The sequence below is a fragment of the Somniosus microcephalus genome, chromosome 13 (assembly GCF_052327205.1).
Source record: "Somniosus microcephalus isolate GS21.2 chromosome 13, FLI_Smic_1.0, whole genome shotgun sequence".
In the NCBI taxonomy this organism is placed as follows: Eukaryota; Metazoa; Chordata; class Chondrichthyes; order Squaliformes; family Somniosidae; genus Somniosus; species Somniosus microcephalus.
In genome coordinates this window covers 160,549,424-160,673,895 of record NC_140999.1, presented here as the reverse complement: position 1 = coordinate 160,673,895, position 124,472 = coordinate 160,549,424, and the positions used below count along the sequence as shown (strand labels likewise).

The window sequence follows — 124,472 nt, the reverse complement described above, 5'->3', positions numbered from 1 at the left end:
ACTTAGTGAGCCGTGTTACTCTTGATTCAGCAGCAGACAGTATTCATTGGAAGCACCGCATTTTTATAACCCCGGTCTCAAGATTCGAGTTTACTGGAGTTTCTTTGGTCCAACTGTATATTCGAGTTCATTAATGGTTTAAAACGGATACTAGCTCACCTTCCCGATAACCGGTATTCAGTTTTTCCTTTGTAGTTTTCCCATGTCATCTTCAGCCAATGCTGCTAACTTTTCATAGAATATTTTTCATGTAACTGAATGAAAGTCGACCTGACATTAGCAAATCTACCTTGGGTAAAATACAACAGCCATTTTATATACAACATCTGTTTCAATTATCATATCACCACTGGCATACGAGTATAATTATAGCATGATAAGTTTAATATGCAGCTTCCATTATAAATGTGGATATAGGAATTTTTAATGGAAAGTTGACAACAGGAAGTAAGGTTTTGTAGAAGTGCATTAAAACATAAAGATAAGGATCTATAATACATTAAGAATCTTGCATGTAGCATGAACTTCCTGTAAGTCACAATTACTTCTTGCAACACTTACTGTATCACATTTTGTTGATAACACCCCTATATTATATTGTTATAATAAAGCAGTGTGTCCTTTGACTTACTTTGAGCAATGCTACAGGATATATATATGTGTGTGTGTGTGTGTATCTTGCCTCTAATGTGCACTTATCACATTCTGGGCAAGGGAGTGGGTTAGAAAAATAAAATGTTGGGCAAACAGTTGATAATGGGATTTGAGTTTATGTCAAAAAGAAAATACTGCAGATGCTGGAAATCTGAAATAAAAACAGAAAATGCTGGAGAAACTCAGGTCAGGCAGCATCTGTGAAGAGAGAAACCGAGTTAACGTTTCAGGTCGATGACCTTTTGTCAGAACTGGATGAAAGGTCATCGACCTAAAACGTTAACTCTGTTTCTCTCTTCACAGATGCTGCCTGACCTGCTGAGTTTCTCCAGTGACGTAATAAAGACTCACTACGCACTTGGTTGTACATAAAGCAAGGCTAAATCAACTTGTAACAAAACATGGAGGTCTAGTTAGTAGTCACTAGCTTCCTGTTTCCAGACTGTCTCTGGCCAAGGTGGGCCCACGCCCGAGTATTTATACTCCTCGGGCGGCGCCCTCAGCTGGCCGTTCAGTAGTACTTCTTGTAGAAGTTGCGATTTATGACATCCAGCATTTTCTGTTTTTATTTGAGTTTATGTGATTGCTTCTACTTGTGCTTCTCTGAGTCTCTGTCTAAGTTTTTTTGGCTATGTTACTAACCCTATCAAGCAGCAACTGCAAAGACACAACCCGTAGATGAGCAGAAATTACATCCAACTAAATATTGGGAAGATCGAAGCCATTGTCTTCGGTCCCCGCCACAAACTCCGTACCCTAGCCACCGACTCCATCCCTCTCCCTGGCAACTGTCTGAGGCTGAACCAGAATGTTTGCAACCTTGGTGTCGTATTTGACCCCGAGATGAGCTTCCAACCACATATCCGCGCCATCACTAAGACCGCCTATTTCCACCTCCATAATATCACCTGCTGCTGCCTCAGCTCATCTGCTGCTGAAACCCTCACCCATGCCTTTGTTACCTCTAGACTTGACTATTCCAACGCACTCCTGGCCGGCCTCCCATCTTCCACCCTCCATAAACTTAAGCTCATCCAAAGCTCTGCTGCCCGTGTCCTAACTCGCACCAAGTCCCGTTCACCCATCACCCCTGTGCTCGCTGACCTACACTGGCTCCCCGTTAAGCAACGCCTCGATTTAAAAATTCTCATCTTTGTTTTCAAATCCCTCCATGGCTTCATCTCTCCCTATCTCTGTAACCTCCTCCAGCCCTACAACCCTCCGAGATATCTACGCTTCTTCAGTTCTGGCCTCTTGCGCATCCCGGATTTTAATCACTCCACCATTGGTGGCTGTGCCTTCAACTGCTGAGGCCCTAAGCTCTGGAATTCCCTCCCTGAACCTCTCCTACCGCTCTTTCTTCCTTTAAGATGCTCCTTAAAACCTACCTCTTTCACCTGCCCTAATATCCCCCTTATGTAGCTCAGTGTCAATTTTTGTTTGATAATGCTCCTGTGAAGCGCCTTGGGACGTTTTACTATGTTAAAGGTGCTATATAAATGCAAGTTGTTGTTGTTGTAGATGGGACATTATGGCTCTAGTTTTCTAGTGCAGCCGGGGTTTTATTTATGGGTGAAGTTGAGAGTTCAGTGCCTGGCAATCATAAGCCAAAAAGTTTGATCAGGGCAGTGTGAATAGCTGCGTAATCACCAACACAATTGCAATCTATTTAGTAGTGTCTCCCAAGCTTCAGTTAATAGAGCTCTCTCTCCCTGTAGAAATGCCAGAGGTAGAGAAAATATTTTCCCACAACAGTGCAGCAACTACTGAAATTCAATCGCCGTGTGACTGCTGGCCTCTGCTGAAACTAGCACTGCTGCTCTGCCTTTCATTACACACGCTTTGTGCACAGATTTGCTGTATAAATACAGCTGTGGGTTTGTCTTGTTGAGACGAGTAATGGCAGATTCCCATTTCTATCCCCAACAGAAAGTGCATTTGCCCGCAGAGGGTTTTGATTTCCTTGTGTGAGTCTCTGGTATCTGCCCTCACTCTCTTGTTAACACAATACAGACACCAACATGCTCTAACTTGTTAACTATGACATAAAAGGACCACAGTGTTATGTGTATTTATACTTTACTGAAGTTTTTAAAATGCTCCACACTCACAGAGAGAAAGTTGGTTTCTCAGCAGAGATGTTGTTTACATTTAACCGTGAGCCCAGAATAAAATTTTGTTAAAGATAGTCATTTTTTATTTGGATCCAATCAGCTATAGGGGAGGTAAAGGTGACCTGGGGGGGGTGTAACGGTGGCCGAGAGGGGGTTAACGGTGGCCCGGGAGATGGGGGGGTAAAGGTGACCTGGTTGGGGGGGGGGGGGGTTAACGGTGGCCCGAGGGTGGGGGTGGTTAACGGTGGCCCGAGGGTGGGGGGGGGTTAACGGCGGGCAAGGGTGGGGGGGGGTTGGTTAATGGTGGCCTGTGGAGGGGGGGGGGGGTAATGGTGTCCGGGAGTAGGGGAGAGGGGGTAATGGTGGCTGGGGGGGGGGGGGGTGGGGGGTTAACAATGGCCGGGGGGATAGGGGAGTTAACAGTGGTTGGGGGCGGGGAGGTAACGGTGGCCGGGGGTGGGGGAGAGGGGGTAACGGTGGCCGGGGGTGGGGGAGAGGGGGTAACGGTGGCCGGGGGTGGGGGCGAGGGGGTAACTGCGGCTGGGGGTGGGGTAGAGGGGGGTAACTGCGGCCGGGGGTGGGGGAGTAATGGTGGCCGGGGGTGGGGGAGTGGGGGTAATGGTGGCCAGGGGTGGGGGTGGGGAAGAGGGGGTAATGGTGGCCGGGGTGGGGGAGAGGGGGTAATGGTGGCCAGGGGTGGGTGTGGGGGAGAGGGGGTAATGGTGGCCAGAGGTGGGTGTGGGGGAGAGGGGGTGACGGTGGCCGGGGGTGGGTAACGGGGGGTGGGGGAGAGGGGGTAACGGTGGCTGGGGGTGGGTGAGAGGGGGTAACGGTGGCTGGGGGAGAGGGGGTAACTGTGGCCGGGGTGGGGGAGAGGGGGTAATGGAGGCCGGGGGTGGGGGAGAGGGGGTAATGGTGGCCGGGGGTGGGAGAGAGGGGGTAATGGTGGCCGGGGGTGGGGGAGAGGGGGTAACTGTGCTGGCGGTGGGAGAGAGGGGGTAATGGTGGCCAGGGGTGGGGGAGAGGGGGAACGGTGGCTGGGAGTGGGGGAGAGGGGGTAATGGTGGCCGGGGGAGATGGGGTAATGGTGGCCGGGGTGGGGGAGAGGGGGTAATGGTGGCCGGGGGTGGGGGAGAGGGGGAACGGTGGCTGGGAGTGGCGGAGAGGGGGTAATGGTGGCCGGGGGTGGGGGAGTGGGGGTAACAGTGGCTGGGGGTGGGGAGAGGGGGTAACGGTGGCCAGCGGTGGGGGAGAGGGGGTAACGGTGGCCAGCGGTGGGGGGGAGGGGGTAACGGTGGCTGGGGGTGGGGAGTTAATGGCGGTTGGGATGGGGGGAGGTAGTGGTGGCTAGCAGCAGCCCTCGTTCTTTGGGGGTCAGGAGAAGCACTCCTTGAGTTTCTGGGAAGGGGGTGGAGAGCCTGTTTGGAGTGGAACCTGTCTGCATCAAACATGGCCCCTGACATTGAAGGGAGTGTGGCTAGGGGAAGAAGTGACCAGGTCAGGAATTTTCTTGGCCCTGGCCTGGGTTACACAGGACAGCTGATACTCTGGGAGAGAGGAGGCGTACCAGCCCACTCTGCAGTGTAAGTTGGGCCAACCTGCAGGAGCTCAGCTGGTCCCTAGCCTGCACCCCTGAAGAAAGGTTGTGTCTGTTGTCAGAGATTGGCTCCCTTTGCAAGAGTCCTTCACACCCTGCCTCGACATGAGGCTGCCGCAAATAAACCAAGCTTCTGCCCAGCACCGCATCACCCGCTCCAGCAGGCACTGACCAGGTTCATGCTAAGTAGGGAACCTCCCCTGAACCCGGATATTCTGATGGAGTTTCCCAGCAGGAACTTATGCTGGGAGCAAGGGTGCACAGATTTTCAGGCCAAACATCTGCAGATGACCAACAGCACACTTTTGGATATGTGGAAGTTACCATAACAGTTTCTTAAAGTGACCATTGTCCAAATGTGATTGCAATAGAATTGATAAAAAGAGCACAAATGACAACTATAACTGACTGAGCACTCCAGAAGAAGGCCAGCATCCCATCCTTTGATGCCATGTAATCATTTAATTCACCAAATCTTTCATTAAAAAACATTTGCTTTACAATTTTTACTAAAAGCCTGTTAAATTTTTAAAAGGTTAAAAGTTTTTAAAGTTCCCGATCAGACCTAAATCCTTTGACTCAACTGTTCCTATCTCACCAACTATGCAAGTGATTATGCAAAGTGGGTGAGAATTTGCACCTTTATACAATTGCTTTGAAGACTGTGCTGTGGGCACGGTCAATAAACTAGCAATTTGTGGGCTGCACTAGAAAAAATGATCATAAAAGCTGCTAGATTATCATAAAAATCCAACTGGCACACTAGTGTCCACCACGGAAGCAAATCTGCCGCCTGTACCTGGCCTGGCCGACAGGTGACTCCAATCTCACACTACAAATTTCTGAGATACAAACATACAGTCCTTGTTGTTTTTCTTTAAGGCTTTCTTTTTATCCTATTTTGTATTTATTCTCTCTCTCTTTATGTTGCCTTACATCAAATGGCATACTGGCCGAGATACTCCTCTGTGATGGCTACACCGATGTAATTTCAGTGGAGCAGGGCATCTGCCTATCTGACCCCAGTGAATATTTCAGGGTCAGCCTAATTTCTATTTCTGGGGGGCATACAGCAGGGTTTCTACTTGCACATGGGAACAGGAGGTGGAGGGCAGAGAATCCCTGCTACTGTATGACTCTGGCACGTGCAGCATCTAAAAGGGGCTGTCCTCCTCTAGGCCAGGGAAAAGCATGTGGCTTTTGACAGCCCCTATGCAAAATGCCAGTAGGGGAATGCAACTCTATCACCCCACTATCGATTACTGTCCCTGTGGCAGCCGTTTAACTTTTAGAAGGCTTCTGCCAGCCCCAGCAACACTGAACATCTGTTGTAGGCATTCCATATGTCTAGTGCTGTTATGGCGGTAATGACAGAAAATGTGATGTATGACATCAGTCTATCATTATGCCTTATTTGGTAATGACTTCCCTTTTTCAGCAGGTACTTCCAGTGTCCAGTGAAAGTGACACTGGAAGATCAATATAGCCCATCTAATTCATGTCAGGAAACCAGCATGAGTTCAGAGGAAAATTCAAGTCACCATTCCCTGGCTAAAAAAGCAATAGATGTCTTTGCCAACAATGATTACACTTCAAAAGTAATCCAAAAGTGCTTTGAGATGGCCTGAGGACACGAGAGATGCTATATAAATGGAAGTCGTTCTTTCTTTGTTTCTTTGAGAAAGGAGTTCCAGAGACAAGGCTGAAGTGATGGAAATCTCTGCCATCAATAGTGGACAATTAGAGGGGGAGATGCAAAATAGTTCAGAGTCAGAAAACCGACAGGTGTGGGAGAGGAAGTCAGTCTGGAAGGGGTTCCAGAGGTAGGACGGTGTGAGGCCATGGATGGGATTGAAGATGAGGGCGAGAAGTTTAAATTAAATGTATTGGAGGATAGATAGCCAGTGCAGGTTCGCAGGATAGGGGTGATGGGTGAGTGGGCTTTAGTGTGGCCAACATATGGGCAGCTGCATTTTGGACAACTCGGCAAGCAGAACATTTGACTAATCAAGTCTGAAAGTTGCCCTCCTATAATAGATTCCTCAGAACTGCACAAAATGCTCCAACTTGTCTTGTACAAATTCAAAAACACTCTCTTGCTTTTATATTCAATACACATCTAAGTATAAAACCCCATATTCCATTTATCTTTGAATATCATGGTTCTCTTTATGTTACCGATTAGGACCAGTTTGATTCTGCCACGCAGCAAATGTATCATTACTGTAAATTCACGTAGGTTAATGGTTTTGAAATTTGTCTTATGAATATTTGCTTATGTCATTAATGTGAGAAAGATCATGCTAAACTACAGGATAGGAGCTAAAATGGTTTAAACTTCATGGGTACAGCATTCCTCGCCTGCTAGGTGTCCAAGTTGGAAAGAAATGTAGGTATCTCCTTCACTTCACAAAGTGGTGCCTTTAGAATACTGGGTGTAGGGTTCTCAAAATTCCCACATTCCCCAAAAGTTATGGATAAAGGGACCCTGTATGGACAAGTTGGTAAAAAGGGTACCCAAAATGGCTTCTGCAACCTCGTGACCAAAAGTACAGGATTTTAAAAAGCAAGGCCCTGCAAACAGGCAGGCACTTTTCAAAACCTGAACCGAAACCTAAAATGCATGAATCTGTGAAGAGCCTTTGTGGAGCCAGGCAGCGAAGCAAACACAGAATATGCATTCATTCACCTTGGAACAGATCAGGTTACAATGGGCCTAACTCGAGGCCATTAGGTTTCTGTATATTTAATCGGTAATAGCTCACAGCAGCCAGGATGAGGACAATTAAGTTTCATAAATGACAAACAGCCAGGACATCAAGGCCATTAAGCACGGAGACAACCACTCCAGAAGTCGTTAAAGTAAATGGCTGTAATCATTTTAAACGAGCCCGCCAAAAGTTAGACAAAGGACTGACCTGATTTGGCGCGCAGATAAGGAATAATTGTAGGCCCATCGGTAGTGATCGCTCTCGCTCTTGCCTTTTATTGCTTGGCCTTTGGCCTGCTGCCTCTCGTTCTCGTGCCCTGGCCTCGTGGTGGGCTCTCTTCTCGCTCCCCGCGCCGCTCAACACCAAGGACGCCCATTACTACACCGAAGGCCGAATGCGGGAGGAGAACGAGACCCAAGTTCAAAAACACACAGGACACACAGGCCACAAACGGGCAGACGAGACGAGACGAAGAATTCGGTAAACCGATAAAGGCAGAGAAGGGCAGCGAAAAGATGCGTTGGGGGCCAAACGCCTAGTTATAAGCTGGCGTTTGACGAATAAACTGGCGTTTCAAGCATGGATAGCAGCGTCCATGACGAATAAACTGGCGTTCAAAGAATGGATAGAAAAATCCGTTTAACAATATAAACCACCAACCGAGCCCCAACCGTTTTAAAACTCGTCAGCGACTAAACCGCCCGAGGAAGAAGAAGAAGACGTGACTCGACGACGACATTAGCTGAGGAAAAGGAGGGTAATTCGCATAAACAACTCCATCGCCGCGCCCTGTGACCACGTGGCGACAGCATACCCCAAAGGACAGCAAGAACGGACCCCAAAAATCACAACCGTTAAAGGTCAACAGGTTTCGAATTGGTGAGCATAAATCCCTGGCCACTTATAGCTTAATCTAGTTAGGTATAGGGGGTGGGATAAGGATAAGAGGATTTTAATGTATTTGTTTCCCTCGATGTGCCGCGTGTTCCCCATTCCCATATAAGTGTATTATTTTTATATGCCTGTAATCAGCTTAGTAATTCTCAGTATTGTGTTTTATTCTGTCTTTAATAAAAATTATGGTTTTCTTGCACCGAACCACTCGTCTACTCGTTTTTCTGTATCGCCGCCTGTACCTAAGTCCGGTGTCTAGAACCCAGGGGGTGTGGAGCGATTTGAACCGCTCAGGGACAGTCAGGGGCAGAGCTGACTGGGCACACGCCACACACAAAACCCCCTACATGGGTCAGCAGTGGTAAAGCTTCATGTGTTCTGAGCTTATTCTTTATTTATGTGCAGCTCACAAAGTCCATTTCAGGTATTAGTGCTTTTAGAACATAGATGACAGGCTTGTTTTACCTGTAAATGGCAAGAACAATAAAGTATTAATCTATCATATAGGTTGGAGTTAATGGATTGTTACAATGCTTACTACAAATGGTGATTGAACTTAATTCTCGTAATATTTCTCCTGATTTTTCATTCACATTTATACACAGTTCCGAGGAAAGGTCATTTGTTGTTGCCCTCTGTCTCACAAGTTAACAAAGACCAAACTGATACCTAGCTTAAGGTATCTGAGCTATGAGGAGAGGTACAAGAGCCTGTGCTTGTTTACTCTGTAGGAGAAGGTTCGAGGGAGAAATTATTCAAGTATTCAAGATTCTTAATAGGTAAATTGAACCCCAATAATATTATGTTCAAGTTTTACACAGATTCTAAAATCAGTGACAAGTTTCGAAGAGGAAAGGAGCAAAGACAGCTTAGGTTTAACTACTTTACAAAGAGGTTACTGTGCATGTGAAATGGACTGTCCATGGAGGGAGTAGAAGTAGATAGAATGGAAAATTTAAGGGAGAATTGGAAGTATATTTGAGAGAATGGGCAATTGAGGGGTATCAGTTTTTGGAACTGACCAGAAAATGACTGCATAGTCTTTTCCAATCCTGTACCTTTCTATGTCCTAGAATGCAGTGTCCACATTGGGGTAGAAATTGGACCTCGTTGCAACATGCCCTGATTATATAGAGGAGATCTGAGGCCCAATTACAGGTAGGCCTGGTTCATCTGCACGTTACGACCACATTGTTACCTTCACACCCTGATATACCTATCAATTCATCCAATGAAAAGCGACGAGTTAAGAAAGTAACTATAGGTTTTTATTGGCTAAATAACAGAGCCCACCCTCGTGGGTGATCGGATACAACAAGGAGGAATGCCAGCCAGTCGACTACCTTTATACCTGGGCAGGTAGGTGGAGTCATGGGCGGAGTCAGCAGTGGTCAGCCCAGGTATAGCAGCATGACAAGAGGCGACCTCGTATAGTGATACAACAGTGTGAACAGTGATAACCATAGAGTAACGATATAACAGTGATAACTATAGTGTAACGATAGTGAACGATAAAAGTGGTTTACCACATTCACCCCTTGTTTAGATTTGAGTCCGGCGGGGTGAAGTGTACTACCAGTTCTGGTATGTCAGTCTGTCCGGAGGCCTCGTAAGCCTTTCTGATCGTCGCAGCGGCGGTGTTGCATTATCCGGTGTTAATGCTGGTGTCTGCGTGGTCGGCGAAGGCTCGTGGGGTTCCGGCATGCCGTCTACCTGGGCTGGAATTGGGGGGGGTGGTGGGGGGTGAAGGTGGTGTCTCCGGAGTGCCCGAGGGTGCGAGGTCTCGTAAGGAGACTGTGTCCTCCCGCTCGTCTGGGTATGCCACATAGGCGTACTGGGGGTTGGCGTGCAGGAGGTCCACCCTCTCGACCAGGGGGTCCGTTTTATGGGCCCTCACGTGCTTTCGCAGCAAGGCGGGCCCCGGAGAGGTCAGCCAGGTTGGTAGCGTGGTTCCCGTAGTCGACTTCCTGGGGAAAGCAAACATTCGTTCATGGGGGGTGGCGTTGATGGCAGTGCAAAGTAGTGACCGGGTGGAATGCAGCGCTGCCGGGAGGACTTCCTGCCAGCGGGAGGTTGGGAGGCCCTTAGACTTTAAGGCTAAGAGGACGGCCTTCCATACCGTCGCGTTCTCTCTTTCCACCTGGCCGTTCCCTCGGGGGTTGTAGCTGGTGGTCCTGCTTGCAGCAATACCTCTCGCTAGTAGGAACTGACGGAGTTCCTCGCTCATGAAGGAGGAGCCCCGGTCACTATGTATATAGTTTGGGAACCCGAACAAGGTGAAGAGGTCGTTCAGGCATTTAATGACCGTGGTACTGGTCATGTCTGGGCAGGGGAAGGCAAAGGGGAAACGGGAGTACTCATCAACAATGTTGAGGAAGTACACATTACGGTCAGAGGACGGGAGGGGCCCCTTAAAGTCGATGCTCAGGCGCTCGAAGGGGCGGGTGGCCTTGATCAGGCTTGCTCTGTCCGGCCTAAAGAAGTGCGGTTTGCACTCGGCACAGGTCTGGCAGTTCCTGGTCATGGTCCTGACCTCCTCGATGGAGTAGGGCAGGTTGCGGGCCTTAATGAAGTGGTAAAGTCTGGTGACCCCGGGGTGGCAGAGGTCGTTGTGGAGGGTCTGAAGTCTATCACTTTGCGCGCTGGCGCATGTAATTCGTGACAGAGCATCGGGGGGTTCGTTCAGCTTACCTGGCCGGTACACGATATCATAATCATAGGTGGAGAGCTCGATTCTCCACCTCAAGATCTTGTCATTCTTGATTTTGCCCCTCAGCTTGTTATTAAACATAAAAGCGACCGAACGTTGGTCGGTAAGGAGGGTAAATCGTTTGCCTGCCAGGTAGTGCCTCCAGCGTCGTACCGCCTCCACAATCGCCTGGGCCTCCTTCTCGACCGACGAGTGTCGGATCTCAGGGCCCTGTAGGGTCCTTGAGAAGAAGGCCACCGGTCTCCCCTCCTGGTTAAAGGTGGCGGCTAGGGCGAAGTCGGATGCATCGCTCTCGACTTGGAAGGGGATGGACTCATCCACTGCGTGCATAGTGGCCTTGGCAATGTCTCCCTTAATGAGGGAGAAGGCTGCGCACGCTTCCTCCGTAAGGGGGAAGGATGTGGACTTCATGAGGGGTCTGGCTTTGTCCGCATAATTGGGCACCCATTGGGCATACTAGGCGAAGAGCCCCAGGGTTCTCTTCAGTGCCTTTGGACAGTGGGGGAGGGGTAGCTCCATGAGGGGGCGCATTCTTTCGGGGTCGGGGCCGATGACTCCGTTCTCTACTACACAGCCGAGGATGGCAAGGCGCGAGGTGTTAAAACACACATTTATCCTTATTGTAGGTGAGGTTCAGCCGTTGGGCCGTACGGAGGAATCTCTCCAGATTAACATCGTGGTCCTGCCGGTCGCGGCCGCAGATGGTGACGTTATCTAGATAGGGGAACGTGGCGTGCAGCCCGTTCTGGTCAACCATCCGGTCCATCTCCCTTTGGAAGACCGAAACCCCGTTGGTGACGCCGAAGGGAACCCTAAGGAAGTGGTAGAGGCGGCCGTTCGCCTCGAAGGCTGTATACTGGCGGTCCTCAGGGCGGATAGGGAGTTGGTGATAGGCCGACTTAAGGTCGATGGTGGAGAATACCCGGTACTGCGCAATCTGATTGACCATATCAGATATGCGGGGAAGGGGGTATGCGTCCAGCTGGGTGTACCTGTTTATGGTCTGGCTGTAGTCGATGACCAGGCGGTTTTTATTGCCGGTCTTAACGACCACGACCTGGGCACGCCAGGGGCTGGTGCTCCCCTCGATGATGCCCTCCTTCAGGAGACGCTGCACCTCAGAGCTAATGAAAGCTCTGTCCCCGGCGCTGTACCGCCTGCTCTTGGTAGCGACGGGTTTGCAGTCGGGGGTGAGGTTAGCGAACAGGGAAGGTGGCGGGACCTTGAGGGTGGATAGGCCGCAGGTGTTACGCGGTGGGCGGTTTAAAATCTGCTGGTTGTCGACTGAGTGGGGGGAGGGGTCCGCCGTATGCTAGCGTGACGCTTTGGAGGTGGGATTGGAAGTCTAGGCCTAGTAGGACGGCAGCGCATAGCTGGGGCAGGACGAGGAGTTTAAAATTTTTATACTCCGTACCCTTAACCGACAGGGTCACAACACAGTAGCCGCTGATGTCTGTGGCGTGTGACCTCGATGCCATCGAGATCCGGTTGCGCGTTGGCAGGACAGGGAGGGAGTAGTGGCTCACCGTGTCTGGGTGGATGAAGCTCTCCGTGCTTCCGCTGTCGAACAGGCAGGTCGTGGCGTGGCCGTTTACTTTGATGTCCATCATCGACTTGGACAGGTGATGCGGGCGGGCCTGGTCCAGTGTGACGGAGGCTAGTGTATAGCTGAGCGAGTTGTTGTAGTCTGCGGTTGAGGCGGTAGTCGGGTCTAGAGGCACGGTGGCGGTCGGGCGTGGTGGGTAAAATGGCGTCTCCCACGAGGTTGGACAAAATGGCGGAGAAGATGGCTGCCCCCATAACTCACATGAGGCACTGCTGGTGTCGGTTGCCTGTATCAAAGATGGACGCCCCCATGACTCACATGTGGGGATGCTGGCCTCTGTTGCCTTGAAGAAAGATGGCCGCCCCCACAGCTCGCATGAGGCACTGCTGGCCTCTGATGATCCACCTCTGCAGGCCTTAGCGAAGTGGCCTTTCTTCATGCAGTTTGAGCAGGTAGAGTTCCTGGCTGGGCAGCGCGACCTCGGGTGTTTCGCCTGGCCGCAGAAGAAGCAGCCGGCGGCCCGATCGCGGGGGTCCGATGTCGGAGCCGGTACCGGGGGTGGCGGTCTCGATCGGGTCCGGGACGCCGACGCTGAGGTAGGTCCCAGGGGGGTTATCGCGGTCGGGGTCGGTCCCAAGTCCCAGGGTCGCGAGTTACAGTACCTTGAGTGTGCCTCGGGGTCCCGATGGGCCACCTCTAGAGAGAGAGCGAGGGCTGCAGCTTTGTCCAGGTCGAGGTCCCTTGCTTCCAGTAGTCTTTGCCGTGAGTAGTCGGACCGCAGGCCTTTCACGAAGGCATCGCGGACATTCTCTTCAGTATTTTCTGCCGCCGTTACCGCTTTAAAGTTACAGTCTCTGCCGAGTGCTTGTAGCACCCGTAAAAATTCCTCCACGGGCTCTCCTGGCTGTTGCGGGCGGGATCTTAGGAGGTGTCTGGCATACATGGAATTTACCGGGGTTTGGTACTGTCTTTTCAGCCGGTTGATGGCGTCCTCGTATGTTTTAAGGTCCCGGATGAGTGCGAATACTTTAGGGCTCACTTGGGCGTTCAGAACTCTTAGCATGGATTTCTGAGGCACGCCGGATTCTCCCAGGTAGGCTTCGAAGCAGCTCAGCCAGTGTTCGAAGTCGAGGGCTGAGTTTGCTGCCTGTGGGTTTAGGTCCAGGTACGGTGGTCTGAGGGCTCGCAGCCAGGCCGGCTGCTGTGGCTGTTGTAGCTGGGCGTCTGGCTGGTCGCTTGGCTGGTCGTTTGACTGCTCAAGTGTCGACATTTTAAAATTTAGCCAATAAAATTGATATACCTATCAATTCATCCAATGAAAAGCGACGAGTTAAGAAAGTAACTATAGGTTTTTATTGGCTAAATAACAGAGCCCACCCTCGTGGGTGATCGGATACAACAAGGAGGAATGCCAGCCAGTCGACTACCTTTATACCTGGGCAGGTAGGTGGAGTCATGGGCGGAGTCAGCAGTGGTCAGCCCAGGTATAGCAGCGTGACAAGAGGCGACCTCGTATAGTGATACAACAGTGTGAACAGTGATAACCATAGAGTAACGATATAACAGTGATAACTATAGTGTAACGATAGTGAACGATAAAAGTGGTTTACCACACACCCAAAACTGGCGTCGACAAATTTCTACCCCATTTTGTTTGGCCAAAGATATAAGCATGGCATCAGCAAAGTACTTACAAGGTTATGTTTATAGATCTGTAGAAGTCTTGTGATTCACTTAATTGTCAGTTAAATTTGCTTTAATCTATTACGGCACTTATCAGAGAATGTAGACTTCTAATCTAATAGGCAAAGTAAATGGTCCATACACATTTTTAAGAATAGACAGAAGGAAGGAAGCAGCTGCATAGTAACATTTGGTCAATACTGTGGAAAAATTACATTGTTAATGAAAGTCAGTAATGTAGATGGCCTGTAGATAGCTACACAGTAAGTGGAAAAGCTAAGTGTATTATCTGATTGAAAAAGGCCTGCTCAAACTTCATTGCTTCTGCTTAAAGACTCTTCTTAGAATCATAGAATAGTACAGCACAGAAGGAGGCCATTCGGCCCATCGAGTCTGCACCGGCTTTTTCGAAGAGCAGCCCAGTTAGTCCCACTCCCCCTGCTCTTTCCCCATATCCCTCCAATTTTTTCTCCTTCAAGTATTTATCCAATTCCCTTTTGAAGGCTACTATTGAATCTGTATCCATCACCCTATCAGGCAGTGCATTCCAAATCCTAACCACTCATTGCGTAAAAAAGTTTTTCCTCATGTTGCCTCTGATTCTTTTGTCAATCACCTTAAATCTGTGCCCTCTCGTTATCAACCCTTCAGCCATTGGAGACAGTTTCTCTTTATTTACTCTGTCTAAATCCGTCATGATTTTAAACACCTCTATCAAATCTCCTCTTAGCCTTCTCTGCTCCAAAAGTATTTACATTAATAACTGTAAAATAACCACATCTCAAGGAACATAGAGCAAATCATGGAGTGCAATTTAATTAAGGCCTTGAAATTGCAGTGTATGGTATTAGCATGCAATGAGTTTATTTGAAATTTCTTTGTCCTTACACCAGGATCTGAGCTCGTAATCTAGGCCATCAATTCAATTCAGTACTGAGGAAGCACTGTATTGGTGGAGGTGCCGTCTTGCAAATGAGATGTTAAACCGATGTCCTATCCGCCTGTCAAGGTGGATGTAAAAGATTCCATGGCAATATTTGAAGAGGAATGACCTGGCCAACATTTATCCTTCAACCAATGCCACCAAATTAGATTAACTGGTCATTTATCTAATTAACTGTTTGTGGGATCTTGCTATGCAAAAATTGTAATTCATTGGCTTTAAAGAGAATATGGAAAGTGCCATATAAATGCAAGTTCTTTCTTTCACTTCAGACGTCTGCATTTACAATTTTATTTTCTCTTTCTCTAATTGAATTATTTACTCACCATTCCATTTGTGTGGTCCTCGCCCATGTCTTTTCATCATCTTAACTATGTACACATTCTTTGGTTCTTTTAATTTTTTCCATTGCCTCACTGAGATGATCTTTTACATCATATAACAGTTTTCTATTAAACAGTTTGCAGGTTATTTAGCCATCACCTTTCTCTCTGTGATGGAGTATCTGTTATTTCTACCATCCCTTTTTCTCTCTATTTTCCCAACTGCACTAAAATGCTTGCTTTTCTTTTCATTTTCAATTGCAATGAAAGGTATAAAGATAGAAGACAAGTTACCCAAAACACAAACCTGTCTTTAGATTTACAGCTACTATGTATTTTCTGTTTTTATTTCACTTAAGTCCAATAGTCGTGAAATGCCACTTTACAAGGAATACATAAAGGCTCTATCCAGAGAAAATTATCCAGTTCAGTCGTTGTAAGTTTAATTTCCTTATCTTAATGCTGACAGATATGACCCCTCAAGAAAAAACATGAATTGGGAACACAAGCTTCATTGTTTTATGATATGTTCATCCCCATAGGGCTGACCTAATTCTAACCAGTCCATCTTCAATACTATAACATGCTGTTTGATAAGTGTCTGTTTCATGTTTCACTGGGACCATTCTTTGCTGTCTTACCTCACAGGTCTGGTTCCCACACACAAGCAGTCAACAACTTTACCGTCAGTGAAAACTGGAAAGCAACAGTGAACCAAACGTGTTATACCATTTGTACAGTGGAGATAAACCATTGATCCCCCTTTTTAATTCTATGGATTTGAAATAATTTGCACAGAAATTCATTTTTACTGCAACTATTTCCCCCACCCCCTAGACACACATACCCTGCGTCCAACCATAGTATCGTAAATATCCTAAAATTCAAGTTATTATAGTTTTTGGTTAGTTGCTGTGAAAAAGCACTAATTAAATAGCCTCAAAATGACAAGACTATAGGATCTAAATCTATGGTGATAAACTTGCCAGTTTTTCAGTGCCTTTATAACAAGGAATGTATATGCTGAATGTCTGAGCCCCACTAAGACTGTGACTAACTAACCAAAAGGACATTAAATTTCTTTGTAAGTTGGAATAGGTCTGAAATCAGATTGTAAACTAACCCTGGGAAAGTCCCACATTCCAAATTAGTTGTGACAAATTTCAGCCCTCAGTCTGGGATTCACACCAGTTCAGAGCCCAAATAACAGCACGGGTGCACTGATGTCATGGCCAAATCCCACTAGCCTAAAATGAATGGCAATTCTCTGACCATTCCCACCCACAGTTATATTTTAACCACAGAAATCAAATTAAGTTGCTCTTTTTCCCCGTCCTTTTTACTCGGGTAAAATTACTTACAGTATATTAATATAATCGGACAATATTCAATTCTCTATGTGGCATTAATCCAACTGACAAAGGTATCAAACATCAACATTGCATAAACCCAACTGAAAATAGTTAGATTGCAGTAGAAGGCTTTCCAGAGTTTAAAATAAATAACCTTGAAAGGATTATTACTAGTCCTAGCCCCTTTAGGGCTACCCCGGATCAGGCGTATTCCTCAGATGTTCACTTTCAACTAAAGTTTGAGGTAGCCGAATCCTAAAGATGCTTAATTGGGTCTAAAGGTCCAGACTATCTCTCCCTAAAGGAAAGGAACAACCTGAAGATGTTACCGTCCTCCAGATAGCACTTTTAATAAGTTTAGCTAGACTGTAACCTTCCGGATATTATGAGGGTCCAGAAAACTCCCTCAGAATTCTGCAACTCATCACCAAGGAGCGTACAGAGATTGAGTTCACAAGTTTGATACAGAAGTATTATGTGAGACAATTCTAAAAATATATAGATTTATTAAAGAACCGACATGTAATTACAGTAGCTGTTTCAATCGCAACATTAACAGTTCCAAATACAAAAAGCTTACAATTCTATTATCAGAGATCCTTATTCTCAAATCTTAACTTCGCTACACTTTTACAGTTCTTAGTCTTTATTCCAGGATATCCACCAAAATCAAATACCTTTGATACCCGAGGTACAAAGAGGTGTAGACTTACAGAGCCTGCCTCTGAAGCCGAGTATCGCTTTGCCCCTTCAAGCGAGTCTATCATCTCATTTGAAAGTTCAATTTTTATACCCTTTTGCAGTGGTATTTCCTTTGAAGTTTTCTGCTGATGTAAGCTAATTATCTCTAGTCATTTTTCTGCTGACCCCTGCTATTTCTACAGTTAGATCAGCTGGTAGCATTAAGAATTATGGCCTAGAAATTCAGTTTGGGCCTGCCAGCTGGCTTGCGCCCAAAAGTTAGCGCTGCGCGCGGAGCCAGTTGCGCCCGTGAGATATTCAGTTTTTGCGCCCCAAGTCGGAACCGGGCGCTGTTCCAGGGTGTGCCCGCCCCCGCTTGGGGCGCTGAAACTGAATTTCAGCGCTCTAGGTGCTGCTGCGCCACCCGATGCAGTGCGGCAGGCTGCAGTACTGCAGGCCTCCTCCTTCTCTTAAGGAGGAGGTGCCTGCAACGGGGAGATCGCCGCTGGGTTGTGCCGGCAAATGAGCCCGGCACCACGGAGAAGTGCCGGGCTCGCGGAAAGCAGCCGGCAATATCGCGGGGGGGGGGTGGTGGAGGAGGCTGGGGAAGGAGGTGCGGGCAGGCGGCCGCCGAAAAAGCGGCCGGCCGCACCTCCACCTTTATGCGCCCCACTAAGGCTGCAGTAAGGCCCTGGTCTCCGGATGTTAGTAGCGGCCGCCATGGAGGCGGCGGCGGCAACTGAATATGGGGGTCGGGGCGGAAACGGGGCACTGCGCACACCGATGACGTCATCGGTGCCGGCGCAGCGCTACCGGCTACCGCCGCCATTACCGCCGAGCTCAATATCAGCGCAACCTCCTCTACTGGCGCAGAGGCCCTCTTTGGGCCTTAACTGGGCGCAAAGCCCACTGAATTTCTAGGCCTATGTCTCTACCCTAGGTGTTCGAAGCTTATCATAAAAAATGGTGTAACCAGCAGGTGCATCTATTTGATGTCATTCTTACCAAGGTCTTCTGTTTGTGCTTTTTACATGTAAATTAAAACTCCTCAACCAGTGTGAACTATGCAATTCTTATTTACCTCAGCTGGTTGCAACACAGAATCATGTCTTCTGTGTTTCATTTGATGTCATTTCCACAAAGGCATATGTTTCTTAATCTTATGTGATTCTTTCCAAAGTGTAATTTAGGACACCTTAACAGGGTGTACCATTGTGTTCTTTCCAAGGCTGCAGACTTCAGGAGCCTCCAACCTCCTGTTTCAATAAGGCTATTGATTCAGTGTCAACAACTTATCTTATCTCAATAGCCTGTATGCTGTTTACAGCTTTAGATTGTTGAGGCTTCCAGATTTCCAGACCTAGTATGTCATGTTTTAATAAGGCTAGAATGCTTTCATAGGATGGTATATTTTTCTGAATATGGCTTATTCCTTCACAACCTATGGTGCCAATTCTTCTAGGAGAATTTTTACGGGTAGGAAGTGGTGACCGCTCACAACTATTTATATTAGAACTAATTGATCTCCCTTTGTGTTGGTCATGGACAAAAATAAAGATTAAAAATGGGGTTGCCTTTCCTGTAACTGTGTTTCGCTTCCATTTTTAAATTGTTCTTTGCCCTTCCCTGTGTCTTTCTTCTTCCTGTTTATTGTCCAGTCTTTCTCTTTTCTCTCTATCCCTTTCTGTATGGTCCTCAGTCCCTTCTCTCATTGTTGTCTCTGTACATTTCTGCCTTTAACTCTTTTTTCAATCTTTCGATAGGTCAGTCCTTCCGCCCGTCTCTTCTCACTCACTCTGTGCGAAAGCATCTCGCGTTTCTTTATTGATTTAATGAATATGTATCTTAAACATTTTTTTAAAAGGCTATGGCAAGATAAAAGATGAAATGTCCTTGTTGGAGTTGGAGATCTGGGGTGGACAGGGAGAAACCTGGGCTTGATGAGGAGAAGTTATCTGGGAGAAGCTGTAATACATATTTGTAAGGGGGAGTGCGCCAAAGCCTGCCAAAGGATTGAGCTATTAACACAGACTTGCAGCTGCCCTGACCAGTACTGGCACATTTGAGAACCATTGTAACTTACAGGTATGTGAACATGCGCATGGGGCTGGGCAGAAGTAGAGGCCTGTAGCTTGAAATGGAAACACCAACGGATTTGAGGATGGGATGGAATGTACTCAGGGTCCCAAAATTGGAAGTGGCAGAGTGGTACCCAAAACCAGAGGTGCAGGGAGCACAGCAGGACCTGAAAGCTAAAACTGGACACTTAGGAAGTGCAGCAGAGTCAGGCGTTTGATGCTGGAGTGGGAAGGAGCAGCGAAAAGACCAAGGACAAAGGTGGAAAAAGTGGAGGGAGCTTTTGTGATATTGGGCTCTTATCTTTGGAACCAAGGGAGCATTGCTGGTTTCTGAGTTAGGGCCAGCAGCTCAGGCTTTAAGAGGTTGCGCAGCGCCAATGTTGGATCCAGTAGATTAGCTGGTTTCCTAAGTGCTGATCCTGCTGTTTCCCCTGGTACATTTTATCATCTATCTTGGCCCTGCCAGGCCTCAAACCCACCGATCTTGCCACTGATCGCACTTCCTGACCAGTTGATAAGTGAACAATACATGAAACAGTATCATTTTGCTGATAAGTTTGGACGTTATGGAGCAAATCTTCAAACCAACCAACTCGTTACTTTGAACACAAGAAGTATTTTAATAAAGAAGGTGGCAGAGGGAGATGAAGAATAGGTTGTTAAAAATAGCTTTGGGCGCAATCAGAGATCCGAGTGAAAATTGTGCTAGTTTTGAGAAGTATTTGTTTTTCTCGAATTTCCGCTCAAACTCATTTGCATATCGCTGAATGCAAACTCTGCCATGAACCAGCGCAATCGGGCAGCGCTTTAAAACATAATTTAAAAATAAATAAATTTGGTTTAAAAATATTCCTTGCTATATTTCAGAGTGGTAACTTGGTGCAGTTTGAATAATACAGCTGAAAATGGGTTTATCACAAAAAAATAAGCATTTTTAATCAGTGTCAATCCACCACCTGTGAGTAACCCGATTTAAAATGACCGACAATGAATTTAAAAAAATACACAGAACCATTTTGCTAGTTATATTAGGGTATATCAGTTTCTTAGTAAATTTTAAAAAAAATTACATTCAAAAGCCTATTAGTGTCCTCGCGCCCAAAAGAACCAGCTTAATTCTTACAGCTTCCTCAAAGGTCCGCAAACGTGCACAATTAGCAGAAACTCCCAATGGTGATTAATTCATCCTGGGGGTGTGGCCAGTTTTGTGGGCAGGGCTGGCTTCTCACGCGATGTTTTTTAGACCAGCACAAAAGATTGCAGAAACTTGATTTGCGCTGAATGTAATTTGCGTTTAATATTCCACAATCTTTTGCGCAGGTTATGCCGATTTCAGGCAAATTGCGCAAAAAAAATCCAGCATAACCGAGCGGAAACTCGACCCCTACAATGAGTTTGGTCAGTTCCCAGACAGAACACTGATGGATAATGATGCAGGGGTTAGGCATTCCACCTTTGGGTTGTGCTTAAAGGTTGTGGGAGCAGAGATGAAAAATAGTACACGTTACCCACGCCACCTCATATGAACAGTTCTTTGGCTGATCATGGAGAATGTGGCTCAGAGCACCATGCCCTGCCCCGGGGTCAGAACGCATGGCAGCCAGCAACCTTCATAGGAACAAAAAATAGATCTAATTAATAATACAATCAACCTGGTTATGATCATGGCTACTGTAGATAGTTTAACATTTTTCTGGATAAATTATTAGGGTTGATTCTGATCATTTCTTTCCTGGAATTAAACTGTACAGTGAGGAGGGCTAATCTAAAATCACAGTCTGTGCCAGGTACTGTGCTGTTCATCAATGTTTATACAAAAACAGTGAATTAATTTTACATAGGATATACAGCACAGAAACAGGCCATTCGGCCCAACCAGTCCACTCGAGCCTCCTCCAGTCTTTCCTCATCTAAATCAATCAGCATAATCCACTATTCCCTTCACCCTCATATGCTTGTCTGGCCTCCCCTTAAATGCATCTATACTATTCACATCAACCACTCCCTGTGGTAGCGAGTTCCATATTCTCACCACTCTCTGGGTAAAGAAGTTTCTTCTGAATTCCCTATTGGATTCCTTGGTGACTATCTTATATTGATGGCCTCTAGTTATGCTCTTCCCCACAAGTGGAAACATTCTCTCGGTATCCACTCTATCAAAACCTTTCATAATTTTAAAGACCTCTATTAGGTCACCCCTCAGCCTTCTTTTTTCAAGAGAAAAGAGACCCAGCCTGTTCATCCTTTCCTGATATGTATACCCTCGCATTTCTGGTATCAACCTTGTAAATCTTCTCTGCACTCTCTCCAGTGCCTCTATATCCTTTTTATAATATGGCGACCAGAACTGTACACAGTACTCTTAAGTGTGGTCTAACCAAGGTTCGATACAGGTTTAGCATAATTTCCCTACTTTTCAATTCTATACCTCTAGAAATAAACCTTGGTTGGTTTGCTTTTTTTATGGCCTTGCTAACCTGTGTCGCAACTTTTAGTGATTTGTGTATTTGCACTCCGAGATCCCTTTGTTCCTCTACCCCACCGAGACCCGCACCCTCCAAGTGATAAGTGACCTCCCTATTCTTCCTACCAAAATGTAATACCTCACATTTATCTGTGTTGAACTTCATTTGCCAATTATTTGCCCATTCTGCAAGTTTATTAATGTCCTGTAATTTGTTGCAGTCCTCCTCAGTATTGACTAACCCCCAATTTGGTGTCATCTGCAAATTTCTTATCAGTTCTGATACATAGTGAAAAAGGAACCAACGTGCTTCTACTCACAGCTATTGTCTGGAAGTGCAATTTTGCTTTGAAAAGAGTACCCTTGGAAATGAAATTGTCAGGAAGTTTCGACACTTCTCTATCACAATTATTCAGTCTCTTCCACAGATTTTTCAGCCGGTAAGCCTGTAAAGCATCACTTTCAAAAGCTTGTAATGGATTGCTGCAGCTAACTGAATGAATCTGGTTGTAAAGCTGCACATCTGAAGATTCTTCATGTGCTCATAACGTTTGGGCTATTTAAACATATTGGCCTAGAAATTCGTCTTGGGCGGTGGCGTAAAACGGGCGGTCTCGGATTGGCCGTCCATTATACACAGCGCCTGATATTCAGTCTATTACAGTCAATGGAACTGAATACCAGGCTCTGCGTAAAACGGGCGGCCAATCCGTTTTGCACCCCCACCCAAGACGAAGTTTTAGGCCATTAATTCTAAAGTTTGATAAATAAGCTGGGACATTTTATAGTCAAAAAATGAAATTTAAAAAAATGTCAAAATACAAATCTGTGCAATAGCTTGCAATATGTAACATTAGAAATTACTATTGGTAATAATACAGAATGAACACATTTTATCAGAGGCTTTAACCCATTAATTGTGAATGCGTTAATACCTGCATAAAACTGCCTCCCCCTGTGCTGTAAATTCTATGCCTCACAACTCCACAGCAAGAACATTAACATACTAAGATGGCAGGGAACGTAATTTAACTTCATGCAACAATGAAACCAGAGAGAGACATCAGTGTTCAGAAATGTTTGTGTGCTTAGAGCTGAGTAATGATCACACATTTCCAAAACTAACTACCTGTATCCAGTTTATTTTGGAGAGTCTTTTGATTTACCTCATCTGACTCTGTATTTAAGGTTTCTTTTTCTGCAGATTGATTGCTTTAATCACGTGCCTGTAATGGACTATATAAACTTTAAATAGCCTTGCTGCATGTGTGTCCCAGTTTTATAGGGTGAAAACCTGGTCACCTCATTGGAAAATGCCTGAGCAGACTGTGTTTGTGGTATTGCACTAAAATGAAATTTGAGCCCGGGATGTGTTACTAATCTGCCATATTTTTCACGGGTGTTATTTATTATTCACATTTGCACTGTAAAGATAGCTAAACTTATTTATAAACACTGGGACTATACTGAAGTTAGGCGTCTGCACCAGAAAACCCTCCAGAACAGGAAGTTCAGACACCTGTCTGTCAAACCACACATAATCTAAATCTGAATGTAGCAATAAAAAATATAGCAGTGCTCTAGAGTGTACAATTACAAGGTCATCATTATAAAAATGTTGTGCCTCAGTTTCTGAGGCCATGGAATAGGGTTCCCAACTCTCCCTGAATCGTGGGTATCTCTCCCGCCGCAGTGCACCCATTCCGTTCCGTGATGTCACCAGAATTTTCCACATAGCCAGGAGCACCATCAGCAGCGTGGTGAGTGGGAGCGGCACTGAGAGAGGAGCAGTTGGTAAAGGGGTGAGTGAAACCCAGAGACCTTACTGTGGGTAAATAGTGAAAGATTATTTTCATTGGTGAGCGAATGGGGAACTAGGGAATGGAAACCAACGATTTTCACTGGAAGATACAAGGGGGAATGGAGGAGGAAAGTTCTGAGGACTATTAGACTGTGGAATGCTTCACCACATGTGGCAATTGAGTTACAGACTAAAAGTTCATTTTAAAGGGAATGGGATTTATATTTGAAAAAGAGAAATATAAAATATATTGAGAGGGGGATGGAGTTACAGGAGAGAACGGGGAATGAATGGCTTCATCCTGTGCTGTAATTTCTATAATTATATGAAAACTTTCCTTTATTGAGTCCGAGCACAGGAAGTGGTTTAGAAATGTTGCTGCTGAGCTGAGCTGAGCTGAGTTTAGGACGATGTACTGTATAAGAAGTGCTCCATACACTGAGCTCACTGCCCATTGGGCGATCTCTCGGTTTGGTTCATGTTGGTCTGTGCCGCCCAGATTTGCCGTGTGATGTCCAAGTACAGATCAGCTCTGACTGAGGCTCCCAGTTCAGAGATGTCACCTTCACACGGAACCAGAGTCCAAGGAGGTAGGGAGAGAGATCAGACTTGTTAAAAGTGGCATCGACTGGGGAGCCTGATCGCACCTTGTGCGGTACAGTGCAGGGTAGCTCGAGCTATGGTTTCAGGGTGAATGTCAGCGGGCTATAGGATTACTACTAGTTATAGGTAGGATATCTGGGCATTACACCTATTACTACATGTTACATATAGACTATCAGTGAGTTATTGTATTACTGTTGGATATGAGGGGAAGCTGAGTGTTATTACTTCACTAATAGCTATCAGTGCAATTTCACTGAATTTCTGTTAGTTACTGGTGGAATCAATGTTCCTTCCACCTCTGGTTTCCCCTCTGCAGATTGCTCCCCCACCTTCAGATTCCAGACCCCCAGTTTCTCCCCTTACCCCGCCCTCGGTCCCCTGCCTCACCACCGCCCACCCACCCCCTCCCCCCGCCACGTTCACTGTTCCACGCCCTCGCTTCCACCCCTTCCCCCCTCGCTTCCCCCCATCACTTCCCCTCTTCCCCCCTCGCTTCCACCCCTTCCCCACCCTCGCTTCCCCCCTTCCTCCCTCGCTTCCACCCCTTCCCCACCCTCGCTTCCCCCTCCCCCTCACTTCCCACCCTCGCTTCCCCCTTCCCCCCTGCCCCACCCTTGCTTCCCCTTCCCCCCTCACTTCCCCCTTACCCCCTTCGCACCCACCCCTTCCCCTTTCCCCCTTGATTACCCCCGCTACCTCGATTCCCCCTAGCTTCCCCCCTCCCTTCCCCCTCGATTCCCCCTAGCTTCCACCCCTTCCCCCTCACTTCCCCCCTCCCTTCCCCCCCCTCCCCCCTTCTCGCTTCCCCCCTCACTTCCCCTTCCCCCATCGCTTCCCCCCTTACTTCCATCCCTTCCCCCTTTACCATTGCTTCCCCCTCCCCCTTGCCTCCCCTCTTCCCCCTCCCCCCTGCCTCCCCTCTTCCCCCCCTCCCCCATCACTTCCCCCTTCCCCCTCCCTCGCTTCCCCCCTCCCCCTTTCCCGCCCTCGCTTCCCCCTCCCCTGCTCGCTTCCCCCTCACTTCCCCTTCCCCCCTCACCCCTCCCTCCCCCCTCGCTCCCTTCCCCCCCTCGCTTCCCTTTCCCCGCCCCCTCGCTTCCCCTTCACTCCGCCCCTCCCTCGCTTCCCCCTTCGCTTCTCCCTCCCCCCTCACTTCCCCCCTCGCTTCCCCCCTTCCCCTCGCATCCATCCCTTCCCCGCCCTCGCTTCCCCCTTGCTTCCACCCCTTCCCCACCCTCGCTTCCTCCTCACTTCCCCCCTTCCCCTCACTTCCCTTTACCCCCCTCGCTTCCACCCCTTTGCTTCCCCCCTCCCCTGCTCGCTTCCCCTTCCCCTCACTTCCCCCCTCGCTTCCGCCTTCCCCCCTCGCTTCCCCTTCCCCCCTCGCTTCCGCCTTCCCCCCTCGCTTCCCCCACCCCCTTGCTCCCCTGCTCACTTCCCCTTCCCCCCTCGCCCCTCCCTCCCCCCTCGTTCCCCTTTCCCCCCCTCGCTTCCCCCCACCCTCGCTTCCCCCTACCCCCTCATTTCCCCCCCGCTTCCCTCTTCACTCCGCCCCTCCCTCGCTTCCCCATTCGCTTCCCCCTTCACTTCTCCCTCCCCCCTCACTTCCCCCCGCATCCATCCCTTCCCCGCCCTTGCTTCCTCCTCGCTTCCCCCCTTCCCCGCCCTCACTTCCCCCTTACCCCCCTCGCTTCCACCCCTTCGCTTGCCCCTTCCCCCCACTCCCCCCTCGCTTCCCCCCTTTCTCCCTCGCTTCCACCACTTCCCCCTCCCCCCTCACTTCCACCCCTTCCCTCTCACTTCCCCATTGCCTCCCCCTTCCCCCATCGCTTCCCCCTTCGCCCACTCCCCCCCTCGCTTCGCCTTTCCCCATCCCTCCGAAATCTCCCGCTTCCCCCCTCGCTTCCACCCTTCCCCCTCCCTCGCTTCCACCCTTCCCCCTTCGCTTCCCCCTCCCCCCTCGCTTCCCCCTTCCCCCCTCGCATCCCCCCTCCTCCTCACTTCCCCTTCCCCCTCGCATCCCCCTCCTCCTCACTTCCCCCTCGCTTCCCCTTCCCCCCCGCTCCCCCTTCCACTCCGCCCCCTCGCTTCCCCCATCACTTCCCCCTTCCCCCCCTCGCTTCCCCCTTCCCCCCATCCGCCTCGCTTCCCCATCACTTCCCCCGCCCCCTCGCTTCCCCCCTCCCCTGCTTCCTCCCTCCCCTACCCCGCCTCCCCCCTCCCTTCCCCCCTCCCCCCTGCTCCCCCTGGCTTACCCCTCGCTTCCCCCTTCCTTCCCTCGCTTCCTCCTCCCCCTTCCCCCTTCCCTCCCCCCACTCACTTCCCCCTCCCCCTCACTTCCTCCCTTCCCCTCCCCCACCTTCCTCCCCCTCCCCTTCCTTCGCTTTCCCCCTCCCCTGCCCTCGCTTTCTCCCCTCCCCCTTCCACATTCACCGCCCCCGCTTCCCCGCCATCACGTCCCCTCCTCCGCCTTCCATCCTCACATCCCCCCTCCCCATCGCCTCCCCCCTCCCTTCCCCCACCCTCGTTTTCCCCCTCCCCCGCCCTCACTTACCCCCTCCCCCGCTTCTCCCCTGCCCCGCCCTCACTTCCCCCCTTCCCCGCCCTTGCTTCCCCCCCTCCCCCGCATCCTCTACATTGGGGAGACCAAACGCAGATTGGGTGACCGCTTTGCGGAAAACCTCCGTTCAGTCCATAAGGGTGACCCCGAGCTTCCGGTCGCCTGTCACTTTAATTCACTGTTCCATTCCCACTCAGACCTCACCGTAGTCGGCCTCTTGCATTGTTTCACGGGAGCTCAGCGTAAACTCGAGGAACAGCACCTCATCTTCCGATTAGGCACTCTGCAGCCTTCCGGACTCAATATCGAGTTCAACAATTTCAGATCATAACCTCGGCCCCTATTATATTTTTTATCCACACTTTTGGTTTGTGCCTTTTCCTCTCTCTCTCTCCCACAAGGCAGCTGTCTCTCACTCTGCCAGCGCATTTCACACTTCATCTCGAGCCATTGTTTGTTTCTTTACCTGCCCTGTTACTATCTCGTCTCACCTTGAATATCTCTTAATGTCTCTTCTTTCATCCCCTCCCCCATTTCCCAGCCCCCAAACTGCCTTTTAATCTGTTTCATTTCCTGCCTTTTTTTCTCAGTTCTGAAGAAGGGTTTCGACCTGAAACATTGACTCGATTTCTCTCTCCACGGATGTTGCCTGGCCTGCTGAGTTTTTCCAGCGTCTTCTGTTGTTATTTCCCTCTCCGTAGTTGTTGTCAATGCCAAGGACGTTGCAACTTTACCTGCCTTTAGGTGTTCCCTCCCCTGCTCTTGCTCTCCTCATCTTTGTTTTAATTCAAACTAATCCATTGTGCATGAGCCACCTCCCAGCGGGATTGAGCATGTTGGCATATGACCCACACAGAAGGGCCAACCGTGAAGTTCTTGATGCTATTGTTAACATAACAGGCGGTCACATCTTCAAACAGAATGGGGGCTGTCAACACAGCACAGTCACAATTATATTGGCAAAGAGTCAGCATCAGCTGGTTTTATACTGGATTTAGTATGTGAGGACTGTTGGTTTCTGATTCATGGTCTCACAGTGGCAGCCCTGAGGTAAACGTGCTGGATTCACTAAGACCAATGGGAGGCAAGACCCAGTAAAAAAATCAGGGGGGCTAAATTCGGTTGATTTGCGCCTCTTAGGGCGCTAACAGGGCGCAAATCAACGAGCGCCTGGACGCGGCGCCGCTAACGCCTCCCGTGAAATTCAGTGGGAGGTTAGCGGTGGCGCAAACCATTAGCGCCACGTGGTGCTGATGTCATCGCCGTACGCAGCGCCCTGCTCACGCCCCGGTTGGAATATTGGGTGGCGCCCCCCCCAACTTACCGCCGGACGCTTTGTCCGCCGGGGTCAGGGGGGCCTAGCTGCAGCCGGGGCGGTGCTAGTTAAAGGGGATTTGGCGGGTGGCTATTTTTGTTGCTGGCCGCCTGCCAGCACCTGCCCCCCGTTGCTGTCCCCGGCCCCCGTGAAGCCCCCCCATAGAGTGCTGGCTGCACTCCGTGAGCCCGGCACTCCTCTTGAGTGCCGGGTGCATTTGCCGGCACTCCCGATCCCTAGTGGCCCAGCTGGGCCCCGAGTCATGCTGCGCCAGGCCCCTCCCCTTTAATAAGGGGAGGAAGGCCTGCAGTACCGCAGCGCAACGTGATATTGGCTCGCAGCGCCCCAAGAGGGACGCGGGCCGCTTCCAGTGGCACCCCTCCTCCCTCTCAGGGCGCTACCTGCGAAAATCGGTCACGGGGGAGCTAACTTTTTCGGGTCACTAAAATTAGCGCCCTGGCAAAGGGGGGGCATTACCCAATTTGTACCCCCAGATCTTCCAGCCACTGGCCTTGGTGAAGTTTACTTTGGTATTGCTGCCATCAAGAACCAGTGACCCTAATACTCTACTAAATCCAACATAAAAGCAAGCTCAGTCTGATAAAACTATTTGAAATATTCAGGGTTTTCTACTTGAAAAGCACTTCATTGTCTTCAAAGCGCTTTGGAACATCTTGAGGTTGTGAAAGGCACTATATAATCCTATCTATCTATCTCTCTATCTATATCTCCCTATCTATCTATCTATATCTCTCTATCTATCTATCTCCTTCAGTTTAACGGTGTGGTAAAGTCACAACTCTCAGTAATTCTGCACCAGATTGAGATTTACCAATTTAATTGTTTATACCAATGGTCAAACTGTTCTGTTTGGGGAAACCCCCTCCAAATATTAACACATTCCAGGGCACCCTTTGCAAATATTGACACATTCCAGGGCACCCTTTGCAAATATTGACACACTTCAGGTGACCCCCTGCAACGATTGATTTTGGGGGGGAATTTTTACCTAAAAAAAGTGAGTATGTTTGAGAGCGGGTGAGTGGTTAAAAGGGATGAAACAGACAGCGGGCCGGGAAGCCCACTCGAACCCGCCGACTTCCACTTTTAATTGCAGCGCTTTCAGCTACGTACGAGAAGCTCCCAAGGGAGAGGCAGGTTGGCAATTGAAAGATGTTAAGAGGCAATTAGGAACTGTTTTAACTGCAGATCTGAGCTTTAACTCTGAGAGCATAGGTTTGCCGGACTTCCTGGAATTCGCCAGTGAAAGGTGAGATGACAGCATGAATTGAGGGGGCTGACCAAATGAAAGGTGAGCAATCCTATAATTACTCAGATCTCATACCTGCTTCCTTGCCTAAGTGAAAGGCTTTTGGAGAGTGTGCTTTCATTACTTTGCAGGTGATTTCCACTACTTTGGAGGTCATTTCTGCTACCTTGGATTTTTGTGAGTCTGATCTACACTTTCCATTTGTCAAGCATCAGTTCAGCACGGGTGCCGCTTATGCGGCTTTACCTTGAACCTCAGATGAGGACCGATATGAGCATCAGCAGCAACAGCACCAGCAGCAGGAGCCTTCTCCTCACCAACCTGCAGCTCCACAGGAGGGGATGAGCACAGGGTGCAGCTCGCAGGAGGCGATGCCTCTAACACAGGGTATATAGGCAGAGGATCATCTTCTTGGGCATGTCGGAACACCAGTACCTCAGGAGGCTCAAGGTATCGCGCGTCAGGTGGTCGCAGACATTTGCAGCCTCCCGGAAGGCCTCCTGCCAAGTGGACTTGGTGGGCACGCTTTGCCAGTGGATGTCAAAGTCACCATCGCCCTCAATTTCTTCACCTCTGGCTCCTTTCAGGGATCTGCAGGTGATATCTGCAGAATCTCGCAATCTGTTGCCCACAAATACCATCACTCAGGTAATCAATGCCATGTTTGCCAGGTTGGCAATTATATGCACTTTGCAACCGATGAGGCCCATCAGAATGAGTGGGCGCTCGGCTTTGTGGCTCTGGCTGGCTTCCCACAGATCCATGGAGTCATCAATTGCACACATGTGGCAATCAAGGTAGCCCCAGATCACCCTGGAATCTTCATCAACCGCAAGGGCTTCCGCTCCATCAATGTTCAGCTCGTGAGCAACCACAAAAAGATCACGCAGGTGTGTGCAAGATTCCCAGGCAGCTGCCATGATGCTTTCATCTTGCGCCAGTCCACCCTCCCAGAGCTCTTTGGACCTCAAAGCAGATTTAACAGCTGGCTCCTTGGAGACAAGGGCTACCCCCTGAAGATGTGGCTGATAACACCCTTTAGGAGCCCAAACAATAAGGCCCAGCAGAGATACAATCAAAGCCACATGACCACGAGAACCGTCATCAAGCAAGCAATCAGAATGCTGAAGATGCACTTTAGGTGCCTGGATAGATAGGAATGGGTGCACCTACAAGGTAAGTACATATGAGGAGTGATGTGCTGGAGTCGGCTTGGGAAGAGAATTTCCCTGCGGGTCCTTACAGAACGCAACCTCGGCTGTAGGGAGACATTGGGCAGGATTTTCATTGGGCTGTGGAGGCGTGTGAGGGGGGTTAAAATCTCAAAATTGGGGGGCACGAATCCATTCTGCCCCCAACCCGCCTCCATGCCAGTTTCAAAGGAGGCGGATACCCGACTTGTGCTGGGAGCCGCCTCCCCGAGGCAGGAAGGGGATTAGTGCCAATTAACTGCCTGTTAACAGGTAGTTAACAGGCAGTTTTTAGCCTAATCCCTATTTTTATTGCTGAAGTGTGGGATTCCCAACGGCTCCAAACCACGCCAAGAGCTGTCAAACGCTTATATTTCATCTGTCAAAAGTTCTTGACAGATGAAATGTCAATCTGTGACCTCACCTGTTGCCGGGTGGCCCTTAATTGGCCTGCTGAGCCCGCTGGGCGGGCTCAACAAGGTCAATCAAGTGAAAATCGCGTGGGTTGGCCACAACTCGCTGGAGGCGGAACTACAACCCCAAAAGTTGTAGTCCCGCCTCTTACACGCCTCCAGTATCAAAATCCAGCCCATTATTTAAGCGAGGTGCAACCTTGCCATGTTGGGACTCCATTAATGCAGTTTCTTCCTCTGTTCCCCCACCTGGACAATCTTTCAACTTTCATCTTCGCAGGGTTCCTTTAAATATTTCAGCTGAAATAGACCCATTCCTGTTGTCATCATGCCCACTCGCATTAATTATTTGGGAAACCCGGAAGTCAGATGTTAATGCAGTGACTGCGTTAAAAAGCCACTGGCAGACGCGCTGCTGAAACTTCCGAGTTCCCCATCCGCTACAGGGCTCCCCCGCTGCCAGCGCGTTGGACAGTGAAAATTCCTGCCATGGTCCCAGACACCCCCTTTAGAAATACTGAATCCATTACTGCGGCTATGGAGTAGATTTACCATCGGGAGCATTTACCAATGTTTCCATTTACCTCAGAGTGGCAATGACAGAACATGTGTGGGCACATTCTCCACCATCTCAATTTTAATCAAATTAATTGAAGAACAAAGGTTGTGGTTTGACTGAAGCAGATGAAGCTTCACCACCCACCACCCACCCCCTCCCCCTCCCTGTCCCACACACACCCTTATCATCCTCCCCGATCACTTCCAGGCTCCAGCTGGCAAGTTCTCTACAAATTCCTCTGGGATAATTAGAAACTGCAGCAAGGGAGAGACTGAGTACATGTTTATCAGATTTGCCTTGCACAAAGAAGACAAACACCATTAATAAAGAGCATAAAACCTATGCCGCAACATTCAACTATTTAATCACTACTATTGTAGCAAAGTGTCATTGCAAAAGTTATATTTCTCCAAAATCTAAATGCAGATTGAATTATTTAACCTACTTATAAGTGCTATGTATGGAACAGGCTAATTAGTCTCATTTAACAACACCTCCTCTCCTTACATTGTGCCTTTAATGTAATAAAACACCCCAGGCACAGGGGTGAAAGTAACTGGGCAATGGTAAAAGAATGGTTAGAGATGCAAGATCAGAGAGATAGGTTTGAAGGAGGATAGCAAGAAAGCAAGTCAGAGGAAGTTAGGAAGAGCATTCCAGAGTGTAGGATTGAAAGGTCTGCAATTGATGGTGAAGTGCAGAGAAGGGGGATATAAAAGAGGCCAGAATCAGAAGAGCGTGCTGGAACAGAGCAGAACGTGGTTGCCATTTAACTTGGCAACACAGTATTCCATAGAAATGGTCACCATTGCTGCTGTATTTAGTCAACAACTAGTAAATGTCTTAAACTGAAAAATATATGCCATCATTTTAAACCAAGGGTGAGGAGAAAATTAAAATTGAATCTAGATATTTGCTGCATAAAACTTTTATTGAATAATATTTCACTCAACCTAATCAATATCACAAGTGAGCATTTAATAATTTTCCAAATACAACTTCATTTGAATTGGATCAAATGACACTGATTTTGTAAAATCCAAACTTTGGCTTCAATTTTGAGGTGTTGTTTTATTTTGTTGTTTTGTATTTTCTACACCTCATAACCATTCATCAACTATTAAAATCCAAATAAATATTAAGCAGCTTGAACTACTTTGGAAAAGTAAATTCAGCAACTTGCTTGGTTTCAATTGCAGTCTTTCAAATGGTTGCTTTGCCATGGTTTCAGGTGGTATATTTGCCGATTTATCTTTAGGTGAATCAGTTAGGCTAAACTCCTTATTTGAAACCGTGGCATTTGATTTTTTTTTCTGTGGTAGACAGATTTAAGTTGTGATACGTTAGAAGACTTTTAATTTTGTAATTTTATAGACCAGTTATTATTTTTGAAAGTTATTTTGTAAAGGCCATTTTACAACATGGAAAAGATGTACAACAAATCTATAATATAAAGCAATGCTGCACTGGAAATTTTACCACTGTGTTCTTTGGAGTTATGGGATCCATAGCTTGAATGATTTAACTATGCCATAGCCTGTTGTTCTGAATCCAAGTACGCTGTACTGTATTTGGTTTATGCCATTAGTTTTGTGGTTTTGTTTTTATTGTTGTGTTGTTCAGGTCGGAGTAAACACAATCAGGGTGAATTCCACACATATGTGTAGGAATGTGTAGGAATGACTTTATGAAAGAGTGCATATTAGGAACTTTCCACCTGGAAAATCATGGGGAGTACACACTTAAATTCCTGATATGCACTCCTAGTTGGCAAGGCAATTGCCAAAATTATCTTACATAATGGAGTCTCAATTCAGAATGGGAAATTTAAATCCCAGACCTGAGTACCCCTTAAAGTGGGGATGATTAGCAGAAAAATCCCAATGTTATACCTGTTGGAATTTACCATAGAGTTTAATATATGATGCTGTATTTAGCTCACATTAAGTTGGCCTATATTAATCCAATCTGAAAAACAAGGATATATTTTGGCAATAGACTGAGCAAAGTGTAGTGTTGATTGAAAATTAGTTAAATCTTGACATACAAGCCATCAAGAAATGAATATCGAATTGATCATCATTTTGGTTTATCAATCATAAGAGCATAGGAACAGGATCAGCCCCTCGAGCCTGTTCCTCCATAAAATTAGAATTTAATACCCTTGCCTAACAAAAATCTATCAATTTTAATTTTGCAATTTTCAATTGACCTAGTCTTAACAGCTTTTTGGGGGAAAGAGTTCCAGATTTCCACTACCCTTTGTGAAGACGTGCTTCCTGACCTCACCCCGCTCTAAGTTTAAGGTTATGCCCCTTGTTCTGGACTCCCCTCACCAGAGGAAATAGTTTCTCTCCATAAATCGTTTAATCATCTTAAAACCCCTCAATTATATCACTCCTTAATCTTCTATACTTGAGGAAGTACAAGCCTAGACTATGCAACCTGTCCTCATAATTTAACGCTATTAGCCCTGGTATCAAATTTATATTTACCTGTTACTTCATGTCTCTAAAATTTTGAGAATTTATATATTGAGTTAACTTGTTACAACTGCTAAGCTTCTCCCTCAAATGAGTTTCCAGTTCTCTTAGCTTCTACTCCTGCTCAGACTTATTTCTGTTTCTTAAGTGGTCTGTTTCTCTTACTCAGTCTTCTCATTAATCATTCTTGCCACTTTCTTGTTCTAGTCACTCCTTCCTAGTCTGCAAAACTGGGATAAATGTGTCTCCCTCATATCTCAACATCAGGAAAGTAAACTTCATTTATTTCCTCAAGACTGGAATACATTTACTTTTAACCCAACTTAGAACTATCTTTCAAAACACTACAGCCCTTGGTATGTTATTGTGATTAGTTTCACCTCTAACCTTTTTGCCTTACTAACTCTGAACTTTTTAGTTGTAATCCCAAACTCCATTAAAGCTGACAACCATTTTGGGGAGGAGATCCTTTATTTATTATCCTCACAAATTCCTGTAATGTTAAGAAGCCTCTTAATCAGGAATGACACAATGAGTATTAATACTACAGTTGCCCTCAGGTTTGAGTACTCAATGGCTCTTTTGTGCGCCTGACTACCTCTGCTATTAAGGTACTTCAGTCAGAAGTTTATCTGATACATTTTGTCCTTCAGGATCTTTATCCTCTGGAATTAATTTGCCTGTTGTACATCACTGTTGTCATAAGCAATAATAGAGAAAGCTTTTTAAAAAATCAGATTAGACTCCATTTGCTTACCAACATCAGTATTATTTAAACGAGAGAAAGTCGTACCTTAAGAATTCACAAATATCAAACAAAATGGAATTTAACCCTATCCTAACTCAAAATTTTCCCTGCTAAACTATGTCATCAGCTATGTCCCTGGCGTTTTTTGAAAATGGAAAGTGATGTCCATTGGCAATTTAAAAATAATGGTTTTCACAACCAGCATTTTAAAATCAGACAATGAGAGGAGACCTTGTTAGAGGTATTAAAGAATTATAGAATCATAAAAATTATAGAACAGGGGGAAGTGATTTGGTCCATTGTACCTGTGCCAGTGCTAGATCTTCAACGAGAGCTACTTACTTTAACATACTAAGGAGAATAGAAAAGGTAAAGCCACAGCATTGGTTCTCAGTATACCATGACTATAGGAAAAGGGTGAAAAGGTACAAACTAGGAAAAGACAAATTCAGGACTGGTGAACAAGAAGAATTTCTTCACGCAGAGTGATCAATACCTGATATAGTCCTTCTGCTTAGGATTGCAAAGACAACAAGTCTGGATTTATTCAAGAGGATGCTGCGATGAGGGGACTTAGGAAGGATGAGCTAGATCCTCATCAGTACTACCTTTGATCTTTAGTGATAGTAAAAGCTGGATAATTTGGAGGGTTTTTCTAGTCAGAGATTCTGAGTGGTTGGATTCACTGTTTTCTTGGTTATTCAACAAAGTCTTCTTACCGTGTATCTAAAATTTAGCAACTACTCTTAACATATGAAGGAGCGCAATGAAAAATATGCTAAATCTAATGGGTAGCACTGGTCCAATTTACATACTGATGTAAAGTGAACATGATCAACTGTTGCTGTAGAACAGGAGCCACCTGGCCAGAGTGCATTTGTTGAAAGTGGATATTGTAGGTTCTGCCAGCTGAATCAGATATGACCAGGCACACATTTAATTTGATGTGTATTCTGGGTTGATGGGGATATTCTGGACCAGAAACAATTTCATAGTCTGAGGAGTTATAAGTCACTTATCTCGGGGATTTAGGGGACACCCTGGAATTTTAAGTATCACTTAAGCACTTCCCAGGTATTCCACTTCTATTGACTACAGTAAATGTGAACCATAAGTCTTTTTACTCCCCTCCTTCCCATTTTGGCATAATTCACTCTTTGGAGTTTATTTGAAGAGGATGATGACCTGCCTGCTCATTAGGAAAGAGAATTCAACTCCCACTAGTCTGCATCTTTCTTTGTTGATAAAGGCTGAGACTACTGTTCCTTAGTAACTAGGGTAGTACATTTAGTTCCTCTTCCTTTTTAATACATTATAATGTTATTGCACTACCTGCGTTAATTTGTATTTTTTAACAACCAAAAGGTTCTAAGTTGGATTGCTAGGTAGGAGTATTTTGTAAAACCCAAGTTTCTGCTGTCAGAGGAAAGAGAATCTGTCTCAGTCATACGGAGACAACAGAGTTGACATGGCAACAATACAATTGAGGGAATGAGATAATATTACACACCAGAAAAACGGAATACTTGACATATGATCATTGTGCTTAATGTCCTTTTAGCTATTTTTAATAACATGTATAAATTTGGCTTTAAATTGTGTACCTTCAAAATTCACGGTGAGTTAATAGTTTCAGAGCTAATTGTGACAAAGATACAGAAGCCAGAAATTTAAAAAAAAAACTAGGATTGTGAGGGAAAATGTAGCTGCTATTTATAACATGAATACTCAGTAAGTACAGCTGTTCTCTTAAAAGCAAGTGTCCAGATCATTACTATTGTAGTAATTGCTCAGTGTCATACCAAGGACTAAAATGGAAAATGTCAAATTACTAGCATTTTCAACTTTGGCTGTGCAGTCGGTGACCCCGATCAACTAACACAGGTATCCCAGTATGTGTCAGTTGTGCTTACTGTGCCAGCTGTTTCTTTTATGGTAAATGTAGCAGTTCTATATCTAAGCGTAATGTTTCTAGTCGCCTCTAGACCCATCTTTTGTTTCTTTACTTGTCCCATTACCACCCACTTTTGCCTTGCATCATCATCCCTTTTGTCATCAATCACTCCACCTCCACCCTGTCCGTCACAGACCTTCTTCTCCGTTGTTCTTTCCTCCCCTCCCTCCCTTTCCCTGGTTCTGTACTTGCTTATAAACTGTTAAATCTCTAATTTCCCCCAGTTCTGACGAAAGGTCATTGACCTGAAACGTTAACATTGTTTCACTCTCTACAGGTGCTGCCTGACCTGCTGAGTATTTCCAGCATTTTCTGTTTTTATTTCAGATTTCCAGCATCTGCAGTATTTTGCTTTTGTTCCTATTCTCATTGAGCTGAGCATAGGCACTCAGGAGATGGAAGAGTTCAAACTAATATATTTGATAAGGCCTGGAAATTACTCTTGGCGATGTTATTGTACAGATATTTAATGTGTTTATATCAAATTCCTCTGTCTGCTATTTTAATGGAGGCATAAACCAATTGAAAATAAACATTAAAATAACAGAGAGAGGTATCTGATATGAGTGCATTAAGCATTTTAATGATGACACCATTCATAGTAATTTCCATGTTAATATATTTGACAATCATTGATTCAGTGTTAATTTTAGCTCAGATAAACACATAAGCTCAGTCACTGGCTAGACCAGGAGTGGTCAAATTTTGTGTCAGGGTCTACATATAGAATTTTAAATCTATATCGTAATTAATTTTCCTTAAGTTGCTGATACTATCAGATCTTAGTGCTTTGATTTAAGACTTATCCATCAGCAAGAACAGCCCTTTCCCAACCTCCAGGCCCACAAAATTCAAACAAAACACACCATCCAATAAGAAATACAAGTACAAACAGATTTGAGTTGCCTGAGCTGTGTAGGTCAAATTGCCAGGGCTTACACGCCAGATGTAGAATTATTGAATAAAACTGCATAAAAACAGGCCATTTGGCCCATCAAGTCTGCACTGGTGTTTTTCTCTACAAGAACCAGCTAGTTTAATCCCATTCTCCCACTCGTTCACAATAATATTGACTTTTCTCAAGCAATTATCTAATTCCTTTTAAAAGAACTTCTGGACACCGCTTTAACAACAGTTCGCGGAAGATAGTTTTCAATTTTAACCACGCCTTGTGTAAAGAATTTTTTCCAACCTTCCATTTAATTATGCTTGTGATTATCTTAAGTTTATAACCTAAAATGTGGTCCACAGTTTGGAACCTTGGCTAGATAAAACTGCTTTAATTTTTTTTTGCAATGTGCAACTGCATCAATTAGTTATTCTTTTATCATATGACTTTCTGAAATATGTTACTCCATTTTACATTAAACCTAAATCAAAATGAATGAAAAGTTAATTGAGAACCAATAACTGGAAAAGCATCAGAATAAGAAATTGTTGGAATAAGCGATTGAGCAAAGTGAAAGAAGCAAAAACATCAGGGTTATTTAAAATACAAATAAATTCCACAATAGGAATTAGTGTACTAGGAGAGGTGAGCTTCGATTGGCCAAATGGGTTTTCTCATCACTGCTTCTAATACCTTGGAAATGTTCCTTTCCTCTGTACAAATGTTTATTCTCACTTAAGAGAATGCTATCGGTGCAGTCCACTGAGTTTAAGAATTCAAACAGAAAATGCTGGAAATACTCAGCAGGTCAGGCAGCATCTGTGGAGAGAGAAACAGAGTTAACGTTTCAGGTCGATGAATCAGTGCATGGTTCCCAGTAAGAATACAGTGCAAAAAGTATTTGGAAGTATCATAAATGTCTGCAATGTAAATGGTTCCAATGTAAACAGTAATGTGCCCTATACAACAGAATAGACAAAGATCCATTTTTGTGGTCATACAATATGATTAGGAACATTCTGTTGCTAGAGCCACAATTGACACAAATGGCAAAGAAAGAACTTGCATTTATATAGCGTCTTTCACAACCTCAAGACATCTTTACAGCCAATTAAGAATTTTTTAAGTGTTATAATGTAGGAAAGCTAAAAGTAGTGAAACTGTCATCTTTATAAATATTATATAAAGAGATGGGTCCAGCATTTATGAATGAATGAATGAATAAAAAAAATCCACTCTACACAACAAAACAGCTTAGCACTTTGTACATATATGATTGCGCTATGCAATGATAAAATTGAGTACGGACAACTAATTTTTATATTCCTCTATGGCAGAAGTACAAGTGGCAAAATGAACCATGTGATAAATTGCAGGATATTTAAATGACGATGCAGACATTACTAATTATATGGAAAGTGTAATGTGTGTCATAATATTCAATATAATGATCTTATCATTCTGCTGATTGGAGGCGTGTAGTCACGGCAAAAAGACAGTTCCATAAGCAGACCCATGCCTCCTGTGAACTGAAACTTGCAGTCTTCTGCATGATGTGAATGAAATAGCATGCCATAGAACTAACAATCACCCTTACAGGAACAAGGATGTCTTGCTACAGTTGTACAGGGCCTTGGTGAGACCGCACCAGGCTGATACCTGGGATAGCAGGAATGACGTATGAGGAGAGATTGTGTCGATTGGGCTTATACTCACTGGAGTTTAGAAGATTGAGAGGGGATCTCATCGAAACCTATAAAATTCTGTCAGGCCTGGACAGACTAGATGCAGGAAGGATGTTTATGATGGCCGGGGAGTCCAGAACCAGGGGTCATAGTCTAAGGATAAGGGGTAAGCCATTTAGGACTGAAATGAGGAGGAATTTCTTCACCCAGAGAGTGGTGAACCTGTGGAATTCTCTGCCACAGAGGGCGGTGGAGGCCAGTTCATTAAATATATTCAAAAAAGAGTTGGATATATTTCTTAAGGGATCAAGGGATATGGGGAGAAGGCAGGGACAGGGTACTGAATTTGGATGATCAGCCATGATCTCGTTGAATGGCGGAGCAGGCTCGAAGGGCCGAATGGCCTACTCCTGCTCCTATCTTCTATGTGTCTATTAACTATGGTATTGCACATCAGAGACTATATGGATTGACACTACATGCTCCGTCCACTCTGAAAGCTAGAATGTTCAAAAAATCCTAAAATGTACGCAGACAGAAAGCCAGTGTCTGGTAAATTCCCATAATACTAAATTGCAGCTTCTTTCTAGATGTTAGTTCAGTTAAATTAATATCCAGATGCAGTGCAGGCACTGGCACTGATGATATGTACGTGGGAGCAAAAAAACAATTCTTCCTATGAATAATTCCAGTGGGAAGAGAAGCAACTGTCATGGGAAAGCCTTAGACTCAGGCCTGCTCTAAGAACACAGTGTAAAATGGTAGACTGATTGGAAAATTAATTCACAGTGTACGACCTGTTACTTACAAATGTCCATTAGCGTAGGGTGACCATATATTCAAAACCAAATCCGGGGACACGCAGGCAATGTCGCCCCCACCCCTCAATTTTTTCGGGTGTGTGGCCCATTCACAGTTATGCGCAAAATTTCACATTGGAAAAGCCAGTCCCGGGTTGCGTGGGACTGGCAGACAGCAGCGCAGCTTAGATACACCGAATCACAAATCATGCGTGTGTTCTGGCAATAGTGCTGTACCATCTACTCGTCCCCGAATACCCTAAATTTTAATCAATTTTAAATCTGTTCCCAACAGACTGAGATTTTCCATGAAACACCTTCTGCCTCAGGTTTCAGATTCAAAAACCTCCTCCCGGTGGGAGACGTTAGAGCTTGCCTTCCCTTATTCAATAAAAAACACAATGCAGCATACAGGTAAACTGGTGAAGTAAATCAAATCGACTCACCCACCAGCTCTCACCACGCCCTTGGCTTCTCCCGCGCATTTGAAGGTCCCGCCCTCCAGTCAGTCACCATTGGATGAAACACGGATCAGGTGACTCAATCCCCTACAGTGCAGTGCGGCCAAAACTATAGCTGGGGCCTTTTCTTCGCTGCACTGCACTGTGGGAAGGTGGGGCCGCCATCAACACCTCCATTCAACCAGCTCCAGGAATTAGTTCCTGAACTTAGACGGGCCAGGAATCTCCAAGAAATGTGTTTTTGTGCAATAGCATTGAAAAAAAAAATATCAAAGACTCAGTATCAGGGAAGAGACTTTTAAACTGGGTACTCTTTCGGGGACGTTGTTTGCCTGGGGGCACATTCCCAAATCCGGCGACTGTCCCCGGAAAATGATAACGACTGGCTAGCTTACATTAGCGAGGTCTTATTTCCATCATGGAGCATATGTTTTAAAAGTATTTTATGCCTAAGTGTGCTATATGTTGTAGATAAATGTGCCTTTGATTTCCTGGATGCCCATTTTTATCGGAGCTAAAAACCTAATCAGTTTCTAAACCCAGGCTGAACTGAATTTGGCTCAATTTGGACACTTTGGGCTTGAATTTGCCATTGGTGACGGGTTGGGTGCGGGTCAGGTGGTTGGCGGGTCCCGATCCTGCCTCTGCTGTCGGGTGGGAAAAAATTGCGATTTTGCCCTAATCGAGCAACTGATTCCCAGCGTGTGCGAACCCCTGGCCCAATTAGCCTTTTGGGCCTGAAACTCGCCTCTGATGACGTAATTTCTCCAGCTGCATCTAAGGGCTCCAAGCAGCTTTGGTTCATTTTGTGCCTAAACGCTTGTGTTTGCTTCTGTTCAAAATAGTTTTTGGAGCTAGTGGAATGTCGACTTCAAGGCCCAAGGCCTCACTAAGCTTTAATGATGACTCACTCCATGCTCTGGTGGAGGGAGCCAGAGCACAAAAGGAGGTGCTGTTTCCATCCTCTGGGAGGAAAAAACCTCCTCAGCAGACCAAAGCTGTGTGACTGCAAGTTGCCCAGGAGGTCAGTTCCAGATCGATGTGCAGCAGAACCTGGCTGCAGTGCCGAAAGAGGTTCAATGACCTTGTTCGAACAGGAAAAGTGAGTGTACCATCACCTTTACCCTCATTCTGCTCCCCATCTCCTCTCAGCACCAGCATTCTGCATTGTCAACCTACCCCTACACATCCCACTTTACCCTTACATCCCTTGCACCCTTAACCATCCCTCACTCTCTATGTGCACAATCACTTAACTATTTGACTATGCTGCCCTCACACTCCCTATCACTGTTATGCTATGACAACAACTAACAAACAGGGAGGGCCCTTAGTATTGGCACCTCACTCCATCTTTGTGTCCTTCTAAGCATCTATACTGTGGATTATCTACACTCGCTCCATCATTCTCACTCAAACTCCACTTGCGTCCCTCATTGCAGGAAAAGAGAGCCCACAATAAGAGGGAAAGTGCGAAGACAGGAGGTGGGCCACCCTCAGTAGCCCAGCTAACCAACGCTGAGAAGGCGGCCCTAGAGATCGTTGGTGCCGAGGAGGATGTGAAAGTGGGGGACGGACAGAGGGGCACATCAGAGCAAGCTGGTGACAGAATAGTTTTGCATCTCTCTCATTGACACTGCATGAGTGACTGATATGGCTTCAGATGCTCAAATAGATTGACTTATGATCATCTGCACTATTCTATGTGCATGCTACGTTTATATCACATGTCTAACTCATGCCTTTACTCCCCCACAGGACCATCGACAGCCCCCCTCCCCACTGTCCAGGAGGAAGAGGCTGAGCCGGACAACTCCTCAGAGGAACCTGCAACCTCTCAGGGCACAGCATCAGCAGAATTAAGTGCACTCAGCACCATCACAGAGACGTACACCTCGGTGGGACATTCGGGACATAGAGTAGTATTGTCACCTGGTGTATCACAGCTCACAAGTGAGCATCAGCAGATGATGGAGACAGGGACATCAGTGAAGAGTCCTCATCGGAGGCCACAGGGTGCTCCCAGCTCTGCTCAGCTGCATGTCGACCCTGTGCCTCCGGGTCCATCCAGAAGGAGAGCGGTGCTGGAATTCCAGGAACAGGTGCAGAAGTCTCTGGCAGTTTTTGTCTCCAGGGTCACTGCGAGTGTGGAGCGGATGGAGGAATCCAACACTAACATGAGCAGAGCCTTTGTGGAGGCATTGACAAATGAACACATCACCGCAGAAAGGATGGCTACCTCCGTGGAAAGGATGGCTACCTCCGTGGAAAGGATGGCTACGGTAGAGGAGAGAATGGCTATGGCCATGGAGGAGCTAAGTCGCCAGAGTGTGGAAAACATGGTGAATGTTCAGAATAGACTGACATCTCTGGAGGAGCGATGGACAGCTACTGAGCAGAGAAACCAAACCTTCATGGAAGTCCTCTGGAGTAGGACTGCCAGTGCAGAAACGGGCCCTCATGGCCCCCCTGCAGTGCAGCAAGGTGCTGTCAAGCCACTTGCTAGCTCTGACGTGGGGCTGACCCATGAGAGGGATGTTGGTGGCAGAGAACAAGGAAGTGGGGGCTCCTCTCCAAGCACTCACCATGCCGCTGCGGAGCCCTCGGTCAAAGCCCCACCAAAGTCCTCACCCAACTGAGATGGGTGTCTAAGACCCTGCACAGCCGCAGGAGAAGCAGACTGTTGGCGCGCCCTCATAGACTCGCAATGCCAGAGGACGCCCGCCAAAGCTGTCAAAGCAGGAGCAGCATGAGAGTGAGCAAGGGGCCTCCACATCTGCTGAAGCCACAGGGGAAGCACCACGTAGGAGTACGCGAAAGAGGAAGATAAAGCACAAGTAGTCACAAGGGTAGTCACTTGGGTGTTCTGTTGTGTTTAATTGTTAAATGCCATCCTTTTAGTTAATGTATTAAAATGAAGTGATGGCAAACCGTTGAAGTTCTGGACTCTGTCATTTCGGAAATGGAAGTTCCACATTGAGGGCTCAGGGCAAATTGTATTTGTCATGATGGTGGTCAGTGTGATAGGAAGCCACAGATTCTTGTCCATTGTCTATGGCGTGGTAAGAAAGTGCCAGGCACATGTGTTTGAATGGACAACTTAAGCAAATCTGGCCAAGATGAGTGCATCCCTTGCATCCTGGGCAGCAATGTGCTTGCATGCTGCTGCAGCTGGTTGATGCACATCCAAAAGGCCTTCGTTCTCGTTCTCCTTCTCCTCATCTGAGGAGGCTATGCGCTGAGCCACTTGTTCCTCGGGCAGCTGCAAGCCACAATGTTGTGCGATGTGCAGTGCACAGCAGACCACGATGATTCTGGAGACGCTGGGTACTGCAGGGCTCCACCTGATCTGTCAAGGCATCAGAATCGCATCTTCAGCAAGCCGATGGTTTGTGTGATGATGGATCTGGTCGAAATGTGGCTGGAGTTGTAGCGCTCCTCAGCTTCGTTGGATGGCCTCCTGAATGGTGTCATTAGCCACGTCTTCAGGGTATAGCCCTTGTCTCCAAGTAGTCATCCGCAAAATTGGTTTGGCGGACTGAAGAGCGGAGGCACACTAGACTGCCGCAGGATGAACGAGTCATGGCAACTGCCAGGGTACTTGGCGCAAACATGCAATATGTCCTTCTTGTGGTTACACACCAGCTGCACGTTGAGGGAGTGGAAGCCCTTGCGGTTGACAAAAAGAGCTGGGTTGTGATGGGGTGCCTTAAGGGCCACGTGTGCAGTCTATGAAGCCCTGCACCCTTGGCAAGCCTGCCATATTTGCAAAGCCAACCGCATGCGCGGTTACACTTGCTTGAACTGTGGAGAAGGGTATGTAATTGTGCACCTTTGTAAAGAGGGCATCGGTTACCTGCGTGATGCAAGTGTGTGCGGCCGACTGGGAGATGCCGCTAATGTCTGCTGATGAGCCCTGGAAGGACCCTGAAGCAAAAAAGTTGAGTGCAGTGGTGACTTTGACGGCCACTGGTAAGGGGTGTCCACCCGCTCCTCTGGGCTCCAGGTGTTGGTGCAGCATTGCGCAGATGTCACCGACTACCTCTCGAGAAAGTCTCAGCCTCCTTTGGCACTGCTGCTCAGTCATGTTGAGGAAACTCATCCTCATCCTGTAAACCTTGTTTTGGGAGTATCTCCTGCAGCGACGTGCTTCCCTGCGCTGGCGCCTTCTGCCCTGTGCACCATCAGGTGGGTGAGCAACAGGTTGGCTGCTGTTGTTGCTGCTGTTGTGCCTTGTTCTGCTGCTGTCATGGCTGCTCGTCCTCCGAATCTGAGGACCAGGATGAAAGGAAATAAATGGTTCCCATGCTGCTGGTAGATATCTCCGTTGAGGAAGCGCTCAGTCAATGTGGGGAGAGGGTATTCCCAGGAGGTCACAGTGGAGATGGAATCTCAGCTTCACCACTTCCAAGATCAGTGAACCTGCAAGAAGTTCTCCAAGACCTGAAAAAACAAAGTTCTGCCACCTGCAACTGATCCTTGTTGAGAGCTCCATTTTTATGGTGGAGCTGCAGCTGTTAGGAAGCCAGCCACTTATCAACCCGACAGGATTAGCTGGCGTGTTTCAGGAGAGACGTGCAGCATGCTGGAAACGTGGCAAAATTTGAAAGGCCTCTCAAAATGGGATTATAGAGGTAATTAAATGGTAGTTAAGTGCCTTTAAGGGCCTGTCCCGCCACCTGGAGGCGCGACCGAAACGGACTCTGCAAGCTCGCCTCTGGCAAAGTTGCGTGACGGCGGAATCGGAACCCGCCGTCATTTTCCCAAATTTTCCCACCAGTCCCGCCTCCAAACCCACCTCCTCAGGGCTGGTAAAATCCAGCCCATAAGTTCTGTGCATGTGTTTTTTTTTAATATTACCCAATGGCAAGAGACAAAAAGTTCCTCTAAACAATCCTGGGTATAATCTCCTGAACAAGTTTCCTTAGCGTCAGTGTTCAAGGTGTAGCTACCATTTGTGATTGAAAAGAAAGAACATTTATATAGTGCCTTTCGTGACCTCAGGATGTCCCAAAATGCTTTACAGCCAATTAAGTCCTTTTGAAGTGTAGTTAGTCACTGTTGTAATGTGGGAAACATGCAGCCAACGTGCACACAGCAAGCTTCCACATACAGCAATGAGATAGTGACCAGATAATCTATTTTAGTGATGCTGGTTGACGGATAAATATTGGCCAGGACACCAGGAGAAATCCCCTGCTCATCTTCGAAATAGTGCCATGGGATCTTTTACATCTACCTGAGAGGGCAGATGGGGCCTCAGTTTAATGGCTCATCCAAAAGATAGCAGCTCTGACAGAGCAGCACTCCTTCAGTACTGCACTGAAACTTCAGACTGGATACTTGTGCACAAGTTTCTGGAGTGGGACTTGAACCCAGAACCTTCTCCCATAGTAACATGTTTGACTTAAAACCAGTTGGTAGTCTAACAGTGCTTTGAAGGTAAGGGGAAAGGAGATATGTGGCATTAAAATGATGTATCTAATTTTTAGTATTTAATGAAAAGGGAATAAACCGGTATTTTCATTTATATAAAGGAATATGCAATCATTTTAAAATGGCAGGATTAAAAAAATATAACAATAAATTTCTCTCTTCCCTTCCTCTCCTGCAGGTGCTGACTGCTACCTGGGGTACAGTTTCAAGTATCCATTATTCACATGTAAGCCTTGCAAGTGTGGAGCCAACTTTAGATCTTAACCAAAAGCAAAATACTGCGGATGCTTGAAATCTGAAATAAAAACAGAAAATGTTGGAAATACTCAGCAGGTCAGGCAGCTTCTGTGGAGAAACAGAGTTAACGTCAGGTCATCCACCTGAAACATTAACTCTGTTTCTCTCGCCACAGATGCTGCCTGGCATGCTGCGTATTTCCAGCATTTTCTGTTTTTATTTTAGATCTTTACCACGGCTCCCATTTTCTCTTGGACATTCTGTAACCATTTAATCCTCCGTCTGTTGTTTTCATGTGTGTCCCATTATCACCTCCTTTTGCCTTGCACTCTTTTGTCATTTAATCGTCCCTGCCCTCCAACCTATCACAGATCATTCCCTTTTGTTCTTTGCCTGCCCCCCTTTCAGGTCATCAACCTGAAAAAGTTAAATCTTTCTCCCTCCACGGACGCTGCCTGACCTGCTGAGTGCGCCCAGCACTTTGTTTTTATTTCAGATTTCCAGTATCTGCAGTATTTTGCTTTTGCAGAAATTTGTCTGGTTTTGTATACTTCAAACAAAACAAAATCTGCTCTTTTTGCTAAACAGACTAATCTGCAGGTAGCAGGCAGGATTAATGAATTAACTGATTAAAAGCTTTCTGTTCATTGGGGAGAGCAACATTATTAAAACGTTAAATTGTTGGAAATACTCAGCAGATCAGGCAGCATCTGTGGAGAGAGAGAGTGAACGTTTCAGGTCGATGACCCTTTGTCAGAACTGGAAAAGGTAGAGATGCTACAGATGTTTAAGCAAGTGCAGGGGCAGGGGAGGTAAGAACAAAGGGAAGGTTTGTGATAGGATAGAAGGCAGGAGAGATTAAAAGACATAAAAACAGAAAATGCTAGAAATACTCAGCAGGTCAGGCAGCATCTGTGGAGAGAGAAACAGGTCGATGACCCTTCATCAGAACTGGAAAAAGTTGGAGATGGAACAGGTTTTTAAGCAAGTGTAGGGGCAAGGCGAGGGGGAAGGGGAGGAAAGAACAAAAGGGAAGGTCTGTGATAGGATGGAAGGCAGGAGAGATTAAGAGACAGAAGGGATGATGGTAAAAGGCAAAAGGAGATGGTAATGGGACAAGTTAAGAACAAAAGATGACTTTAGATGAAGTGTAAATGGCAATGGCAGAATGATCGATAGCTGCCATGTGAGAGAGAGAAAAAAAATGATAGGGACAGAGGTTATAGTCTGAAATTGTTGAACTCGATGTTGAGTCCAGAAGGCTGTAAAGTGCCTAATCGAAAGATGAGGTGCTGTTCCTCGAGCTTACATTGAGCTTCATTGGAACAGTGTAAGAGGCCGAGGATGGTGAGGTCAGAGTGAGAATGGAGCGGAGAATTAAAGTGACAGGTGACCGGAAGCTCGGGGTCACCCTTACGGACTGAACGGAGGTGTTCCGCAAAGTGGTCGCCCAATCTGTGTTTGGTCTCCCCAAAGTTGAGAAGACCACATTGTGAGCAGCGAATACAGTATACTACGTACTACAGTACACTGAATTTAGTATACTACAGTACACTGAATTTACTATACTACAGTATACTAAAGACCCTGCTTGCGCCCCACAACCAACCTGGCGACTCCCAGTGATTCAGGGACACAGAGTGTCCACAGCGCCTGGTCTGCACTCAAGGCCTCCATAATCAGCACCTGTGAAGAGATGCTCAGTCACTCGACCAGGAAACACCAAGATTGGTTTGACAAGAACGACCAGGAGATCCAGGAGCTAATAAGCCGCAAGCGCAAGGCATTCCTGATCTGGAAACAGCAACAGAACTCTACAGACGCCTGAAGGCCGAGGTCCAACAAAAAACTCGCGACCTAAAGAACAGATGGTGGATGGAGAAAGTGCAGCAGCTAGCCGACAACCGCGACGTGCGTGGATTCTTTAGCACAGTCAAGACCACCTACGGCCCAAGCACCCAAGGTCCTACCCCACTGCGGGCCAAGGACAGAGATGCACTCATCAAGGACAGAGAGGCAGTCAATGCCCGCTGGAAGGAGCACTTCGAAGATCTCCTTAACCGAGACTCTGTCTTCAACGCGAGTGTCCTCAACTCCATCCCGCAGCATGCTACCCGCCACCACCTCGGCACAACCTCAGCCCGGCATAAGGTTGAAAAGGCAACTAAAGAACAACAAGGCCTCAGGAGCAGATGGAATCCCCGCCGAGGCGCTAAAACATGGCGGAGAAGCAATATTGGCGTGAATACATGAACTCATTTCTCTTATCTGGAAGGAGGAGAGCATGCCAGGGGATATCAGAGACACCGTAATCGTGACCAGCTTCAAGAAAGGTGACCAGTCCAATTGCGGTAATTACAGAGGAGTCTCCCTACTGTCTGCCACAGGGAAAGTCATCGCAAGAATCCTCCTCAATCGCCTTCTCCCAGTGGCTGAAGAGCTCCTCCCAGAGTCGCAATGCAGATTCCGCCCACTAAGGGGCACAATGGACATGATCTTCACCGCGTGTCAACTATAAGAGAAATGCAGGGAACAGCACCAACTGCAGTACATGGCCTTCTTTGACCTCACAAAGGCCTTCGACACTGTCAACCATGAGGGATTATGGAGTGTCCTCCTCAAATTCGGCTGCCCTCAAAAGTTTGTCACCATCCTCCACCTGCTTCACGACAACATGCAAGCCGTGATCCTAACCAACGGATCCATCACAGACCCAATTCACGTACGGACCGGGGTCAAGCAAGGCTGTGTCATTGCACCAATGCTCTTCTCGATCTTCCTGGCTGCAATGCTCCATCTCACCCTCAATAAGCTCCCTGCTGAAGTGGAGCTAAGCTACAGAACAAACAGGAAACTGTTCAACCTCCGTCAGCTCCAGTCCAGATCCAAGGTCGTCCCATCCTCTGTCACCGAATTACAGTATGCAGACGATGCTTCCATCTGCGCACACTCTGAGGCCGTACTCCAAACCATCGTCAACACCTTCACCAAAGTGTACGAGAGCATAGGCCTTACACTAAACATCCGTAAGATAAAAGTCCTCTACCAACCTGCCCCCGCCACACAGTACTGCTCCCCAATTATCAAAATCCATGACGAGGCCTTGGACAATGTGGACCACTTTCCATACCTCGGGAGCCTACTGTCAACAAGGGCAGATGTCGATGATGAAGTCCAACACCGCCTTCAGTGTGCCAGTGCATCCTTCGGTTGCCTGAGGAAGAGAGTGTTTGAAGACCAGGACCTCAAACCCAGCACCAAGCTCATGGTCTACAGAGCAGTAGTGATACCCGCCCTTCTGTATGCTTCAGAGACATGGACCATGTACAGCAGGCACCTCAAAGCACTGGAGAGATACCACGAACACTGCCTCCGCAAGATCCTGAAAATCCATTGGCAGGATAGGTGCACCAACGTCAGTGTTCTCGCTCAGGCCAACATCCCAGCATCAAAGCTTTGATCACGCTCGTTCAGCTCCGATGGACGGGCCACATCGTCTGCATGCCTGATACGAGACTCCCAAAACAAGTGCTTTACTTGGAGCTCGGACACGGCAAGAGAGCCCCAGGTGGGCAGAGGAAATGCTTCAAGGACACCCTCAAAGCCTCCTTGAAAAAGTGCAACATCCCCACCGACATCTGGGAATCCCTGGTCCAAGACCGCACAAAGTGAAGGAGAAGCATCCGGGAAGGCGCCGAACACCTCGGGTCTCTTCGTCAGGAGCAAGCGGAAGCCAAGCGCAAACCGGGAAGGAGCGCACGTCAACCCAAGTACCCCACCCACCTGACCCTTCAACCACCATCTGCCCCACCTGTGACAGAGACTGTAGGTCCTGCGTTGGACTCATCAGTCACCTGAGAACTCATTTTTAGTGTGGAAGCAAGTTATCCTCAGTTCCGAGGGACTGCCTAAGAAGAAGATACTAAATTGCAAAAAGTACAAGTAAATCGCTGTTTCACCTGGAAGGAGTGTTTTAGCCACTGGACAGTGGGAAGGGAAGAGGTAAAAGGGTAGGTGTTGCATCTCCTGCGCTTGCATGGGAAGGTGCCAGGGGAAGGGGTATTGGGGGTGATAGAGGAGTGGACCAGGGTGTCGTGGAGGGAGCGGTCCCTTCGGAATGCTGAAAGGGGAGGGGAGGGGAAGATGTGTTTGGTGATGGGATCATGCTGGAGGTGGCGGTGGATGATCTGTTGAATGTGGAGGCTGGGGGGTGAAAGGTGAGGGCAAGGTGAACCCTATCGTGGTTCCGGGAGGGAGGGGAAGGGGTGAGAGCAGAAGTGCAGGAAATAGAACAGACACGGTCAAGGGCCATGTCAACCACGGTAGAGGGGAATCCTCGGTTGAGGAAAAAGGAAGACATGTTGGAAGCACTAGTATGGAAGGTGGCATCGTCAGAGCATATGCGGCGGAGACGGAGAAAGTGGGAGAATAGAAGAGTCCTGACAGGAAGCGGGGTGGGAGGAAATGTAGGCCATGTAGTTGTGGGAGTCAGTGGCTTATATCGAATGTTTGTCAATAGCCTATCCCCAGAGATGGAGACAGAGAAGTCAAGGAAGTGAAGGGAAGAGTTGGAGATGGACCATGTGAAGGTGAGGGAAGGGTGGAAATTGGAAGCAAAGTGAATGAAATTTTTCGGTTCAAGGCGAGAGCAGGAAGCGGCACCGATAGTCATCAATGTACCAGAAAAAGAGGTGAGGGAAGGAACCTGAGTAGGACTGGAACAAAGAATGTTCCACATATCCCATGAAAAGGCAGGCATAGCTACGACCCATGGTGCCAGGGGGAGGGATTCAAGTTCCTGGGACATTGGAACCGGTTCTGGGGGAGGTGGGACCAGTTCAAACCGGATGGTTTGCACCTGGGCAGGGCTGGAACTGATATCCTAGGGGGAGTGTTTGCTAGTGCTGTGGGGGAGGGTTTAAACTAAAACGGCAGGGGGTTGGGAACCTGAGCAGGGAGACAGAGGAAAGGGAAACAAGGATAAAAGCAAAAGATAGGAAGGAGAAAAACAAAAGTGGCAGTCAGAGAAATCAACGGTTTAAATCAAATGTGGCCACAGTAAATAATAATTCTAATAGGTCTAAGAGTGTTAAAAAAACAAGCCTGAAGGCTTTGTGTCTTAATGCGAGGAGCATTTGTAATAAGGTGGATGAATTGGCTGTGCAAATAGAGGTAAACGAATATGATTTGGTTGGGATTACGGAAACGTGGCTCAAGGATGGCCAAGACTGGGAACTCAACATCCAGGGGTAGTCGATATTCAGGAAAGATAGGCAAAAAGGAAAGGGAGGTGGGGTAGCATTACTGGTTAAAGAAGGGATTAACACAATTGTAATGAAGGATATTAGCTCTGATGATGTGGAATCTGTATGGGTAGAATTGAGAAATACTAAGGGGAAAAAAATGTTAGTGGGAGTGGTATATAGACCTCCAAACAATAAGGCGGAGGTTGGGGATGGCATTAAAAGGGAAATTAAAGAAGCATGCAATAAGGGCACAGCAGTCATCATGGGTGACTTTAATCTACATATAGATTGGGCCAACCAAATTAGTAACAATACTGTGGAGGAGGAATTCCTGGAGTGTTTACGGGATGGTTTCCTGGACCAATATGTCGAGGAACCAACCAGAGATCAGGCCATCTTAGACTGGGTATTATGTAACGAGAAAGGATTAATTAGCAATCTTGTTGTACGAGGCCCCTTGGGTCGGAGCGATCATAATATGATCGAATTCTTCATTAAGATGGAGAATGAAGTAGTTGACTCAGAGACTAGGGTCCTCAATTTAAATAAAGGAAACTACGATGGTCTGAGGAGCGAGTTGGGTAGGATTGATTGGGGAATGGCACTCAAAGGGTTGACGGTGGATAGGCAATGGCAAACATTCAAAGACCGAATGGATGAGCTACAGAATTTGTTCATCCCATTTTGACATAAAAATAAAACAAAAAAGGTGACTCAACCGTGGTTAACAAGGAAAATTAGGGATAGCATAAGATCCAAGGAGAGGACATATAAATTGGCCAGAAAAAGCAATAATCCTGAGGATTGGGAGCAGTTTAGGATTCAACAAAGGAGGACAAAGGGATTAATTAAGAAAGGGAAAATAGAATATGAGAGTAAGCATGCAGGGAACATAAAAACTGACTGTAAAAGCCTTTATAGATATGTGAAGAGAAAAAGATTGGTGAAGTCAAGCGTAGGTCCCTTGCAGTCAGTATCAGGGGAATTTATAATGGGGAACAAAGAAATGGCAGACCAACTAAATACATATTTTGGTTCTGTCTTCACAAAGGAGGACACAAATAACCTCCCAGATGTAGTGTATGTACCTTAAAGAGGAACTATGTTTTTGAAGCCCCTGTATACTGTAGTACCAGTAGTGACCACTCGGGTATATAAGCCTGTGTAGCGTCTTGTGTTGTTAGTTCACCTCCAGACTTTGTTCAGTAAACACTTGTTAAATCAACTCCTGCATTCCATGTCTCCATTAACACATGGATCTAACAGTGGCGACGAGTTAGAAACAAACTTACCTGCAATTCAGCAGCACCTCAAGGGGATCGATTCCTCAGACGAAGGTCGAAGCCAGAAGCAAGAAAAAATATAAAATAATAACTCGAAGAAACTCGAAAACGAGGGCCAGGCTTGGTTTCCAGTCTGTGGTTTCCCCAGCTAAACGGGCTGGTGGCAGATAGTGCACTAATCCTTCCTGGGCTGCGGCGGGCTAGAGCTCGATCGGGTGGTTCTGCAACGGGGCCGGGCAGCGAGTCAGGAAGCAGAAGCAAAGAGAGAGAGAGGGTGGAGCACTCAGGGCGCAGCCGGTGCTGCAAAGCAGGTCGGCGTTCGGACCGAGCAGAGGGAGGGGAAAGTCCCAGAGGGTCCGCTCCACGACGGGAACGGTTCTCCAGGTAACGGAGAAACTATTGAAGCGATATATTAAAAAAAAATAGAAATACCGCGAAAAGCTGCAGGTCGCAACGGGAACCACGGAGAACAGCAGCGGCAGCGGCGGGAAAGCGCGGGAGGTGCCATCTTAACTCGGCGGGGAAGAAAGAAAAGCACGGGAAGCGCCATTTTAGATTTTCAAGATGCCGAAGACTGGCAATATTACTGCTTTCGATAGTGATATAGAAGATTGGACCACATATGTGGAAAGAGTGGAGGTATATTGCAAGGCGAATGAAGTAGCGGATGATAAAAAGGCATCGGTACTTCTAAATCTGATGGGCGCAAGGACATACGGGCTGTTACGAAACTTGATCACTCCAGCCAAACCGACGGACAAGAATTTTAAGGAGATTGTTGATACCTTACAGGAGCACTTAAACCCAACACCGCTGCTGATAGCGGAACGATTCAAATTCTTCAGGAGGAATCAGCAAAAGAATGAAAGTAACGCTGATTACCTCACCGAATTATGAAAGCTGTCAAAGCACTGCCAATTCGGGGCAGGACTGGCAGATTCTCCACGAGACAAATTCGTATGTGGTCTCCTAAGCGAAGGAACACAGAAAAGACTACTTTCTGAGAAAGATTTGACACTGGACAAGGCTTTCAGTGTGGCTGTATCATACGAAGCAGCAGCAAGAGGAGCTGCAGAGATACAGCAAAAGCCACAGGACTTCGGCACCCATGAAATGACACGGGGTTTCGAGAGATGTTATCGCTGCGGCAGATCCACCCATGACCAGAAGGACTGCTGGTTCAAGGACAAAGCATGCAGGCAATGCAGAAAGATGGGACACATTGCACGTGTATGCAGATCTGGAAAGAAATCCGCTGACAGTAAAAAGGTCAATAAGGAAAAGTACAGAAAGGTGCAAATGATGACGGACAGCAGCTCCGAAGACCAGAAGAGCGATAGCGACTCCGGAAACAAGAGACTAAGCTGTCTCAAATTACATAATGTAATTGCCAAAGAAGATTACCAGACCATTTGGGTTACCCTCACGATAGCGGGGTCCCCAGTCAAAATGGAGCTAGATACAGGATCAGCTCTGACCGTCATGAGTCGACGGGATTACGAGCGGCTATTTCCGCATATACCTTTGAAAGACACATCCATTGTCTTGAAGACATATACGGGGCAGAAAGTATACCCCAGAGGGAAAATAAGGGTGCCTGTTGTATACAACGGCAAGGAAATACAGAAGTTGTATTTATATGTTCTGCAAGATGGTGGTCCACCGTTGTTGGGACGTGAATGGATCAGAAAGATACGTTTAGACTCGCACTCCATTCAGGCACTGACGGTGACCAGTAAGAAAAAAAACGATGATGATGTCATACCTGGACGATTAAAAGAAATCTTGGCTAACGCCAAAGAAGTGTTTCAACAGGAACTAGGAACCCTGAAAGGCGCCACCGCCTCAATAAAAGTGGAAGATGCGGCAATTCCCAAGTTTTTTAAGGCAAGGCCGGTGCCATACGCAATTCGTCCAGCCGTCGAGGCAGAGCTGGAGAATTTGGAAAAAGCAGGCGTGTTATCCAAGGTAGATTGGAGCGAGTGGGCAACACCCATCGTCCCGGTCATGAAGAAAACATTGAATAATGATAAATCTGAAGAACAGAGAAAAGTTTGCATCTGTGGGGACTTCAAGGTGACTGTAAACCCGGTTCTTCACACGGTACAGTATGCTCTTCCGAGGATAGAAGATATTTTCGCCTCACTATCCGGAGGGAAACGTTTCACCAAAATTGACTTGGCACAGGCATATCTACAGATGGAGGTTGAGGAGGCCTCTAAAAAGTATCTCACGATAAACACACACAAAGGCCTGTACCAGTACAATCGACTGGTTTTCGGAGTGGCATCAGCTCCGGCTATCTGGCAAAGAGCTATGGAGCAAGTCCTGCAAGGGATTCCGGGGACTCAATGCTACCTAGATGACATCCTTGTAACAGGAGAAAACGAGAACGAGCACCTTGCCAACTTGGAGCAGGTGCTCACGAGGCTGAGAGAACGGGGCCTACGAGCAAATCGCCCCAAATGCGAATTTTTCCAGAAACAAATATCATATTGTGGCCATGTCATTAACGAAGAAGGGTTGCATAAGTCACCTGAAAAAATTGAAGCGGTCGTAAAGGCCCCAGCGCCTGAAAATGTCTCACAATTAAGGTCGTTCCTGGGATTAGTAAATTACTATCATAAATTTTTACCAAACTTGTCGACGGTTCTGCACCCGCTTAACGCACTGCTACAAACGGGAGTAGTTTGGAAATGGAGTAAAGACTGTAAACGTGCCTTCCATAAATGCAAAGGCTTGATCACGTCCAGGGAAGTGTTGGCTCATTACAACCCATCACTGCCAATCAGACTGGCGTGCGATGCATCCCCTTACGGCGTGGGAGCGGTATTATCGCATAGATTCCCTGATGGCTCGGAGCGGCCGATAGCTTTTGCGTCACGCTCATTGAACTCAGCTGAGCGTAACTATGCCCAGATCGACAGGGAGGCACTCAGCCTGGTGTGGAGGGTGAAGAAATTCAACCATTACCTACACGGACAAAAGTTTACCTTGTTGACTGACCATCAACCCCTCGTCTCCATATTCAACCCTAAAAAGGGCGTTCCCATTATGACAGCGCAAAGGCTACAGAGGTGGTCCCTTTTCCTAGGGGCACACCAATATGACATAGAGTACAAAGGAACAAAACAGCATGGGAATGCTGACGGGTTATCGCACCTACCATTGCCAACGGTGGAAGAGGCGCCTACAGTGGACCCAGTGGAGATATTCCACTCGACCATAGTGGAATGTCTACCGGTGACAAATTCTACCATTGAAAAGGAAACGCGAAATGACCTGACTCTCTCACGAGTCTACGATTTAACGGTGAAGGGATGGCCAGCACATGGCGAACCACTGTTGCCAGCATTCTCGCAAAGAAGAGAACAGCTGTCAGTGTGTCGAGGAACCTTGATGTGTGGATCCAGAGTGGTGATTCCACCCAAACTCAAGGATAGAGTGCTAAAGGAGCTTCACGAGGGGCATCTGGGTGGAGTGAAAATGAAGAACTTAGCCAGAGCATTTGTGTGGTGGCCAGGTATCGATGGAGACATCGAAGAAATGACCAAGAGCTGTCTAGGATGCCAGAAGGTCCAAAACGCCCCACCACAAGCCCCTCTACATCCATGGGAGTGGCCCTCATCTCCATGGCAAAGGGTACATATCGACTTTGCTGGTCCATTTATGGACTCAATGTTCTTAATCGCGGTGGATGCACAATCCAAGTGGCCTGAGGTAATAAAGATGTCCTCCACCACCACGGAAAAAACCATCACAGTATTAAGGACCATATTCGCCAGGAATGGGCTGCCTGAACAGATCTGTTCTGATAATGGACCGCAATTTGTATCCGAAGAATTCAGGAAGTTCTTAAAAAAACAATGGGGTTAAGCACTACACGTCCGCCCCATACCATCCCGCCACCAATGGATTGGCTGAAAGGTTTGTCCAGACCTTCAAGAAGGCCATAAAGGCCATGGGTAATGAAGACATAAATCTACAACATAAGGTAGATAACTTCTTGTTTGCGTACAGGAATGCAACACATGTGGTTACAAACCAAACCCCCGCCATGATGTTTTTCAATAGAAGACTAAGATGCCGGCTGGATTTGGTCAAGCCAAACGTCAGAAGGGACGTAGAGAACCGGCAATTTCAAAGCATGAATGAAAGGCCAATTAGAACCTTCCAGATAGGTCAACCAGTTTTGGCCCGGGACTACTGTACCGAGAAATGGCAGCCTGGAACTATTTGCACACGACTAGGACCGCTGATGTATACCGTGGACATTGGAGAAAGCATAATAAGGCGCCATACTGACCAGATCATAAAGTCATCTGAAAAAGGACAACCTACACCACAACTCTATACGCCTAGTGATGAAGCAGAGATACCCATAGTATCTACCTCCCATCCGGTGATACTGGAACTACATGAACCCGACGCTAGCATTGAAGCCGAATCGACCTTGCCAAAAGAACCTACTACACCACCGCGGCGTTATCCGGACCGAGTCAGGAAGCCTCCAGAGAGACTGAATTTGTAATTGATTAACTTCAGCAAATGTGTATATTATTGTTCTTGTAAAAATGTTATTTAATAATTACTTAAAATGTTATGTACTATTTATCTAAAAGGGGAGGAATTGTAGTGTATGTACCTTTAAGAGGAACTATGTTTTTGAAGCCCCTGTATACCGTAGTACCAGTAGTGACCACTCGGGTATATAAGCCTGTGTAGCGTCTTGTGTTGTTAGTTCACCTCCAGACTTTGTTTAATAAACACTTGTTAAATCAACTCCTGCATTCCGTGTCTCCATTAACACATGGATCTAACACCAGAGATGCCGGGGAACATAGGGTCTGATGAAAGGGTGGAACTGAAAGAAATCAGTATTTGTAGGGAAATGGTGTTCGGAAAATTGATGGGGCTGAAGGCCGATAAATCCTCAGGGCCTGATAATCTACATCCCAGGGCACTTAAGGAAGTGGCCCTAGAAATAGTAGATGCATTGCTGGTCATCTTCCAGAACTCGATAGACTCTGGAACAGTACCCATGGATTGGAGGGTAGCTAATGTTACCCCACTATTCAAAAAAGGTGGTAGAGAAAAAGTGGGGAATTATAGACCGGTAAGCCTGACATCGGTAGTGGGGAAAATGCTAGAGTCCATTATAAAAGATGTAATAGCAGAGCACTTGGAAAGCAGTGACAGGATCGGACAAAGTCAACATGGATTTACAAAAGGTAAATCATGCTTGACTAATCTACTGGAATTTTTTGAGGATGTAACTGGTAAAATAGATAAGGGAGAACCAGTGGATGTGGTGTATTTGGACTTTCAGAAAGCTTTCGATAAGGTCCCACATAAGAGATTAGCATGCAAAATTAAGGCACATGGGATTGGGGGCAAGGTATTGACTTGAATAGAGAACTGGTTGGTGGACAGAAAGCAAAGAGTTGGAATAAACGGGTCGTTTTCCGAGTGGCAGGCAGTGACTAGTGGGGTACCACAAGGATCGGTCCTAGGACCCCAGCTGTTCACAATATATATTAATGATCTGGACGAGGGAATTGGATGTAATATCTCCAAATTTGCAGACGACACAAAGTTGGGTGGGAGGGTATGCTGTGAGGAGGATGTCGTGAAACTCCAGTACGATTTGGACAGGTTGGGTGATTGGGCAGAAACATGGCAAATGCACTATAATGTGGATAAATGTGAGGTTATCCACTTTGGTGGCAAAAATAGGAAGGCAGATTATTATTTGAATGGCAATAGATTGGGAGAAGGAGAAGTGCAGAGACCTGGGCGTTCTTGTGCACCAGTCACTGAAAGTAAGCATGCAGGTGCAGCAGGTGGTTAAGAAGGCAATTGGTATGTTGGCCTTTGTAGCAAGAGGGTTCGAGTACAGGAACAAGGATGTCTTGCTACAGTTGTACAGGGCCTTGGTGAGACCACACCTTGAGTATTGTGTGCAGTTTTGGTCGCCTTACCTGAGGAAGGACGTTCTTGCCATGGAAGGAGTGCAGCGAAGATTCACCAGGCTGATACCTGGGATGGCAGGAATGACGTATGAGGAGAGATTGTGTTGATTGGGCTTATACTCACTGGAGTTTAGAAGATTGAGAGGGGATCTCATCGAAACCTATAAAATTCTGTCAGGCCTGGACAGACTAGATGCAGGAAGGATGTTTCTGATGGCCGGGGAGTCCAGAACCAGGGGTCATAGTCTAAGGATAAGGGGTAAGCTATTTAGGACTGAAATGAGGAGGAATTTCTTTACCCAGAGAGTGGTGAACCTGTGGAATTCTCTGCCACAGAGGGTGGTGGAGGCCAGTTCATTAAATATATTCAAGAAAGAGTTGGATATATTTTTTAAGGCTAAAGGGATCAAGGGATATGGGGAGAAGGCAGGGACAGGGTACTGAATTTGGATGATCAGCCCTGATCTCATTGAATGGTGGAGCAGGCTTGAAGGGCCGAATGGCCTACTCCTGCTCCTATCTTCTATGTTTCTATGTGGGTTCTCATAGCAACACCTTTAATTTAGTGGAAGTGAGTGCAGTCAATGGGGAAGTTGTTCAATGTGAGAACAAGTTCATGCGGGATACCTATCATTTGTTTTTCTCTCACATGGCAGCTGTCGATCATTCTGCCATTGCCATTTACACTTCATCTAGTCATCTTTTGTTCTTAACTTGTCCCATTACCATCTCCTTTTGTCTCTTAATCTCTCCTGCCTTTCATCCTTTCACAGACCTTCCCTTTTGTACTTTCCTCCCCTCGCCCTGCCTACACTTGCTTAAAAACCTGTTACTTCTCCAACTTTTTCCAGTTCTGACAAAGGGTCATCGACCTGAAATGTTTCTCTACAGATGCTGCCTGACCGGCTGAGTATTTCCAGCATCCGCAGTATTTTGCTTTTGAGATTAAAAGACAAAAGGGATGGTGGTGCAAGGCTAAAGATGATAATGGGACAAGGTAAGAAACAAAAGATGAGTCCAGATGAGGTGTAAATGGGAATGGCAGCATCATCAACAGTTGCCATGTGAAAAAAATAGGGGCAGAGATTATGGTCTGAAATTGTTGAACTCGATGTCGAGTCCAGAAGGCTGTAAAGTGCTGAATCGAAAGATGAGGTCCTGTTCCTCGAGCTTCGTTGGAACACTAAGAGGCCGAGGACGGAGAGATCAAAGTGGGAGTCGAGTGGAGAATTAAAGTGACAGGCGACCAGAAGCTCGGGGTCACCCTTACGGACTGAACGGAGGTGTTCCGCAAAGCGGTCACCCAATCTGTGTCTGGTCTCCCCAATGTAGAGGAGATCACATCGTCAGCAGGAATACAGTATAGTAAATTGCAAGTAGAACAAGTAAATCACTGTACAGGTACAGCAAGCAATAAGGAGGACAAATGACATGTTGGCTTTTATTGCAAGGGGGTTGGAGTATAAGAGTAAGGAAGTGTTACTACAATTGTACAGGGCCTTGGTGAGACCACACCTGGAGTACTGTGCAGTTTTGGTCTCGTTTTCTAAGGAAGGATATACTTGCCTTGGAGGCGGTGCAACAAAAGTTCACTAGATTGATTCCTGGGATGAGAGGACTGTCCTATGATGAGAGATTGTGTAGAATAGGCCTATACTCTCTGGAGTTTAGAAGAATGAGAGGTGATCTCATTGAAACATACAAGAGTCTGAAGGGGATTGACAGGGTAGATGCTGAGAGGTTGTTTCCCCTGGCTGGAGTGTCTAGAACTAGGGGGCATAGTCTCAAGATAAGGGGTAGGCCATTTAAGATGGAAATGAGGAAGAATTTCTTCACTCAGTGTTGAGAATCTTTGGAATTCTCTGCCCCAGAAGGCTGTGAATGCTGAGTCTTTGAGTATATTCAAGGCTGAGATAAGATAGATTTTTGGACTCTGGAAGATCAAGGGATATGGAGATCAGGCAGGTAAGTGGAGTTGAGGTTGAGGATCAGCCATGATCTTATTGAATGGCGGAGCAGGCTCGAGGGGTCATATGGCCTACTCCTGCTCTTATGTTTCACCTGGAAGGAATGTTTGGGGCCCTGGACAGTGGGAGTGGAGGAAGTAAAAGGGCAGGTGTTGCATTATGCTTTCCATCCTATCCCAGACCTTCCCTTTTGTTCTTTCCTCTCCTCCCCTCCATCTGCCCCTGCACTTGCTTAGAAATCTGTTACAGCTCCAACTTGTTCCAGTTCTGATGAAGGGTCATCGACTTAAAACATTAACTATGTTTCTCTCTCCACGCTGCTGCCTGACCTATGTATTTCCAGCATTTTCTGTTTTTATTTCAGATTTCCAGCATCCACAGTATCTTGCTTTTATGATTAAAGCATTACTGGATACAGCATTCATCAGACTGAAATGCAATTTCTGCTCAAGGTCACTCAAAACAGTCCAGCAGAAATTCCAGAAAGGAAATCCAACTGTTACAGGCCATTGCCACATCATTAACTAAGGTGTAAAGACTTAATATTCTGCTTGCATGACTGCGACAAAGAAATAGCTTTACATCAAAGAGAATCCACAGAATAGCAGCCTAGTTCTGGTCGCTAATTTTTAAATTGTTGTATGGATGCACCAGGCTCTGTTGTCATTTAAGGTTCACATGTTGTGTAAGTGTGATAATTGGCTTATTTAAATTGATAAATGGAAAATCAGACAGGTTTCATTATGGGTATGCAATCCATCACACCCAAATATAACAGGAAAATCTGCCCTACAAAATAATAGATTGTCAAAAGCTGAGGCCAACATTTCATTTGAATTGGTTCCAGTTCTCTCATACAAGTATTGTAGTTTAGCATCTAAATAAGGTTAATTATTGGACTTGGGAACTGTGTGGTTTCACTGAACTTACTCTTGAAAGTAGATTGTGTGTTATATTTTAAGTCTACATGTGCAATAAACTTGTTATGTAGCGGACAAGTAATATTTATTTTTAATACTGTATTTAGAAATTTCTGAAAAATCTACTCTATAGAATTTTTATATTTCCTTTGCTTTGTCTTTTCTAAAGTTGCAAAGACAAGCAACTCCGATTATAATTTACATAGAATTTTAATATTTAAAAAACAATTAAGAATTGTTGACTGAGTAACCCAATCCATAGTTTGTTATGCCACTTTATGGTTCCGTTGCATTCTTAATTTTCTTCTTTTGCAGGATGAATTGTGACAGTGCAAAACAAATACGAACAAAATATTGGATGTATAATCGGCCAGTTATACAGCACCCATGGATTCTGTAGTTCAATAGTATAATAGTAATACTGCATGCTTGCACTGCTCGGCAGAGTCATAGAATTATATATGTTACAGCATGGAAACAGGCCATCAAGTCTCTGCCAGTCCTTTCCCCTCCCCACATGAACTACACATTATACATTCAAAAAAAATGTAGAATGTTCATTGCCAACCGCTAGTTGTCGGTGAAATTTTTAATAGAAAAATCTAATCACTTTTAACATTGGAAGTGTTGTCCATGCTCAGGAAACAAAATTACAAGAGGGGAAGTGTGAGAAGGGCAGGTGAAGAAAAGAAAGGAATATGGTTTATAGATCAATCAGAATAAAAAGGCTTATTCTTTTGGAACGCTTTAATAACCAATGTTTAATTGTGAGCATTCTGGTGATAGAAAGGGGAATGTACAATTATATCCTGGCATACATGGAACAGAACAACCCCCATCTTTTGTTTGCAAATAGAAACGGTCAGACAGAATTACCCATAATGCATCAAAACATTCTAAACTAAAACCTACATTGTGTGTTTCATTCCATTAAAACCCACCAAGATTTCACATTAATATCCCCTATAGCCCACTGGATATAAACTATAACCAGCTAGTATTTTTGGCTTTAAAAAAAAAAAAAAAAATTCAGCTTGCTGCAGTCACTAACATAAATGTACTAAACATACATATTTAAAGCTGTTGGACATACAACAAAAGCAGAAGTAATCCCTGCCCAAATAAGCACTCCTCAAATGATGTCTGTTGTGGCACATAATCATCCTATACAAGCTTAAATAGTACTGGAAATTCTATCCACTTATGTCCCAGAGTTGGCCAATACATATAAAAGTGTCATTAAAGCACAAAGGCTAGTATGATATGAATCTGAGTTAATAGTAGTGTGCCAAGTGCTTGCTACTCTGTTGAAACTGAGGTTTTAAGGTAGTCAAAGCTAGTTTTCAAATAGTGACAATAACTTTAAAGAGATTCTGAAGGTCAATATTTTTGCTCAAGTTTTACATATTACAAAATGGTTATCAGATTTTCAGGAGATCAGCAATAATATACTTTTTCACCAAATGGGCATCAAATAACCATATTAGCGTGATGTTTGCAATTGCATTAAATTCAACTGTTGTGTAGATTTGGGGTTCAGTGAGTCAGGTATGAAGAGAACAGCTCTTGCTCAGAAAGGTGCATTGTCATGTGGAAGTTTTTCCTCTGCACTTGGACTTGTAGCAGTCGGAGTATGATAGCCATCTTTGCTGTTATTTTCATTTCCAACAACCTTAGCCTGAAAAAAACCACAATGTCAGTAAATATAGCTAGTGCTGTTACAATGTCAGATAGAATGTTTGGCAATGTTTCTAAATAAGCACCTTAAAAATGTGAACAAATTATGAACTTGCATTTATGTAGTGCCTCAACTCCGAAGTATTTCACAACCAATTATTTAATGGCATACAGTACAGTTATGTGGGTGAACACAGCAAGGTCCCACAAACACCAAATTAAACAAATGGCCAGCTAATCTGTTTTAAAGACAAGTGGAACATCTTAAAAAGGAATAATTCTGAACATGCAAAATAAATGCATTCCTAATACCTACAAGCTCAGACTAAACAAATGTCACCATAAATCATTTAACAAAGAACTTTGAGGAAAAGCAATTTCTACAAATCGTGCAGGGAGAAAGGGAAAGGGTTCACTGGGATAAGAAGAAAATGCAGAAACACATTATAAAGATGATCAGATGAACCATTAAAAAGCACAGCAGCAGAGGCTAAACATAATGGTTAACATCGTCAGTACTATAACATTAAAGAGGTCTGAGGTGAAAATCCTAAAAAATGAAAATGAGCTTAAAACTGATGAACATAATAGTAAAATACTGTGCAAGGTTATTTTCTCCAATTAGTCACAATGGAAGTCATCAGCAACATACCCTCTGCAAACGAGATAAATTCATTAACTTCCAGCTCAGTTGTATAAAGTCCCAAACAGCCTTAAAGGGCTCAAAACAACCAGATTCTCAGAAATAGACAGTATTAATCCCAGAGTGATGAGAGAGATTAGGATGATGATTCATGGGGCACCACCAATCATTATGAGCGAGTCTCTGGATACTGGGGAGGTACCAGTAGCTTATTACAGTAATGGGCTAACCTGGTGCCCATATTTGAAAAGTGGCCAAAACAGACTCAGGCCCTATTAAACAAACTCAATGTTGTATGGGTCCAGGGTAAACACTAGGAATAGATAAGAAATTGGCTGATGGGTAAAAACAAGTATTCATTAGAAGAGTTACGTCAGGTGGGGAAGGGAGGGAAACATTGAGCGAGATGTTTCTAGGTTTGGTGTTGGGACCACGATCATTAGTAATTTACATAAAATAAGTTGGATTCAGAAACTCAATGCAAAGTAGTCAAATTTCCAGAGGATACCAAACTATATGGGGCAGTTGAATCAGAGGAGGCAGCTAAGAATTTACAGAATGAGTTGGATAAAATATGCAAGTAGGCAGAACAATGAAACTTAATGCAAATAAGTATAAAGTATTACACATGGGAAAAGAAATACACATACTCCATGAATGTTGTTGAAATAGCCAAGATGAAGCAAAAGGAGACCAAGGACTCTTGGTAAACTTGACACCCAGTATGTTCAACTAATGCGGAGCAACAATTGCCAAGGCCAATAAAATGTCAAACTACATAAACAGTAAAATACAAGTCACAGGAAGTCATGATTAAGCTGTATAGTGCTCTGATCAGATCGTATTGAGTACTGCGTACAAGTTCTGGCAGCCGAGACACAAGGTAGATATTCAACCTCTAGAGGCAGTTCAGAGAAAGAACCATGAAGCTAATCCCTAGTGTCAAATGTCTGAGTTATGAGGAAAAACTGGAGAAACTGGAGAAACTTGGCCTTTGCAGCCTAGAAAGGAAACATTTGGAGGTGATTTTAGAGAGGTATAGAAGATAGTTATGAGACTAGAAATGGTAGATCTGGAATATTAATTTAAAGTAAGATACAAGAATAGGACAAGAGGGCATAGCTCAAACTATTAAAAGAAATTTAGGGCTGATAGCTGGAAATTTTTCACACACAAAGAGTGGTCAATGTATCAAAGACTTCTAAGAATAGTGGATGTGAAAACTCTGGAATCTTTTAAACAATTTGGTGCTGAAATGGGAGGTTTTTAGATCATTCTGGGTGGGTGAAGAGGAGTTGAATGGCTTTCCTCATCCCTAACAATCTTGAAGGATAAATGTTAGGACACTGGAAGAACTCTTTGTTCTTCTTCGAATAGCACCATGAGATGTTTCACTTCCATCAAAACAAGCAGATGGTACCTCCAATAATGCAGTACTCACTCAGCATTGTATTGATCATTGCACTGTACTCTAGATTACATGCTCAAGTCTTGGAGTGGGGCCTGAACCCACAATTCGGAGTCAAGCAAAAACATTACCAACGAAAGCAAGGTGACACTTAGCCTAAGACTAGAAGAAACTTTAATCCTTTTCTGCAGATGCTTTTCTCTAGAATGCTAATGTCACTTTTTGGGGGTTACAACTATGCTGCTGCAGGGAGGAATTTGGTGCAATATATACTAGTATTGAGCTAAATTTAGCTCTCCAAGTTAAATTCATAGGACAGCAAGGCTGGGAGATATAAATTAGAGTTCAGATAGAATATCTGAACCAGCATGCTAGAGATAATAAAATGTAGTTTAACATTTTAATGATCGTTCACAACTATTAATGCTGTGACAGTTCTATTAATTTCTACTCAACAGGGGTCATTGCCAAGTTAAGCTGTTAGATTCTGCACTGATAGTCAGGAGAGAAAACTGGAAACTGTAGGGAGGTGATTTTGCCTTAGGCTAAAGGCCAAAATGCAGAGGAATTATTCTGTCCAAGTCATGTAAGACAACTCATTGATGTGGAGAAGCATAGCATGTTTATTACTTTGTGTTCTTACACAAAGACAAGTTGTATTGATTGAAATAAGTGAATCCGTTCACAACTGTTGCTCTATATAGTCATGTGATGGGAAATAAAAGCAGCTCAATGATTCGCACAAAGCTTCAGCTTACCAAGTGTTTGCTCGTTCTGCTTTTGGAGATTGAAGAAGTACACAGGAATATCCGGTTCAGGCCACAAGGGGATACTATTATACCATAGTTTGACCTGGAGCTTCAATAAGCAGATGGGAGTGACCGATACTTTCTTGGGTACAGTGTATCAATGGCAAATTTGACTTGATAATAGCTGACATCACATCACAGCCACTGGTTTACAGTCTTCAAATATTGATCACAAAATGCATTCCCAAAACAAGAAAAAAATCCAGGAATTCCATTCATTAAAAACTGAATGACTTATTCAATCATAAATCACTATAAAGCGTAATTACAATACCAATTATTTTGATTTGATCAAAACAAAGATGATGCAGTATGAGTATCAACAGATAGTCTTAGTTTCAAATACTGACAAATTAGAGAGAGATTGTTGCCTGGTCACAGAGAACATTAATGATTAACAGTACCCTCTTATGTTATTAAGCCATACACGCACATTTTAAATCTAATCATGTCAAAAATTAGGACAAGTATAGAATGCTTGTTAACAAAGTTTAAGAAACAGATAGAATCATAGAAATTCCAAAACAGAAAGAGGCCATTTGGCCCGTTGTGTTTGTACAGGAGGTAGCTACTTCAATCCCTGTCCCCCTCCCCCACACTCCAAAACAGAAAGAAAAAAAAAATCACCCAATTTTATTTTTAAGAGCAAAACTGGGGAGTGTAACTTGGCTTCCATATCTACATACCATTGGTCACATAATTCGCAGTTTTTACATGTGCACTGATGATACCAACTCTGTTGACCCTTCCAATGCCTCTGTGCCATCAGAATGCCTGTCTAATATAATCTTGGATAAGCCATAATTTCCTACAGCTAAACATTGGGAAGACTAAAGCCATTATCTTGGCCCCTGCCACAAACTCCATACCTTTGCCACAAACTCCATTCCCCCTGCCGGGCCACTGTCTCAGGCTGAACCAGACTGCTCACAACTGTGATCTGAATTTCTAACCCAGTGTCCTTCCCATCATCTCCATGACAAACACTGCTTACCTCCATCTTTGCAACATCATGTAACTCCAGCATACCACAGCAATACTCATTCACGCCTTTGTAACCTTAAATTCAATTACTCCAATGGTCTCCTGGACAGCCTCCCATCATCCATACAGATCAGTTCATCCAAAATTTTACTGCACATAGCTTATCCCACACCAAGTCCTGCTTTCCCATCACCCCTGTCCTTGCATTCACTCCTGGTTCTTCAATGCAAATTTAAAATTCTCATCCTTGTGTTTAAATCCATCCATGACGTTCCAATATCTCTAACCTCCTCCAGCCTTACAACCCCCAATCACTGAACTCTCCATTCCTCGGACTCCAGCCTCTTGTGTATCTTTCCCTCCTTCTGCTCCATTGGCAACCACGTCTTCAGCCACTTAAGCGCCACACTCTAATTCCCTCCCTAAACCCCTATGCCTCTACATTTCCCTGTCCTCATTTAAGACCCTCCTTAAAAGCCTCTTCTTTGACCAAAGCCACCTCTTCAACCAAACTTTGTCATCCCTCCTAATAGCTGCTTTTTAAGCTTGGCATCTGTTTTTATTTGTCTCTGAATTGCCATGGGACATTTTTCTATGATGGAAGGCGATATATAAATGAAAGTTTCAGTTGTTGTAGCAATGAGAAACTGGAACCCAAATGGGAAAATCATGACAAAGTGGTGGTAGATAGAAAATCAGACCACAAAAACTTCTTTATAGATGACAGATATAAACTTCAGCAACAAAAGGGACTTTCATGTTGGTCTTTTAAGTCAGATTCCAGGAACCAAATATTCACACAGCTAAATCTAAGGAACAGATAACTATTAAACTGTTAGATATTTTCATTAACCTTTAAACTCATTGAAATTAGCTTTACACAAATTTTCAAAGAACCATCAGGTTCTCACCCACTTTGGCTATAAATTCCAAGAACAACTAGTTTCCTCACTGATGTGTCACACCTGTTGGTTTCAGTGAGTTACCCACCAATAACTCCCTCCCCTATCCCTCTCCTGTGTTGTGTGTCTCAGAGCCATCGATTATATATTAAAAATGGTGAGTGGTCTCAAATTCAACAGGTACTGCACCAGTAAGTGGCACTGTACAAGATGAGTACAAGAAATCAAGGTACAACCTCAGAAAAACCATCAAAAATGCAAAAAGACAATACACGGACAAAGTGGAGTCACACTATCATAGCTCAGATTCGCAAAGGATGTGGAGTGGACTACAATCTATTACAGACTACAAAGGGAAACCCAACTGTGTCATGCCCAGCAATGCCTCTCTCCCGGATGAGCTTAACACTTTTTACGCCCGGTTTGAGGCCAACAACAACTGGCCTGTTACAAGGACGCCCGCGGCTCAGGACGACCGGGTCTTCTCAATCTCCGTGGCTGACGTGAGCAAGACCTTTGAGTGTGAACACCCACAAAGCACCCGGTCCAGATGGAATCCCTGGGCGTGTCCTTAGAGCATGTGCTGACCAGCTGGCAGCCGTGTTTACGGATATATTCAACCGTTCACTGTACCAGTCTGTAGTCCCCGTCTGTAGTCCCCACCTGCTTCAAGATGACATCGGTTATTCCAGTCCCCCCCAAAAAAGTAACCTGTTTAAACGACTACCGCCCCATAGCACTCACTTCTGTCATCATGAAGTGCTTTGAGAGGCTGGTCAAAACCCACATCAACTCGTTACTACCTGACACACTGGACCCACTCCAATTTGCCTACCGCCCAAACAGATCTAGGGATGATGCCATCGCCACTGTACTGCACACTGCCTTATCACACCTGGATAAGAGGAACACCTATGTGAGAATGTTGTTCATTGATTATAATTCAGCATTCAATACCATTATCCCCTCCAAGCTCGTCAGTGCTGGGTCCCCAACTCTTTACAATCTATATTAACGATTTGGAGGAGGGGACCGAGTGTAACATATCAAAGTTTGCAGATGATACAAAGATGGGACGGAAAGTAGTGAGTGAGGAGGACATAAAAAACCTGCAAAGGGACAGAGACAGGCTAAGTAAGTGGGCAGAGATTTGGCAGATGGAATACAATGCTGGAAAGTGTGAGGTTATGCACTTTGGCAGGAAAAATCATAGAGCAAGTTATTATCTTAATGGCAAGAAACTGGAAAGTACTGTAGTACAAAGGGATCTGGGGGTCCTGGTGCACGAAACTCAAAAAGTTAGTATGCAGGTGCAGCAAGTGATTAAGAAGGCCAATGGAATGTTGGCTTTTATTGCTAGGGGGTTGGAATATAAAAACAGGGAGGTATTGCTGCAGTTGTACAAGGTATTGGTGAGGTCGCACCTGGAATACTGCATACAGTTTTGGTGTCCATACTTAAGAAAAGACATACTTGCTCTCGAGTCAGTACAAAGAAGGTTCACTCGGTTAATCCCGGGGATGAGGGGGTGGTCATATGAGGAGAGGTTGAGTAGATTGGGACTCTACTCATTGGAGTTCAGAAGAATGAGAGGCGATCTTATTGAAACATATAAGATTGTGAAGGGGTTGGATCGGCTGGATGCGGTGAGGATGTTCCCAATGAAGGGTGAAACTAGAACTAGGGGGCATAATCTTAAAATAAGGGGCTGCTCATTCAAAACTGAGATGAGGAGAAACTTCTTCACTCAGAGGGTGGTAGGTTTGTGGAATTTGCTGCCCCAGAAAGTTGTGGAAGCTACATCATTAAATAAATTTAAAACAGAAATAGATAGTTTCCTAGAAGTAAAGGGAATTAAGGGTTACGGGGAGCGGGCAGGAAATTGGACATGAGTCTGGGTTCGGAATGGTCATGGCCCTATGGGTAGTGGAGCGGGCCCAGGGGCCGTGTAGCCTTGTTCTGCTCCTACTGTGTTCTAATTCTGTTAGATTTCAGGAGATGGTTTTATTCCTGTTCCTGGCTGGGGTGGAGATCGCCTTTACAGAAGGTAAGTACTGTAGAAAATATAGGGACAGAGTGATCTCCTGGAAGAATTTCGATCGCCTAGATGGGTCGGAGAGGAATTTCCCAGATTTTTTTCTCCCAAATTGGCCATTGGGTCTTTATCTGGTTTTTCGCCTCTCCCGGGAGATCACATGGGTTCGGGTGGATGCAGAGTGATAGAAGATTTGAGGTTAGGATCAGATCAGCCATGATCTTATTGAATGGTGGAGCAGGCTCGAGGGGCCGATTGGCCTACTCCTGCTCCTATTTCTTATGTTCTTATGTTCTTACCTCCCTATGCAACTGGATCCTGGACTTCCTGATGGGAAGACCCCAGGTGGTGAAAATAGGCAGTGACACCTCCTCCACACTGATCCTGAACACAGGAGCTCCCCAGGGTTGTGTGCTCAGCCCCCTTCTGTACTCCGTTTACTCACGACTGCGTGGCCATGCACAACTTCAGCTCCATCATCAAGTTTGCTGATGACACTACCGTTGTAGGCCTGATCACAGATGGCGACGAGACAGGCTATAGGGAGGAGGTAAGAGCCCTAGGAGAATGGTGCAAGTACAACCTCTCCCTCAACATCAGCAAAACAAAGGAGATGATCGTGGATTACAGGAAGCGGTAGGGGGAGGGACACACCCCAATCTACATCGAAGGGGCTGAGGTGGAGAGGGTCAGCAGCTTCAAATTCCTGGGTGTATTCATTACGGAGGACTTAACGTGGTTCCATCACATCGACGTTGTAACCAAGAAGGCATGCCAACGCCTGTTATTCCTCAGGAGACTGAAGCAATTTGGAATGGCCCCCCAGATTCTCACCAACTTCTACCGGTGCACCATCGAGAGTATCCTGTCCGGCTGCATCACTACCTGGTATGGCAACTGCACCGCCACAGACCGCAAGGCTCTGCAGATGGTAGTGAAAGCTGCACAACACACTATAGGAATTAAACTACCTGCTGTGCAGGATATCTACCCCGAGGGGTGCCGGGGGAAGGCCCTGAGAATCATTAAAGACGCGAGTCACCCCAGCCACAACCTCTTTGCCCTGCTCCCGTCCGGTAAGAGATACCGAAGCATACGGTCTCGTACCAACAGGTTTCGAAACAGCTTCTACCCCCAGGCCATAAGACTCATGAACGATTAATTTATTACTGTTGTTTTATTTATTATTACTGTCTTTCTATTAGTATTTCTATTAGTATTTTTATCATTGTTATGCCATATTTATTCCAATGTTGGGAGGACTCGTAAAAATCAACATTTCATTGTGCAGTACACACATCTGCTGCGTATATGACAAATAAAAATTGAATTGAATTGTAAACATAGCATTACAGGATACTGAAAACAATGGGGCACCACCAAACCTTACACAACAGCCCGAACCGTATCCTTGTGGTACAGAGTTAACATAAAATAAATGGTTGAGACTGCATGCAAGTGCCACTGTGGATTAGCCTAATTTTTGAAACAGCACCCATGCTGTTGCAGGTAAGTAAAGGAAGGTAAGGATTTTAGTTTGATTAAATGTAAGTGTGTGAATAATGTTATCTTACAGATCTCCTGGACTGAAATTTTCCACCTTGATGCCCTTAAAAGGCACCTGGGGTTGGCCGCAGGATTTCAAAAGATATCAGTCAACTCATCAGCAAAATGTGGCAAATCCAGCACTGTAACTTATAAACAAACCTGAGTATAATGCATTAAGCGACGTAAAAGCACTCAAACGCGCCATGCCAAAACTATAAATGAATCTTTACTCCCATCCCGAAGCAGGCCAAAAACCATCCAGCGATCATGGGCAGAAGAAAACAGATTGTTAAAAAATTTACACTCCGGCAGTGCAGGCAAAACAGACAGTCTTTTCTGATACACCAGAGGTAGAAAACTAAAATAGTTCGCCATAACCTACACCGCACTGAGGGAGAAAGTACTCGGCACCAACTGCCCCCCCACCCCCAGGCACAATTTGTACTGTCTCCTCCCCACCAGAGGTAAAAATTGTTGGGCAGTAACTTATTCCCCTCCCAACCCCCCAATTTGCAGAGGTAAAAATCCAACTCCTGTACTCGCCCCCCCACCCAACCCCCCAATTTGCAGAGGTAAAAATCCAACTCCTGTACTCGCTCCCCCCCCCCCACCCAACCCCCCAATTTGCAGAGGTAAAAATCCAACTCCTGTACTCGCCCCCCCCAGCCAACCCCCCAATTTGCAGAGGTAAAAATCCAACTCCTGTACTCGACCCCCCTGCCCCCACACCCAACCCCCCAATTTGCAGAGGTAAAAATCCAACTCCTGTACTCATGCAGAGGCAAAGTTCCCTTTGCCCCTTCCCCCGGCCTTCTCATTCTCCCAGTCCTTCCCACGCTTTCAATCCGCCTTCCACTGACTTGAGTAAATTATTTCCCCGCCCTCGAATCCTGTTTGACCTGAAAAGTGCCGTTGGTCTTGACTATTCGTGTGTCACAGGAGATAAACTAGTTTAGTTTAGTTTCCCCACTGTTCATTTCCTTTATCTAATCTCATTACTGTACATTTGTCTCCATTTTATGTTTCTTCCCCACTCATCAGCCCACCTTCCCAACCTATCCATAACCCTGCATATTTTGTTTGCATCTTCCCTATTATTTGAATCCTCCCCTCGTGTCATCTCCAAACTTGGATGCTTGCTACAAATATCTTTAAAAGAGAGAAGCTTGACATTTCTTTTAATATTCCTCATTACCTTAATCTTATTTTCTATTTTAGCTCTTGACCAGTTTTTAAATCACCTTCACCTTGTTTTCTATTCACCTTGATCGATCATGCTGCCCACGGTTTTATACTATTCACCTCGATCGATCATGCTACCCACGGTTTTATACTTTAGGAACAATTTTTTTGGCCCTTATATTCCACATTAGTAACATAGTAACAGTTTCAGGCAGAAGACCTCAGGTCCATCTAGCTCTCCTATCCACATTTTCCCTTGCAGCATTTCCAATAACCCTGAATTCCACTGCTGGCCATATCTCCCTTTTCACTCAGTTACCCTTCTTCCCTCGCAACACACATTCGTTTTATTCTGTGTATTGTTTCATTTTACTTCCTTGCTTTTGTTCTCTTACCAATCTGTCCAGTTTCTTTCGCTCACTCCTACAAATCTGTCTTTTAATTTACTGGATTAAAAAACAATCCAACAGAAATTTAAACTGTAAAATTAAAATTTTAAAAAAATTCAAAAAAGTCTGTAATCTATAGCCCCCACCTCCAACACATACTACGCATCATTTACACAGGACAGTCAAGAAGATGAAATGAGAGTTTAGCAGCTTTTTTTGGTGTTAGATGAGATAGTAAGCTAGAGCATATGTAACAAGGACAGATAGTACAAGACTATTTCTTTCCATTGGGCTTCAATGGTCTGCCCTGCTCCATTTTCATTAATACCAGCTCTAACCTAATATTGATCTAACTAGATTTTGCTTTTTATAATGATTTACCTCATATCTCCTGACCCAGTTTCACTTCCTATTCAGGCTAATTTTGATCATTCTGTCATTGCTTCCTTCTCTGGTTGTGTTTTAAAAAAAGTTCTGTGAGGCTGCACTATTCAAAAACAACAAAGTCTTGGTGCTTACAGAGGGAAAAATCCTGTTACACCCCTTATGTGCAACCGTTACAAAATATTTACAGCACAGAAACAGACCATTCAGCCCAACAGGTCCATGCCAGTGTTTCTGCTCCATACAAGCTTCCTCCCACCCGACAGATAGTTTTGTTCAATTTTTTAATCCAGCTTTTAAAGTGCTGTTACACTACAGCTTGGGGACAAAGATCCTTTCTTTATATATATTCATTACATACACAATATTATTCTGTTTGATTACTGTAGTTTCATTCTTTTAAAGAAAATGTTTTATCAATAAAAATGTTATACAAGCATAGCCAACATCAGCAACTATTTACCTTTTAATTTTCTATCATCTCCTCACTATTGCACCAATGGCCTGGCATCAAATTTTCTGATCTATACAAGTCCATGCGTCAGGAGGTCCAATTTTCTTCACAGTTCTTGACTGCTCATTCCCTACCTCTCTCACTGACTACCTGTCTTAGATACTAAAGGTTTTGTATTATTTACACTTGAAAAATTGTACTGCCTGCGTTAAACCATTACCCAAGCATTGCTATTTCACACGTTCTCTTCCTATTGGTGGGCCACCCTAGAGAATTCCATGGGGAAATTGAGACGAATTATGATAAAGAATAAAACCTTTGCCTTCTACACGATTGGCAGAACTGATTTGAAGAGGAAATTTATTTTCTATGTTCAATTCTGTTTTTACTGTTTCCTTAGTGGTGTTTCTCATCTTTGTCAAGTGTTTTTTTTTAATATAAACAGTTCTGTTCATTTTTCTCAAAACCAGGTATTTTTCACTTGATTATCAGGCTCTCTAACCTTTCTAGCCCACTACTGCAGTAACTACTCTTGTCTGGTTCAGTTGCTTTTTATTATTTCAATCTTTATCTCAGCTTCTGTCCCCATCTGGTGTGTTTTTAAAAAAAAAAAGTTAAGCAGCTTTTATGTTGTCCCTCGCTGTTATCAGGTTCTGCAAGATGATAATCAATCAGTGAGTGTGTACCAAATGGTCATTGCACTAAGTACAGCTTTCATGCAGCAACTGGAATGCAAGCCCAATTGTGCACTTTAAAAAAGAGGTTAGGTACACTATTTGATTGGCGTTCTGAACTATGGAAAAACTCCCCAAACTGTTTGGTGGGTTGATGCTCTACACTGGAACTAATGAAAGGTGAAAACAGAAAATTGTGAAATGAGAAAAGACACTCTCCTCATCCAGTTCTGTTAATACCCCACAAGCTGTACAAATGTAAAGCCATTTGATCTGACGGAGACATTTTTCTACCATATCAGTTTTAAAACTGAGCAAATAGCAGTGCTGAAGAAGGACGAGAAACCAAGGATATTAATTTGGTTTTATAGACTAGAGAGTCAGAACTTAAGGACCATTTTTTGACTTTGAACCATAGTTTAGACATCGTTAGCTTAGAGAGACTATTAATGGGCTATTCGAACATGAGGGGAATCACAGTCAAGCCTGATTCTGTCTTCACCCACTGTCCACACACACTTGCAAAAGATGTCACTAGATAGCACTCAGGAGCGGAAACCCTGGCTGATTTCTCCTCCTTAATCCGTGCGTGGTAGGGTAATTGTAACAACCTTATTACAATTAATTCATCTGTATAATTCAGCAATTCACTGCTTTAACTAGCTGAACTATTGGGGGAGCCTGGATGACTTAAAACACAGGATGAGGACTTCTGAATCTGTCGAATGCTTGTGCAAGTACAAGATTCTTCATAGCTCTGATTTAATACAGTAACCTCCAGGCATTTGTACCAAAAACTGGAGCACACAATACAGTAGAAACAATAATGCATTTTACAAAATTTGAAACTTCAAATTGGCCAGCAGATGGCAGTATACATGCAAGTAACCACTATCTTTAGCTTTGCAAAGAAGGCTGGTGGCCATTTTGTGTGTTGCAGCAGCCATTCAGGATGCTGCTGCTTAAGCTGGAAACCTTCTTGTGGATTGCCATCCTGTATATTTAAATGCTGCCTGTGGGAAAAGTGGTGGTTGAAGCATATTGCCAGCATAATGCAATTTACATTGATACATCAATTCTCCAGTTCAGTTATTTCACCCCTCTCTAGCAGTTATATTGATGACCATTTTGACAGGGAGTGCACACAAATTCCAGAAATTCTGAAAACATGCATACAAAGCAGTATCTGAACAATGAACAAGTCTAATTAATAACTTTGTAGCTGGGTCTGAATGTGATTTCATTGCCCTACATTTGACATTGCACTACTGGAATAAGACCTATCCAGAAATGGAACTTACAAGGTTAGGTTTTCGAACAAAAGTATGGAACAGCCTGGATTGGTGGCATAGAGTTGTAGAACTCATGGCTGTGACTAAAATTCCTCTCAGTCGGTTTTGGATTTCAATTATGCCACTGTGGCAAGACCATAAACGATCATGTTCGTTCCAAAAGGAAAGGGAAAAGAAATCAACAGGTTCGTCATCATTGGCTGCTCTTGCGCATTTCCTAGCAATCTGCTATTAAGCTGCACCAAGAGGCTTGGGAGCAGGTCTGCAGCCGGTCCTTGAAGTAAGGTTTCAGGAGACGATGGGAGGAAAAAAACACAAGGGAGGAGAAAGGAATACAAAACAAAGAAAACTAACAACTGCTAGTCCAAGACTCAAACTCCCACACTGAACTCAGCTCAGAGAGATTCCTGAGAATTTTGTTCACATTTCAAACTGACATTTTTGATTACTAGAAAGATGGCTAAAATTCTCAGGAACCTAGACTGTTTGCAAACATAGGCCGTTTGTTCAATTGCACTTCTACAAACTTAACCGCTAAAGCTTTCTGCCACATAACCCAATAAATGCTGCTAAAAATGTGATGGATATACTCCCTACTTTCTCTCAGCTCTTTGCTTAGAATACATTTCCTGGCAGAAGATACTTATGTATCTGATCCCAACACTCTGCCTCAGCCACTATTAAACTAGCCAATATGAATGTGTGCACCTTTAGATTAACTCACCCTCTGATTTCGTTGTTTTTCTTCAAAGAAATACTGGCTAAGTTTTGCAAGCACAGGAAAACTCAACTGTTACTACTTCAGTAAACAAATATAGGCAACTCATTGATATCCATGAATGAAAACTATTTTGGTATCCATTCAGAAGAATGCGTGCAATGGGGAGTGTGGAGTAGCCTTTAAATAAAATTCCTCACAAAGAAGTTAGTTTAAAAAAACATAAGTTAGAGAGTAAAGTCTTGTGTTTTAACCAACAATTCCCTTCTCCTATCGAGGAACATTCAGTAAGAATTAAAATCAATGCTGTTCTTGTATAACACTTAGCCCAGAGAAATTTGGTATGAGCGCCAATCATAATTTCTATTTGTATAAAACTAAAAATCACCCATGTAATAAATTGTTAACTGTGCCTGTCCCCCTTCTGACTCTGGGCTACCAATAATTGATACATTAGTGCCCAGCTGAACACTTTAAATTTCCTCTCCTCTTGATCCAAAACAGTAGCAGTAAGTTCTCAGAATCATCCAGCCTGCTTTAAACTTTAGACACACAGCTAGGATCTCCAGTCTACACCACCATTCATCAGACAGAAGCAGCTCAGCCACTTAAGCATTTTAGACAAATGGCTTCCAAAGCTGTTCAGAGACAGATCTGGAGAATCATTTTAAGTTAACACCCAAAATGGAAATTTCCTTTTTTGGTGTAATTTTTTTTGAAATTAGTGGATCTCCCGTGATGCTGCACACCAAGTTAGGAGAAAGCAAAATTCTCTCAGAGCTCATTCATGATGTTGTAGATACAAGTATGGACATCGGAGGCTTCTACAGCTTAGGAAGCTTGATCTAGCAATAGAAGTGTGCAGCTGCAGGGAGGACTGCATGACAGTTAACCTATAATATGAAAAATCTTACCGAGATGCCTTGCAGAGGCAGGCCAGAATGGCAATACCAAACTTATTTATTTTTTTACTCACTCACGGGATATGGTGTCGCTGTTAAGGCCAGCATTTATTGCCCATCCCCAATTGCCCTCGAGAAGGTGGTGGTGAGCCACCTTCTTGAATCGCTGCAGTTCGTGTGGTGAAAGAAAGACTACGAGGAGGATGAACCATCTGTGGCTAACTAAGGAAGTTAAGGATGGTATCAAATTGAAAGAAAAGGTATACAATGTTGCGAAGATTAGTGGCAGGCCAAAGGATTGTGAACATTTTAGAAACCAGCAAAGGAGGACTAAAAAATGAATAAAGAGGGAGAAGATAGTTTATGAAAGTAAACTAGCAAAAAGTATAAACAGACAGTAAGAGCTTCTACAGGTATATAAAAAGGGAAGAGAGTAGCTAAAGTAAACGCTGGTCCCTTAGAGGATGGGACTGGGGAATTAATAACGAGAAACAGGGAAATTGCAGAGACTTTGAACAAATATTTTGTATCAGTCTTCACGGTAGAAGACACAAAGCATCCCAATAATAATTGATAATCAAGGGGCAATAGGGAGGAAGGAACTTAAAACAATGACTATCACTAGAGAAAAAGTACAAGGCAAACTAATGGAACTAAAGGCTGACAAGTCCACTTAAAAGAAGTGGCTGCAGAGATAGTGGATGCATTGGTTGTACTCTACCAAAATTCCCTGGATTCTGGAAAGGTCCCAGTGGATTGTAACGCCCCTATTCAAGAAAGGAGGGAGGCAAAAAGCAGGAAACTATAGGCCAGGTAGCCTAACATCTGTCATTGGGAAAATGCTGGAATCCATTTTTAAGGAAGTAATAGCAGGGCATTTAGTAAATCATAATAAAACCACGTTGACACTGCTTGATTGTATGAAAGAGAAATCGTGTTTGACAAATTTACTAGAGTTCTTTGAGGATGTAACGGGCAGGGTGGATAAAGGAGAACCAGTAGATGTAGTGTATTTGGATTTCCAGAAGGCATTTGATAAGGTGCCACATAAAAGGTTACTGCACAAGATAAGAGCTCACAGGGTTGGGGGTAATATAGTAGCAAGGATAGAGGATTGGCTAACTAACAGAAAACAGAGTCGGAATAAATGGGTCATTTTCCGGTTGGCAAACTGTAACTAGTGGGGTGCCACAGGGATCAGTGCTGGGGCCTCAACTATTTACAATCTATATTAATGACTTGGATGAAGGGTCCATGTGTACTGCAGCCAAATTTGCTGATGATACAAAGTTAGATGGGAACGCAAGTTGTGAGGAGGACACAGTCTGCAAAGGGATATCGATAGGTTAAGTGAGTGGGCAAAAATTTGGCAGCTGGAGTATAATGTGGGAAAATGTGAGGTTAAAAATAACAAAAAATGCTGGAAATACTCAGCAGGCCAGGCAGCATCCGTGGAGAGAGAAACAGAGTTAACATTTCATGTCAGGGACCCTTCATCAGAATAAAATGTGAGGTTATCCACTTTGGTAGGAAAAATAAAAAAGCAAATTATTTAAAATGAAAAGAGACAACATAATGCTGCGGTAGAGAGGGATCTGGGGGTCATCATACATGAAACACAAATGATTAGCATGCAGGTACAGCAAGTAATTAACATAGAAACATAGAAGATAGGAGCAGGAGTAGGCCATTCGGCCCCTCGAGCCTGTTCCGCCATTTAATGAGATCATGGCTCATCATCCAAATTCAGTACCCGGTCCCTGCTTTCTCCCCATATCCCTTAAGCCTTAAGAAACATATCCAACTCTTTCTTTAATATATTTAATGAATTGGCCTCAACTGCCTTCTGTGGTAGAGAATTCCACAGTTTCACCACTCTCTGGGTGAAGAAATTCCTCATCTCTGTCCTAAATGGCTTACCCCTTATCCTTAAGACTCCCCGACCATCGGGAACATCCTTCCTGCATCTAGTCTGTCTAGTCATGTTAGAATTTTATAAGTTTCAATGAGATCCCCTCTCATTCTTCTAAACTCCAGCGAGTATAAGCCCAATCGACCCAATCTCTCCTCATAAGTCATTCCTGCCATCCCAGGTATCAGCCTGGTGAATCTTCGCTGCACTCCCTCCATGGCAAGAACATCCTTCCTCAGATAAGGTGACCAAAACTGCACACAATACTCAAGGTGTGATCTCACCAAGGCCCTGTACAACTGCAGCAAGACATCCTTGTTCCTGTATTCGAACCCTCTTGCTACGAAGGCTCATACCATCATAGTCTCCTTTATTTAAATTCAGGACCCGAGACTCTGAGTCAACTACTTCACTCTCCATCTTAATGAAGAATTCTATCATATTATGATCACTCCTCCCCAAGGGGCCTCGCACAACAAGATTGCTAATTAATCCTGTCTCATTACATAATACCCAGTCTAAGATGGCCTGATCTCTAGTTGGTTCACCGACATATTGGTCCAGGAAACCATCCCGTATACACTCTAGGAATTCCTCCTCCACAGTATTGTTACTAATTTGGTTAGCCCAATCTATATGTAATTAAAGTCACCCATGATAACTTAGGAAGGCAAATGGAATGTTGGCCTTTATTGCAAGGGGGATGGATTCTATGGCATGCTGCTTCCGCTGTTCGCATGCATTTAGTCCGGTGTTGAAGCTTTTCCAGTTTGGCACCTCATTTTTAGAATCGCCTGGTGCTGCTCCTGGCATGCTCTTCTACACTCATTGAACCAGGGTTGGTCCCCTGGCTTGATGGTAATGGTACAGTGAGGGATATCCTGGGCCATGAGGTTACAGATTGTGGTGGAATACAATTCTGCTGCTGCTTCTGATGGCCCACAGCACCTCATGGATGCCCAGTTTTGAGCCGCTAGATCTGTTCTGAATCTATCCCATTTAGTACAGTGGTAGTGTCACAACACGATGGAGGATGTCCGCAGTGTGAAGACGGGACTTAATTTTCCACAATGACTGTGCAGTGGTCACTCCTACCAATACTGTCAAGGACAAATGCATCTGTGACAGGTAGATTGTTGAAGACGAGGTCAAGTAGGTTTTTCCCTCGTGTTGGTTCTCTCACCACCTGCCACAAGCCCAGACTGGTAGCTATGTCCTTCAGGAGTCGGTCACTAGTGGTGCTACCGAGCCACTCTTGGTGATGAATATTGAAGTCCCCCACCCAGAGTACATTCTGTGCCCTTGCTGCCCTCAGTGCTTTTTCCAAGTGATTTTCAACATGGAGGAGGAGTATTGATTCATCAGCCGAGAAGAGCAGTAGGTGGTAATCAGCAGGAGGTTTCTTTGCCCATGTTTGACCTGATGCCATGAGACTTCATGGAGTCCGGAGTCAATGTTGAGTACGCCCAGGGCCACTACCTCCTGACTGAATACCACTGTGCCACCACCCCTGGTAGGTCTGTCCTGCTGGTGTGGACAGGACATATCCAAGAATGGTAATGGAGGATTCTGTGGGTATGACTGTCAGGCAGTTGCTTGACTAGTCTGTGGGACAGCTCTCCCAGTTTTGGCACAAGTCCCCAGATGTTAGTGAGGAGGACTTTACAGGGTCGACTGGACTGGGTGTGCCGGGTGGTCCGTCGGTTTTATTCTTATTATTGTTTCTCATAGCGTTTGTTACAACTGAGTGGTTTGCTAGGTCATTTCTGAGGGCAGTTGAGAGTCAACCACATTGCTGTGGGTCTGCCGTCACATATAGGCCAGACCGGGTAAGGGAGTCAGATTTCCTTCCCTTAAAAGGACATTAGTGAACCAGATGGGTTTTTAATGACAATCCATTAGTTTCATGGTCACCTTTACCGATACTAGCTTTTTATTCCAGATTTATTTAATTAACTGAATTTAAATTCCCCAGCTGCCATGGTGGGATTTGAACTCATGTCTCTGGATTAATAGTCCATAAGGAGTTTGCAAGGTACACAGCAAATTGAATACATTATATAGATAGATAATGAACATTTTAGGTACAAAATGTGTGTGTAATATTATGCATTTCAGGCCAGAATACAAGTCTCCAACAGGTTACTTCCAGGGGTTCCACCTTGATATAAAATTGGCACTAGACAGTTACAGGTAGGTGCACTTCTGTAATCTATAGAGTGCTCCCTTACACGGGTACAATAAAGTCCATTGATGGGCAGTTTTCACTGAAAAATTGACATAATTCAATCCCTAAAATAAATTAGAAGCTGCAAACAGAAGGAATGGCATTTAAAAAAAATCCCAGAATTCCTATGCAAAGAAAATGGAATTTGATTAATACAGTCACCATAAATCCGACGCCCTGGTTATGATGTTTTTAAGGAGGATATTCCTGTCCATTATTGAAGCTTGCCGTTTAATGCACTCACGCAACCACTTGACAATCAGTTTTTAGCTGGGTATGACACCCAGACAATGATGGAGAAACTCATTCCACATTTCATCCCATGGAAATAAACCATTTGCCACAGCTGAAACTTGTTAAATGGCCAGGACCACGTGCTCAATTAGAATCCACAATTTGGAGATCATTATAAATGTAGTGAGGTGCAAGTTTTTTTTGGGGTGAGAATTGCTTTTGATGCAATGAGAAAAATAATGGGAATTGCAGTATGTGAGAATCTATTTCTCCACACTGAATTTGCTTTCCAATTAGCAGACAATGTTTTAAAGTGTGGCTGGCACATTTGGTTTTATTTCATACCTTTAGATTTCCAACGCTTTCTTCAAATGACTTAAAGGTAGGCGATTCCCTGAAATCAAGAGAGAAATTTTTGAATGTTTGATAATTAAACCAAATACATTTAAATCACAGAACTGTTGACAGTTCAGCAAGTCCTTGGTATCGAACCAGTTAATTGAATAACTACATTTTATATAAATCATAAAACTGTACAATTATGGTAAAACATTAGGACCAGCAATAAATGGTACTAAACTTGGGACGCATACAAGGCAAAACTAATAACAAAATGAAATGCTGCACTACTGGGTAATTAAAGGAGTAAGTATTAGCAGGAATGCAGAAACTTCACAGAAAGGAAGAGGTTTCAAGATCAAATTAATGTAGTAATAATACATTACCTCATGGCAGGCATGCTTATTGAATGACGTATGGAGTAACTGCTACTCGGAAGCATTAAGAAGAAATGAACAAGTAGCCCAAGTTATAAAGAGAAATGTTTGCCCAATGGGCATGTAAGGTTATCAAACAATGAACAAGTAGAGTAAGCGTTGCTTTCTCATGACAGCAAACATTCTAAACAGTAATTTTACAAATGCAAGATCAAAAGCTACACAAACAAGAACCTGCAACGCACACAAAAAACAGCTAATTCTTCATAAGTTGAAGCTGTTTATATAAAACCGTCACATTGATTTCCTTTTATATAAGAATAAAATACTTGATGCTTTTTAAGTAAACTACATTCTGAACATAAATTAATTAAGAAAGATGACAAATATTCAAAAAGCCCCCGATTTTCTCCCTTTCATGGTGTTGCTCAGGACATGCCCAATCCCAACGGTATGGGGGACATGACCTGCTCCCAGGCCTCTTCACGCATGAGCACTGCAAAGTCCTTTGGCCCTCAGACTTCCCAATCTGCTTGGAGCACCTGGCCTCAACTTAGTGTCTACAGAATCAGTTCAAATTATACACCGAGTAATCATAGGGCAGCAATTGTGTCTAGGAGGAAAAATCCTTTATGGTGCATTCTTGCTGTATGTTTAACATCAGCGCAAATCTGTCTTGGCTCTGTACTGTGGCCAAGCCTGGAAGTGCAAATTGAGCATCAGGCCCGAACTGAAAGTGGCGTGACGATCTCCTCCAGGAATTCTTAGCCTTCTTCACTAGGTTGCATAAACTTGGTTTACAGTCCCTCGCGTCTAAAAGGTTGAGGGGTGATCTAATCAATGTATTTAAAATGACAAAAGGATTCGATAGGGTAGATACAGAGAAACTATTTCCTCTGCTGGGTGAATCCAGAACAAGTGGGCACAATCTTAACATTAGAGCTAGGACATTGAAGAGTGAAATCAAGAAGCATTTTTTCCACACAAGGGGTAGTGGAAATCTGGAATTCTCCCCAAAAGATGCTGGGTCAATTGAAATTTTCAAGACTGAGATCAACAGATTTTTGTTAGTTAAAAGTATCAAGGGATATAAATCAAAGATGGGTAAATGGAGTTGAGGTACAGGTCAGCCATGACCTGACTGAATGACAGAACAGGCTCGAGGGCCTGACTGGCCTATTCCTGTTCCTATGTTCTGGTGTCAGGTCAGGTTCTGAATCAAATTCAGTCTGAATTTACACTAACTGCAACATCTGTGCAAAACAAAACCACTTCATATCAAAGTTAGTTATTGTGTGAATGCACCCTTAAACTTGAGCTCTTGATTTGCTAAATTAACTCAAGGTGAAGAAAATGTTCACCAGTTTATGAATACAAAATGCCCACGTCAGACTTGAGTCTATGCCCTATAACAGGCTACACATTTATCTTACCTAAAGGACTGAGAAAAAGGGTGAGACCTGAAATAAGCCAATAACAAAAAGGAAAAGATAGGTCAGCCAGAACAGACAGAATTCAGGCCAATAATATCACTAACTTGCACTACAGAGAACACCAAAAGCAGCATATCCCTCGCATGGTGATTAATGTTCATTTAGTGTTATTTCAGGATGAAGAAATATCAGAACTACACATTTGAATCTGTCAAAAAGCTTCTGGCTGCCATACTGAAAACCCCCAAGAGGGATTTAGGTGAAAACATCTCAGGCTGCAACAGTTCCAATTATTAAGACAGTTTTTTTTCCAGTTGACTTATGGGGCTTAAAAAAAAAACCTGCGACAGAACAATCACTCAAAAATACAAATATATTCACTAAATTAGTTCCAGTTTGCTGTAAAAATATAGACACTGTATAAACTGGCATTAGAAGCAATACCATATTAAGCTCTGAAATGTGGACACTTAAATCAATGGTAGAATTAAATTGACCTTATTTGAGTGAGTGCATAATTCAGTGATTATATGCATATTTCTGAAGCACTGTCCAGTCAAAGCCAAATAGAGTTTTTAGTAGCAACTTCAAGACAGAATTTTTTTTGTCAAAAGAACACTCAATCTGGCAGCCAAACATACTAAGAATTTGACAGCCACTTCCAAGTATTAAAACACCTTGCATACTCCTTATAATTCCCACTAAATAAAAGTTGAAAGTTTGTGTGATATTAACAGAGTACACAATGGGCAAGTATGGAATAACATGCTTATTGCGAGCCTAGAGGTAAAAATATTGAGAATTTGTTACATTCAGTTAAATGTTTTTTCTGATTCATTATGTTACATTATATAACATAACCAATAAACATTGTTCAGCTATCTATCATACTTAAGAATGTCACATATTCCCACCATTTCTATTGAACATTATCCTACATTAGACTCGGAAAGTAACAGATTGAACAGCAAAGAGGGGAAGGAATTCCTGAAATGGGTACAGGAGAACTTTCTTGATCAGTATGTTTCCAGCCCAACGAGGAAGGAAGCAGTGCTGGATGTAGCTCTGGGAATGAAGTGGGGCATGTTTCAGTGGGGCAGCATTTGGGAAACAGTGATTTGTCGATGGGTTTAGAGCAGAGTAGTTATGGAAAAAGACAAGGAAAAATCAAATGTGAAAATACTCAACTGGAGGAGGAGAGCTAATATCAGCAAGTTGAAAATGGATCTGGCCCAGGTGGATTAGAATCAATGATTGGCAGGAAATGGTTTGGGTACAGACTAGATACATTCTCACAAGGGGGAAAGGAAGGGCATCCAAAACTAGGAGCTCCCAGGATGACTAAGTTATAGAGATATAAAATGAAACAGAAAAGAGTTTATGATAAATATCAGGTTTATCATTCAGTAGAGAACCAAACTAAATACAGAGTACAGAGGAGAACTGAAATAGGAAACGAATCAGGCAAAGAGTGTGTATGAGAATAGATTAGTGGGCAACATAAAAGGGAACCCAAAAGTCTTTTATAAATAGTAAAAGGGTAGTCAAAGGATGGTGGGGCCGATTAGGGACAAAAACAGAGTTGATCTTATGGAAGCAGAGGGCATGGCGGAGGTACTAAATGAGTATTTTGCATCAGTCTTCACTAAAGAAAAAGATGCTGCCAATGTCACAGTAAAGTAGGAGGTAGCAGAGAAATTGGATAGGATAAAAATAGATAAAGAGGAGGTTGGCAGTGCTCAAAGTAGAAGTCACCTAGTCCAGATAGGATGCATCCTAGGTTGCTGAGGGAAGTAATGAGTGGAAATTGTGGAGGCTGTGGTCACAATCGTCCAATCCTCCTTAGATATGGAAGTGGTGCCAGAGGACTGGACGATTGAAAATGTTACATCTGTTCTAAAAAGGGGACAGGGATAAACCTGGCAACTACAGGCCAGTTAGCCCAATGTTTTTTGTGGGGGAACTTTGAGAGACAATAATCCTGGGCAAAATTAATTGGCACTTGGAAAAATATGGGTTAATAAATGAAAGCCAGCACTGATTTGTTAATGGCAAATCATATTTGACTAATTTAATTGAGTTCTTTAATGAAGTACTGGAGAGGGTTGATGAGGGCAGTGCGGTTGATGTGTACAGGAAACTTTGTGCTGTCCGGCACCGATGGGACCGAGCTGTTGCCGTCCCATCAAAACTGCTGGACAAACCAGCGCTAATGTTGAAACATACGGAGATTTTGAGCTCCGTATCTGGCAACAAACCCTAGCAACAGCTTCTAAACAGTCGGCCGTACCTTGCAAGCGTCTCTGTAACTTAGCAACAGCTTCAGCGAGACCTTGCAGAGCCTGACTGGTGAAAAAAAAGCAACGAAAAGAAAAAAAACCCTAACGAAATGGCTCCTGATTTTTGCCGGTGGCTCAAGCATTCCGGACAGTTAACCTCCGGATAAACCAAAGTTTCCTGTATATGGACTTTCAAAAGGCATTTGATAAAGTACCACATAATAGACTAGTTAGCAAAATTGAAGCCCATGGGATTAAGGGGCAGGGGCTGCATGGATACTAAATTAAGTGACAGAAGACAGAGAGTAGCGGTGAATGGTTGTTTTTCATACTGGAGGGAAGTTTGCAGTGGCTTTCCCCAGGGGTCAATGTGATGACCTTGGTGATCCTTGGCTTTATAAATAGAGGCATAGAGTTAAGCAAGAAAGTTATGCTAAAGCTATATAAAACACTGGTTAGGCCCAGCTGGAGTACTGCGGCCAATTCTGGGCACCACACTTTAGGAAGGATGTCAAGGCCTTCAAGAGGGTGCAGAGGAGATGTACTAGAATGGTACCAGGAATGAAAGACCAGTTACGTGGTGAGACAAGAGAAACTGGGGTTGTTCTCCTTGGAGCAGAAAAGGTTGAGAGATTTGATCAAGGTATTCAAATTCATGAAGGATTTTGATATGGAGTAAATAAGGAGAAACTGTTTCCAGTGGCAGAGGGGTCGGTAACCAGAGGACACAGATTTAAAGTAATTGGAAAATGAACCAGAGGCGATATGAAGGGAAAAAAATTTACACAGCAAGTTATGATAATCTGGAATGCACTGCCTGAAAGGGTGGTGGAAGCAGACTCAGTAATAACTTTCTAAAGGGAACTGTATAAATACTTGAAGGGAAAAGCTGGCAGGGCTATGGGGAAACCGTTTCCTCGCTTCCAAAGTACATCATTGGCTGTAAAGCGCTTTGAGACGTCCGGAGGTTGTGAAATACGCTATATTAATGCAAGTCTTTCTTTCTACTACCTAGATTGTCATTGTGTTTTAGTTGTGCAAAAACTATCATTCCATGTTTCAATAATGAGCAGCATTGAATTCTTATCGCTTAATAGCTCGCTAGAAGCTATACCTCAGTTTTCTGTTTTAAAGCAATTCATTGTTATTTCTACCACCCTTAGATTTCAGAATTTAAAGCTGCTTTTGATTTGGCTTTAGTCAGGAGCGAGTGCCACCAACTCCCAATATTTGAGTTTGACCCAATCAGCAGTAACCCCAAGTAAACGTGCCAATGGCTGGGAAGATCAGTCTCTCCCCAACCCCCCCCCACTCAAAACAGACCCAATCTAACCCTGCTATGTGCAAACTTCAGCTAGACGTACAGAATAATGACTATTGACAATTTGCTATTACATACCAAACAGATTTACTTAACATCTAGTCTATAAATATCCCCATCTTATCTGAACTACATTTGTTAGTGGATAACCGAACTAACCTTCATACCCAAGTTTAACAAATCACAGCAACCAATTATTTCTTAACGTCCAAGCAGCTTTTCAAATGGTTTCCTCCCCCACAACTACTTAAGTGTATTTTAATGTAGAATGTCCGGCAGTACAGAGTTTACATTCTAGCTCTTCAACAATAGGCCTTATTCTGCAAAGTTTCAAGTTGATTCTGCTTTATAGCCTTCCAATAATTTTCAGTGATACATTACAGCTCTGAGAGGAATATATTCCTAAATCTTACTCTTTATAGTATTATACATACAACCAGGTTATTCTTTAAAATGAATGTCATGTTTTATCTGGGAAAATGCTCAACACTAGTGCAGAATTGTATATATTTTGATGTGCATGAAATGGAATAAATTTTTAACCACAAAAATAAATGTTAGGAGGATCAGAGCATCCGGAATACACAAAGCAAAATACATGCAGCTACACATTTCAAACTAATTTCAGAATCAATCCAAATGCGACTTTTCTTTAACATGCAAAACAGCACACTAATAATCATGCAGGGTAGCTGAGAAAACCACAGCACTATAGGCTCTATTCACATGAGTGGAACTTTTCTTAAAAAGTTTTTTTTTTTTTAAATCTGTACCTGAAACGATTCAGAGACAAGATTCATAATCAAATTAACTTTCTTTAAAAAAAAGAGCATTTCAGCATTCATACAGCTTCAGAGTTATTTTGGTTGGGGCGTGGTAGTGGGGGGGAGGGAAGAGAATAGTAAAAACTTGCTTAAAAAATTATTTTTTTATTAATAAAAGTGGTAGGCAATCCCTGGAGTGCCAACAGGAGGACGACAAAATGCTGTGTCAAAGAGCTGTAGAACATAATTTTGTATCCAGCACCCTCCACACATTAGCTCTTACTCTCAACTGTGCCAACAATGAGAAGATGCTTAATGGTATGGCAGTTGCTTCACCACTGGGGGAAAAAACAGGGAACAAGGAGCAAAGTAAACAAAATTAATATAAAAATACATCAATCTTTATTAAAGGAAGGAAAAAGAAGCCATAATTGGCTATTCATTAAATTTACTTCTTACTAATACTGTACCAACTTTTGCATGGTCACTGTATTAACAGGTTGCCTAAAGACTGCTGTATGCATCTTGTGGTGATGTAACAAGTACCTAGTTATGTGGACAGGTTGTATATTCAGTTCATACAATGTAAAAGGATAGTCTCTGAAGTGATCTTGGTCAAATTCAGCTCATTATGATCCTCTGAATAGTTACAATCAAACCAAATAACCGTATCTTTAATCTTAAGTGTCTGATGTGAACAGAGACTAAATTTGTACTTACCTACCAATATTGAGTTTACACTTCACCACAAAAATATTCTGTACCTTAGTCCAGTAGTTTAGTTTCATACAAATAAAGCCAGTTACTGTATAGTAGACTACTTTCTTGTTTAGCTAGTTAATAGCAAAATGAGGTTGATGTTAGAGAGAGTGAGAAATGTGGGGAACTTGCACACAAAACAATGCAAAACTATGAGCTAGACACATGCTACACTTAGCAGCCCTAATCATTAAACGATTTCTAAAGCAGAAAAATAGTATTTTGAAATACAAGATGCAAAAATCAGTCTCATTAATCCACCTAGCATTGTCAACTATGAATAGAAACAATAAAAGGTTTATCTTAACCCTGGCCCGCCACCAGCGAGACAAATTATTTCAGTGCAGTCACTCCCCATGGCTGCTGACAAATTATCTTGAGCATTTTGTATCTTTGTAATGTCTGTTCTGAAAAGATGTTGAAGTTTGACCCAATGGTATGATCAGAAGGAACTTTAAGATTCAATTCCTTGATTAAAACTGTCTTTCCACCAAGTCCACAGGGAACCAAATTTTACTCACATTGGCTCAAGTTCCAGAATGGACAGTGGGACGATGGAATGTGAACAACAGGCAAGACTGTTCTTAAATAGTAAAAAGTAAGAAATAGCATAAAGCGTTAAAAGGAAGAATCAATGTAAAGAGAATATGGAAGGTGAGAGAGCAAAGAAAAAGACTCCCACAAAAACCTTTTATTCTTAGTTTGTTTTAAGTCTCTAATTTATTAGTATTAAATTATTTTTTGCAATAACACAGCTACTCTCAATATCTTTAACATACTTAGCAAAACAGAGAATTTTTTAGCCCGACAGTGTATAAGCTGCTATTTTTAAAATTTAATTTAATGGGGATTGGAGCTGCCAGTAATCAGAGCGCTAATACTTTGCATTGCCTCTCCCATTTAGGGCATCAGACTTGCAAGTTTTCATTAGATAAACAGACCAAGAGGCGGTAGACTACTACAAATACTGATGTTTGTGCAGCTCCATGATTTGATCAGTTGATACATTCAATGAGCCAAGATGGATTTTCAATTTTTCTACAAGGTGGATTTCACCAGGCTTCACCTAGTTCAAATTCTTGGTAGTTTTAGTTTATGGATTGGAGATAAGACACCAGCAGAACACAAGTTTGCAATTAGAGATGATTCAAGTTTCACTACTAGTGCGTTGGCAGATTTAAAATAGAGGAGCACAATTAAAAGCACTATTCGTACTTTCACTGTAAAAGACTTGACAATACATTTTGAAACCACTGTGTTGTTAGTTAAAAAAGTACACAGGTTCTTGACTTTATGCAGTTCAAAATATTTGACAACTTTATGCCTGTATAGCAAATGACACAATTGCAACAGTCTCTCAAGAGCAAACTTACTTGATTTCTCCCAGCGTCCTACTAAGAACTGAGCCAACACTGGAAATGGCACTGGAGGTCTTAGATCCAGCAGTAGAAAGTGTTGCTTGAGTCTTCTTGTACCTGTATTTAAAAAAAACAACAGCTTGTTTGGATATTATGCATAAATAAAAACTCAAATTTACTTTAAAAAAATCAAGTAAAGCTGTTTATTATAGTGGAATATAAAGAGAATACAAAGTGGGATCCTACAACACAGCATCTCAATCTGGTAGTAGCTGGTGAAAGAAAGGGTTAAAAACCTCCACAGTTTGGCCAGGAAGTTGTCTGTAGGTGGAACCTGTAGGGAAAAAGATCAAATGTAGAGAACACAAGACAATTAAAGAAGAATAAAGATTACTATACAAATAGGAGAGGATCTGCCGAACAGATTGGAGATAAGGAAGCAAATTAAATCATTGATGCATCAAGTCTGGAGAAAACAAAAATAGAACAAAATGCCAGAAGGAAGAGGGCATAAATATGGATGGCTGCGGATTACATTAGTGAACTATTGAACAGTTCACATGGCACCAAACCACAGGTGTTTGTCAATCATCAAAACCGTCAAGATGAAATTAGCATTCTCTCTTACCTCTTTGCTCCACCTTTAGTTACTTGTTCTGCTTTCTTGGCTCCAAGTTCCTTTGCATCCACAATAACAGAACCAGCTACCTTGCTCCTATGCCTCTATTACACCATAACCAGCTGTTGAGGTACAAGGATTCCCCTAGACAAATGACTGTCCTTTGCTCTGAAATGCACCTATTGACAAACCACGAGTGTGAACCCTTGACCTACACACACCGCCACTAACATTGGTAGAAATGAAGTATATAAATGAATAAACCTAGCCCTTCTGTAAGGAGACTTTATTCCCCTTTTGTTTTTTTTCTTTTTTTTAAAAAGATTGTACTCATGGTGAGCGATGGAAGGGTTGGGTCTATAATCCTTATTTCAAAACATTCATCAGCATCAAGCACTCCCAGATCAAGTTTAGCACATCACAATGTAAAGTAATGCTTCATCTCTTCTGCCCCAACATATCTCACCATTTGCTAGAATGGCCATCCCACGGTCTCTCTGACTGAGAGATTGCCAATTAGTACAGATTAGGGGAAGTTTTGCACTGAAGCCATGTGCCCACCAGGAACCAGGCTGAAGTCCAACCTCATTTCACATACTACCTTACAGCCAGCAGACAGAGGAGACTTGCACTCTACCAGTCTAGGCTGGATTTCAACCAAGGTCCCCGAGGTAAAAGGCTACGAAAGCACCCATTCAGCAAGGGATAATCTTACAAATTTGAAAAAAAAAGTTTGAATAAGTAGGGTAAAATACTGGCAAATAAAAATAAAGGGAAAACATTAATGCAAATTTCAAAACAGCCAAAGGTTGTAAGCAAAACAACAGACCAGATTTAATACATCTCTCCATTTAATCCAGTGTCCCAATTCAATATCTGAATTTGAAGTTTAAGTTTTTTTCTGCATTTGTGCTGCGGTCTGAGGCTGGCTGGCTGCAGTAAGAGATTCAAGCTCAGCAATGTATGTTTACGCTGCCTGGTTGTAATGCCAATTCTTCTCAGCGAGTGCTTTACACTGGTTTGTGGAATCTTTCCATATGCAAAGCAGCTGTTGTATTGCCTACCTAACAGTCATTGCATTTCAAAAGTAGTTCATTGTAGGTGAAGTGACTTGAGACTTCTCTGAAGACATGACAAGGTGTAATATTTGGTTTCAAAGTTCAAGTGACGCTCAAAAGCTAGAGTATAAATGAACAGTTCTCAGGAAGGAGGTTGGCAATGCAACATAATGCACCACTCTACAGCATAGATATCAGGGATTCAAATTTAGCAATAGATAACATTCAAATTTGGTTTCCAACAGATGGCAAGTTGCCAATCGTAGGCAATGGTTACATGCAGCAAGTTGGATCAAAGTACTTTTCCAATTGGAAAAAGACAACAACAAAAATGCTCCTTCCCCTACCAACTGGCTAGTAAGGCGCCTTGGGACATTTTACTAGTTAAGGGTGCTATATAAATTTAAGCTGTTGTTGTTATAAAGTCACATATGACATCCTTTGTGACTGTGGCAAAGTTAAACTATCCCTCCTCCTCCTTCTTGACGTACCTGCAACCTTTGATACGGTTGACCACTCCTTCCCTCTCCACCGTCGTCCAGCTGGGTGGGTCTGCACTTGCCTGGTTCCATTCTTATCTATCTAATTGTAGCCAGAGAATCACCTGCAATGGCTTCTTTCTGCTCCCGCATAATTACCTCTGGTGTCCCCCAAGGATCTATCCTTGGCACCCTCCTATTTCTCATCTACATGCTGCCCCTTGGCGACATCATCCGAACAGTTTTCACATGTACGCCGACGACACCCAGCTCTACCTCTCTACCTCCTCTCGACCCCTCCACGGTCTCTAAATTGTCAGCCTGCTTGTCCAATGAGCAGAAATTTTCTCCAATTAAGTATTGGGAAGACCGAAGCCATTGTTTTCGGTCCCCACCACAATCTCCGTTCCCTAGCCACTGACTCCATCCCTATCATCTGTCTGAGGCTGAACCACACTGTTCGTAACCTTGGTGTCATATTTGACCCTGAAATGAGCTTCCAACCACATATCCGCAGCATAACTAAGACCGCCTATTTCCACCTCCGTAACATCGCCCGAGTCCACCCTTGCCTCAGCTCATCCGCTGTTGAAACCCTCATCCATGCCTCTAGACTTGACTATTCTAATGCACTCCTGGCTAGCCTCCCACATTCTACCCTACGTAAACTTGAGCTGCCCATGTTCTAACTCGCACCAAGTCCAGTTCACCCATCATCCCTGTGCTCGCTGACCTACACTGGCTCCCGGTTAAGCAAGGCCTCGATTTCAAAATTCTCATCCTTGTTTTCAAATCCCTCCATGGCCTCGCTCCTCCCCATCTCTGTAATCCCCCCCACCACGATATTTGCGCTCTTCTAATCCTGCCCTCGAGCATCCCGGACTATAAATCGCTCAACCATTGGTGGCAGTGCCTTCTGCTGCCTAGGCCCTAAGCTCTGGGATTCCCTGCCTCAACCTCTCCTCCTCTACATCTTTGACCTCCTTTAAGATGCTCCTTAAAACCTACCTTTTGGTTATCTGCCCTAATTTCTCCTTATATGGTTCGGTGTCATATTTTTTGTCTTATAATACTCCTGTGAAGCACCTTGGGATGTTTTACTACGTTAAAGGCACTATATAAATACAAGTTGTTGTTATATAGCAACATTAGTAAGGGCCAAGAAATATTATGCAGTTCCCTGGCAAGCCTCTTACCTGGAGTCTAGGGTGCACATCCCATCAGGCTATAAAATAGCAAAAAGTGCTTTTTTTTAAAAAAAAACACAATTTTGGTAGCATTAAGCAGCAAGTTCCATTTTCATAAATTACAAAGTACAATTTAGTTTAATAAAAATACTAGTCTCAAATTGCTGGTTATTTTCCCAATATGACAATTGTATTACATAAAGTATTTTTATTGTTCCCTATGTATGCAGACAGTACAGTGTAAAGCTAATACTATTTTGAATGAGTTGGGAAAAATCCGGTTTGTGGGAGGGGGGGGAAAGAATAGGAAAGAACAGATTTGCAACCAATGCCTGAAGGGAAAGCGAGACTGTGCTGGCAGTTCCACAATGTAATCTGCAGATGTGATCTGGGACCAATGAAAAATAGCCCCCAGGCACTACCAAATAGAAACAGAATATGCAACAAATATCCATGCAACTACTACATATAAGCAACTTCTAATTACAATAAATATTGCTATAGTATAACATTACAAAGAATTTTAACGGTCATGAGTTCTGTTAACACAAAACTGCAAAGATGCTGCAGAGAGTCACCAGTTTGGGGCTAAAAGTACAAAATAAAGTGCCCATAACTAGAAAGCTTTATAGACAGCGCCAAAAGTATGTACAGCATACACCTATTTTGTAAAAGTCTTGCCTATGGCATACACCTTTTGTAGCCATTAACCTTACTTCCTGTGTCACAGTTTTATGATGGAGAACTCGTAGATCACACCAGGAAAACTGTACGTCAACTTTTACAGTCACGGTTTGATGATGAACTGAATCAAGTCAACTAAAATTCTCATATACCAATTTTTTCCTCTAACTGAAATTTCTAATGCTCAAAATAAGGTTTTAAATAAATTAGAAAACTCAAAAAATTACAGATTTCACATTAACATGATTAAATTTATCAACTGAATTGTGTGTATGTTTGTTAATACCTTGGTTAATTTTTGACTTGAAGACTTCAGCGTTTCCAAAAGCCTGGGCTTGTATTTGATATTTTTGCCCAGTATAATGCCTCTGTAAACTGAAGGCAGGTCCTGTAGTCCGAGCAGGTGGGTTAATTTCCCAAGACACATCAGTGACATTTAAGCGAGCCAAATGAAGGAATATTTCTCTCTCAATCTTTAACACATTCTATTTGTTCATCTTTAAAAATCAGCTGAGAAAAATTAACAGCTTTATTTCAAGTAACATTTATACATTTTTATTAAAAACAAAGGCGGTGTCTTTATGGAACAGCAATATTGATAAAAGACACAATCACAGCAGCAGAAAGAAAGGACACCAGTAAGGCAGTGGGAACAGTATGGGTAGAGCTACGGAACAGTAAAAAGGTGCAAGACACTGATGGGAATTGTCTACAGATCCCATGACAGTAGAGATGTAGTGGGGGATGGGGGATGTATAAATACAGAGATCAGGGAAGTATGTAACAGAAACAATTAGGTTATAATGGCAGATTTGAATTGTCACATAGACTGGGAGAAGCAGATTAGCTCAAGTAGTAAAGGCAATTAATTTCTGGAATGTATTCGGGACAGTTATCTGTAACAATACATTTTAGAACCGACAAGGGATAAGACCATACTAGATTTAGTGATAAGTAACAAACCAGAATTAGTTAAGAATCTGACTGCAAGGAAACAGCTTGTGAATAGTGACCATAATATGATTGAATTTGATATTAGGTTTGAGGAGAAGGGTCACAAACCAAAATTTTAAATTTAAGTAAGGCAAACTTTGAAAGGATGAGAAATAAATTGATCACAGTAAATTGGGCTGAGTTGTTAATGGGTAAACCTAGAGAAACAGTGGGAAGTATTCAAAGAAGTATTTGGTACAATATAAAACCAGTCAAAAAGGTAAAAGCTCCACTTGTGCAGTTAAGAAACCATGGTCAACAAAGTAAGACAGTATTAAGCTAAAAGAAAAGGCTTACATAAATATAAAACAAAAATGGAAACCCAGCAGACTGCGAGAGTTATAAAAAAAAGGATACAAAGAAAGTAATTAGAGATGCAAAAAGGGAGCACAAACAAAAACTTGCAACATATATCAAAGCTAACAATAAAAAAGTTTTTATAAATATATTGAGAGAGTGTGGCAAGGGTGAATGTGGGCCCTTAAAGGCAGATGCAGGTGATACTATAATGGATAATAAGGAAATGGCAGACTTGTTAAACGGAAAGAGTAAGGGAGAGAGATTAATTGGATAGCTCTACCAAAAAGCCGGCATAGGCACAATGTCTGAATGGCCTCCTTCTGTGCTGTATACTTTGGGCTGGATTTTACTTACAAGGCGAGTTGGGGCAGGACTGCTGCCTTCCGGGTTCTAGTCCCGCCCCCAGCGAAGTCTGATGAACTGACGCTATTTTGCCCAGATTGGCCTAGTTAAGCCCGCCAATTAAGGGAAAGCCGGTGTCAGATGATGTCAGTTGATGACGCTTCATCTGCCGGTTTTCTTAAAAGGCATATGCACCACACTTGTTTGACAGGTGATTTGATAGTGTTTGACAGCATTGAGGTGCTGTCAAATACCGACAATCACTGTCCAAAGGTGAGCCCTTGCACCCAGGCTCTCCAATTACTCTCTCCTTAGGATAAATCAGATGGCAGCTGCAGCTGAGATTGCAGAAACCATCTGTCACTTCTCCCGATGAGATGAGGCTACACAAACACTTCACAGCTCATCACCTGCAGAAACATCTAAACACATTAAACATTACTTTCATAACATTTCCTTACCTGATACTAACCATTGTTACTTTGCATCCTTCACACCAATTTGGCAGTCATCCAAACACCAACATAACAGACCCACAGCATGCCTCACTTATCCTGGCAGGGTTCCCAGACATCGGGGAGCCCGCAGCAGAAGACTCAAATGGGAAAAAGACTCTTAACTGCCCGTTAACTACCTGTTAACGGGCAGTTAAGTAGCTATAATCCTCTTCCTGCCGCTAGGAGTCAGGTCCCTGTGCAAATCGGGTACCCGACTCCCGGGAAGATCGGTTGGAGGCGGGTTCGAGACCCGCTCCCATTTTTTAAACATTTCCCTGCAGTCCCGCCACCAAGGGGCTGGTAAAATCCAGCCCTTTGTGACTGTGTTCACAGCAGAGAAAGAGGACAAAATATCAGCGGTACAAGGGAAACTAAAAATAAATCAAAGGGAGGAACTTAGTGGATTTAATATAAGAAAATAATGGGACTTAAAGTAAATAAATCTCCAGGAACTGATGGTTTCCATCCTAGGGTATTAAAAGAAACAGGTGAAGAAATTGCTTGTGAGTTAGCCATAATTTTCTAAAGCTCGCTAGATTAGCGAATTGCACCTTTGGATTGAAAAATTGCAAATGTCACTCCATTATTTAAGAAATGAGGAAGGGAGATACCAGGAAACTACAGACCCGTCAATTTAACAACACTTGTGGGGAATTTATTGGAATACATCATCATGGACAGAGTGACTGAGCATTTAAACAAGTATGAGCTGATCAAAGAGTTAGCACGGATTTGTGAAGGGTAGGTCATGCCTGACTAATCTAGTTGAATTTTTTGAGGAGGTCACTAGCAAAGAAGACAGGCGAGTGTTTATGGATGTTGTCTATATGGACTTCCAGAAGGCATTTGATAAGCTTCTGCACAAGAGATTATTAGCAAAAAATGAGAGCACATGGAATTAGAGACAACAGTGGACATGGGTTGGGAGGTAAGAAACAGAGAATAAGGATAAAGGGAATGTAGTCCGATTGGCAAAATGTGATCAGTTGTGTTCCCTGGGGATTTGTAGTGGGGCCTCAGCTTTTCACTATATATCAATGATTTTGACTAAGGGAGAGAGTTGTATATCCAAGTTGGCAGATGACACTAAATGAGGTACAACAGTAAATTGTGTAAATGGGAGCAGGAAGTTAGAAAGGAACACAGATTAAGCGAGTGGACAAAACTATGACAAATGGAGTTCAATGTGGGAAAGTATGAGGTAATCCAGTTTGGATCCAAGAAAAACAAATTTGAATATTTTCTAAATGGCGAGAGACTAGAAACAGTGGAAGAGCAAAGAAATGTGTGTGTCCAGGTACACAAATCACTCAGGCACAAAAGGTGATCAAAAAGCCGAATGGAATGTTGGCCTTTATCTCAAGGTGCCTGGAATACAAAGAGGAGGACGTTATGCTTCAGTCGTACAAAGCCTTGGTCAGAACCCAACTGCATTCAGTTTTGGGCACCGCACCTCAGGAAGGATATACAGGAAACTTTGGTTTATCCGGAGGTTATATGTCCGGAATACTCAATCTAACGGCAAAAATCAGGAGCCGTTTTCTATATATTTTTTTCAGTTCTCGTTGCTTTTTTCCCCCCCCCAGTCAAGCACTGCAAGGTCTGTAGCTGTAACAACAGCTTCAGCTACAGGCGCTTGCAGCTGCAGCCAACTGTTTTGAAGCTGTTGCTAAGCAACAGGGTTTGTTGATTCACACGGAGCTTCTCAGTTCTGTATGTTTAAACATTAACTCTGCTATGTCCGGCACTTTTGATGTTACGGCACCAGCTCGGTCCCGTCAGTGCCGGATATCAGAAAGTTTCCTGTATTGGCATTGGAATGGAAACAGTGCAGATTCACCAGAATGATACCAGAGCTTAAAGGGCTAAATTATGAGGACAGGTTGCATATACCGTACTTGGCTTATAGTTCCTTGAGTTCAGATGGTTGAGGGGTGATCTAATTGAGATATTCAAAATGATAAACAGTTTCAAGAGTAGATACAAAGAAACTATTTCCTCTGGCAGAGGAATCCAGAACAAGGAGGCACAATCTTAAAATTAGAGCTAGTCCATTCAAGAGTGCAATTAGGAACACTTTTTCCACACAAAGGCTAGTGGAAATCTGGAATTGGGGCCCTCCACTTGTGTTGTCAGGTCATTCTCGATGCTAATAGAAACTAGATATCTATCAGCAAGCCTAAACCTTTGCCCGTATATAAATAAAATAAAGAGCACTCATTTATGGTTTTTTACAGAATATTGGACAGATTTTTGGAATTCAACTTGCAGTTAAAAATCCAAAAATTACCATTTAATAAAAAATTTAATTTGACTTCTTCGGCCATCGCAAATCAGTGGCCCGGATGTTTCAGTCTATATGACACAAACACCCCTAATTGTTATAAAACAGCATTTCCTACAACCCACCATGAGTAATGCCATGGGAGATCAGCCAATGTGTTATCTTTGAGTATATTCAAGGCTGAGATAGATTGATTTTTGGACTCTAGGGGAATCAAGGGATATGGAGATCAGGCAGGAAAGTGGAGTTGAGGTCAATAATCAGCCATGATCTTATTGAATGGCAGAGCAGGCTCGAGGGGCCGTATGGCCTACTTCTGCTCTTATTTCTTATGTACATACACTACATAGATAATATGTATATATATGCAATTTAAGATCACAGTTTCTTTAAACTACAAACTCAGATCCTTTGTTCTGCACTGCCATCTCTGACTTTTGTGAAGCCCTTCCAAATTTGCAACTCAGGAGGATGTCACAAGTTCTCCTGCTACAGAAGTAGCTTAAGCTGCTCCAAGTAATTAATTTTTATTACCTACTCTTGAAGAATAACTTTCAAAACCAATTTCACACATGAAACACAAACCAACAGTTTAGTTGATAACCGACTGACTGGTAGTACATATTTTGTACTGTTAAATAGGAGTGGGGTCGTGGAGGAATTTGGTTTCAGGTAACCTAAATGTTTCACGAGAAGTTTACTCTAAATTGCACTATGTGCCAGCGCAGAGTTGATGGGCTGAATGGCCTCCTTCTGTGCTGTATTATTCTATGATACATTTAATCCAAATAAAAAAGAACAGAAATAAAAATCTAAAACAAACAGAAAATGCTGGAAGTACACAGTAGGTTAGTTAGCATTCACTTGGGTTATTGATTTGCTATTGTTTTATGAGCCATTGGAAACAAATAGCTGCCTAGAGATGCTTTATACAGGTGACTTAACATCTATAAGCATCGATATAGTGAAGCCAAAATTGCATGTATGGTGTGGCAGCAAACAAAATGAAGTATCTTTGGCTATGTGAGATTGATTGGCAGAAAATCCAGTTGCGTCTATAGGATTGTCTGGTCCAAATGCCAATTCAAATGGAGTTCACTAACCCTACAAACGCAAAGTGAAGCTAATAATCGTGCAATTTTCTATATGGTGCGTACATGAATTTGTGAACAACTAAATTAAGATCTCAATTCAGGACAAATGAAGGCATTTTGGGACTTGAATATTTCCTGAACTACTTCTGTGTGAATCTTCCATTAAGGAAGATGGGGCCATTAGATGACGGACAGAATCCACCACTGTTTTGTTTATTGTGGCTAAGTGCAGAATAACTTTAATGCATTTGAGGGGAAGCTAGATAAGCACGAGGGAGAAAGGAATACAGGAAACTCTCTAAAAAAAAAAAAAAAATTTAAAAAAACCAGAAATCTGTGTTAACCGGCAAAATTCAGGAGTAGGTTCAGGTAAGTTTTACTTCATATTAGTGGCAGTTCCTGGATCTGTGGCTGTGTAACTGGGGTTCGTGCACTTGTTGCTAAGCAACAGGGAAGCCTGGATTTGTTGCTGTGTACGGAGCGCTCGTACCTTTTAACTATACCTCTCTGTAATCCGGACTTTTTGATAAACCGGCACCGTTGGTGCCGGATAAAAAAAAAGTTTCCTGTAGAAGGATATGCTGCTAGGGTTTGATGAAGAGGGGTGGGAGAAGGCTCGTGTGGAGCACAAACACCGGTATAGACCAGTTGGGCCAAATGGCCCATTTCTGTGCTGTAATCGCGATGAATAAAATCACACCATGCTCCAATAGACTGAGTCTGATAGAGGACTTTGTTCACAATCCCTCTATTTTTAACAATAAATCAGACTATTGGTTATCTATTCAGAGGCAATGTGATTTGGCATGTACTGGGGCCTGAAAATGATCCAAAGCCAGTCTTACTGCCTTCAATTCCAGGTGGTTGATGTGCTAGCTGGACTGCTTCGATAACCAGTTGCTTTTTGCCCATATCCTCCGAAAGTGGGCTCCAAATCCTGCCAAAGATGCATCCATCACCAATGTCAGCTACAAAGCAGGCTGTTGAAAGGGTATCTCTTGCAACACATTGCTCACTTGTGTTCACTATGCAATACTTAAAGCTGAAGCTTTAACAACTAAGAAATGGTGACCTACTGGTTATGGGTGGGGAGGAGTAAAAGAGGGGGAAAAATCAAATAACTGAGCAGGTTTAGCTGAAGCAATCTCAAACAAGCAGTAGGAACTATGAAGCTATCACCATCAAGTTAAGAATTTAGATAATTTCTAATTGGAATACCATTCCACAGAGGGGAAGTCTTTAATGCAGCATGAATCACCCTGCACACAGAAAAACGCCCTTGTGGAGAAGTTGGAATAACGCCACTAAAAGCATTATTTTGGGTTTCGGTGGTAGCTGAACTTCTAATTGACTGGAAAGCTTGAGCATCTGCTGAATTGAGGTCTTCTTCCCAAGTTTTCTCGTGCAGCCAATGAGCGACATATCCTTGCACTGATATACGTGACTGCACTACATCCCAAAATATGTAGTGATCACAGACAAACACTTCACGAAAACCCTGGCTGCCAAGTAAAGGCCAAGGGAAATAGCTTGGATTGATAATTTTGCTCCTGGAAATGGAACCAGAGAAACTGGCGAGACACACTTCGATTCCAATACAAAAGTAGGCACTAAATCAATAGCAATCAGTCAGTACCCTGAAGAAAATGCTCGAAATAATCTGAAAATGCATCACCACTGAAGATTTCCAATTTGCAGAAGTGCCTTAATCCTTGGTTTTGGATTCAGTCCTCTGTATTTGGGGGGGACCACAAAGTACATGGAAAGAGACATGCGTTCCCTCCCAACAACGATAACTGGTCAACCTCAGCTACCAACATGAAAGGACAATGTCGAATTACCTCTCAAAACCTTGGGAGTTTGTCCAAAATTAAGTAGGCAACCCTTTCGAATTATTCCTGAGATTCATAAATTTGTAGCGACTTTCTCCCAAATTACAGCAAATTCCTGCAAGTGATCTCCTACCTGGGCCAGTGGTGGATAATGTAGTGTGTTATTGTTGTACAAAGGGATCGCTCAGAGCAACAGGAGAGTCCACGACAAAAGTACCTCCTCAAGGATTCTGTCTTGGTACAGTGGACTGATTAGATGTATGGGGCTTGGAAACCCCATTTGGTGCCATGAAACATGGCTACTACGAAAGCATTCAAGGTATGAATGGATTTATTGCAGAACCCTGCCGTGCCTCCAGATCTCTTCATCTCTCCCGCCCTTCGCAAAAGAGAGGAAGGAATGAGTGCTTGGATTCTACTCAGGAGCTGCAGAGCACAGGTTGACTGGGACAAGGAGAAATAAGATGACGACCCCAATGCACAGTGCTCTGAAGGAGGTAAATTAACAATGTCCCCCAGATTCACCTTCTAATGAGGGATCACCAAAACCAGAAAGGCATTCCCAGTGAATATGGTGCAGAAGCAGGTGTAGACATTTTATCCCTACCTGTAGATCCACTTGTAACATGCAGAATATATGTCTGCATACAAGACTGAGCAGCTAACAGACTAATTTTTGCATGTCGGGATGGAAGAGTATACTTTTTAATGTAGAAAATGCCCCAATGCATCTTGGGGGATGAATGAGGGGGAGGAGGAGGAAGATGGGTTAAAAACAATGGCATTGGTCTTCCAGGACATCAGTTGGAGGAAATTTTGACTCATTGTGACGAGTAGGGAGATTAAAATCCACAAAACTGAAAAATTCACCATTACACAAAACAGCATGATATACATTGCACTATAATTTGTGTGGATGATTTCTCCAACTAGTTGTGGGAGTTCACAAATTCCAAAGACTAAGATGAACTCAACTGGAAACACTAGAAAAATCAAGAATGTTTCCAGTTTGTACTCCTTATACTCCCATTAATCAAAAGATTGCCAGGCCCCTTTCAATTTTGTTCACCTAAAAAGAGACTTTAACAGCCGCATACATCACGATAAGGAATTTTCAACAATGATCCAGCTGTTTGCTTCTCTTATCCATGGCCTACTTTTTGGAAAATTGTTTAACTATTTGCATTTACAACTTGCCATAAATAAAGGACTGATGGACTATTTGATGTTGTAACAGCCAGGTGCTGTCAGAAACTGTAAAAAAAAAAAATTGCATTACATAGGCGCCACTGGCCCTTGGCGTGCAACTCCCACTCAGCTAGCAGCACCAGTGAAAATAAACCCAATGATTCTAAAAGCCTAGCAACAGCAGAGAAAGCCATTTCTACAGCTCCTAAGTCAAGCTACTAAATGCACCGAATTAGATTTGACACCTCCGTGGCCTGACATCATAACATGAAGTGTCATGACATCAGCACGTAGGCACACTCGTTGCGCACAGTACAGCAGATGCAATTATTTTATGATATTTGGTCTCTTGCAGTCATCCTGGACTTAGTAGATTTTATATCTAGCCCTTTTATAGTACGGGCCTCAGGAGACCAATTTATGTGCACCACTCATAACAGAGTGGGATAACTGGCAACATTCCCACCTCAGAGTCAGAAGGTTATGGGTTTGAGCCCCACTCCAGACAAACCTGGCAATGAAGACGAGGCTCCAAATACTGGACTGACATCCAGCATGGTACTCGCATCCGATCAGAGTGGAGACCAGCTCCAATGGCATGTGTAAGCACACAAGAGCATCACACTGAAACAACTTTACCGCAACATTAAATATAAAAAGCCTCGAAGACCAGATATCTCAAAATACCAGGAGCTTGTAAAGTATAAAGACCGTAATGTTTTGCACTGGAATGTCAGCAGGGAACAGCATTTCCCCACCCTAATTCAGACTCCAACCTCCCTGCTTCTACATTTAAGAGTAGGTCAACTAATCCAGCATAATCGAATTCCCCGCCAAACCAAGTTCCCCAATTCTCCCTGTCCTGCGGAGTTCTCTTTGTTTAATATTAGGTGTCCATTCTAAAACTAGATACAAACATACCTTATGATGCGAGAAGGAATGCTGCAGTTCAGAGAAACTTATTTGCAACAGAAGTTGACAATTGGCCATCCAGTCCACATGTTGAAACCAACCAAAAGTATCTTATGCGTCTCTCAGAAATTTCCCAAAGTGGCTCACAAAATGAATTAAATTGTGCATTTGCTTGATGTGGGTAAATGTGGTAGCCTTTTTTTTTTTTTTATATACACACAGCAAGGTCCCCAACAGCAGATGGATGAATCACCAGTTAATCTGCTTTTGGTGGCGATGGTTGAGGGAAGAATGATGACCAGAACAACTCCCCGATCTTTTTCTAAATAGTGCCAAAGGATCCTGAATATCCACCTAAAGCACCCATAGCGACAGGGCCTCGATATACATCTTGCTTTAAGGATAGGGTCGTTCCCTCCAACAAGACAACACTTTCTCAATGCACTGAAATGTCAACCTAAACTATGTGCTCAAGTCCTGGAGTGGGACTTGAACCCACAACCTTCTGACTCAGAGGCAAAAGTGCTATCAAATGAGCTAAGTGGACAGAGGACGTAATGAGTGGTGGCACAGTGATGAATATTATTCGATCAACAATCTGGAATTACATAAAATTTCAAAAGAGATGAAGTCACTATTTTCAGTATACTGTAGTTGGGCTGAGCAAAGTTAAGCCAACTTTGACACCATGATCTAGAGGGAGATACAATTACTCTTAACACAGCCAATCTTTTAACAAACTATATGCCAACTGAAGGAAAAAGGGGTAATTAGTTGCTTTGAAATATTTAAAGGCACAACCCTCTAAGCTTTCATTTCACCCCAACTGGTGCATAAGGTGAAACCTTAAATGGTGAGGATGTCAGTCACACCACAGCAACTGCAGTTTCAGTTTGCAGTGCTTACAAGATATGCCAACCTACATAGCAACAGTGATTGCACTTCAAAAGCAATTCATTCTAAATAAAACACTTTGGGATGTCCTGAGAGAAGTAATGAGATGCTACTAAAACAATTTTTTTCTTCTTTGTATGCAGTACATCTTGACACTCAATTTGCACCACTTTTATTAAAAGCAGAGATTCAGTCCATGAGATCACTCAATTTTCAGATGTACTGCAGTTACTTTTGGTTTTGCCCAGGAGACATCATCAAGTCACAGGTCAGGTTTCAGGATTTATGAACTGATTAAGCCAGGTAGCCTCTAATTTCAAGCAATGAATCAAAAATCTTTGATGTTCCTCCCTCCCATTCCTTTTAGCTTTCCTCTTCTGAAGAGAATGGGCCAGATCTTGCTGGAGTTGGGGCATCTCGCAGCGTATGCCGTTGGTTAGACTTTTTCCTGCACCCTTCTACTCAAAATATTTTTGTGCCTTAACTTGCTGGAAATGCAAGCTGATAAGTGTCGCAAGGGCAATGGGGCATCGGAGACCGAAGTTAACGGCAGGACCAACAGTGCGTCTCCTTAACCAATGAGATTTAAGGATTGAGAAGGAACGGCAGAGAAAGAGGGTAAATTAGAGTAGGTGAATTCGACTCAAATCAGGTACAGAAAGAGCAAGAGGGAAGAAGGATTGGACTGAGAGACAAAAAAGACAGAAAGGAAAAGTAATTACTGTAAACTTTTTTTCAAACTAACAATTGACCACATGCAGGAATGAGATTGAACACTTAAAATTGTTCCCATTCTGGGCCAGAAAGGTCGATTGGTATTGCATTAAAAATTTTGTTAAAAAGGTACTTGCGTTATTAATTACCAGACTTAACTTTGTGGCGATTTTAATAGGCAATTTCTTAAAAATGGGGAGTTGCCATTTGTATGAATCGACCAACAAGTTATGGAATTTGCAACTCATGGCACATCTCTCAATCCCCCCCCCCCCCCCCGCAAATTTGCTGGCCGGCCGATTTGAACATCAGTAACACGCCTTTATTTTTTGCAGCAAGATCTGGCCCATTGATTCAATCTGGAACATAGTGCCCCCACCTCCCCTCCCTGTACTTCCCCCACTCTTCATGTGTACGTCTCACCAGTAAGCACAGGAAGGCTATTCAACTGCGTGGTCATCACAGAAGAACACAATCTTACGCACATACCAACACCTCCAGTTGGGAGCAATCAAGACCTGGTCAATTTCACTGCCCAGGTCAGGGATGCAGAGGTTAATGCAGCACCTCCACAACTGTCCCAGCTGAGATTGGTTAATTCAGCAGTCCAAGAATTGAACCCTGGTTTGTATGGCTCAACTCCACATTGGGCAACGTATTTACCCACTGAGCAGCCAAGGAAAGCAAGCTTTTTGTTCGAGCAAGGCACCTGATTTAAGTATGTTAATTTCATGCAGTACTTAGCAATGTGGTTAATAAACAAGTTTCTCTGAACACAAGCACCCAAGATTATATCCCACCTCACTTGCACCAAATTCTTAACCATTGAAAGATCACTCACACTTCAGACTGAGTGATTGTCTTATTCAAATCTTCAACTTTTTCAGATGCTCCTTTATAGCTATAATAAAGATAAAGAGAATTTATTCAGTAGATCATAAAATGATTTCAAAAGCAGAAAAAAGGAAATACTGCAGTACATTATAAACTAATAAGGCAGTACTATTGTAGACTGGCACTAATGTTTCAAACATTTGAGCTCAACTAGGTCCCAGTTGACTACTTCCATCATGAATGTCCACCTCTTGGTTCCAAGCTAATTTAAGCATCCACATGTTTTTACTGTTACCCTACTTCAGAATTTATATCAAACTGTACTGGACAAGATTCACAATATTTGAAAAGTAGTATTTCCAAAGAAACATCAGACACATGTACATTTTTAATAGGGTTCCTAAACTACTTGTATCTATCAAAAATAGTCCTCCAACATCAAATACATTTTGGCCAACAATTCTTTGTAAAAAGTCTCCAGTAAACTCAGTGAAAACTTTTTGCCCAGATGCTTTGTTACTGTTTAAATGGGTGGATTTCAACGATCAATGTTTAATGAGCTCACTGTGTATTTTGGGACAGCACAGTTAAACATTGAGAGTAAGAGGCTAGAAATAGACTTCAAAGCTTTCCATAAGAAGCTTCCTGCACAATGCATCAGCTGGTCTGTTGGATCCAGCAGAATCGCATTGTCACTGTATATTGCTGAACATCAAGTTGGACCAAGCCCCACTACAAATTGGGAAGGCAGATTTCCTAACAGAGCATGGTCTCCTGGGTCAACAACTCTGGATTTTCTTGGGCCAGTGAGAAGTCACCCCCACCCTTACCATTTGCAGTGAAGTCATTCCAGCACACTGCCTGGAATTACTGTCATATATGAGCAGCCAATTTTTTTTTTTGGCAGGGGGCAGGGAAGGAAGAAAAGAGATGAGGAAAAAAAAGACAGGGGGAGGTCTCCATATTGGCAAGAAAATCACTTTCTACAAAAGGAGGATGAGAGTGCTTTTAAACACAAGGATTTGATTTCTCCTTCAATATTTTAAGCAAAAAATATCTAAGCATCCCATTCTGCAGACTGCATCATTTGTACACTTACAGCTATGTATGCAAAAAAAAAAGTACTGTTTTCTCCCTACCCATCAATGCACCTTTCCAACATCTCCCAGATTCTCATCGGTTATATAATGAGCACTGGAGTTGCAGGGACTGGAGATGTAATTTCATATAGAATGGCCATTCTATTTTAGTCCGTCTCATGCAAGATTCATCAACAAAAAAAAAGCCCCGTTCTTCTCATGCACAAATCTCCCTTTTTAACCTTAATTGTATCTCAGACTTACTCGGGTCCCTGACCAGCATTCCTGCACGCCAGACCACTCAGCTCACCTTATACATCCTTTCTTTGATGTCATTTTTGAACCTTTATAATCCTTGGTTTAGTCCAGCAATAACTCTGCTGCTTTCTTTTCTCTATCTCCGAACTAAAGGTTACTCACCAAACGCAGTTAAATATTACCTAGCTGTTTTTAGTCACAGTTCAACTGTCAGTTTGAGGAACCCAACTCAAGTATTGCTCTTATTTGGCCTTTTTTCAAACCTTACCCCTTGATTAGGCTCGAGAATACAAATTCCTGCATCACAACAGTGACTGCACTTCAAAACTACTTCAAAGGCTGTAAAGCACTTTGGGATGTCCTGAGGTCGTGAAAGGCACTATATAAATGCAAGTCTCTCTTTCTTTAGAACGGAGCTTCTAATTTTGTTCTGGACCCAGATCAGTTTTATTTACACTATATCTCACTGTAACTGGCCAACATTTTCCCCTCAAATCAACACCACCTAAACAGATTACCTCGTCATTTATGCTACCTTGCTGTGCAAAAATTGGCTTCTACATTTACCTACAGAAGTGACTACACTTCAAAAGTAATTCAGTGGCTGTAAAGCACTTTTGAGATGTTGTGAGGTCATGAAAGGAGTCATATAAATGCAAGTTCTTTCCTTTCTTAAATTAATTTTCTCCCACAGAATTAACTGAGTCATGCTTTTAGCAGAACAGTTGTTACGGCAGGTTACTCCCTGAATAGTATGATTGCCATTTTATTGGAGCTGGGCTTAGTGAGAACAGACCATCTAGTTCAGTAGACTTTTCATATGTAATTGCCTAGTCAGGAACTGACAAATTACATAGACTTCAAAATAGGTTCAGTATTTTCATTAGATCTTGATGTGACAAGGAGCTCCTGATCCTGAACCCAGAACATTACTTGCATGAAAACTTAACAAAATTACTAAAGAAATGAATAGGACTCTACTGCAGGGACCTTTTCCAGGAGATAGGTGGGGAGTCAGGAGGAAAAAAAAATGAATAACTGGTATGCTCTCCCTCCTTTCTTTTAGGCCAGTTTCCATTTTTGCTACCTCATTAAATAGGATTTACCAGAACTAGGGGATAAAGTTCTTGAGGAACTAACTTATTAATCCTAATATTTCCCTTGCCATAGCCGGTGCAACAACTGCCGTTGATTCTGCCAATTTTTGGACGACTTCCAGGAGTCATTTTTTAAACAAAACAAAATCGCAGTTTGCAAATTCTTATGCGCGGGACATTTTGTATAAAACTAAAACTGGGCTAGTCAGAATAACATATAATGTGGGTTTGTGTCTATTTACCCCTACATGCCCAATCGGGAGACAAAAGCATCTCTGTCCTCAGCCTCCTACACTGTTCCAATGAAGTTCAACAGCACCTCTTCTTTCTATATAGGGCATTTACAGCCTGCCGGACTCAAAATGGAGTTCAACAATTTCAGATCATAACCTCTGCCCCATTTTTTCCCCAGACGGCAACTATTGCTGATGATTATGATATTCCCATTTATACTTCCTCTAGCCCCATCTTTTGTTTCTTTACTTGTCCCATTACCATCTCCTTTAGCCTTGCACCATCATCCACTTTGTCAGTTAATCTCTCCTGCCTGCCACCCTATCGCAGGCCTTCCCTTTTGTTCTTTCCTCTCCTCCCCTCCCCTCCGTACTTGCTTAAAAGCTGTTTCATCTCTAACTTTTCCAGTTCAGACAAAAGGTCATCAACCCGAAACGTTAACTCGGTTTCTCTCTCCACAGATGCTGCTTGACCTGCTGAGTATTTCCAGCATTTTCTGTTTCTAACTAGGGTTATAAATAGGACAATACATGGCTCTCAGGCCTAGAATAGATAGATGCAGACCGATCTTGGCAAAGGTCCAACAGCAGTTTGTTCATCCTCTTAGCTGGAGATACTGCACCCTGCAGGGAAAAAATCTAGCTCCCTTTTTCATATTTTCTCACCTCTCCTGAAGGCACGGAATCTTGCAAAGGTGATATCAAATACTTACAGCCCTCATGTAAGCCATTTTTTATGCGCGACTGTCAGCAGGCTATTCAGTGTTTGGGGGAGGGGTGGGGGAATTGAGATTCCAGGAGTGAAGAAAGGATGGGCATGCACCTTTCACATCTTCAGAACATTCCAAACTGCTTCACTTTTTGAAGTTTAGTCACTTATTTTTGTAGGCAAACACAGCAGCCAATTTGCACTTAGGAATGAGATAATGACCAGTTTTGGTTCTGTTGATTGACGGATGAAGGTTAGCCAGGAGGAACTCCGTTCTTCAGTGCCATTTTACGTCCACTTTAAGCAGCAGCCGGGGCCTATAGTTTCATCTAAAATATAGCACCTCCAACAATTAAACTGCACTTAAAAAATTAAAAAAAATAGCTGTTGCTAGTAATGATCAATACCACAGCTTTTAGACTGAAACCCTAATGAAGGAAGCCTCTTGAAAATGTACTCACTAATGCTTTTGTTATATGTAACTTGTCAGCCTGAACAAGCCCAAACACTACCAACTTCAGTTGCTCTAGTTAGATTATATTGGCTGCACATAATTGTGTGCTATAGCCTCCTCCAAAACATGAAACACTGTTATGCAGATCTGTAGATGTTGGATGTCACAATATTCACAGGATCCTAGGGCGTTGAGTGTTAGTTCCAGATGTTGCACCACATTTACCATAGTATTACTTCACTTCTGCACTACCACCAGGGAGTCTGAGCAGCTGACACACTCACAGGGTGTCTAAATATGGCAGCCCCTAATTGCGATTTTAAAGCACATTTACACCACAAACAAATATAGTGCATGAAATTTCCAGTGTAACAAAGGTTTCATATTAAAGCTATAAAAGGAGCACAGGTACACCCTACAGCCCAGCAATCTCACGGGCATTGGTGCAAGACGATAACCAGGTAAATTATACGGTCCACTGTACATTAAAAATGAAGTGCAGTTGCAGTAACTTTTCATATGGTTTTCTTAAAAATTATGGGATGATAAACTACAGTTCAGTAACATTTTAACTCCCAACTCACCACCAAGATGGTTGAAATGTTGTGATCTTACATTAAACAATACCCATTGAATTTGGCTGGTGCCCAGGTTCAATAGCAACATATAGGTAACTGTATATGACTCAAGGTCAATATAACATAGAACCCAGTTATTAGTCACATACTTATGACTATCTTTTTGATGTGCCAAGTAAAAGACATGGCTAAGGAGTGGTTGTGTGTGTACTTTGAACTTTATTTTGAAAGAGTCGTGGCTGCTAATTTGGGAGAAACTTTCATTCCAGAACAGCCTGCACCGAAGCACGTGTCCAAGATCTATGGCTACAGTAATGTTAAATATGACATGCATGAAGAAAGGTGTGATGGGCGAAGTGGTCCACTTCTGTGCTGTGCTTGCCAATATTCTATTACTGAATTGAAAATGTCAGCAAGATTTCATTGTTTTCATTTCCTCCAAACAGGTAGGTCGTTCATCATAAGCAGTATTAATCATGTCCAAGTCCATCAAGCTGGATGGTGGCTCAATCTGAATCTTTTGTGACATATTCTGCTATTGAATGAAACTATGCTTGTTGGCACTTTCACTGATTCACCATGCTATTACACTGGAATACCACAGGTTTAAACGTAGAAGTGCCTCACCAATAATTTCAAGTTTACATTAATGGAATGTGCAGTAAGGCCACTGTGCTCACAACATAAAACTGCATAGTAACAGACAGAAGGCGACAATAGTTGCACCAGAGAGACGAACCCAACGGAATCAAAGTAGCTACATCAAATAAAGCTGAAACAGATAAAGTGGACTTTAAACAAAAAAAAAAGCAACAAAAAAAATGGAGTCATAAAATTTCAGTAAAACCAAACAAAGGATTTTTGGAGCGAGTGGAGGAGGAACAAAATAGCTTACCCAAATATGGTCCTATACAGAACATAAATACGAAGAGAATAAAGCAGAGAATGTCTGATTCCTATTAATGAGCCAATTCTGTGCGCATAACGCACTTCAGTTTCATTGGAGACTCACTGAACCTACTGGGAATGGAGCAAATTTTCTAGTATTTTTCCAGGGCAGGTGTTACTCTGATTAATTGCAAGTCAAGTAAGCTTGATCACAAGAACCACTCAAACTACTGTATGTAAACTAGCGCTTGTTGCGTTAAATTAAGTCTGTCACAGATTATATCTGTCACAATTTTTGGGAACATTACATCATTTCATTGTACCAGGTATATAAAAACACAAGTATGCAAAAACACGTCTGGCATTTGCTAGAAAGTTTAAAGAAAAAGGACATGCAAAACCTTTGTAAATCAAGATTAATGGAGGAAAGCAACAAATAACAGTTAAGTAAGGTGTTATTCAGGTTCCAAGCAGCAAGCAAACATTCTGAACTATAACAAAATGAATAGTCTGCAACTCAAATTTGGTAACCAAGCATTGTCCAAACTAATGTCTCATTTATACTGGCTCCTGAAACAAGTGATTCTGGATTAGTACCAGTTCTAATCCAACCCATTTCTACAAATTCATATCTATGTTGTTTAAATTAATTATTCCACATTGCAATAGATCATAAATGTAAGTGACACTACCAGATTGCAATACTCACCTTCCTACAGTTTAAAATATAACAACCAAAAATATCATTTATACAGAATGACATCCAAGGCATACAACCTTTTTGAAAAGGTTTTTATTCATAATTCCAAACCTTAGATTGTGGTCCCTTTCCACACAGTGTATTTATTTAAATTACATTCAAATTTTCTTCCACATCCTACAGTTGTGCTTAATAATTTTGGGCAGATTGATTTACATTCCACACAGTCTACTTAAACTAGCAAGTTGCTGTAATGCAATGTCACAACAGAAGTTGGTTATAAACTACCTGGGAGTGGAGGAATGATGCAATCTGCTTCACTTCACTTTACTTTACAAAGAGTCTGAATCATTTGCAAGTCCTTTGCAAACTGGAAATGAAAATTGCTCAGACGTGCAAATGCAACTATAAAAAGGACATCAGCTTTTGATAAGCCAAAATTGCTGGCCCAGTGTTAATGTCATTTCCTGCAAAGCAACCATTGTTACAATAAAACAAAAGCTCATGTTCTTTGCAAATTCTTCCTTCAGCAAATGGAACACAGTTCAACAGGAAAACGGGATGAGACAGAGACTGTCCACAGTAAATTGGGCAAATTTGTTAATGGGTAAAACGACAGAAGATCAGTGGGAGATGTTCAAAAAAGAATGTAAGGTGATACAGAACCCGGGGGACAAGAGCTCGACTTGCCAAAAGAAACCATGGACGACTAGAGGTAAGGGACAGCATAAAACTAAAAGAAAAAGCATACAAAAATGCAAAAACTAGCACACATCCTGGCGAATGGGAAAGATAAAGAACAGCAAAGGGTCACAAAACAGACAGTAAGAACTACAAAAAGGGAGTTTGAAAAGAAACTTGCAAGGGATATCAAAATCAATACAAAGAATTTTTACAATTATATTAGGAAAAAGGGGGTAGTCAGGAGCAATGTTGGCCCCTTAAAAACTGAAAGCAGTGATATTGTCAATGATAATAAGGAAATGGCATACATGTTGAATAATTACTTTGCGTCAGTATTTACAGTAGAGGAAGAGGCTAGCACGTCAGAAATCTCAAGGTAACTAATATTAAATCAGGGACAGGGACTCAATGAAATTAAAAGTAAGTAAAATAACAGTAAGAAAGAAAATAATGGCACTAAAGAGTGACAAATCCCCAGAACCAGATGGTTTCCATCCCAGGGTTTTAAATGAAGTACATGAGCACATTGCAGGCGCCCTAACTATAATCTTCCAAAGTGTTCGCGATTCAAGAACCGTTCCTTTAGATTGGAAAATTGCGCATGTCACTATTTAAGAATGGCGAGAGAAGGAAACCAGGGAATCATAGACCAGTCAGCTAAACATTTGTTGGCGGGAAATTGCTAGTCTATAATTAAGGATAGGGTATCTGAACACCTCGGAATTTTTCAGTTGATCAGAAAGAGAGAGTCAGCATGGGTTTGTGAAAGGTAAGTCATGCCTAACAAACCTGATTGAAATTTTTTGAGGAAGTGACTGAAGTAGTGGACAGGGGAAGGTCTATGGATGTTATTCATATAGACTTCCAGAAGGCATTTGATAAAGTCCCACATAAGAGACTGCTAACTAAAGTAGAAGCCCACGGAATTGAGGGCAAATTATTGACCTGGTTAAGAAATTGGTTGAGCAGCAGGAGACAGGCAGCAGGGATAATGGGTAGGTACTCAAATTGGCAGGATGTGACTAGTGGTGTCCCACAAGGATCTGTGTTGGGGCCTCAACTATTCACAGTATTTATCAACAACTTAGATGATGGTGCAGAAAGTCATATCCAAATTTGCTGATAACACAGAGATAGGCAGCATTGTAGGCAGTGCAGATGAAAGCATAAAATTACAAAAGGATATCGACAGATTAAGTGAATGGGCAAAAATGTGGCAAATGGATTTCAATGTAGGCAAATGTGAGGTCATCCATTTTGGACTTAAAAAGGATAGAACAGGGTACTTTCTAAATGGTGGAAAGCTAAAAACAGTGGCGGTCCAAAGAGACAGGTACATAGATTAAAATGTCATCAACAGGTACAGAAAATGATCAAAAGGGCTAATGGAATGCTGGCCTTTATATCTAGAGGACTAGAATACAAGGGGGTAGAAGTTATGCTGCAGCTATACAAAACCCTGGTTAGACCACACCTGGAGTACTGTGAGCAGTTCTGGGCACCACACCTTAGGAAGGATATACTGGCATTGGAGGGAGTGCCACGTAGGCTTACCAGAATGAAAATCTGGACTTCAAGGGTTACATTATGAGGAGAGATTACACAAACTAAGGTTATATTCCCTAGAATTCAGAATGTTAAGGGGTGATCTGATCACAGTTTTCAACATGTTAAGAGGAACAGATACGGTAGAGAGAGAAACTATTTTCGCTGGTTGGGACACACACACACACACTTAAGTAACCAAAGATAGTAAGGGATATGGGCCAAAGACGGGTATATGCAGTTAGATCACAGACCAACCATGATCTCATCGAATGGCGGAACAGACTCAAGGGGCTGAATGACCTACTCTTGTTCCTAAAATAAGAGAACAGGTGTAGCAAGATTTTTTTTTTTTTAAATAAACGTAGTAAAGCACTCAGAGCTCTCAACAGGTTACTTGAACATTCTATTCTTCTCAGATAGTTATTGTCCTACAGCTAAAAGCAAAGATTTCTGTTATTAATCTTCTTATACCCAGCAGTAACATTTCCAAAACATAATCTTGTTATGTTGGTGTAGTTTCTTGAATAACTTTTGACTTTTAGTTATAGGATCCAAACTTTTTGTCTGAAGCTATATAATTAACATGCCAATTGACCTATTTCACTAGAACTTGAAAAATAACCATGCAGTGTAGAAGCACATCATAGTAATTCCTTGAAAGGAAAGGGGAGTAATTTCAAGAATTTTGAGAATGCTGCTTGTATCGAATAGCTCAAGAAAAAGATAGTTTGTATGTGAACACTTCTGCGAGGGGGGGGGGGGGGGGGGGGAAGAGGGTGGAAGGAAGGAAGATAGATATTACATTTCATTCATCCTTTCACTGTTCTATTCATTTCAAAAAAAATAATCTATTTTATCTATCCATATGGGCAGCACAATATTTTGAAGGGGATAATTTAATTTTTATGCAGAAACTTGGCTGATAATTTCTAAGATTACTCAGATTTTCAACCATTTGATGACTGCTGCAACATTTCTGCATCACATCCACCTACGAAGCTGACTAATCTGTACTGTTTTGTGTTTTCTAGCATTTAGCTTTAAGTGTTATACAAAATAGGAGATAGGAACTGCATGACTCAGAAATGAAGACAGTCCTGTAATTTTTCCACTACATTTATTAGGAGAAATAGGAAGAAAAATAAATCACACCCGACACTATCTACCATCCATTCACTGGTCTGAAAGAAATTGTGATATGCTAAATGCATACATTTATCTGCAAAGTTAATCTGCACAATACATTAACCCTGTTCATTATCCTCTTAAATTAGGTACCTATGGTGATTGGCTACAGGATAGAGGACCACAACATAAACTTCCAAAAAACACCACTGTTCCAGCAATCTCACTCTGGAAACTAAGTGATAGTTAATGTCGCAAAATTTAGCATTAGTGAAGCAGATGCTCTAAGTGGATGTTGGGGTTAAAGCACATTGGTGGGGCACAGTATAAGCTCCTTTACTCTGCATCTGGCACATTATATCCAACCTGAAATGGCTTGATGTAGAACTGAAACTAAAAATGTCAAGTGTTCCAATTGTGAAAAGTGCTGCACCTCACCACGGTTATTTGCTGTACTCTGAAATCAGAAATTCACGTATGCAAGGTTCGAAGTGGGGGGGGGGGGGGGGGGGGCGGGAATCACCAGTTTATAGCAAGCAACCTCCTGCACATGTATCCTGGACAGAGTCGAACTGATAATGTGATTCGTGGAAAACGTTCTAGTTTTGTGTTCCAAGTACTTACGCATTGGATGCCTGCACGTCGTGCCAGCTCTTGCTAAGGTTTTGCTTGAGCTCATTGAAAGGAGTCAACCCCAACTTTCTTTTGATCTCAGAAGCATGTTTTTCTTTGGCAACTAGCACCTGCCGAAGTGTTGCTATTTCATCTTCAACCTACAAAAAAAACCCATAAAATTCTAACTCACAAATAATCAGTTACTTCTTCAGCATATATGTTCTGTTGTAAATATTGATTGAGCAGGTTTTCTACTGTACAGAGTGAAATCAATTTATTGAATAAACTTCAAACACTTTACCTAAACATTCTGTAAATACCTGACACAATACTCAGCCCCAATCTCTCAGTTAAGCTGTACACGCAACATATCATTCCATGACCTATAAAAGGGAGCAGTACTTTGAACGATTACCTGTAATGAAGGGTATTTGCAGAGGTGGCTTTGGAAATCACTCAAAGCAGTCCCAATGTCACAAAAAGAACACTGAATATTGTACATCTATGAATTTCTGGCAAAATTGCATTAACATTATGAATTAATGCAAAGAAATGAACTTCGGATTCACTTTATAAGTATATACAATGCCAGCTATGTAAATTGTTCTATATCAAGGATATTCCACCAGCACAGGCCCTTCCCGAAATAAGCTGGTTTAGCAGGAGGACTTTCACTGTTAATACCAATCACAAGTCATTCAATCCAGTGATGAAAATATAAACAGCACTCTCGATACACTACTAATTGACAATATATTGCAACGGGCACTTCCTCTGACAAACCCTACAAAAAGTGTTTCCTCACTAATGCCCACAGCAAATTTCAATTAACTCCCCCTCTTAAAAAGACCAGAGATAAAGCAATTTTAAAGCAGCCCATTGAGATGTTTGCGTTAATGAGAGGAGAAAAAGGCTACTCTAACACACCTCCGCATAATCAAACTAAAAGTCAGACAGGTCTCGGAGAGTAGTGCAGTTCCCTGCAGTCATTTAATGAATGACCCAGGGGACCAAAACGGAAGGGAAAGAAAATATAAGTGCTGCTGCAGGTCCATCCTGTTACTAGCCAAGGGAACAATATCTTAGTCTATGTTCCTTCCTGTCTCCACCCCCAAGACAGTGATTCATGTTGGAATAAAGTTCAAAAGGCACTAGCAGCCATATATTTTCTCATTCAACTGACCATTAATCATGTATGAACCTGGACAGTGAGTGGCAGAAGACTCTTGGACGATGGAGGATCCATTACAGACCAGCCAGATTCTGGTTTCACCCGATGTGGGCATACACACCCAATTCAGCAGGGATCAATGGGTAAGCAATCAGGACTGGAAACCCGGATTGAATGTTTCTTCTCCATAGCCTTAGGCGTGCTCAGAGTAACTGGAACACCACTGCCACCCTAGCCGACATCAGGTTAATGCAGAACAGATCAGGGATAAAACCGGAGATTTCCCTCATATAAATGGCACATTACCATGCCAAGTGTTGTATTTACCAACTGAACCATCACAGAACAAAGCTAAATCTTCAAATTAGTATACCTCTTAACAGAGGTTTATGGAGCAGAAAAATAACTTCAAGGTAAACCATCACTAAAGGACAAGATGATATAGGAACAAACTGAAGAGAGAGAAGTTCAGGATTGACTTCAGGAAGCAACTCACCACACAGTTATCAGTACCAGAAGTCCTCTTCCAGATACAGTAGTGGAGGAAAAAACTCGAGTCACTCAAGAAGTAGTCGAGTGCTGTGATGGGCAAGATAGGTTTCTATGGAAAAATGAATAGGCTAAAGACCCTCCCTTATCTGAATGGACTTTTGTGAAATTTGAAAATGTATTGCAGCCACTAATCTTGCACTATTGTTAAGTAGAGAGTCTTTGAAAAGAAAGCAAATGGTAATTCCTGGAACCAGGAATTTTTTCCATAAGAAATGGCTACAAAAGATGCCATAATTACTAATCTGTGGGCTCTTTAGTGTAACATTTTCCAAATCCTTGGTGGCAGCTAGTATGACATGGCACACACCTGCAATCATCCAAAGTTTAAGTGAGGAGCTCACGTACACAATTAGGAAACAATACAAAAGTAACAAGCATAATTCTTCAGAAAATAGCATAAATTTCAAGAACATCTCATCGTAATACACTTACATAATCCAACTATTCGATTAAATGGGCCTGAACCGGCATTAGGTGCATTTTCACCAGTTTATAAAGTTCCCTTCCTTGCTAGCAAGCCAGGCCTGTGCTACTGAATGGCCGTTAGAAAGCTAGTCAGATCAGCCTGAGATAATTCACTCACAAATTTTCATTCCCTATGTGTAGGAAATAGCTGTCCCAGGTGGGTGGAGATAAACAAGCTGAATCAATTGGGATGGTTTCCACCCACACTCCTCTGAAACATTTCTGCTTGAACAAAAAATACAGCCCCAGATTTGCAATCAATTTGGTCATTAAAGTTCAAAATATTTCTGGCTATATCTAAATCAAAGATTCCAAGGAAACCAATACCTAAAATCTTCTCTATTACTCAACAATGCTCCATTAATGTACAGAAGCTACACTTAACTGGAAATGTGTTATTTTCCTCTTAATTTTTATTTCCACAGATTACTTTTCCAATTTTTAAGTGTATGGAACAGACAGGATCAGAGTTGCTGACGATGTAAAACACGGTTCTTTGAACCTTGACAGCTGAACAGTTTCTGTACAACTTCAAAACTGCCTACCAGAACATTGTAAATTAATACAATACTGTACTGAATTCAACAACTGTGTGGCATGTCGAGCAACATACTTTCTTTCTTTTACAGATGCCAATCTATGCAGCAATAAAAAAAAAGCTAGAAAAGCATGTTATTCTATGCTTATCAGTAACACTTCTGCAGGCAACAGATTCTCTAAATTTTACAAACAGACTCATCAGCAACTGTAAAAGAGGTTAGAAACAGAGTGCCACAGATCCATCACAGAATAATTGTAAAAAATATCCAAATGTAGTCATTTTGACTTCAACTGTAGACAAGGTAAGATAATGGAACTGTGTAATAGTGCGCTACTGGCCTTCTAAAGTGAGGAAAGCCTGATAGGTGTGGTTATACCAACCACACCTAACGTAAATATAATTGACTAATTAAATAGCAAGCTCACAAATGCAAACAAGTATGCATCTTGCACAACTCAACAGCAGGAATTACTCAGCTCTGTGATAAACATTGTTGGTATGATAGTTGATCAATTCATTTAAAAAAAATCAAATCCCACAATAGCAGTCAACATATTTATTCATTCAATAAAGGGGTACTGAACAAAATATTTCATACAACATTGACTTGCATCTCAAATAAATATCTCTACAAACTCTCTATGGTGTTGGACATATTGATTCAGCAGCCATCAGCTAAAATAACAGTAAAATTCATTGAATACTATTAATGATGATTAACAAAAGTAAGTCAAAAGTCAGTAAGTGAATATCCTGTAGAGTATTTCATCTTTACTTTCAGTAACATTTTAATCTGGTCAAATTTAAAAATTACATTTTCCTCAAGTCCCTATAGGTCCTAGACTTAAATAAATCACAGCACAGGCAAAAAAATTATCCTGTGGCATGGCAGCTGCACTTGTACGCCAGCACAGAGTTTCCCTGATATTGTAAAAGTTCTTTCAACTATACCTTGGCAAGTTCAATCTTGAGCTCCTCCGTTTCAGCTTCAGATAGTACACCAACTCCATCCCCACTTGCAGGAGTATCCACCGGCACGTCAGTCATGTTTCCAGGCAAACCTTTGTTAGGAGAGTTAAGGTTGATATCTGTCACAGGTAATCAAACAAACAAACGAGTAAACAGCTAGCAACGGGACTCGAGCTGCAATAGTGACCCCACGCACAACGACTGCAACTCGCTACAAACAGGACAGTGAACCAGGTACCAAAATGCTTGTCTGTAGATTGTCCTCTTGAAGGACATACAAGCACAGCTGGCTCATAGGTACAAAATGATAATCTGGGAAAGGGAGGGGAAAAAGGCGGCAGTATAATCCTACTGAATAGGGATTTAAAAATACTTAACCATCTGCTGAACCTGGAATGTCATAAAAATACAGGTCCATTTATAGGATTGACCAAGTTTCAGTAAATTAGATACTTATAAAGTATCTAAAAAGGAGCAAGATTATGAAAGCTGCTTCTCCATTAATGATAATCAAATGAGTTCAACACTTTTTTGGATTTTCCATGACAACACAAGAATGAGGTAGAACTTCCAACAGAGTACCACATACAAAGAATATCTACCTAAATAAAAAGAAAAACTTTACTCTCACCATTTCCTTTAAACCATTGTATGTATTCCAAGGGCCAACACCCACTATTTGTAATTTTCCACAATTCACAATTTTCCAGTTTTTAAACTACAGAAGTTAAGCATCACACTTTATAGTGAAGCTTTGCTTTCTGCTCCCAAAATGGCTTGTGAGTAAAAGGCACCACCCTGTTTAACACTAAGCCATACAGAGACCAACGGTCCCAAGTTTGAACAGCAGACAGTACCGAGTTAGTTCATCTCAGGAAGGGCAGCAAGCTGTAGTAGTCCAATTGCCTCAACAATCCTGAGCTGGGGAGAGTAGAATCAGTCAGGTGGTGCCCACTCCCTATTTCTATCCAGTGACCCATGCTGGAAACAACACGGGTTTGGACTCAGCTTTGATACCCTCTATGATCAAATAGTTTGCTGATGCTCACTGGCTAGCCTTATATTTAAATAATGGCAAGGTACTGGAAGGACAGCTGGTGCTTGTGGAGCTGTACATCCTAGCAGGATTCAGCGCTTTCAGGCAAACAAGGGCAAAAATTGGAAAAAACTAAAAATACAAAAGCTTGATTTTTTTAAAAACTGAGATCGTTTCCATTCACGGATTTAAATGAGAAAACATTGTGTAGTACAGGGAAACTAAACCACGCTTCCAATTTGAGGATTTCCTTTTCACAGCTGAAAACATTGTAAATATTATTCAGTGTTGTCACAGCTTTTCTGTAAAATAAAAAGCTTTTCTGTTTGAATGTTTTAACTGCCGCAGAACAAAACTGTGACAAGCTAATAGCACTATTGTAAATACCCCAATGTAAACTTTTTGTAACAATCACATTTCGCTTTAATCAAGGGGTTTTGAAAAATAAATTCGTCAGAGCCGTTCTCGTTATTTTCTCTCCTGTCCAAAGCCTGCATAAGTCGAGTTCCAGGAGCAGTTTCATGTTCAAGGATCTCAATCCAGTGACCATTCTTCAGGCCAAATAATAAATTGCGAAAACCACCGTAGCATGTTCTTACTCGACATCTACACTTGCATGCTCCGAGCAGTAGCTGCTCAATTACAATCGGAAGCAACCATTAAGAACATAAGAAATAGGAGTAGGCCATTTGGCCCCTCGAGCCTGCCCCGCCATTCAATAAGATCATGGCTGATCTGATCTTGGCCTCAACGCCACTTTCCCACCCACTTCCCATAACCCTGGGCACCCCTGTAGCTCAAATATATGCCTATCTCTGCCTTGAATATATTCTGAGGTCCAACTGCAATGTCCCAAGTATCCTCGATGAGAACAGCTACCAACTTGGCAACAAATCTGGGAACTTCCTAGCGCATCCTTAGTTGAATCCCACCCCACATGGTACATTTACTTACAGCTATCAGGGTAGCTACGTTGTTTATCAAGCCTCACAGACTTCAATAGGCACTGTTCCGCTCTCAAGTGCTATCACAGCATGCCCGAACATAAAGGAACCACCTTTCAGAATTCCAAAGGCATCACAGAAGCAGATTTTTGTGGGTCTTGCACTTTGCCATAAGATTAGTCACTGCCTGCTCTGGCTTGTGAACAACAGAGATTATTTCATGTGTTTGCATCAAGATGGAAGTAAACGGAGGCAAAGAATCTGCTCTGCATTATTCATTCGTACTGACAGCTCTTTTACATTAATGGGTTCACGTAAATCCAAACAGAATTCTCAAAATACATTACATACAGGATACTTTAAATCACATATGTGGACAAAAACTGTTTATTTTTGTGCTATGATTCTCTTCCCCTAACTGAACAGTGTTTGCTGTAGACAAATCCTAGCGTAAATCCAGGAAAATGCCACACTTCTCAGAAGTCAAAACATACTGCAAAAAGTACTCCATAAAGATGGAGAGACTATTCGTATTGGTCTAGAACAGCAAATTCCTTGCTTGGACCATAAGTGCAGAATTTAAAAATCCCAGGCAGTAGCAACTATGTACCTTGGTTTATTTCCTACTCAAGTCTTAAAATCCAATTTTTTAATAAAACAAGTATTCATTTTCTATTTGTTTCTATTGGTGAGGCCAGCTGGCAAATCATATTAACTTCACTTGTGCAAATACTCTAATCCCATGTGCTTCACATGCTTGACAAGAAGTAACCAACTTCTTTGCATCTATTTTGCTCAAAATGTCACTGTCTGTGTGAAAAGGTGTTTCCAAACCTCTCTTTGGTAAGAGAAAACATCTATAAAATTGTTTTCCTGTCCCGACATATCACACACAACTGACAAACAATTTACATCACTGCCTTGTTGTTTGTAAGCAATGCAGTGATGTCAGACACCTTGCACAAAAACAGTGGAAGAGCGATAAAGTAAAATGGTAGTATTTAAACTTTTAAAAGTGTGGCTTTGTGATAAGAATGAAACATCACTTGTGCAGTTTTACATTATGCCTATATAAACTCTCAATTTTACACACTGGACAAATAAAAAACATTATTTTGTACGGAACAGAACGAGTATAGAGGAGTTCAAACACAATCAAAGCAATAACTGGGCAGCAAAATAAACGAAGTCTGTCTGCAACCCCTATGCATTTTATTTTCCATTCCCTCTCCACAAAACTTCGATAACAAGTGATACTGGTACAAAAAAAACTCGATGGTTAAATGATCAGTTGCTGCTGCCAGCGTAAACTAAAGCATTACAGTACAATGGACGTGTCTTGTTATGGTGAGTTTAGCCTTGGCCTAACCCTCTTCCTGTGCTTCAGGCCTGAATCGCTGTAATTTCCGGCTGGGGCACCAGCCAAGACTAAAGCGCACCCGAAAATAAAAATGGTCCCAAACTGCGTGGCGCTTCAGCGCGATAGGTCAGAGGAACCAACAAGATGCCCGAGCCGCGAGAAGAGACGGCGCCTGTACCTTGATTCGCGGCATCCATGGCGAAAGAGTGTCGAGCTCCACAAGCTGTTAAATCAAAACTGAGGCGAAAAAAACACAGCCAAACCACCAGCCCAGCGCCGTCAGCACACGTCAGCCGTCTCCACGTCAGCAGGAAGTGCACATGATTCCTATTGTGAGTGACAGGTGGCGAAGTAAACAGCTCCTTTCTGACCTCAACACCTGGGGAGCTGGAGAGGAGCCGCAGCACCCACATCGAAGTCGGAGAAGGAAAACCATTTTTCTCCACCCCTCCCTCACCCACCCTTGTTTAAAAAAAAGTTCCCTTTTTTTGAAATCTAAAGTTAAAAAAATGCTGGAAGTACACAATAGGTTAGTCAACATCTACCAGAAAAAGACAAGTTAAGGCTCAGAGTGTATAAGAACGTAAAAAATAGGAGCAGAAGTGGGCCATTCAATAAGATCATGGCTGATCTTCTACCTCAACTCCACCTTCCTGCACTATCCCCATATCCCTTGATTCCCTTAATATCCAAAAATCTATCGATCTCCACCTTGAATATACTCAATGACTGAGCATCCACAGCCCTCTGGGAGAAAGAACTCCAAAGATTCACAACCCTTTGAGTGAAGAAATTTCTCCTCATCTCAGTCCTAAATGGCCAACCATTTATTATGAGACTGTGACCCCTGTTTCTAGATTCCCCAGCCAGGGGAAACATCCTCCCAGCATCTACCCTGTCAAGCCCTGTAAGAATTTTAAATATTTCAATGAGATCACCTCTTATTCTTCTAAATTCTCAGGAATATAGGCCTAGTCTCCTAAATCTCTCCTCATAGGACAATCCC

At 43.3% G+C, this 124,472-nt stretch overlaps 1 protein-coding gene and 1 long non-coding RNA gene across 9 annotated transcripts; one reads left to right on the top strand and one right to left on the bottom strand.

Annotated features, from left to right (window-relative positions):
- The first annotated feature begins 23,399 nt into the window (after positions 1–23,399).
- Positions 23,400–62,171, top strand: LOC147108718 (uncharacterized). Its single transcript, XR_015080635.1, has 4 exons — positions 23,400–23,552; positions 46,099–46,146; positions 60,990–61,154; positions 61,861–62,171. It is a non-coding gene; the product is annotated as an uncharacterized LOC147108718 (long non-coding RNA).
- Positions 62,172–62,274: 103 nt separating this feature from the next.
- Positions 62,275–123,800, bottom strand: tpd52l2b (tpd52 like 2b). Of its 8 annotated transcripts, none has more exons than XM_086005467.1 (9): positions 123,645–123,799; positions 120,109–120,245; positions 116,438–116,586; positions 106,468–106,527; positions 90,565–90,666; positions 84,069–84,095; positions 82,645–82,686; positions 82,265–82,313; positions 62,275–63,223 (listed from the first exon to the last, which is right to left on the bottom strand). In XM_086005467.1, the coding sequence occupies exons 1-9, from the start codon at positions 123,661–123,663 to the stop codon at positions 63,116–63,118; spliced, it is 693 nt and encodes a 230-aa protein (XP_085861593.1). In that variant the 5' UTR covers positions 123,664–123,799; the 3' UTR covers positions 62,275–63,115. The 8 variants fall into 8 exon arrangements, with proteins under 8 accessions (XP_085861593.1, XP_085861594.1, XP_085861596.1 ...); XM_086005468.1 differs by having other exon boundaries at positions 120,109–120,218; positions 123,645–123,795; XM_086005470.1 differs by lacking the exon at positions 106,468–106,527 and having other exon boundaries at positions 123,645–123,800.
- Positions 123,801–124,472: the final 672 nt, after the last annotated feature.

Bases quoted from the DNA above. Each gene is read 5' to 3' on its own strand.
- tpd52l2b (XM_086005467.1), bottom strand. The intron at 106,528-116,437 runs GTAAGTACTTGG...TCTTTATTATAG, and splicing joins GACGTGCAGGCATCCAATGC to CTATAAAGGAGCATCTGAAA. The intron at 82,314-82,644 runs GTAATGTATTAT...TCTTGATTTCAG, and splicing joins ATAAGCATGCCTGCCATGAG to GGAATCGCCTACCTTTAAGT.